The 139,496-nt window shown below is 36.3% G+C and overlaps 12 protein-coding genes across 19 annotated transcripts; 7 read left to right on the forward strand and 5 right to left on the reverse strand.

Moving 5' to 3' along the window:
• Positions 1-7,469: 7,469 nt before the first annotated feature.
• On the forward strand, positions 7,470-13,675 carry LOC118264068 (probable cytochrome P450 9f2). 3 transcript variants are annotated; one of them, XM_050704941.1, is made up of 11 exons: positions 7,470-7,638; positions 9,590-9,857; positions 9,976-10,136; positions 10,784-10,921; positions 11,118-11,320; positions 11,470-11,605; positions 11,698-11,793; positions 11,955-12,176; positions 12,523-12,623; positions 12,858-13,026; positions 13,468-13,675. In XM_050704941.1, exons 2-11 carry the CDS (start codon positions 9,658-9,660, stop codon positions 13,632-13,634), a joined length of 1,593 nt encoding a protein of 530 aa, XP_050560898.1. In that variant the 5' UTR covers positions 7,470-7,638; positions 9,590-9,657; the 3' UTR covers positions 13,635-13,675. The 3 variants fall into 3 exon arrangements, with proteins under 3 accessions (XP_050560898.1, XP_050560900.1, XP_050560899.1); XM_050704943.1 differs by having other exon boundaries at positions 7,472-7,638; positions 9,623-9,857; XM_050704942.1 differs by lacking the exon at positions 7,470-7,638 and adding an exon at positions 7,738-9,498.
• An 896-nt stretch (positions 13,676-14,571) lies between these two features.
• On the forward strand, positions 14,572-36,253 carry LOC118264846 (uncharacterized). Its single transcript, XM_050705127.1, has 44 exons — positions 14,572-15,602; positions 15,950-16,155; positions 16,358-16,518; positions 17,050-17,187; positions 17,382-17,584; positions 17,863-17,998; positions 18,087-18,182; positions 18,299-18,520; positions 18,696-18,796; positions 18,871-19,039; positions 19,391-19,555; positions 20,020-20,219; positions 21,713-21,918; positions 22,294-22,454; positions 22,603-22,740; positions 23,007-23,209; positions 23,459-23,594; positions 23,769-23,864; positions 23,983-24,204; positions 24,335-24,435; positions 24,575-24,743; positions 24,983-25,146; positions 25,921-25,926; positions 26,717-26,922; positions 27,244-27,404; positions 27,594-27,731; positions 27,982-28,184; positions 28,810-28,945; positions 29,028-29,123; positions 29,661-29,882; positions 30,050-30,150; positions 30,266-30,434; positions 30,531-30,695; positions 31,857-31,951; positions 32,826-33,028; positions 33,836-33,990; positions 34,069-34,206; positions 34,286-34,488; positions 34,579-34,714; positions 34,807-34,902; positions 34,994-35,215; positions 35,303-35,403; positions 35,482-35,650; positions 35,802-36,253. The coding sequence occupies exons 2-44, from the start codon at positions 15,953-15,955 to the stop codon at positions 35,966-35,968; spliced, it is 6,678 nt and encodes a 2,225-aa protein (XP_050561084.1). The 5' UTR covers positions 14,572-15,602; positions 15,950-15,952; the 3' UTR covers positions 35,969-36,253.
• A 1,758-nt stretch (positions 36,254-38,011) lies between these two features.
• LOC118264056 (cytochrome P450 9e2-like) lies at positions 38,012-40,746 on the forward strand. The gene is made up of 10 exons (XM_035576398.2): positions 38,012-38,088; positions 38,679-38,833; positions 38,938-39,075; positions 39,158-39,360; positions 39,436-39,571; positions 39,688-39,786; positions 39,860-40,081; positions 40,156-40,256; positions 40,333-40,501; positions 40,580-40,746. Exons 1-10 carry the CDS (start codon positions 38,012-38,014, stop codon positions 40,744-40,746), a joined length of 1,467 nt encoding a protein of 488 aa, XP_035432291.2.
• Positions 40,747-41,584: 838 nt separating this feature from the next.
• On the forward strand, positions 41,585-54,170 carry LOC118264849 (uncharacterized). Its single transcript, XM_050705128.1, has 22 exons — positions 41,585-41,751; positions 42,679-42,884; positions 43,531-43,685; positions 43,862-43,999; positions 44,216-44,418; positions 44,521-44,656; positions 44,744-44,839; positions 44,919-45,140; positions 45,219-45,319; positions 45,395-45,563; positions 45,635-45,798; positions 46,266-46,382; positions 47,130-47,335; positions 47,620-47,771; positions 47,873-48,010; positions 48,136-48,338; positions 48,503-48,638; positions 49,214-49,312; positions 49,404-49,625; positions 49,751-49,851; positions 50,109-50,277; positions 50,486-54,170. The coding sequence occupies exons 2-22, from the start codon at positions 42,682-42,684 to the stop codon at positions 50,650-50,652; spliced, it is 3,297 nt and encodes a 1,098-aa protein (XP_050561085.1). The 5' UTR covers positions 41,585-41,751; positions 42,679-42,681; the 3' UTR covers positions 50,653-54,170.
• Positions 54,171-54,503: 333 nt separating this feature from the next.
• Positions 54,504-58,472, forward strand: LOC126912503 (cytochrome P450 9e2-like). 3 transcript variants are annotated; one of them, XM_050704937.1, is made up of 11 exons: positions 54,505-54,655; positions 55,326-55,531; positions 56,059-56,213; positions 56,279-56,416; positions 56,661-56,863; positions 56,936-57,071; positions 57,154-57,252; positions 57,325-57,546; positions 57,622-57,722; positions 57,795-57,963; positions 58,045-58,472. In XM_050704937.1, exons 1-11 carry the CDS (start codon positions 54,527-54,529, stop codon positions 58,209-58,211), a joined length of 1,725 nt encoding a protein of 574 aa, XP_050560894.1. In that variant the 5' UTR covers positions 54,505-54,526; the 3' UTR covers positions 58,212-58,472. The 3 variants fall into 3 exon arrangements, with proteins under 3 accessions (XP_050560893.1, XP_050560894.1, XP_050560892.1); XM_050704936.1 differs by having other exon boundaries at positions 54,504-54,655; positions 57,622-57,963; XM_050704935.1 differs by having other exon boundaries at positions 57,325-57,722.
• Positions 58,473-58,756: 284 nt separating this feature from the next.
• LOC118264850 (probable cytochrome P450 9f2) lies at positions 58,757-70,823 on the forward strand. The gene is made up of 21 exons (XM_050705129.1): positions 58,757-58,906; positions 59,964-60,177; positions 60,528-60,685; positions 60,781-60,918; positions 61,109-61,311; positions 61,397-61,532; positions 61,613-61,711; positions 61,789-61,797; positions 62,295-62,340; positions 64,593-64,671; positions 65,970-66,182; positions 66,266-66,471; positions 66,697-66,851; positions 67,272-67,409; positions 67,813-68,015; positions 68,226-68,361; positions 68,441-68,536; positions 69,101-69,322; positions 69,797-69,897; positions 70,045-70,213; positions 70,557-70,823. The coding sequence occupies exons 2-21, from the start codon at positions 59,975-59,977 to the stop codon at positions 70,721-70,723; spliced, it is 2,877 nt and encodes a 958-aa protein (XP_050561086.1). The 5' UTR covers positions 58,757-58,906; positions 59,964-59,974; the 3' UTR covers positions 70,724-70,823.
• A 386-nt stretch (positions 70,824-71,209) lies between these two features.
• On the reverse strand, positions 71,210-75,533 carry LOC118264060 (alpha-(1,3)-fucosyltransferase C-like). Its single transcript, XM_035576402.2, has 2 exons — positions 73,029-75,533; positions 71,210-72,919 (listed from the first exon to the last, which is right to left on the reverse strand). The coding sequence occupies exons 1-2, from the start codon at positions 74,000-74,002 to the stop codon at positions 72,652-72,654; spliced, it is 1,242 nt and encodes a 413-aa protein (XP_035432295.2). The 5' UTR covers positions 74,003-75,533; the 3' UTR covers positions 71,210-72,651.
• A 4,034-nt stretch (positions 75,534-79,567) lies between these two features.
• On the reverse strand, positions 79,568-81,314 carry LOC118264533 (alcohol dehydrogenase 1-like). The gene has a single exon (XM_050704949.1). The coding sequence runs from the start codon at positions 80,413-80,415 to the stop codon at positions 79,666-79,668; it is 750 nt and encodes a 249-aa protein (XP_050560906.1). The 5' UTR covers positions 80,416-81,314; the 3' UTR covers positions 79,568-79,665.
• A 1,328-nt stretch (positions 81,315-82,642) lies between these two features.
• LOC118264063 (15-hydroxyprostaglandin dehydrogenase [NAD(+)]-like) lies at positions 82,643-83,490 on the reverse strand. The gene has a single exon (XM_035576406.2). The coding sequence runs from the start codon at positions 83,488-83,490 to the stop codon at positions 82,720-82,722; it is 771 nt and encodes a 256-aa protein (XP_035432299.2). The 3' UTR covers positions 82,643-82,719.
• On the reverse strand, positions 82,643-85,083 carry LOC118263961 (alcohol dehydrogenase 1-like). The gene is made up of 2 exons (XM_050704948.1): positions 84,284-85,083; positions 82,643-82,746 (listed from the first exon to the last, which is right to left on the reverse strand). The coding sequence occupies exons 1-2, from the start codon at positions 85,025-85,027 to the stop codon at positions 82,720-82,722; spliced, it is 771 nt and encodes a 256-aa protein (XP_050560905.1). The 5' UTR covers positions 85,028-85,083; the 3' UTR covers positions 82,643-82,719.
• A 1,251-nt stretch (positions 85,084-86,334) lies between these two features.
• On the reverse strand, positions 86,335-87,245 carry LOC118263962 (15-hydroxyprostaglandin dehydrogenase [NAD(+)]-like). Its single transcript, XM_035576244.2, has one exon. It carries the CDS (start codon positions 87,164-87,166, stop codon positions 86,408-86,410), a length of 759 nt encoding a protein of 252 aa, XP_035432137.1. The 5' UTR covers positions 87,167-87,245; the 3' UTR covers positions 86,335-86,407.
• A 250-nt stretch (positions 87,246-87,495) lies between these two features.
• On the forward strand, positions 87,496-109,561 carry LOC118264065 (15-hydroxyprostaglandin dehydrogenase [NAD(+)]-like). Of its 4 annotated transcripts, none has more exons than XR_007707237.1 (3): positions 87,496-87,817; positions 106,617-106,789; positions 109,193-109,561. XR_007707237.1 is itself a non-coding variant. In XM_035576408.2 (2 exons), the coding sequence occupies exon 1, from the start codon at positions 94,361-94,363 to the stop codon at positions 95,114-95,116; it is 756 nt and encodes a 251-aa protein (XP_035432301.1). In that variant the 5' UTR covers positions 90,810-94,360; the 3' UTR covers positions 95,117-95,127; positions 97,671-97,925. The 4 variants fall into 4 exon arrangements, 1 of the variants encoding a protein (XP_035432301.1); XR_004782643.2 differs by lacking the exon at positions 87,496-87,817 and adding an exon at positions 90,810-95,127; XR_004782644.2 differs by lacking the exon at positions 87,496-87,817 and adding an exon at positions 105,931-106,135.
• Positions 109,562-139,496: the final 29,935 nt, after the last annotated feature.

The raw sequence follows: 139,496 nt of genomic DNA on the forward strand, positions 1-139,496 counted from the left end.
AACGATACAATCCTCAAATAGGAGATCGAAAATCTAACAAAAATCTAGTGATAAAATAACAATCAGTGACGTCATAAACGTGATAATTGTATTATGTAGTAAATGGACATGCAATGTATTGGATAATGTAAGTTAAATCGTACGTCTTACCTTATAAAATCGGAGAGCAAAATGTTTAAGAACGGAACAACCGGCGTCTGTGGTAGTGTTCCGAGACTGACTAGTGTGTGGCGCATCTGTCGTAATTATACAATAAATACATTGTATACTTGTATATACTGATTACAGAAGTTATACATATATAGTGTTATTTCTATAAGTTGTACTAAAGCTTCATTACTTAATTATTCATTTATCTCTCATACTTATTGCCATTTTGACTTAGAAATTTTAGTTACTAGCCCTTTAATTAAACTCTAGCTTAAGTAGAAAGTAATATATTATTTATTGAAGGTATATGTTTCTTTGCTGCGTTGTCTCAAAGCAATTTAGGTACACGAAGACGGATGCACTTGTTAGTCTCCAATTTTATCTAGGACTCCCCTAGCCTTTGCGAGGAGTTTATTCTAGTAGTTGAGATGATTGAAAGATACAATAACAGGAAGTTTTGGCTGTAGTTGTACGCACTCGGGACTGTCGTAAAACTACAATAAATAGACAGACAGTATGATCCTTTCTTCTCCAACCGATAGAAGTCGTCAGATGATTTTCCCATCTCAAAAAACCCTTCCACAAGTTCCTACTATAAACTGCAACTTCACATCTAGATAACTGACAAAGTAGTCTTGGTCTTAAATTCTCCAAGGTTCAGCACTACAGGGTTTCAAGCTATGTCGACCTGGATCTTTATAGGAATTTTAGTTGTAGGAGATTTTACCATTTTCAACTTATTTAAGATAAAAAATTATTACAAAAACTTTACATCATTCGCCACATTACATCACCTCGTCCTAATCCGGAACAAGAATTATTGGATGCACAAAAAAGTCAGTGGGAAGTGAACCGCAATACATTACGCAGCAAACAGCCGCTTAGCAACTGTGCATTTCAGGTGGTTAGGTCAGTATAGTAGCTGATTATCCTGGTCACCGCTGGGGAGGTTGTGTTGTTTGTTTAGTGACGTAAATATCGTTCAGTCTGTAGTTTTCCACCCTAAAAGCTAAAGACCTTTTAAAGGCTTCCCTCCCATCACTAGCCTCTTTTTTTGAGTTTTGTTGCAACTGTTAGAACTACTTTTTTAAGGGGGAAGGGCGAGGCGCAAGGAGTGTCAGACAATCACTGACTAACCACTCCGTTCTTACTCCTAAGCCTTTCCGAGCCGGAGCCCCGGTTATCCCGCTAGGTATTCTGCAGCTCCGGATTAGGCATCAGCCCTACTGGGGCCCATACTATTAGTAGTACTAGATTTATTATCAATATAAAAATAATGTTGACACGTGTAAAATATCTAAATCAATCTCTATACATATTACCTGATAAAGCTATTAACACTACTATCGGACGTGTTAAGTGTACTCCACCAATGACTGAAGATTACACAAGAATTACAAAGACGGACCTTAATTTCTTCGTACGATGTTGAGGTATAGTGTAAGAATTGCAATAGTGATGCAAACTATGAAAGTGGTTTAAGACGACAACGACCGCGCCGCGGTGACCGATTCTTTACAGCTGATTTAATGGTAGATTCTAAATATTCTAAATATTATTCTGGAAAATATGCTTTATTTGGAGTATTATGTCAATAGTTTAAATAAAGAACTTGAAAGATTTGTTTATTATAGACTATATTAATGAATTTCTTTTACAATCACTTTACTACAGCTCTTCGCTCAGGAAGAAGTTTTTTTTATCAAATCAAGCTGTTTCCAAGTTTTGCACTTAGTTACAGATTTAGAGGTTATTTCTTTGCCTATCGTACAAATCTAACATTGTTTCAAGCAGTAGCATTGTAACTGTATTCTCTATTAATCGGCTAAATTCAATATTTAATACATATGTACTAATTGAAAAGTAAACAAAACGAAGTCCTATATACCGTATAGACTGACTCATTCCAAACTAAACTAGTTATTCGTAAACAATTCTTTTTTTAGCATTTCATCCGTGATGACAATGCAGAAATAAAATTAGGCATTGCCATATTATTGCCAAAATGATCGATAACAGGTGTAAATATAGAATCGATAACTGTTCAGTTTGTATTCACGCATGTCCCAGACGTTGTAAACATGATAATAAAATAATCTAGGGAGATAAAATGCTATTTTTACATTGTTTTGTTCTAAACTCATAGAAGGATTAGGTTGTTTATTAGTATGGAACCTTCTGAGACGTTGATATTCATAAAAGCAATAGTCTATCACATCACATCACATCACATCATCAGCCTATAAGTGGCCACTGTTAGCCAAAGGCCTCCTCTCACATGAAGAAGGTTTGGCTTTAATCACCACGCTTTCTCAATACGGGCTTACGATTTCAAACTTATAGCAAAAAAAAATTAAGGGCATGACTTTTGTAGCCTTTTGTGTAATGATGTGCACAATGGGGTATAAGCAAAGTATAAGTAAGTACTCAAAAAGCACAGCTCAGCATATCCCTTATAAGTAAGTAGTAGTACGATAAGTTGTGATGTCATATCAAATAACAATGAAAGAATATGTAACTGATAACAGCAATCACGCATTGTTGGTAGTGGCCAGTGTAGTGGATACATGTACCTAAGCATGATACGGTGTTATCAACATTCACATGACCGTATCATCACGGTCAGTGTCCTTAGTACAGTTTGGTTTACGTTTAGAGTAATCGAAACGAGAGCGCGTTCGGCGCTCTGATTGGCCGGCTTGAATATATCAACCAATCAGAACGTCGAGCGCACTTTCGTTTCGATTACTTTAAACGTAAAGCAAACTCATACTAAGGTTACTGATTATTTTGGTACTCGTATTAACCACTCGAAGTCTTTTGTACTGATTTTGTATGAAAATATTAATAAAATAATAGTTTGGTGCTGTTTGAGATTCTATACATATTTGTTATTCCAGAAAGTCGAAGGGTACACAACTTTTGCCAGTTAATTGCAAAATTTTTGACTAGTTTTATATTCCGTCTCGGCTGGTGAAGGATCCGGGCCTGCAGACAAATTTGCAGGTTACCGGCGGCTCCGGCATTGCATTGCATTCATGGCAACATCAGGTTGTATACTAAGTCCCTGATGCGAAAACTAGACAAAAATGGCAATACTATTAAAATTACTAGTGGTCGCCTTTTTTTTTTTTTTTTTTTTTTCAGGGGGAAAATCATCCAATGACTTCTCTCGCCAGGGCAAAGCGAGAGGGAGTGTCAGACTCTTACTGACTAAAAACCACCCCGTTCCTACTCCTGCTTGTCGAGCCGGAGCCCCGGTAAACCCGCTAGGTTGTCCGCAGCTCCGGATTAAGCATCAGCCCTACTGGGCCCCATCTGTGGTGGTCTGATGGCTCTTTGAGGCGCGCGCGGAACGCAACGCGCCGCACGCACGGGTCTGGTTCTGGTCGGGCGGCGAGCTACCCTTGCTCGCCGTCCGCAGACCCGCACTTACGGTGGCCGGAGATCGTCACGCGATCCCCGACGCCCGGAGTGTCTTTCGCGTCGGCTGGGGCGTGAGGAAGTTCGTTCCCTCACGCGTCCCGCCTCCTCCTTAACTAGCATAACTGCTTCGCAGAAGGAGGAGACGGCATCCCAGTCCCCCTCGCTCCGCACCATGGCCTGAACCAAAGCCGGACGCGAGAGGTCGCCGTCGCCGATCACTTCCCTGAGGGCACGGCGGTGTTCAGCCCACGCAGGGCAGACCGCAACCGTGTGTTCCACCGTGTCCTCCGGGCGGTCTTCGCAGTGATGACACCCGGGCGTTTCCTCCCGCCCAATCAAAAACAGGAACCTACCGAAACTCCCATGTCCGGTAAGCACCTGCGTCAGGCGGTAGGTGAGGACGCCATGGCGCCTCTCTAGCCACTCCTCAAAGAGGGGACTTACCGCTGCAATGACAGCGAGCCCAGCCCTCGGTTGCGACAGTCGTTGCTGCCAATCCGCCATGAGATCGCGCCGGAGCTCGTCCCGCCACGCACTAATCTGGCGCGGCAGCGGAGTTTCGCCCCACTAGTGGTCGCCTAGTGGTCGAAATTCGACCATATATGATTTAATTTACAATACCACTTAACATACGTTCAAGGATAATTTTTATTTAACTCAAACTCAAACAAACTCTTTTATAAAACTCTATTCACATGAGACGTCAGAATATCATCGCAATGTCTATTGATTTTGACGTTTTGTCAAATACGGTCAGATACTATGCATGTGTGTGTAATGTTTTATTTATTGATTTAATGTACTTTATAAGCATTATTTTTGAAAAATATTAGCGTTCTGTACTTCTCCTACACATAAACTATAAGTGTACCAAATTTGATGCTCCTACGTCCGCGCAATTTTCGTAAAAAGCGGTCCAAAGTTTTTGCATCACGTATTAATATATAGATACACCCCAACGCCAATTAGAAATTGTCAAACAACAAAAATAAATCAAAGATAACAGTGAATTACAATAAGGTGGCAAGAATGTTAGATAACTAACAATTTAATAACAATCATGTTCATGATGACTTGCAGCTCTTCAAGATATCAGGCTAATTGGTTTGTTGTCGCTCTGTGTTTGTAAATAACATTGTAACGTAACTTCGTGATAAAAAATGTTCTTCCCCCGAAGTTTAGTGTTCAGTACCTACTCTTCATGTTTGTTTTTTTTTTACAGCAGGTCTAACCTAGACAGGAGACGCGATGACTGTCGTGGATAGCCTCTAGCATAGCTTGAAAATAGTCGAGTTCCTCGTCAAACAGTTACGCGAATAAGGCGATAACATAATAATTAATTTAGAATGTCACATTTATTGATCATCATGCATCCTTCTTGTTCCTTTTATTTTAGTCATTCATGTTATTCAAGGACAACGTTGTTTCGTTCGCTATTGATGATTGGACAACCTATACTTAATATGTAATATATTCTACACCTTTAACCAAAAAATGTAGAACCTTACTTTTTCCGAAAGAACATTATTTTTTTGCTTATAGTTACAGTTAGTCAAACAATATCTCTAAATTGAAAGCCTAAAAAATGGTCAGTAGTTGTAGATATAGATTATTGTTAAGTGAAAAGCCAATAGATGGCGTTAGTGGTGCGATTATAGAGAAATTAAATATGTACCTATATGTGCATAAAGTTAAAATTGTTATTTACTACCGACTACGTAGACGACCAAAATCTCTACAGTAACATCTTTCTATCAAAAAAGTTTGTCTGAAACTGAGATAGCGGTAGCGGATATTTAGAAATATAGTAATGTCGAACCCGGGAATCGAACCCGAGACCCCTTGCGACTTGCACTTGCAAACACGTGATCAACGAGGCAGTTTTATTTTTTCTGTTATCTGTATTGGAGGTACAGAGTAAGGGTGCTTTTTACTCGCCTGTTTTAGTTTACAATTAGAGAAGATTGTCAAATAAGTTTTTATTAAATTCGTGTAGGTTGAAGCAACGACGCTGTCTTGTTTTGTTATGTTAATTTAATATTATATTTGAAACGTTGTAAACAGAATAAATTGCGTTCTAAATTATTGAAGTCCTTAACGACTAAAATGAATCATTATTCGGTATCAAACAACTTTAAGCTGTTAAAGGGTTTAGGGTAGATATACTTATGATAATATTGTGCCAGGTGTGCTAATCATTGAGTTTACGAATCATGATGACTGCTTAAATATGAAGAATTATCCCGTGATTAAGTAATCAGAAAAAAGACACTTAATTGTATACCTATGAAGCTCTAGGTAATACGTAAGTATGTAAAACCTGTGTAAAATTTCTGCATTTTTATAATAATTTTTAATAGGTTTTTTTTTTACAATTAGGTAAGATATACACTAACTTTACTAACACAATGTTTGGCCTCTAACTGGTCTGGTGGGAAGCGATGATGCAGCCTGCGATGGCGCACACCTGCCTGTAAGCAACTTATGCAGTCAGGCTTTGCAGGCACACAAGTCCCAAGATTTATCCTCGAAGAGGTAGGCAGAGTTGCATATTACGGCACGTAATGCCGCTATACAATGTAGGTACATCCACTTTTCACCATTTGTGTTATAGGTCGCAAATGCGAGCACTCGACCAATAAGGCAGGCTTCTGTAACATACTTTGGTTGAAATAATTGATTATTTGATGAAAGAAATAAAATTAAGATCCTCATTGCCCTCGTAGTATACATATAATATGCCTTTAGTTAAAGCTATTTACCAGATTTCAGCCATTAAATAAGTAACACAAACATCCATAGCCTTCCAACTATAATAAAGCCTACAAAAAAACAAAAACATCATGCAACACCTTATTATTTAACTGTACAGATAAAACTGCACAGGTAAATCGTAAGGTGTATAGGCTATAAGTCATGGGTATGTTAACAATTTTAGGAAATTGAAATCTTTATACTTATCTACACCCAACTAACGAGGTGTAGGTTTCATAACCCGAGTACTTTATCTTTATTATGCAGTATACAATAAAGAAAAACATGTTTTTGTTCAAAAGTATTGCGGTTATGTTTTGATAAATAACTAAATAATACAAAAATACTTTACTTCAAAATATTAAACTTTATTGATAACTGAGATAAAGATTAAAATCAAATACAATATTTACCAACATTTTTGTTATTTTGTATGAATAAGTTATGTGAGGTCGAGTAATTAGTAGCGGTTCAGTGAGCTATCATATCATATAATCACCTTACATTAAAATAGTAATATTGTTAACTAAAGGTAACACACATAACAAGGTAACAAGCCTGGGCAACTGGCTGCTGTGCAACATGTGGCAGGTTCTCTCACGGAGCAACTCTTTGCGTGATCCACAAATTGCTGTTTCTGGTCTAGGTGTCATCATCATCATCATCAGCCGAGAGACGTCCACTGCTGAACATAGGCCTCCCCTTTAGTCCTCCACGTAGAACGACAAGCCACCATGGGTGGGTGTCATGTCATCTCAAAATTTTATGTTGGTAAACGCACCTACGACACAGGAGAAAATTCTAGTTTGGGGCAACGTTTATTGAAAAAAAAAGAAGTACGGTGGATTTAATTAGCTAGTTTGAGTTCCTAGCTTCCACCACTTTTAATGTCATTTTAATTATTTGAAATCTGTTTGTGATAACATGTTCATAATTTTTATTATATTATATCATATTTATAATACAAGCTTAGTTAGTTTAAGACGCAATTCTGCACAAATATGGTGAAAAAAACAATAAATAATAATAAACAAAAATATTATAATTATATTAATCTTGTACATTTCTTGTCAAGTCATTGTCATAGATAAAACTAATTTTATTTTATAAGTACGTGTAATCTTTAAAAACAAATCGCACATGTTTGGCTGATAAGTACCTGGTGCTCGTATAATACTGGCGCGCCAGACATCGCACACGCAGACACAGTTGCAACGTCTCACAAGCTACACGTTTGTGACCTTGAGAATTATTATTTAAAACAAATTGTTTATTTACTTCGGAAATTGTAGCAGTATTGCTTAAAACGTAAGTTATTTTTTAAACTTATTTTTTTTATAAACATCATTTGCAGAGGAGCTCAGTCAATTGTTGTTTACTTATTTGATAACCGAATAATATTTAACAAATACTTATAAAGGTTTATTAATAAGTGCCAGTGTACGTGAAATATTGCAGAAAGTAAAAGTAATTTCGTTTTGTGTGCAACAGGTTTAACATAACCTTACATAACAAGTTATGCCAAGGAACCTGTTACACCAGGTCACACATTGTAGGAACTTGAAATGTGCACTCAGGTACTTTAAGTGCATCCGTCCTCGTAACTCATCTATCGGTCTATCTATCAGTCTATTAAACTTACTGCCACACTCAGAGTCAGAATGGTTACTTAACCCAGTCCTTAATAATTGTTTACAATACAAAATCGTTACTAAGGAATAGTTTAAGTCACAATGTCAGGATAACCGCTATGTATTCAGATAAATTTGAATTAAGATTGTAATTTGTATGATTTATCTAACACATAAGTTTATCGGGCACTTATATAAAGGTTGTGAAACAGGTGCTTTATTTTTCGGATTTTTTATCACTCTGAATAGTGGCATAGTTTAGAATTAGACCTGGAGTATGGTAATAGGCTCACCCATATAATAATGTGATGAGTCTCATATAGAGACTTATTACATTATTGGAAGAGAGTGTGCTTACCTCATCTAGTACGTTTTCTGTGACCGTTCTCTTTCTATCTGAATATATAAAAAAAAATGTCTTTTTCGTCCTAATTTTGGAAAATATAAAGTGCAAAATGCAATGAAGATCAAATAATTAATCTCATATATAAATAATCACGTTTCTTTCACGTGATCGGTAACCACTGGTCCCCTATGTTTACGAAGCACAAGTACTAGGCTAACATAAATTGCAAGGACCGTGACCCCTTCGCTAAATTGACATATGATTCAATGTCTATCAAAGAATTTAATACATGTGTCATCAGTAGTTCAAAAATGGAACCAATTAGGTCCTTTATTAATATCATTTTGTCTTGTTTGTAACATTTATTTTAATGATTTTGATTTGTATGTATTTTATATCCCAGCTAATGTTATAAATGTCAATGACCTCACCTATAATGAGTCATTTTGTGGTTGGTATATGACTAGCAATTAATAAGCACACGATATATATGTTTGTCTGAACGAGGTAAACTTTAGAATAACAAATACGGGTTAAAATATTTCTATAATACCTATTGTACATTAGTGTATGTGTTGAGCAGCATTGACTTAGGGAAAAAACTTTAGCAGATCTTAGATTTTATTTACATAAAAGCAAAAGTGGGTGGGAAACGTAGTTAATCCTGCTTAACTAGTTTTAATATTTACATATATACGTAATTTTTATTTGAGAACTTGTTGACACAACAAGCAGTGTCTGATACGCTGCGATTGTACGATTAAACATTGATACAATTCTTCACTTTTCTGTGGATACAATTATGTTATTTGTTTTAATTATTATGTTCTTGGCAAATATTTGTTTGTTTACGTTCAGAGAAAAAGTTTGATAGGGATAGCATGTAGGTGACAAGTGCATGCGATGTACTTTTTTTTAAGAGTGTAAATAACAACTTGGTAGTCAGAAAACAATATAAGGTGCCATTTTCTTCTTTCTCAGTTCAGTGACAAAGTTGGAAAAAGTTATAACCTAAAAAAAAAACAGTTCCTTATAAATGACTTTTCAAAAGTAGCGTCTGCTCCCATAGTATAATCTTCAACAAAAAGTGGTTCACGGTCAACCAATAAATACTCACAGACATAGCGCCGTGCAATCAGTATAATGTCAACTATACTTCCAGTTACATGTTTACGAATATAAACAGATCGTGTGTGTATAATTAAAGTTGCTTAATATAATATAATACTATTTTGAAAAAATTGTGTCATTGATTTAGTCATTAATTGTATTTTGTGCTCAGGTTCAAGAAATAGAGTTTCTTGCTTCTAATTAGGACAAAGAACGAGGAAGAAGAATCTACAGATCACGATGCTCGTCTTGGTCTGGTTGGCGATCCTGGTCGCAGTGACCACATTATACTTCCGCAAGCTGTACTCCTCCTTCAGTCGCCATGGCATCAAGTACATAAAGCCAGTCCCTATCTTCGGTAACATGGGCAGTGCCATTTTACGCAGAGAACATGTAAATGATCAGATTATAAAACTCTACAACAAATACCCCGAGGAAAGGTGAGATGTTTCATCACTATAATATCCATTGAACAAAATTATGAAGTGTTAACTTTTGTCCTACATCAGTGCTATGAAAATAATTAATATCAAAAGTTTCTTTTATTTTATTCATCAGGTTCGTTGGAAGATACGATTTTATGCAGGAAACAATTGTAATACGCGATATTGAGCTGATCAAGAAGATAACTGTGAAGGATTTCGAACATTTCATCGACCACCGCTTGGAGTTTGGCAACCCCGACTCCTATATTTCCAGGAACATTGTTTCTTTAAAAGGTATTTAAAAACAGTCATTGCCCGTTTCAGATCCCTGACCAAAGCCAGGTGGTACTGTTGTAAACATTGACTCCACCAGCCTAGTCACTCTTTCTTTATCACCATGTTTGGTAACCTTGGGATGAGCGAGCCAAATGTTTTAGTATCATTCTTCACCCACATCTTACTAACGCCAGCCTGGTCTTTGCGCAAGTCCCCGACAGTGCGATCCATAGGATGCAGATTGTCTAAAATCGCTTTCTTCGAACGGTCACGGACCCGCCGTGGTACCTAAGTAATGTTTGTCTACTACATATCGAAATACGGACCTCGAAGCAATTCAATAAGCGCTTGGCAAAACGCTTTTTTTTTAATCTGCCGAAAAGCACTGCCCTTTCTAAAATCTCCCTCGTTCGTCACCCTCGCCACATTCTCGTCGATTCTGAAAACCTCGTAAAAGTACTTCAAGAGATACCGCCGTAGGGAAACCAGCACTCTTAGTAAATACAAATACAACCGCGCTTCATCTTCCAGCCCCAAAACCGCGGTCCTTTGCGAGGTCCTAGTAAGGACTTCCCCGTCACTTGCGAATCCATGAGGAATACTCCCTTAAATATTCCGACCTGTCCCGACTTGCTGCTGAAATGGAAATAATTAAATAATTACAGGTCAGGAATGGAAGGACATGCGCTCCTCGTTGAGTCCAGCGTTCACAAGCTCCAAGATGCGGCTGATGGTGCCTTTCATGGTGGAAGTCGGAGAACAGATGATGCAGTCTCTTCATAGATATATAAAAGAATCTAAGAGTAAGTTTCAGATATTTTCTAGATCAGTTAACATGATGTCATAATTAAATGCTGTATCCAGGATCATAGTATCCTATTGAACCAATTTTATAATTCATTAAAACACGAAAGACTAAGAAAATGCCACTGCCACCGGAGTGTATATTATAATATATCAAATTCATATTTACAGTGCTATTCTAAATTTGTTTTATAGATGGATCCGTAGAATTGGATTGCAAAGACCTGACTTCACGCTACACTAACGATGTGATTGCCTCCTGTGCCTTTGGTCTGAAGGTGGACTCCCACAATGACAAAAACAACAGCTTCTACAAACTGGGAAAGGAGACCTCCACATTCAATTTCCGCCAAACAATCTCCATTTTCTTGCTTAGTAGCGCACCAATCTTGGGAAAGGTATAAAATATAATTTATTTTTATTTCTTAGATCAGATTTCAGCCATGATCGTCTCACTGCAGGGCAGAGGCCTCCCTACCATCCTTCTACTCCTCTCTGTTTAAAGCTTTAATTCTTGAGTCATATTAATCATTGTTGTATGTTATAGATCTTCAAGTTGGATGTCATTTCGGACTCGTCAAAGAACGCATTCAGATCTTTGGTCTTAGATACAATGCGAAACCGAGAGTTGAAAAACATTATCAGACCCGACATGATACACTTGTTGATGGAAGCCAAGAAAGGTACACACGTAATCATATTAAGTACCCAGGAAATGAATTATTAGACAAATTAGATAAGCAAAAGTACTTCGATAATTTTATTTTGATTTTAGGCAAACTAACGCATGACGATATTAAATCCAATGACGTAGCTACTGGGTTTGCTACTGTAACCGAATCGGCTGTGGGGAAGAAATCGGTCAAAAGAGGTATTGTGTGCTAATTTGTTTTAAGATGATTAACCCGTTGTCTGTCGGAACGCAGATCTACGCGAGACACAATGTGTTTTCTATTGTGTCTTATATACCAACAGACAAGTGGTTAATATTACTACTAAAATTACATGTTTTTAAATAACCTACAATTTCAGACTGGAGTGACAACGATCTCATTGCTCAAGCAGTGGTATTCTTCGTTGCTGGATTTGAGACTGTCTCAACAGCAATGTCGTTCCTACTCTACGAGCTTGCTTTGAACCCTGATGTTCAGGAGCGGCTGGCGCAGGAGATCAAGGAAAATGACGCCAAGAACGGCGGCAAGTTCGACTTCAACTCCATACAGAACATGGTCTACATGGATATGGTGGTGTCAGGTGAGGTTGATGTAGCAGAAGAATGAAATTCTTTAATTATTGACCACGAGATTAAAATTGTTGCATGTAAAATCATTACAATAATATTAACTTTGATTGCATCAAAGCCGAAATTGTCGTCTGGTAATTTTTAGTCATTAAGAGTCACCTCTTTTCACCTAAGGTCAGAAAGTCAGTTAGATGTCAAAAACACCTTCTCGAGTCTAATCTAAGGTTGGAAACCCGTCTGGCAAGACAAATGTTATGTATAGCAAAGTGACTACTATTAATTCTATTAAAGACAGTGCTACACTCATTTACATCTCCCATCCCTACAGCTAATGTATGTATTTATTATCTTTTGTAGAAATCCTTCGCCTTTGGCCACCTGGATTTGTTCTTGATAGAATTTGCCACAAAGATTACAACTTGGGTAAACCGAACCCAAAAGCGGACAAAGATTATATCGTGAGTGAAATTCTACACATATATGATTTTTTTTCTAAAGATTTTTTTTTTTTTATGGAATACGGTAAACAAGCCACCTTGTGGTAAGCCATTGCCGCCGCTAATGGACACTTGAAACACCAGAGACGCCTTTTGGAGGTTAAGAATTTAAGGGATATTGAGGAATCGGGATTGGGAAGATTGGGAAGTGGGGAATTGGGCCTCCATAATGTAAGGAATACTTTTGTTGTCCAGGTCCGCAAAGGTACTGGGGTCTGGATACCAGTCTATTGCATCCACCGTGATCCAAAGTACTTCCCCAATCCAGAGAAGTTCGACCCTGAGCGCTTCTCGGAAGCAAACAGACACACCATCGATCCAATGACGTATATGCCCTTCGGTATCGGTCCAAGGAATTGCATTGGTGAGTGGTTGATATTCATTCATAGATATTAGCATCAATTTTGGATGGTTGGTACAAAGTAATAAAAATATGGATACGTCAACATGCAATCCCGTTACGTTTGTGACGAGCGAATTAATTTTTTTTAAGTGACAGGTGGTTACGTAAATTAACTAAATATCACGTTTTACTCACGTATATTAATCGAGAAAAGGTCTACTAGTTTCGAATCACAGAAGGACTCTTCGTAAGGAGCAGCATGCGCAGACATGGTGACGTTGCGCTGCCTAGTTCTCTAAGACTTGAAACTAGTAGAGCTTTGCTCTATTAAATTACGGGAGTACACCGTGATATTTAGGTTATTTAGCATGTTTCACGATGGTTTTTTAATAATTTTGAATTTTCAACAATAATCCTAAAATATCGATCAAAATGTAAGACTACAAAATTTTACTTCCTCAGGATCAAGATTTGCGCTCTGTGAAATTAAGGTTATAGCATACCAGATCCTGCGAGAAATGGAAGTGTCCCCTTGTGAGAAGACCTGCATACCAGCGAAGTTGTCCAATGAAACTTTCTCCTTGACTATGCGAGGAGAACAGTGGCTCACGTTCACGCCGAGGAAATAGACGTGCAAAATATTAAATGACGAATTAAATGGCAAAATATATTTGGTTTACTATTTTCTATTAAATTGTAGTTTGGCAATACATTTGCTCCGTTTTATTGTTGATACCACAACTATTGAAATCTAAGAATATTACTCTGGTTGTGATAATATCAGGCAGACATAGCGTCTGTCATCTATATAATAAACTGTAGAACTGTTATTTGTGTACTTTAAAATATATATAAAAAAATAGTACATATATAGGGGTGTTACTATGTAGATAGACCATTAAAACCTAAAACTGTGATTAAAAAAAAATACTGTCTGTCTGCATGTTAAAGTATCATACAAACAGGGTTCAATATGATAAAACTTGGTATAATTAGGTATATTTTATCCTGGGGATCACACTGGTTACTTTTTATCCTCGATGTACTCGAAAAAGTATGTATATGTCACCAGAAAAAAACAAGAACCGTAAGTTCGCTAAGAATCACGATTCACTCATGTAAATATCTGGATAAAAAACTCAACTAGTCTGGTTTCGAGTCACAGAGGGACTCTTAATCTTCAGTCGTCGTGCAGCCTACTAGTTAGTCCCTGCGTCTGCTAGTTTACTGGCTTATACCATAAAAATAAGTAAAAAAGATACTCAATCAAAATAAACAACACCGCTATTAATCCAACAGATATGCAGTGCATATTTATAAACTTTAGGCTTTATTGCTACAGAGATACGAGTAATTTTAGTAAAAACATAATTTCGTTTTTATATCATTATCAACGAAAACTACAACTCATGCCGACTGGCAATATTGCCCAATGTTTTGTAATATTATCAAAAAAAATTATTTTGTTTACCACTATTATATCAATGCATAGTAACTGAAAAATTGTGCAGGAAAATATAAACCTAATTATTAGGAAATGATGTGTACAAAGTGTAGGTACATCTAATATTCAGACTACGATTGACAATTTCAAATACATCATTGTCTTCATTTTAGCAGTCGGTAAAGGTGGCACTGTCTTGTGATCATTTTTGTAGATATAAATACCAAAAGGATGTTTTCTTAAAAATCGTGTCTAACAAAGAGTGGGACATTGTTAACTCCTATTATAGAGTCAAGGACGTGATGGTATGACGGTACTATATGCTAGATCAGCTACTTCGAGCGTCCTTATTATGAATCACTATCAAGTGAAACACAGACTCCTGCGTTATCAGGAGTGAGCAACTTGTATTCATTACATAACACGAACATACATATGTACGAATTTTACGATAGGCTCGTATTCCATAGTCTTTGCTGTTTAAATCAAAGGGTAAATAATGATTTTGATAGACTTCACACACGAGCACACCCAGGGGCTGTCCCAGTACAAGCCGATATGGTCAACATGTTATTATTAAGCTTTATATCAAGACTTAAGATATTGTTATGTACACATGTAGATATTAAGACTGTCTGATTACATAAAACGGAAAAAAATAATTTTAGTATTTTAGGTTGGTGATAAACCGGGTTTCTATAAGCTCTGGTTTATATTTACACAAATTCATTTTTTATTATACAATACATAGCCTTAAGGCTTTAATAGCTCCGGAGCTGCGGACAGCAGGACTAGGAACGGGATAGTTTTTAGTCAGTAAGAGTCTGACACTCCCTCTATATATTTTAAAATTGCAGCGATCCTAAATGAACAATTAATAAATCATGAATCTAATTCATACTACTTATCGTTTATAATCCAGCTTTTGTTTATGATAACGTGTCATCGCCAAAGATAAAAGCATGTAGTGTTATTCTTTTAATCATCAGCAACAAACCGCTCAAGGTCAGCCAATAGATACACACAGACATGAGCGCCGCACACTCAGTAATGCTTCATTCGCCATTCCCATCACATGTGCGGGGACGAGAATAGTTCGCGCGTATATAGACAAACTGTAGTCTAATACACACTAGTGTTTTGATAAATTACAGTAAGTAAAAAATCGTACAGTGCGTCGATATATAGCGATGATGTTGCTCGCTTTATATCAATTACTTTAATAGTCTTAGTTATATTGACCGGGTCCTGTTGTTCCTTTTATACATCCCCGGTAGTATTTCTATTAGTTTTAAATCTCTCCATTGTTTTTGTATCACCTAAAGTTACATGGGCGTGGTTTTTTTATCAAGTATATGTTTTTATGAAGAGGAGCAAAGTGCTATAGTATGGCTACTCTTTCCCAAATCGCTTTATACAAAGCCAGCGTTTTAAGTATCACGTGAGAACTAGAGTAGGGTGTGACGAGACGTTTTATAGAAGAAGCAACCGTTGTTACAGATCATGATAATCCTATTAGTCTGGTTGGTGGTCCTGGTTGCTGTGGTATTGCTGTACTTTCGCAAGGTGTATTCCACTTTCGGTCGCCATGGCGTCAAGCACATAGAGCCAGTACCGATCTTCGGCAATATGCACACGATAATTTTTCGCACGGAACATATAAATGATGTTTTTACAAGCCTCTACGATAAATTTCCTGAGGAAAGGTGAGATACTTAAACCCTATAAATACTAGCTTATGTCCCCAGCTTCGCCCGCATTCCCGTGGGATATAAAGGAGCCAATGTGCTATTCAAGACTATAACCAACCCCGTTCCAAATTTCATCTAATGAGTTCTGACGTAATTAAGTAACAAGACTGATCTATGTTATGGGAAAATTATTGATTCATGTCATTTCATTCATCAGGTTCGTTGGCAGATATGAATTCAATAAGGAGGTGATATTTGTTCGTGACCTCGAGCTGATAAAGAAGATATCTGTGAAAGATTTCGAGCACTTCATTGACCACCGCTTTATTTTGGGCAACAGCGAGTCCTACTTCTCCAGGAACTTGTTATCTTTAAAAGGTATTTAGATAAAACAAATAAGTACACCGTCTCAGATCGAGCTCAATTTTTAATTCAATGTTATTACTGATTGTACTATACTTGCTTATATTCTATACTTGCTTCTGTCAGCAGCTTCAGCTGCGTTATCTATACTTCTATACTAATATACTATAATATTATAAAGCTGAAGAGTTTGTTTGTTTGTTTGTTTGTTTGAACGCGCTAATCTCCGAAACTACTGGTCAGATTTGAATATTAATATTATATTTCTTTTTGTGTGGAATAGTGCATTTATCGAGGAAGGCTATAGGCTATAAAACATCACGCCACGATCAATAGGAACCGAGCAGTGCGGGTGAAACCGCGCGGAAGTAGCTAGTGATGAGATAAAAAGAGGTTAAAGTGTTCCTGTATACGATGCCGGCCATCGTGTAGGCCCGCTTTGTTATTCTAAATCTGTATTCGGCGTCAATTGTGTACATATTTTTTACGTGGTAACATATATTATGAAGATATAAATAACTTATACAAAGATTGTGTGTTATACAGGTCAAGAATGGAAGGACATGCGCTCCACACTGAGTCCAGCGTTCACAAGCTCCAAGATACGCCTGATGATACCTTTCATGGTGGAGGTCGGAGACCAGATGATGCGATCGCTTCATAAAGCTATAAAGGAATCTAAGAGTAAGTTCGTGTTTAGGAATCTTAAAGTAATGGTTTAATTTACTATAAGTCCATGTCTAGTCCATATGAATATTTGTATACCCGGCAATGGACACAGGTCGATATTAAGGCATATTAAATATTAATATTTGCTCTGGATCGCGTTCTCATATTTCTACCATATTTCTAGCAATTCATCCAATAAATCTTTACAGCTGGTTCCATAGACTTGGATTGCAAAGACTTGACGACCCGCTACGCTAACGATGTGATCGCCTCCTGTGCCTTTGGTCTGAAGGTGGACTCCCACAATGATAAGAATAACAGTTTCTACGCACTGGGGAAAGATACCTCTGTATTGAATTTCCGGAAGGTGCTCAATTCTTTCATACTTTCTGCACTACCAGCCGTTGGTGAGGTAAATATCAATATTACTCTTACTATAGAAAGAAATTTTCGCAAAATCAGTTTTAGGACGTGAGACTGTCTCGAATATTTTTTTTAATATAACTATTTTAATTTTCATTATTTAATACCTTTTTTAATTGTAGTCATAATTACTATACTTTTCGTTATAAAAATGATAGAACTTCTTCTATAATTTTGCCGGACTGTATACTGTAATGTAATCGTAATGGCATGCAATGGCAGGCATGTTAAGTATTAATAAATATTTTTTTCTTCTTTACATTACAGTTCTTTAAGTTGGACATCATCTCGGAGTCATCAAAGAACGCATTCAAGAGTCTGGTACTAGAAACGATGGAAAACCGAGAGTTGAAGAATATTATCAGACCCGACATGATACACTTGTTAATGGAAGCCAAGAAAGGTACACACATGAACATATCAAATACCCAGGAAATTAAAACGATTGATAATATGAAATATAATAAATGTTTAACTAATTTTGATCTTAGGTAGGCTGACGCATGAAGACATTAAATCTAATGATGAGGCTGCTGGATTTGCTACTGTTACTGAATCAGCTGTAGGCAAGAAAACAGTTAACAGAGGTGAGTAATAATTATGTATATCTATTTAGCATGAAAAGATCGATATTGACTTTTACTTAAAAAAAATGTTTTTATTATTTAAATTATAAATGACACATTTCTTCGTAACATTTCAGAATGGAGTGATGGGGACCTTGTTGCTCAAGCAGTCCTGTTCTTTGTTGCTGGCTTTGAAACTGTATCATCAGGCATGTCGTTCCTACTCCACGAGCTTGCTTTGAACCCTGACGTCCAAGAGCGGCTGGCGCAGGAGATCAAGGAAAACGACGCCAAGAACGGCGGCAAGTTCGACTTCAACTCCATACAGAACATGGTCTACATGGATATGGTGGTGTCAGGTGAGATTTATTTAGGATTGAATTATTTTTATCACTGGCAACTTGCGTTGTAGAATGTGATATTATCATAGTGATATTTTTTACTATTTTTTTTTTTTTTCAAAAAACGTTTCCATACACTAGGATATTACAAATAGTATTTACATTTTGTGATAATTTGAATTTTCTTTTGTAGAACTCCTTCGATTTTGGCCACCTTCACTTGCTCTTGACAGAATTTGCACAAAAGACTACAATTTGGGTAAACCGAATGCGAAGGCCGACAACGATTATATTGTGAGTAAAGTTCTACACATTACATCTAAAATCAATTTAAAAGCATCATCTCAAATACCTATTATGTTTTTCAGGTCCACAAAGGCACTGGCCTCTGGATACCAGTTTACGCTATCCACCGTGATCCTAATTACTACCCCAATCCTAACAAGTTCGACCCTGAGCGGTTCTCAGAAGAGAACAGGCACACCATCAATCCACTCGCGTACATGCCCTTCGGTGTTGGACCTCGGAATTGCATTGGTGAGTGTTAATCGAATAATGTGTGTGAACAAGAATTTGAGACGTTAACTTGAATGAAGTTGGTTATATAAAAAATCCTGATCCTAAAGATACTAGCCTTATAACTCATTTAGTATTGTGAGTGTATATGGCAGCGCCGGTAACTTACCAGCAGATGATCCACCAGCAGTCATTTAAGCACACAACGCAAACAAAAAACCAGGTAGTTTCCAACTCAGGGGACTGTTTTTGATAACTGGTGCTACCAATTCATTCTCAACGTGCAATAAACAATTAATAGATTAATAATACCTAAACTAAATAGTCACAAAAAATCCCAAATGAAATTGTACCTCATTTCTTCTTCCTCAGGGTCAAGATTTGCACTTTGTGAGATAAAAGTAATGACATACCAGATTCTCCGAGAATTGGAAATCTCTCCTTGCGAGAAGACCTGTATTCCATCGAGGTTTTGCAAAAAGAGTTTCCAACCACGGCTGCATGGAGGACACTGGCTCAGGTTCAGAGCGAGGACTTAGGAGACGAGAATGATGACCATGACAAAACTGTGGAAATTGCTTTTACACCTAGGATTAGTTGGTGTGACTTTACATATAAGTGACATGTAATACTCGTACCAAATAGTTTATGTTATAAAATTATATAATGTCGATTTTATACTGAAGTGTGCTTATACTATTATTGTATTGATACCAAAGCTAAATAAATGTAGACCTTATAAGTGATTAATAGAAGTTTTATTAAAAGTTTATGTTAATTTTTCATACTAACTCTTTTAGATTAAGTTTTGTAATAAAGTAAAATAAATGAATACATTTTTAAATACTATGTTTTTTTTAAGCGTTGCCCTAGTCTGGGATCTTTTTGTGAGATGAATATCGTAGACCAATTGACATTATTAAAAAAATACAAACAATACTTATTCAAATAAAAATACTTATAAATTGGCATTACATTTTTGCTTCGTATCATTGTTTAAGATAAAACTTATGTTATTTGTTTAACCCGTGATATCGCAGAACTATGCGAGACACAATGTATTATATCTATTGTATCTCATATACCGGCAGACCAGAGGTTATTCTTTAAAATCCCTCCTCCCACTCTCAGACGTAGTTTCGTGGTCTTACAAGCAACACGTTTGGCATCAACTCGGTTCCAACAGTATTTTGACGATAGAGTAAGTTACATCACTCAACTTATTTTTAGGCATATCTCATTCAAAACATACTTAATTTTTATCTAAGTTAACATGGGTATACATTGTGCCAATAAGATAGGTTTTTTGCATGTATTTTATTTGTTATGTTGACAAAATAACCGTTAACATTTTGTTTTGCTACGAAGATGTAACATTACCGTTTCCAGTGTTACTAAGCTATGCACACCTTGAGTATGCAATGTATCTATAGTATAGTATAGGAAACATCCATAGCACGCAACCATAGCACGCGTCTTTCCATATAAAAAACATAGCTAAGTCCGTTTCTACCAGTGCTAAGCTATGTATACCAATGAATATGATCGGTGGAAGCCAAACGTATCCACAGCAACGTAGCATAACACATCTTTAGTGGAAAGGCACCCTCGAAGTTAACTAAAGTGTTGCACGAGTCGTAGAAGTTCCATATATTTATTTTATATTTAGTGGTACTAAATAAAATAAAAAACTTATTCATATGTGTAATACGTTTTTGTCAACAACCGGTTCATTAAGTAGCTAAGTAGCTTTACTGGTGTATGACCAATAACTGATTTGATATATTACTTTAAATTTTTCAAGGCTCATCATATTCATAAATTTCATTGTAATAAATTGTCAATTTATTTTTATGTCATTGTTATAAATTGGTAATTTATTTTTTACTAGCTTCTGCCCGCGACTCCGTCCGCGCGGATGTCGGTCTTCCAGTGTTACTAAGCTATGCAACCTTGAGTATGCAATATATCTATAGCAGGCGATGCCCATAATAATTAAGGAGATCCCTCTATTGAGCTACTGCTATTGAGCTTGCGTTCTGTGGAATAAAACTGAAAAATAAAGATTTTTTCTACGTATTTTTTCAGGATAAATAGTGTCCTATTTTATGCCCAGGATAATAAGGTATAAATTATACCAAGTTTCATCGAAATCGAACCGTTAGTTTTCACGTGAGGCCTGAACATACAGACAGACAGACGGACAAAAAAAAAATATCACATATTTGGGTTTGGTATCGATCCAGTAACACGCACCCTGCTAAACAGACAAATATTCTGCTAAGCTATCGGGATTTATTGTAGTCAACCATAAAAGATAGACATTTGCTGTCGTGGAATATTTTTTAAACAATTTTAAGGAGAACATTTCCGTCATACATGATTTCTGTGTAGCTTTAACCATTAAGGCTGCACACGCGACGTAAGCTTAAACATATAAACATATAACCTGCCCAGGAGTATGAAGAACAATTGTACCAATTTTCGTTGAAATCTGTCGAGTGGTTTTTGTTTCTATAAAGAACATACAGACAGACAGACAGACAGACAAAAAAATTTCTGATTGCATTTTTGGCGTCAGTATCGATCACCAATCACCCGCTGATAGTTATTTTGGAAATATATTTCATGTACAGAATTGACCTCTCTACAGATTTATTATAAGTATAGGTATAGATTTAAATATTTACTCAGATCATGATCATCCTCCTAATTTGGCTGGGGGTCCTCGTCGCCGTGATAACGCTGTACTTCCGAAGACTGTACTCCTCCTTCAGCCGCCATGGCATCAAGCACATCAGACCAGTCCCGCTCCTCGGCAACATGGCCAAGGTCGTCTTACGCGCAGAACACACCAGCGATGAACTCACAAAGGTCTACAACGAGTTCCCTGAGGAAAGGTAGGTATACTCCTTTATATCCTATTATTTTTGTTATAATTTCTTTGATGAGACAGTAAAAATCACGGTTTACTGACATACATTGATGGAGAAAAGCTTTACCAGTTTCGAGTCACAGCGGGACCCCTCATCATGAGCAGCGTGCGCAGACGCGGCAACATCGTGTAGACAGTAATTTTGTATTAAATTATTTTGTTGTGCGATTTACTCACGTACTGTTTGATATAGTAACTCGATTAGTTTCAAGCCACGCTAGGGGCTCATATCCGAGTAGTGAAGCCGTAAAAAGTAATGTTAATGTTACATGCATTGAATCTATAACATGATTAGTGTTAAATATACTGCTCTATACAAATAAAAATATTTTTCCATCAGGTTCGTCGGAAGGTATGAATTCACCAAGGAATTAATTGTAGTCCGTGACCTTGAACTGGTCAAGAAGATAACTGTGAAAGACTTCGAGCATTTCCTCGACCACCGGCCCTTGTTAGGCAACGGCAATTCGTACTTCTCCAGGAATCTATTTTCTTTAACAGGTAAGTCTGTAAAAGAGAAATTCTTCTCGAAGAACAGAAATTTTTAATTCCTCCTTAACGCATACGTTTCATTTCTAAATACCTTAGTGCACTTAAGGCTTAGTAAGAAGGAAACTATCGATTGTTGAAAAATATCAAACAATTACAGGTCAAGAATGGAAGGACATGCGCTCCACACTGAGTCCAGCGTTCACAAGCTCCAAGATGCGTCTGATGGTGCCTTTCATGGTGGAGGTCGGAGACCAGATGATGCGGTCGCTTCATAGAATTATAAAGGAATCTAAGAGTAAGTCAGATTTTCACATAGTTAATAGTAGAACATTTAATAAGATATGATTATGTGACTTTTGAGTTGCAATCTAACTTGAATGATTTGCCTTAGCAATATTTCTTTACGATTTGACTGGTATTGAATGTAACAGAGTAATTTATTTGAGACGTAACGTAAAAATGATCTGAAAAGAAGTATCAACTGAGATCTTCAAAAGTCTAATCTTGCAGTTTGAATGAGTGTGTAAAAATCTCATGTGATCATATTAAAAATCTTTATAGATGGCTCCGTGGATTTGGATTGCAAAGACCTGACTGCTCGCTACGCCAACGATGTGATAGCCTCCTGTGCCTTTGGTCTGAAGGTGGACTCCCACAATGACAAAAACAACAGCTTCTATAAACTGGGGAAGGAGACTTCTACTTTAAACTTTGCTAAGATAATAAAGTCTTTCCTGTTTGCTAACTTGCCAGAAGTAGCTAAGGTACACGTTCGTTTGAAATCATTAATCACAGTTTTTTATTCTCAAATCGTTGTCTGTAGTTTGTGAGGAATGTTTATGGTTGGGTTAGTTTGAGTTTAGTTTGAGACAGAAACTATGGAACGCCAATGCCACGAATCTTACATACCTTTTTCGCTTTATACATTTTCATAAGTCTTTTCATGCATGCTCGTACACCCTCTACTGACAATCCCATTTTTAGCCATATTTTATTTTTGCTTTATGTCACAGATATTAAAATTGGATTTCCTTACGGAGTCATCAAAGCACGCATTCAAGAGTCTGGTACTAGAAACGATGGAAAACCGAGAGTTGAAGAATATTATTAGACACGACATGATACACTTGTTAATACAAGCCAAGAAAGGTAAGCCATTAAAATAGTCGAATAAATAATTTAAACATATCTCTGTTAAGTCACTTGATCAGCTTGTGGCGCAACGCTGCCAGTTTTGTGAGTAAGCCATAAACAATTACTCAATTAATATGGCTTACAAGAGTTATAATATAAACAAGATGAATGATCAAATCTTGGTTTCAGGCAAATTGACGCATGAAGATATCAAACCCAACGATCGGGCTGTTGGTTTTGCTACTGTTACCGAATCAGCTGTGGGGACGAAAAAAGTTAATAGAGGTGTGTATGGAATTAAAACAATAGGTTAAATTATTGAAACAAAAATGAATATTTGATGCTCTCAATTCTATAAATCTACAAGGTTTACATAAGATGGCTTATAATGTTGCATTTTTAGTGTGGACTGATGAGGATCTCGTGGCTCAAGCAGTGGTGTTCTTCATTGCCGGATTCGAGGCTGTCTCATCAGGCATGTCGTTCCTACTCCACGAGCTTGCTATGAATCCTGACGTTCAGGAGCGGCTGGCGCAGGAGATCAAGGAAAATGACGCCAAGAACGGCGGCAAGTTCGACTTCAACTCCATACAGAACATGGTCTACATGGATATGGTGGTGTCAGGTGAGACTTGATAAAGCGTGAAAAGAGAATATTTTTTCTTATACTCAGTTATCTCGCATTATATCAAAGAGCATTCCGTCAAAATAGCATTTACATTCTGTTACACTAAAAAGTTTTTTTTATTTTTCAGAGGTCCTCCGACTTTGGCCAACAGCTGGAGCTCTAGACAGAATTTGCACCAAAGATTACAATATGGGCAAACCGAACCCAAAAGCGGAGAAAGATTACATTGTAAGTAAAGTTAATGTCCTTATACAATAATATATTGATTGTAAGTAGGCTTTGGCCTGGTTAGGTTTATATTTAGGCTTCCAGTCCTAAACTTTATTTCGTTTAATTATTCAAGTATTGTTTTATTATGTCACTACAGATCCGCAAAGGAACTGGCGTCTGGATACCAGTATTCACCATTCACCGCGATCCTCATTACTACCCCAATCCTAACAAGTTCGACCCTGAGCGGTTCTCAGAAGAGAACAGACACACCATCAATCCGCTCGCGTACATGCCCTTCGGTGCTGGACCTCGGAATTGCATTGGTGAGTGTTAATAAGCTAATATCAAGGGCGGCGCTGATCGCTTACCATCAGGTGACACGTATGTTCGTTTGCCACCTATTCCATAAAAAAATAAAGTAATTAGTTCAAAAAATTTGCCGTTGGTAAAGCAGATAGAATGACAAGCTTTATGAAAAAGTAACTATAATGTTCTAAAACCTAATGACATGTTTGGTTGTTAAGGAAAATAAAACCTAAACCACGAAAATATTTTTCCTCAGGATCAAGATTTGCGCTCTGTGAGATTAAGGTGATAACATACCAGATCCTCCGAGAAATGGAAGTGTCCCCTTGTGAGAAGACCTGCATACCAGCGAAGTTGTCAAGTGAAACCTTTAACTTAAGCCTACGTGGAGGACACTGGCTCAAGTTCAGAGCGAGGACTTAGAAGACCATGACAGAACTGTGAAATGTGTGACTTATTGTTTTGTACTGTAAATACCATTACCGAAGCTGTAAATAAAACATAGTTACATACTACTGTTTTCTTACAAACTGTGGTTTAAGAGAGGCTAAGGGCCCTCGCCCAAAAGAGTTGTGTACGATTCGAAGCAATTGGCCATAGCCTCTACATATCATAGACCCCCATGGGAGACAAGCGTGAGGTTATGTATGTATATAATAAGATTACAAACAGTTTCAATATTAACATATTTTTTACCAGTTTGTTGAGGTTGAGTGGTAAGATACTTGGTCTACAAAAAATATTATCATTTGTCTACAAAAAAAATAAAAAAATAGGTAAGTAAACAAATTATAGCCAAATAACAATACCACTACTCATTTATATCGTATCACTACCGAAGATAAAACTGATGTTAAGGTTTAATTAAAAAAAAAAAATAAACGGCACGTGGTCTGTTGATAAATATAATAGTATAATACTGGCGAACTTGATACCCCACTACTAGATATAGTTTTGTCGTGTAACAAGCAACACGTTTGTGATCAACTTGATTCCGTCAGAATTTTGACAAGTACGAAACGGTAAGTTTTGACACTGATTATATTATTTAGCATTGTCATTGAAAAATATCTGAATTAATATGCATGTCCACATTAATTGAGATGGTTTTACTGTGACAGTTTTTATTTCTATTGTTGACAAATAGTATCTAATTAACTTTTTTTTTGTTATAAACAATTTGTTTTCTAACAGACACAGGTTAGTATTAACAGAATTGTAACTAAGAATTTACAGCAATAAATGGTGTTATTTTATATTCTTTTTTCGGATAATTATTGTACATATGTTATTTAACTAAATGAAGTACGTACTGTACTTATAGCTCATTCATATTTGCGGAAGTTTGTGAACAAAAACCAGTTTATTTGAGTATCTAAGTGTACTGGTACCTACTATTAATATTCAGTAAAACATTTTTGTTGGTCATATAGATATAGTAACACGTGAATATTTTTATATCTGTCAGTATCTTGTATGTTTATGATAAATATCGATAAAATTATAATTAGATATATTTTATATCATGATCTTTATATTACTGTCGGCTGGCAGATTTAAATGTGATAGATAGAACTAAGTCATTGAGCACAAAATATATGTTTAATCTATTATATCGCAAAGTACAGATAATGTTGTTTATTTTACAAGCTTTTAATTAGTTACACCTGTCTTGAATTTTTTTTGTTTGCGTGTAGAGGAACCAAAAAGTCTCGTAAAAGGTCCGGAGGTGCAGACTATCTGGCGGGTTTACGGGGGCTCCGATTCAAATATCAGGAGAAGGAACGGGGTGGTTTTTAGTCAGTAAGAGTTTGACACTCCCTCTCGCCTCGCCCAACGCGGGAGAAGTTATTGGCTGATTTACACCTTAAAAAAGTCTCGTAAAGGGTAGGAACAAGATACACTATGACGATTCTCTTTCGGTTAACAGATTTTATGAAACTGGTGTACCTACTGCATACTAATAAGACATATATAAACGTTATTACAGATCATGATTATCCTGCTAGTCTGGCTGGCGGTCCTCGTCGCCGTGATAACGCTGTACTTCCGAAGACTGTACTCCTCCTTCAGCCGCCATGGCGTCAAGCACATCAAGCCAGTCCCGATCCTCGGCAACATGTCCAGGGTAGTCTTACGCGCTGAGCATGTCAGTGACGGACTCACAACGGTCTACAACAAGTTCCCTGAGGAAAGGTAAGATTGTTGAAACAAGATAAAGGTCCTTCTACATAAAAGAATTGGGGACCATAAATCAGAAGACTTGGCTTGGGCGGACGTCCCGCTTAGTAGATTGATGACATTGTCAGAGTCGCGAGGAATCAATGCTCAGCTGCAAGGAATTGACGAATGAAGGATTTTGCTCAGTAGTCCTCTTCAGGATATCTTCTAGCTGATGATGACGATGATGAGGAACTAATATCCTGGACACAGTTGCTTGGTCAATGAAAAGTAGTGGTGTTGTGAAATGCATTCATTCAGTAGCATATTATTATAAAAAAATATTCTATTCATCAGGTTCGTTGGCAGATATGAATTCATCAAGGAGTTGATTGTGGTTCGTGACCTGGAGCTGATTAAAAAGATGACTGTGAAAGACTTCGAGCACTTCCTCGACCACCGTCCCTTGTTAGGCAACAGCGAGTCCTACTTCTCCAGGAACCTCTTCTCTTTAAGAGGTATGTAAAACAATCATCTTTACAAACAGCTCTTGATTTTTTGCCAGTGTTATAAAGTAAATTAGACTTCTTATTGTCGATGCTTAGAAGAATACGTTTTGAGTGCTGATAAAAGTGTCTCGTCTTGAGGGCAAGCTTTAATAGGATGATAAATAATTTTAATTAACAATCCTTTTCAAACAATTACAGGTCAGGAATGGAAGGACATGCGCTCCACGCTGAGTCCAGCGTTCACAAGCTCCAAGATGCGGCTGATGGTACCTTTCATGGTGGAGGTCGGAGACCAGATGATGCAATCACTTCATAAAATTATAAAAGAATCAAAGAGTAAGTTCGTTTTTTTTGGTAATCATCATCATTCCGAGATGCGGTTTTGGTCGCCAATTAAATTAATTTTCTCGGCTTGAGCTGTGTTTTCTTATACATAATTTGACTGGTTTGAAATTGAACAGAGTAATTTATTTTTTCGTGAGACCTAACTAACGGTATTAACAAAAACCAGTGAAAAAATATCATAACAACATATATTGAAAAATTGTAACGGGCTTGTGTAAAAACCTCATGTGCTTCTTTACAGGTGGTTCCATAGATGTGGAATGTAAAGACCTGACAACCCGCTACGCCAACGATGTGATTGCCTCCTGTGCCTTTGGTCTGAAGGTGGACTCCCACAATGACAAAAACAACAGCTTCTATAAACTGGGAAAGGAGACTTCTACATTTAATTTTCCTCAGATTATCAAGTCCTTCATGCTCGCTAATGTACCAGAAATAGCTAAGGTACTAATATGTTAAATAATTAATCATAAGAAAAAATATTTGCGTAGTCACTGTTTGTGTTTTATGAGGAATTTAGTTTTTGTGCATGTTTTTATTCATATCAGTAAAGCTCGTGACTTTGCCGCATTATTAGCGTAATCTACGTTTTGGACTACAAATAATTACATATAATTTATTTACAGAAAGATAATAAAAACTAGTATTCTAAGTATTATGACGATAAATATAAAATCTGATAATGCTGTCTCGTGAAACACTTATCTTTTGATTCGTAATATCTCTGTTGGATAATCTGGCTGTTTGTTTCTATGCCAATAGGTGTGATACGGTGTCGGTGTAAAAAGAAAAAAGGTCTGAATATCCTTTTACTCAGAAATAAGTATAATTAAATTAGATTAGATTATAATAATGAACAACTAGTAATGTTTGATATTTCACACATAAAGATGACAGGTTTAAAAATCCTGTTTAACAAGTAATAGATACTTACCCAAATCCACATGTAAATATTTATTGTCTCAAGGCGCCAATATGTAGATTGTTACTTCCGTATATATTTTGCTCTTTTTAACGAACACACATATTTATATTATGTGCTTAAATCTATGTTTGATTTCTGTTACAGCTTTTAAAGTTGGATTTCCTCTCGGAGTCATCAAAGAAGGCATTCAAATCTCTGGTCTTGGACACAATGGAAAACCGAGAGTTGAAGAATATTATCAGACCCGACATGATACACTTGTTGATGGAAGCCAAGAAAGGTACAAACATGAAAATTTTAATTAACTAATAAATTTATTGATAAAAAGCAATATAATAATAAGAAATTGATTTGGATTTCAGGCAAACTGACTCACGAAGATATTAAATCCAATGATGTGGCTGCTGGATTCGCTACTGTAACGGAATCAGCTGTGGGGAAGAAAGAAATTAATAGAGGTGTGTATGTTGTTGCTTATATCATTATTATTGAATGAATAAAACGAGACCAAAATGGACACGCTTTTATCAAAATGAAAATGGGATCCATCAACGAAACCATGAGCTTTTGAATGAACTTTGAATGGTTAACAGAAAGGTGGTGGAAAGGGCACAGAAAATTAAATAGAACTGGGGCCCAATATAGGCACCTATATGTGTCAAGGGGTCCTAAAAGTATAAAATCGAATAACATAGACGTCAATCACATGTCAATGTATAAGTACCTACATTATATCTGTAGGTAGTTATAGTCTTTTAATATTGAGATAAACTACTTGACAGAAGTAAAAAAATATGAATTATGATAATTTCATGTTAATTTATATACATTCGTACGTTTTGGTACTCGTTATGTAAACAAACAATATCTTAATGGTTATAATGACGGAGGTGTTATGATTGTAAAAAACGTGTAGTAGATCACCACTGGTTTATCTTCAGTTATAATATACACCAACTTTGTAGTAATCATGTGACCTAATATTTCAATTTCAGTATGGACTGATGAGGACCTCGTGGCTCAAGCAGTGCTCTTCTTCATTGCTGGATTTGAAACTGTCTCATCAGGCATGTCGTTCCTACTCCACGAGCTTGCCATGAACCCTGACGTTCAGGAGCGGCTGGCGCAGGAGATCAAGGAAAATGACGCCAAGAACGGCGGCAAGTTCGACTTCAACTCCATACAGAACATGGTCTACATGGATATGGTGGTGTCAGGTAAAACAATAATTGTGATAAAATCAAAATTTATGAAATGTGCAAAGTAAATGACCAATTTTCTAAAGTAGGATGGTCATACAGACCAAAGTCATGATTATATATGGCAAAGGTCTGTAAGTCTTTAAGTTTGTATGGCAAAAACAAGAATGTGTTTCATATTTCAGAGGTCCTTCGACTTTGGCCACCTGCAGTTGCCCTAGACAGAATTTGCACTAAAGACTACAACATGGGCAAACCGAACCCAAAAGCGGAGAAAGATTACATTGTAAGTATGACAAAATGCATAAAACTTTTATCCAACAGCATATTTGAATCCCAAATACATCAGTAAGAAAAACAAAACTTAGAAACGATGAAAGAGACAATGTTTTATGTTACAGATCCGCAAAGGAACTGGAGTCTGGATACCAGTATTCACCATTCACCGTGATCCTGAGCACTTCCCCGATCCTATGAAGTTCGACCCTGAGCGGTTCTCAGAAGAAAACAGACACACCATCAATCCACTCGCGTACATGCCCTTCGGTGTTGGACCTCGGAATTGCATTGGTGAGGACAGATAACCAACTCCATTTAAAATAATTATTTATAGTCCAGAAATCCATAAGTAACTTTAAAACTCATGTCTTCCATCATGTTCCTCAGGATCAAGATTTGCGCTCTGTGAGATTAAAGTGATGACATACCAGATACTCAGAGAAATGGAAGTGTCCCCTTGTGAGAAGACCTGCATACCAGCGAAGTTGTCTAACGAAACTTTCAACCTGAGGCTGCAAGGAGGACACTGGCTCAAGTTCAGACCGAGGACTTAGAAGACCAGCTGTTGACCATGATGAAACTATACACATTCGGTGCTAACTCTTTAACTTAAGTAGTTATATTATACGGGTACAAGAACTATTATTTATATACCAAAGCTGTTGAAATACTCTTTCAAATAACTGGGACTATGAACTAAATGATATATAATAATTAAGCGTTAATCGACAGAGATGATAGAACAATCAATAAATAGGTATCTGATTAAAAGTAACACAAAATATTAATAATTATACCTATTTAGGAAAAACCGACTTTTCGAATCTCTCGGTCGATTAGGGCTATTCGATGATAGGAATGTAATTATATGTACCTGCAAAATACATAAATCTATTTCCATTTATAATTAAACAATATGATGAAATAGGTACCTGCTTTAGGATAAGATTAATATTTTTTATGAATGATAGCGTTCAATTTTAAATGTAAGGTTGTTTTGTTATTACAAATACTTTTTTAATTTTGTACATATTAAAATAAATGAATATAAAAATATTTGTCTCTTTTATAAACACCAATTACGAAATCGAAAAATTGAATATTTAATGCCTTACATTTTTTTATGGAATAAGCCGGGAAACGTGCAAACGGATCGATTGATGGTAAAGCAATCGCCGCCGCCCATGGATACCCGCAAATGGGGGTTAGGAATTTAAAGGTTGTTGGGGAATCGGGGATTGGGAAGATTGGGGGTAATTGGCGCTTCGGTAATCTCACCCACACAACGAAATACAACGCAAGCGTTGTTTTACGTCGATTTTCTGTGAGGCCGTAGTATCACTCTGTTCGAGCCGGCCCATTCGTGCCGAGCAGCTCTCCCACACTTTATGGAAAACAGTTACAGTAGCCTATCTGAAAAACCAAAGGAGTTTGTTAAGAATTAATAACTTATATTTATAAGTACCTTAAATTACCAGCATATAGATTTATACAAGCACAAAGAAGGCCTACAATCAGTGCAACGGAAATGTGACCTTGAAGCAAGCAATGGAGGGTCTATTATAAAATGAATTCGATATCAATATCATTATTTTGGATGATGAAATGATATAACAACTTAGCTAACGAAGCGAGGGTAGATTAGATTAGTCCTGAGACACATATATAATGCTACATCGTCTGTTATGTACATATAATTATATATGTACTGAGTTCAGTGTGAATACGGCATAGTATTGAGTGTGTTGTGTCTAAAGTTGGTTTGTTTACATACAACCGGTTTGCTGTTTTTGCTATATTTTTTATACGTAAGTTATTGTTTTTTTATTATCTGTTTTAAATATCGAATACTGGTTATCATAATGAATGCGGACTGTTTGTAAATAGAGGTTGTATGGCACGTGTAAAGTAGCTCCGTTATATTATTTTGGTTGTGTTTCTGTGGTTATAGGCAGACACAATTCAAACGTGACCAAACTTCGGTATGGAGCTGTGACATAATCAAATTGTGTTAATTTAAATTTATAATCTGTCAGTTACTTTGATAATTTGGCTTGAACAAAACAATAGGTATAAGTAGGTAGAGAGAAAACATGTTTGAAACAAAACAAACTGACTCTATTAGGTTCAGTGTATTGTTCTGTAGAATTTGGAAACTAAAATCAATTATTTTTATAACCCACATCACGCCATTCACCCCCGAAGGGGTAGGCAGAGGTGCACGTTTCACCATTTGTGTTATATGTCCCATGTAATCAGGGGTGACCTTGGCATTGTACTCTAAAACAGAGCACGGGTAACCATTATCTCATGAACGCCAATTGGTGAACGCGATATTAAATAATCGACAATCATGTGTGGTACAAATATTGAAGCTCTGACTAAGGAGATACTTTAATTTTGTATAGCACCATTGGTATTTTTGCTAAATGTTAGTCTTATTTTTTTTAATTCGTGCTTAATTTTTTCTACTATAGTTATTTAAAGATTAAAATCTTCAGTATCAATGCTAACAATTTTCTAAAAGAAAATATTTAGTCATACATACACACAGACAATAATATTTCATGGCTTACTCACGAAACTATTACACGGAGTAACTCGACTAGTTTCAAGCCACTGTGGGAGTTCATGAGCTGTACAAGAGTTAAAATACAAAAATATATATTTGTTGTATTTCAGAAAATGTTAATATCATTGCTGTGTGCGGGAGTGGTGGTGGCGCTGCTGGTGCTGTACCTCAGGCAGTTCTACTCATTCCACAAGGATGGCATCAAGTACCACACGCCGGTCCCACTGCTGGGCAACGTGGCCTCAGTAATGTTCCGTCGAGAACACTACGTGCATAATCTGCAGAATTACTACAACAGTTTTCCTGAAGAAAGGTGAGAAATAAGATTTTTGGTAATACAATTAAAATGGGAATATTAAGGGGCGGTAACGCACTAATCGCCGTACTCAGAGTCATTTAATAGCTAAGGAAGGACTGAGTACTTAAGCCAGTCCTTAGCTATTCTTTTCAATACAAAATAATTACTAAGGAATAGTTGAAGTAATCATTAAAAGTCTCGCCAGTAAATGACACTTTTAGAATATTTGCCACCTAACTGATATTTGTTTATAGGAGTGTAATGATTATGTACGTAGTTATGTACATCTATAATTGTACAGTGTTAAATAGTAATACGAATGATCAAATGTTATTGTTTTTGGTGCTGCTGTTCTATAAAAACATTTATTTTGACCTCCTACTTTAATCTTAAGTATTTATTGTATGACCTGTTGGCACGTGTCTGTATCATGTAATTTTTGTAAACAATGACTTCGGTTAATGTGTTTATCACTGCTACTGTATAATATACACGCTTGTATCAAACAAACACTACATAAAGCGGATGTAAATAAAGTGTTTTGGCGGGTTTGTGCCTGTAAAGCTAGACCAGAAAAAAAAAATTATGAAAAATAAGAATCAAGTCTAAGTTCAAGTTTTTCTCGAAATAATATGGCGCAGTAATATTAAACTAACTTTTGCCAGCGGCATCGCCTATATTCCCATGCGATACAAAGTATCCTATCATCCAATTCAGCTCATACTCTGTCTATATACATCTATATACGTTTAGTGGTTTCAGCGTGATTGACGGACAAACGTAGTGTGAAGTGTGCTACCGCCTTTCTTCTTTCTTTTTCAGGTTCGTCGGCAGATTTGAATTCATCACAAAGCTTATATTAGTTCGTGACATTGAGCTGATCAAAAAGATCACCATCAAAGACTTTGAGCATTTCACCGACCACCGTGGCTTCGATGGCGAATCTTTCTTCAAAAGAACTCTGTTCTTAATGAGAGGTAACTACCATACTCGTATACTTAGATAAAAATTACATAGAGAAACGTTCCATATTAAAAAGAAATAACATCTTACAGGTCAAGAATGGAAGGACATGCGCTCCACACTGAGTCCAGCGTTCACCAGCTCTAAAATCCGGTTGATGGTACCTTTCATGATGGAAGTCGGAGACCAGATGATACTTTCACTAAACAAAAAATTGGAGGATTCAAAAGGTAATATACATTCTACCATATCTTCCTAATAATGTACCTTGTGAATTTAATTTTAAATGTTAATTTCCTTTGCCACCAGATGATTACGTAGACGTTGATTTCAAGGACCTTACAACACGGTACGCTAATGATGTGATAGCATCTTGTGCCTATGGTCTAAAGGTGGACTCTCAGGCTGATCCGGACAACCAGTTTTATAACATGGGCAAGAATTTGTTTGATTTCAAAGTCATACGAATGATAATGTTCTTTGTTTTATTAAATGCACCTAAAGTAGCTAAAGTAAGTCCAATCAGAAATATTATTATAAAAAGGTATTAAATAAGCAATGTAAGACTGTAAAGCAATAAAAATATGTTTTTTATTTTACAGATACTTAATTGGGATATTGTACCAGCTTCAGTAAGGAAATTCTTCACGGAATTGGTGCTTGACACGATGAAAGACCGGCAACAACGCAATATTGTCAGACCCGATATGATACACTTGCTGATGGAAGCAAAAAAAGGTAGATACTTTTCCTTATAATCTGCGAAAATCTACCCGCTTAAAATTGCATTATTTGCTAGTATGTACTAAAATGTTAATGTTTTATTTTAGGAAAACTATCACATGATGAGAAACCTGATGATAGTTCTACTGGATTCGCCACTGTCGAAGAATCTTCAATTGGATTGAGAAAAGAGGTCAATCGAGGTAACGAAAACTATAGAACTGACCATGCAACACAAGATAAAAGTAACTTGAACAATTAGGATAATTCTAATGATGCTGATTTTGTTTTCAGAATGGACTGACAACGACTTAGTTTCTCAAGCATTTCTCTTCTTCATCGCTGGCTTCGAAACTGTTTCGACTGCTATGTCTTTCATGATGTACGAGCTGGCAGTAAACCCTGACGTGCAGGATCGTCTGGTGCAGGAGATTAGGGAACATGACGCTAAGAACGGTGGCAAGTTCGACTTCAACTCTATCCAGAGCATGAAGTATCTGGACATGGTGGTGTCTGGTAAGAATTTAATTTTGCCATAATAGGTGTCTAATGGGAAGCTGGTGTTGATGATGATGATAATTTCACAATATCATTTATTTGCAGAGGTCTTGCGAAGATGGCCACCGGCCTTAGTTGCTGATAGGGAGTGTATCAAGGATTACAATATGGGCAAACCAAACAAGAACTCCAAAGAAGATGTCATTGTCAGTATTAACTATGTGAATATACCAAAAAGATTCCGCCTTTTTACTGATTGACTAACTAATGCATTTGATTTCCAGATTCGTAAAGGTACTGGCCTCATGATCCCAATTCTAGCCATCCATCACGACCCTCGATACTTCCCACAGCCAGAAAAGTTCGACCCTGAGCGTTTCTCCGTAGAAAACCGACACAAGATTAATATGAATGCCTACATTCCCTTCGGAATTGGTCCTAGGAATTGTTTAGGTAAATGACAAATTTAATTGTGCTTAAATCCACTCATCTGTCGTATAAACATCAATCAATACAGTGTCTAACTACCATTACTGAACAACTATCATTTTCCCTGCATCAATGACGAGATCAATATCAGAGAATAAATTATTATTATTCACAGGATCGAGATTTGCTCTCTGTGAGATGAAAGTGATGACCTACCAGCTCCTACGTCACATGGAACTGTCTCCATGTGAGAAGACCTGCATCCCTGCCAAGCTGGCTGTTGACAACTTGAACATCAGACTACATGGAGGACACTGGCTTAGAATAAGACCTAGAAAATAAATGGATACACTTAGTATTATTGTGTACATAGATGTTTCTAGCTATGTTAGAAGATTATTATATTTGTCATTAGTTTATATTCTCAGCAGAGTCATAAGTGTATACATACTTAGTATTTAGCAGCATCTTAAACGTATAATAAGGCTACGACTGACTTTGTCACTGTTTAGTCAAAAATATCATACTTACCCAAATACCGTTCTTAAATAAACACATAAAAGGTATTTTTAAGTTAATTTAGTATTTTATTTTCTTACATTAAATAAAAACACGAGTAGATTTGTATTTGTTTTATTTGATTTGTGTAGACCAGATTCAAATAAGTGAATGTGAGTTAGATAATATTTTTTACGTATTAATACATAATAAATTCAAAATAGTCACATATTACACTCTAAATTTAAATACGTAAATCATCACCTCTTAAAGATTTTTTAGCAGTTCCGGGACCTAAAATAGTCCCTTGAGGCACTCCTATTATAAGAGTCAATATCATTGATAAATACTTAAAAATGCACCCCGAACAAGCGTCTAATCTAATCTATGAGTGCTATTATGTACCGATGCATATACCTATATACATGTTTACATACATGCAGCGTCTGATCCGCCTATTTACCATACGGCGTTAGTCAGAGCGTTGAGTAACACGTTCGTAGAGAACGTTTTGTTTACATCCAGTGTATGTTTGTGTACGAGCTGGCATCTATTATTTAACGTGAGTTCTATTTTTGTGTGTTTTTTTCATTATTTACCCATTTTCTCTGATATTACATTATATCTCATTTTACTTCACTTTAGTGTATTTGTTTGTGTGAACATTAGTATTTTTATTCTCATCTTGCAGAGATCCTCAAAGTCAAATACGAATAAATTAGTTGCGAATGCATGCATTAATGATATAGACAAGTTTTAGTGAATCTTTTTTATTCGGTAATTATTATATTGTTTATTTTAAATTCTTATGCATATAATAAACTATGTAGTACATGGTCAGCGTTGTTTCCTTCTAGTATTTACATCGTAATAATCACGTATAAGTTGCATGACAGAAAGGTAACTTTATATGTATTGTATGTTTCTTTAACGTCCTTGCCTTTGGTATTATATATCTAATCACAAATTTGACAAAAAAGTAGACATGCTCAGAACATACGTGGGAACACACATAATAATATGTATAGACGGACAATTCATATTAAAACACTAAATTAATATCACAAATGTACTGCATAAAAACAACAGATGTTTTGTTGTGATTACAAAATTAAAACCAAAACACAATGATAATATTATGTACTATGTACAAAATATTTTTGAATTAGGTATCTGATAACATGTTATTAGCCTTTAGTTAGCAGTGGCCACATATACGCTGTTGATGATGATGATAATGATGATGATGTTGGTAGCTTCACATTAGAGTACCTAATTGTATTACGTTCAATATTTATAAAGAGTATGGCGAATCTCTGGCTAAAGTAAAACAAACAAAGTAAAACATTTATGGTGACTCAACCATCATGGAGTTTGGTAGGATTAGCTAGTTAACTATTTAACCGAGTACAGTATCATAGCTTGTAGAAAGAATCAAAATAAATGAAGGAATGTTCTGTCTTCACCCTACACTCAACTACTCTATGTCCTCAGTAATGTGATATTTCGACACGCCAAGAAGAATATTTTAGTCCCAATACTTTTAGTTTATCAAAGTAAATTGACGATAGTCCACTTCGATTTTGTTGTTAATTGACTGAGTCGAGATATCCAAACGAATGCCAGAAGAACTGTCATCATCTTCCTATAAAGGAAGATGATAGGACTTTCTAAATACTTAATTATAATGGCTATCAAATTGTTTAGCTTGTAGTCATCGATAAGCATAAAAACTAATTTCCACTAATCTTGTTCCAGAAAATGATAATCTTTATAATTTGGTTGGTGGTGCTAATTGTGGCGTTGGTGTTGCACATTCGGCAAATGCAATCCGCATTGAATAAACATGGCATCAAGTACTTGAAGCCAGCACCGATATTGGGCAACATGGCCAACACCATATTTCAACGAGAACATTTCGCGTACGATGTCCTTAAATTGTACAGGACCTTTCCAAAAGACAGGTGAGGGTTTCATCGATTTGTCTAAGGCTTCAGATATATTACACGTTAATATGTGTTATATATGAATCATCTAGTTTAGACTGATATAAACAAATGTGACTGATATATCGTAGATGTGGTCTACCGCAGGATTGTTAATAATTCACACGTTACATGTATCAAAGAAACAGATCCTATAACAATTTCCTTGATTAAGTTATTAGCACTTAACTAAGTAGACGCCACTGTAATTAAAATTATTATAGCATTTTAAGGGTTCGTACTCGTAGGGGTCTTTAAACGAAAAGAACTCGCAATAATATTTATCATTACTTCACTTAAATTATCTCTTGAACTATAAATACACCAAAATACAATAATACCCTTTACGGATATTGATAATCTTAATGTGCAGTAGTGTTAAAATAGCATTGTTGTCACATATGAAGATAAGATATTTAAATTTATTTAATCGTAGTTTTTCACGATGTTCCGAGTGAATGTCAAAATCTGTTGCCATCTGTTGTAGAAGTATGGGTAGCTAAATCTATATCTTAAGTGGTTCGAAAGATAATAAGATTTCTATTTGACTCTATAATTTCCTTTAACAGGTTTGTTGGAAGATATGAATTCACAAATCCGAGGATAATGCTCCGTGATCTCGACTTGGTGAAAAGAATTACTGTCAAAGATTTTGAAGTATTCCTTGATCATCGTGAATTCGGTGGGGACACGTTTTTCGGCAGAACCCTAATATTATTGAAAGGTAACATCTGAAATTAATATTATTGAAAGATTGAAATTAATCAACGATTTAGTTATAAAATATAATATTATGATGTTAATTTAACTTGATTTGATATTCCTAAGGCCAAGAATGGAAGGACATGCGCTCCACGTTGAGTCCAGCGTTCACAAGCTCCAAGATACGGCTGATGGTGCCTTTCATGGTGGAGGTCGGAGACCAGATGATACGGTCACTTCGCAAGGAAATCGAGGCGTCAGATGGTAAGTAAAAACATATTTTTAAAAATAGTTATGACTAGTTAGCATTTATTTTATAGTTTTAATCAGCCTCTTTTTGTTTTAGACGGATATATAAATGTCGATTGCAAGGATCTCACAACTCGCTACGCGAATGACGTTATAGCTTCTTGTGCTTTTGGCCTGAAGGTTAATTCTCATGAAGAGAAAAATAACGAATTCTACATGATGGGTAGGGCAGCAGCAAACTTTGGTTTGCGTGAAATGTTTATGTTCATGTTATATTTCATTGCTCCAAAAATAATTGCGGTAAGCATACATATTTAAACAAGTCTTTTGTCTTTTAAAAACTCTATCAAAACGAATAATTTCATTATTTTACAGTTGCTAAAGTGGAACTTGGTACCAGATAAGATGAAGAACTTTTTCATAAACTTAGTCTTGGACACAATGAAGGACCGTGAAACGCGACACATTTTTAGACCAGACATGATTCATCTGCTTATGGAAGCTAAAAAAGGTAGCAATAGAAAATGTGTTTAGTTAACAAACAATACTAGAACAGCCAAACTTGATACTTAATTACTCACTTATTCTATCCTGTATACAATAGTATTTATTAGCATATTATTTTAGGCCAACTGACTCATGAAGATGCTAAATCTAACAATGAGACTACTGGGTTTGCGACTGTCGAAGAATCATCAGTTGGACTCAAAAAGACTGCGAATCGAGGTAAATTATAACCTCATACATTAATTGTAGAGAAACATAATCTGAAGTACAAAAAACAAATTCTAATTTACAGTTTGGAATGACAACGATCTAAGTGCTCAAGCATTTTTATTCTTCATCGCTGGTTTTGAGACTGTGTCTACAAGTATGTCGTTCTTACTGTACGAGCTGGCAGTAAACCCTGATGTGCAAGAACGATTGGCGCAGGAGATAAAGGAACATGATGCTAAGAACGGTGGCAAGTTCGACTTCAACTCTATTCAGAGCATGAAGTACATGGATATGGTTGTGTCAGGTATGAAATTCGATCTCATTCAGACTTTTGTTTTTTCAATGGAGCAGTGCAATAAAATTATATTTCATTTCCAGAACTTCTCAGGCTATGGCCACCACTCGCAGTTATGGATAGAGAAAGCAACAGGGATTACAATATGGGCAGACCAAGTGAAGATGTTGAAAAAGATTACATTGTAAGATATAAAATAAAATTTAGTTCTGTATTTACACCAGGTGACGTTAATTAACCATTGTTCTTTGTTGTTCTAGTTACCTAAGGGGTCTACAGTATTTATACCAGCCTTCGCCTTCCACCGCGACCCTCAGTACTTCCCAGATCCTGATAAGTTCGATCCAGAGCGTTTCTCTGAAGAAAACCGTTATAAGCTTAATTTGAACGCCTACATGCCTTTTGGCAATGGCCCAAGAAACTGCATAGGTAACATCCATACTTCTATTAAAATATTGAATGATTCATCTGTACATGTAAATATAATTCTTATTTCTTTATTGACAGGGTCGCGATTTGCTCTCTGCGAATTGAAGGTCTTGACTTACCAGATTCTGCTGCACATGGAACTGTCTCCTAGTGAGAAGACTCCGATTCCTGCCAAGTTGGCTGCTGACAGCATAAACATCAGGCTCCAAGGAGGACACTGGCTTAGATTTAGACAAAGAAAATAAATCCTTTGCTGTGACGAAGGAAAAAGTAATAAGTATCTTATGAAGAGTATTTAGGTTTTAATAAAATCTTTTGAATAATTGTGTACCTCTATTTATGTTTAAATGAAAACATAAAAGTAATATTGTATTTATGTTTTAATAAAGGATCAAGTTTTGATATCATTTGTCGTTTTATTATTAAAAAATAATGGTAAAATAATTTTCTCGTTTTTCTCTTAGTCTACTCTACGTTTTGTTAAGTCATTGTAACTGCCGCACTCAGAGAAAGACTATTTAAACGATTTTGTATTTTTAAGTAACCATTAAATGATTCTGAGTACGACGGTAAGTTAAGGAAACCTTTAGCAACGGACAATTATAATTTAATAGTCTATGAACTTGCTATTTTTAATTTTTATTACATTATTGGCAAACATCCATTGTTTAAGGCAGATTCAAAACAATAGTTTAGTGGAAGAGCATCCTCATCTCTCATGATCTTAATTACTGCATTTACTAAAAATAACGCCAGCAATAGTCAGCTGAATTGTGAGGTCAATTAAACCAATAAATTGTGACCTCCTATTGTTTGACAAGAGAGATAACGTCATTGACGGTCATAACAATGGACGCTACTAGGCGGATAAGTATTGTATAGACTTTATTGTCAAATAAATAACAATAGTTTTCACTTGCTAAAGGAGTATTTACAACTAGTTTTTAGTAATGACTTTTCTAAATTGAAAAGTAAGAAATATGAATATAGATTGGACCGAGCGTAACGCCTTGTGGAACGCCTTCGTAAAATATCCCAGCAATGGTTCTAAACACTACAAAACCATATCACAACACAATCACACGATCTCTTAGTTTTATACTATCAACGGAATATGTGTGTATACATTACTACGTATCACAGTTTCGTGTCATTCATAGCGAACCAGTCTGTGAACACAGTCACACGCTCATATCTAATATTTTTTTTGGTTGTGTTATTGTTTTGTTGAGGAACTCGCGTTTGTTTATGTAAGCATTTTTTTTAAATATCTCAGTTACAATATTATTTGGGCTTATGTTTCTGTACATTAATGAATTAATATTGATTATTTATACACCTTCAACTTACACATTAAAATTCACATTCTATACATAATCTCGATCAAAACCTGTAATTTTAAAAGAATATTTTTTTAATATTCCGAAGTTATATGCTAATAAAAGATTCCGTGCCAAAGCAAGCAGGATGCAACAGATTGTGCTACCATTTGTAGTTACATAAAATGCGTGGAGTGTTAGAATAAATGGAGATTTGTGACTAGTGCACAAAGGTTCAACAAAAACTGTGTGACTATAGGTCTTAAAGACTATTGAACAATTCCTTTGTTTCCTTCCAATTGTTTGATAGGTTATCGCACTTGTGTATTGTATATCATTGATATGTAATTTCTTATAAACAAACAATTAATGTGAGTGTTTTATAATCAAGCTTCTAGTTATCAGATAAAATGTAAGATAGTGACACAACACAGCGACGTAAACAGACTAACAGACATGTTGACCTTGACTGATCATTCATAATCAAGTTCATTCGTCGGACCTCCATATGATTCAATTAGATGATTGGCCTAATGACGCCGGCGCAGTTCTAACTCGATTAAAGACTGAACTGAATTCTGCTACTATTATTAGACTCTATTGGACTTAGAATTTTGAAGTTTAAAGTGATAACTTTAATTTTCTGGATCGAGCCTATGTGCCGCACTCAGAGACATTTAATGATTACTTAAACCTATTCCTTAGTAACGATTTTGTATCGAAAACAATTGCTAAGGACTGGGTTAAGTAATCATTAAATGACTCTGAGTATGGCGATAAGACTTTCATCCTCGCAATTATACCTGATTAAAGAAAGTTATTATACAACTAGTAATAAACAAAATCTTTAACTTCCAGACGATGATAATATTGCTGATATGGGTGGCAGTTCTGATCGGTGTGGTGGTGCTGTATCTCCGTCAGCTCTACTCCACATTCAGCAGACATGGCATCAAGCACTTCAAGCCTATCCCATTGCTGGGTAACATGGGCACTGTATTGCTTCGAAGACAACACTTAGCATATAGTCTTATTGATTTGTATAATGCCTTCCCTGAAGAAAAGTGAGTACTTAAATAACATTCTATACTAATTTAATAAGTGTCTTTAGCTTCACCCAAAAAATATACATCAGTGATAATGCTACGTGTAGCGGGTTCGATTTCCGCATAGAGCTACTCTTTATGTGATCCACAAATTGTTGCTTCGGGTCTGGGTGTCGTGTGGTTGTGAACTTGTGTGTATATTTGTAAACGCACCCACGACAATGGAGAAAACCCTAGTGTGGTCAGTTTTTTTAAGTAATAAAATTATTCCCACTTTTCATGCTATTTCTTAATCGTTAGTGCCTGTTATTAAACGTTGAGTAGAATTTCACAGTCTGTGGTATTATCGATCATGATTCTCACTTCTCACGATGACCCGCGTACAACAAGGCGGATTATTATTCTTATCAATATACATTTACAAATGTTAATGACATTGGAGGTCATTGCTCTCTCGTTACTTCCTTTGACTCAAAAGTGATAAGAGCTTTATCATTAAAAAAATAAGGTTCATATTTAAATTCTAACTAAATGTCAGTGTAGCTCTGAAGCATTCTTTGGAGAAATGCCATATCACCAAGTCTAAATTGCCTAATTAGGTACTTTTTTGTATTGTATAACATCTATTCTGTGTAGTTAAACAATTATTTTTCCATATTTCCAGATTTGTAGGAAGGTTTGAGTTCATGAACGAGGCAGTGCTGATCAGAGATCTGGAGCTGGTGAAGAAAGTTTGTGTCAAAGACTTTGAGCACTTTGTCGATCACCGCAGTTTTGGGATTGACTCGTTCTTCGCAAGAACTTTGTTTTTACTGAGAGGTTTATATTATTTTTTTATGTTTTTAGATTATTTTGGACTTTTATCATTATACATTTTCTGATATTTAAGAATAATCACTTGTCTTACTGTCTATCTGGTTAAATTTAATAATAAGCACGATTTAGCATATAAATAAGGAAAACCCTGTGTCTCTAAAAACATTTTGTTTTCATAGGCCAAGAATGGAAGGACATGCGCTCCACGCTGAGTCCAGCGTTCACAAGCTCCAAGATACGGCTGATGGTACCTTTCATGGTGGAGGTCGGAGACCAGATGATAGATTCCCTTAAAAAGAGGATTGAGGATTCAAAAGGTATGGAAATCAGTAAACAAATATTGATCAGAATACAAAAAGGTGTCTAGATAAAATAATATGTTCTCCAAATTATCAGACTTGCAGTAACTACAATACATTTTATCTGTTGATCCTTTATAAGTGTTCTGTGGAGAAGAATGAGTAAAAAACTTAATGTTAGTTGTGTGTTGATAAAAAACAAGACTTAATTACAACTTTCTTTCTTTCAACCAGGTGGCTACATAGATATTGACTGCAAGGACCTCACGACCCGCTACGCTAACGATGTAATAGCCTCGTGCGCTTTTGGCCTCAAAGTGGACTCGCAGACTGAAAAGGACAATCAATTCTACGTAATGGGCAAGACAGTGACAAACTTCAATTTCTTTCAAGTATTAAAATTCTTCTTGATTATGAATATTCCCAAAATTGCTAAGGTAAATATAAACAATTACTAATTATTTTTAAAAATTAACGAGTACAAATATGTGTGATGGAGAATTGAATAAATAAAATGTATGGAAACAAATCATTTGCAGATGCTCAAATGGGATATAGTCTCAGATACAGTGAAGAACTTCTTTAAAAACTTGGTACTGGACACTATGAAGGAGCGAGAAATGCACAACATTGTAAGGCCTGATATGATCCACTTGCTTATAGAAGCGAAAAAAGGTACCAATATCATTTCAGATGACGTATTTCAATTAGTTTATAAGAAGAGAGAAAACACTTAATCAAAATAAATAATGTTTTATTCAGGTAAATTGTCTCACGACGATGTCCAATCTAATGATGATGCAACTGGATTTGCGACTGTTGATGAATCTTCGGTTGGATTAAAGAAAGTCAATAGAGGTAACGATTAACTCGCTTATTGTTACAAATAATACAATTGAAGCATTAAACGATTTACAACCCATTTTAAACCTTGCAGAGTGGAGTGACAATGACCTCGTTGCTCAAGCATTCCTGTTCTTTGTGGCTGGTTTTGAATCAATTTCATCGAGTGTGTGCTTCTTATTGTACGAGTTGGCAATAAATCCTGATGTACAGGAGCGCTTGGCGCAGGAGATCAGGGAGTATGACGCGAAGAATGGCGGCAAGTTTGACTTCAACTCGATACAGAGTATGAAGTATATGGATAATGTTGTGTCAGGTAAGACAGCTAAAATCTTTGTCAGAAAAGATATAGGTATTATCAGTTTAGTTAAAAATATGGAAATGTTGTTTTCAGAATTATTACGACGATGGCCTGTAGCTGTAGCTACTGACAGAATTTGTGAAAAAGACTACAACATGGGTAAACCAAATGCAAAGGCTGAGAAGGATTTCATTGTAAATTGATCAGTTATTATTTTAATTTTTAGTTTATACGATTCAAATTCAAATAAACACAATTTAATTTTACAGGTGCGGAAAGGTGCTGGGATCATGATCTCGGCCTTTGCTTTCCATCACGACCCTCAGTACTTCCCGGAGCCGCAAAAGTTTGACCCTGATCGTTTTTCTGATGAAAATAAACACAAGATCAATCCGAATGCATACATGCCTTTTGGTGTTGGTCCTAGAAACTGCATAGGTATGACTATGGTTCCCTAGTAACATCTTGGTGCAGCTTGGCGAAAATTTAAATAACGTTGTAATTTACAGGGTCAAGATTTGCTCTCTGCGAGATGAAGGTGATCACCTACCAGATACTGAGGCACATGGTGCTCTCTCCCTGTGAGAAGACCTGCATCCCTGCTAAGCTCGCAACTGACAATATGAACTTGAGATTGCAAGGAGGACACTGGCTCAGATTTCGACTACGAAAATAAAATATGTCGACCAAGCACTTTAATTTTCTCCTACAACATAATATTATTTTAAAATGTGTATTATTCTGTCTTCTAGTTTAAGATAGAGTTAAATAAATCTGTTATGTGTACTGATTATAAAGAAATATTTTTAATTATACTTTTAATTTTTCATAGCTCTCTTTATTTAAAAATACAGTTGTTAAGCGCTCTAATACGACCCCACATATTTTTAACTTAGTCAACGCAACGTCACGCCTTTTATCCTCGAAGGGGTAGGCAGGAAGCAGGCTTTTAACTAAGTAATAGGTACTATTGTGAAACATTGATGATTGAAAAAAATGTCATAATATTGCATAATAATATTAATCAACGTAGACAAACAATTTTTATCATTCTTCGAATCTTATCTATGTACTTACTCGGTGCATAAATACACACATACACTCACACACACTGCATAGATCACACAAAATATTGTCTAGTACACATTCAGTTCGTGTCTGACAGGGAAAGTGGTCGCACGTGCGTACAGGAAGAGAAAGAGAGAGATAGCACAACATGTTGATTGTCTACTAAATTGTTTATCCATCCAATTACACGTAAGTTTAAAAACTTTGTAAACACTTAATATGCTTTGTTTCATTTCCTTAATTATTTGGTTTAATAAACAAGGAAAAACATACAGAAAATATATAAACAGTCATTTTTGTATCAAGGTCATTTCATAGTATAGTTACTGTCAATTGTGTGTCCTTGACCCTTATCATGTTATACCATATCCATAGATAGAGCAACATTATGTCGATAATCTTTAGTTTGTTAAAGGTCGATGACTTACCTATTGCCGACTTGTATTACGCAATAATTCGACCTACACCAACAAAAATCTATTGCTATAGTTATCTATTGGTATATTTGAATACGATAATATTTATCTTTTATCTAATACGACACTACCAATATTTACTATGATAGTAGCAGGATAAAAAAAAAACTACAAATAAACCAAAATTAGGTTGCCAACTGACCTTGTTGACGTCATATTTGAGTCTTAGGTTCAGGTTCATAGGTTAGGAAAATGTCGGAGCTGCGGACAACGTAAAAGGTTACTTGGGCTCCGGCTCAAAGCAGGAGAAGGACACTAGAGTCTGACACTCCCACTCGCCTCACCCAGAGCGGGAGAAGTCATTGGATGATTTCCCCCTCAAAAAATAAAAAAAGGTTAGGAAAATGTGTAAATACCTAATGCAGAATTCCAAAAATATTCATGAACAATTTCTATAACAGAATTTTATACCATTTAGTATAACTTCCTCTTGTCTAATTTAATTATTTTATCCTTTCAGAAAATGATGATCTTATTGATATGGTTGGCGGTCCTGATAGCGGTGCTTGCACAATACTTGCGGAAAGCACACTCAATGTTTGATGAAAATGAAATCAAATATTTGAAGAGCACGCCGCTTCTATCCGACCTGATGGTAATATTAAGACCAAAGGAACACATGGGTGAGGATGTCGCTAGAGTTTACAACAGTTTTCCTAATGAAAGGTAAGGAGAATGATAATTGTGGGCAAGTTATTTTCTAGCTCCGATTAAGGGTGCTTTTACACCAGATATTTGCTGTGCTACGTTGATGCATTTGGCTTACCTACTTAAAATGCTCTTTGAATGTTTATGAACTCAGTCCATTTATTTTTTTATACAACTAAGACATTAAAAATGAGCATATCTTTGAAATCGATATTTGAATCTGTAAGACAGATTTTACCACTTTAATACTTAAGTAAGTAAGTAAGTAAGTATCTATTTCATTAAATCTTTTTTGTTTCCAGGTTTGTGGGAAAACTGCAATTTATGAAGAAGTCTATAGTAATACGTGATCCAGAACTGATTAAAAAGATCACCGTCAAAGACTATGAAAGTTTCCTCAACCACCCGGACACACCAGAATCGTTCTTTAGCAAAGTTTTATTCTTTATGAAAGGTACAATAGTGTACACTTTGTTCAATCAATATTTTTTTTTTCTATTGAAGTAGTTCGTCCTTATTATTTGAGATATATAATTTATTTTCTTGATCTTGTAGATGAGCCGTGGAAGGACATGCGCACCACGCTAAGTCCAGCGTTCACCAGCTCAAAGATTCGCCAAATGGTGCCTTTCATGGCTGAGGTTGGAGATCAGATGATACTTTCATTGAAGAAGAAGATAGAACAATCCAAAGGTAAAAAAATTATCAGGCGAGATAGCGGCCTTCAATTATAACATAAAAAAAATATTGAGGCAATACTTTTGAGAGAACTGATATTAATTTAAGAGATAAATCTGAATAATTGTGTCTATATCCAGATGGCTACGTAGATATAGAATGCAAAGATCTCACAACACGTTACGCCAATGATGTGATAGCGACCTGCGCCTTTGGTCTGAAGGTGGACTCTCACAATGATGAGAACAATGAATTCTACAAAATGGGAGAAATACTCAGCGCCTTTAATATATCCAGAATGCTGTTGTTCATGTTGATGAGTACTGTGCCTTATTTGAATCAGGTAATTTATAGTTTGGAATAACTTTGTCCACCAATGATGATACTTTAGAGTACATGGTTATGTGAATGCTGATGATCATCGAAAATGCATTGACATTAGACGTCAATTATTGATGGACATAACGATGTATGCTTACAATTAATGTAATTTTGTAACTGTTACAGGTATTAGAATTTGAAATAATTCCAAAGTCAGCTCAGCGGTTTATCAAAAATCTGGTGCTTGACACTATGAAGGACCGAGAGTTGCGGAAAATTATCAGACCTGACATGATTCACTTGCTAATGGAGGCTAAAAAAGGTAAAACTAACAGAGAGTTTCCAATTAACTGTTTGCAAATTTGCACTTCTACTCCTAGATTCGATATTCGTATTGATAAATTATCATACATACATACATATCGTCACGCCTTTAATCCCCGAAGGGGTAGGCAGAGGTGCACCTTATGGCAAGTAATGCCACTGTGTACACCCACTTTTCACAATTTATATTGTGAGTCCCATGTAATAGGTGGTGAGCCTATTGCCATAATATACCGGACACATTTCCAGACTCCGTGCTACCACTGAGAAATTTTCGAAAAACCGAAAAAAGCCTAGTAATACTTCGCCCGACCCGGGAATCGAACCCGAGACCCCTTGCCCAGCAGTCGCAGTTGCAACCACTCGGCCAACGAGGCAGTGATAAATTTATCATTATTGATAAGCATTATTAAAACCTCAGTTTGAGTTATTAATTTATCATTCAGACATCTACGATCATCATAGTCTCGTTTCACCAAAAAATCGGACAATGGATTGTATTTAGCGTTTTAACATTCAGCCCAATTATAATCATACTAGAAGATAAAAGGACTCCATTTTTTATATTTTCAGGCCAACTAACTCACGATGATTCTAAGTCGAGTGATGAAGCGGCAGGGTTTGCAGCTGTTGAAGAATCTACAATTGGAAAAAAGGCACCAAATAACAGAGGTAACTTGACAACTTAATTAAAAATCAAAGAATGTTATGGAATTGCAACTCTATGTCATTGTATCTAATTGATCTATAATCACTATTGCAGTGTGGAGCGATGATGATTTGGTAGCTCAAGCATTCCTGTTCTTCATTGCTGGCTTCGAATCAGTTTCATCGAGTATGTCGTTCTTACTGCACGAGCTGGCACTGAACCCTGACGTACAGGAACGCCTGGTGCAGGAGATTAAAGAACATGATGAGAAGAATGGTGGAAAGGTGGACTTCACATCTATACAGAGCATGAAGTACTTAGATATGGTTGTGTCAGGTAAGATCTGACTGTCTGCTAAACTTGCTACAATAAATGTGGTAAATGAAGGCTTTACATTTTACCTGAAACTTATTATATGTTTTGTTGAAATTTATAATGGTCATATTTTTTATACTTTTCAGAGGTGTTAAGATTATGGCCACCGTTCCCAATCTTTACCAGAGCATGTACAAGAGATTACAATATGGGGAAACCAAACGACTCAGCCAAACGGGATTTTATTGTAAGTATGCTTTAAGTAACATGACGTATGAATAAGCTGTTAAGTAATTTAACTGTCCAAATTATTTGGATAGAATAACTGCTTTCAAGTTAAAGTTTTGTGATAAATTAAACTAAACACTATCGATAATAGTAATTACTGTAAATTTCGCTAATTGCTTAGACCATCAGGTGATCCGTCTGCTAGTTTGTCTTCTATTCCATAAAAAAGATAATTGATACGTTATGATGGTTATACGTCTTTGTCTTGCTTCGCAGGTACGAAAAGGTACAGAATTATGGATACCGACGTATGCCTTCCATCGAGACCCCCAGTACTACCCAAGTCCTGACAAGTTCGATCCGGAGCGTTTCTCCGATGAAAACAAACACAAAATCAAACCGTTTACATACATGCCATTTGGTGCTGGGCCAAGGAACTGTATTGGTTGGTATTCCTGGATTACTTTAATATCTTTAGTATTACCAAATGCTTTTCTTTCTCTCCCCCAATATGCTCAATCAAGGGTGCAGAAGAACAAAACTTGAGACAGAAGAATATTTGATCTGTTGAGAATCTAATACAATGTTTCGGAGGACACCCTGTTATAGTTTACAATACCAGTTTTTAAAACAAATCTTTTTTACTACCTCAGGATCCAGATTTGCTCTCTGCGAGATCAAGGTGATGGCTTACCAGCTCCTGCGGCAGGTGGAACTGTCTCCTTGTGAGAAGACCTGCATCCGTCCCAAGCTCGCAATCAACAGTTTAAACTTAAAGCTGGAAGGAGGACATTGGCTAAGGTTTAGGCTGAGAAAATAGAACCTTGGGTTAATGAACATAATATCTATATTTCTGTAAAGAGATAAAAAGTTCTTGTAAGCTGTGTTTGTGATAAAGGCTGTGCCTTATTCAAGACTTCCTATAGTATTACCTAGTATTTAAATAATTTGACTATAGTGTAGGTGGTGACTGGCAAATGCATTTCTGATCCAGAAACTATTGTTTATTTTTAAATAGTGAATTAGTACTTACCAGAGTAGTCTAGTATGATCAGCCCCGGATCTAGGGGGGGGCAAGCCGGGGCCCATGCCCCGGGCGGCAAATTCAGGGGGCGGCAAAATTCACACTTCACGGATCAGTGGACAGCTCATCATTTATTTAATTTTGACCACGGAATAAATATAGTACAAGTACAGAAATTTCATGGCCATATCAACTTGACCGATACCCTGAGCGCAGAATGGGACGTGCTTCACGAACATTTTATTATTCGCTTTTTTTTTAAGGGTGGAAAATCATCCAATGACTTCTCCCGCCTTGGGCAAAGCGAGAGGGAGTGTCAGACTCTTACTGACTAAAAACCACCCCGTTCCTACACCTGTCCGTCGAGCCGGAGCCCCGGTAAACCCGCTAGGTAGTCCGCAGCTCCGGATTAGGCATCAGCCCATCTGTGGTGGTCTGATGGCTCTTTGAGGCGCGCGCAGAAGGCGACGCGCCGCACGCACGGGTCTGATTCTGGCGGACGGCGAGCAAGGGTAGCTCGCCGTCCGCAGACCCGCACTTACGGTGGCCGGAGATCGTCCCGCGATCCCCGACGCCCGGAGTGTCTCTCGCGACGGTTTGGGCGTGAAGAGGTTCGTTCTCTCACGCGTCCCGTCTCCTCCTTAGCTAGCATGACTGCTTCGCAGAAGGAGGAGATGGCATCCCAGTCCCCCTCGCCCCGCACCATGGTCTAAACCAATGCCGGACGCGAGGGGTCGCCGTCGCCGACCACATCCCTGAGGACACGGCGGTGCTCAGCCCATGCAGGGCACACCGCCATCGTATGCTCCACCGTGTCCTCCCGGTGGTCCGCACAGTGATGACACCTGGGCGTTTCCTCCCGCCCAATAAGGAACAGGAACCTACCGAAACTCCCATGTCCGGTAAGCACCTGCGTCAGGCGGTAGGTGAGGACGCCGTGGCGCCTCTCAAGCCACTCCTCAAAGAGGGGATTTACCGCTGCAATGACAGCGAGCCCAGCCCTCGGTTGCGACAGTCGTTGCTGCCATTCCACCATGAGATCACGCCGGAGCTCGTCCCGCCACGCACTAATCTGTCGCGGCAGCGGAGTTTCGCCCCGGAGACGCGCGTCGGCGCGCAAACTAAAGACGCGCGCGAGCACCTTTGCCTCCAGATCCCATGGCGGCAATCCGGCAAGGAGGTTCGCAGCTTCCCCGGAGATCGTACGATTTTATTATTCGCTAGGCGCGTAGGCATAGTACAAAATACGCGCCTGGCTCTTGCTCGCCTACAGAAATCGCAGATCGGGGCAGCACTCGTTTGGTTACCGTGAGTGCCAAAGAGATGAAGCTATATTCGAAAACTTCCTCGTCGATCTCTCTCCATGACAGTGTTTTGTTTTAAAAAAGTGAGTTTTTTGTAAGTATCTTTACTATTTAGTACTTGTCAATTGTTACTTTTGCTCTTGTGATGTAAAGGATTTCAATTCGAAAAACAAACATACAATTCAGTATCCTAATTTACCGTCTGCTTAACAGCCTGTACCTCATGGACCAGGAATTCCGATTCCTCCACCTTTTCTTCCCACCATCCAACAGCAATCATCAGATGAAAGTTCAAACGGAAGAACCAATGAAGATGAATTCAATCCTGATATAGGTTAACCTCAACAGTTTATCCAGGCTGAATTAAATGACTTAGTGAGAGATTTGGGTATATCAAAGGATGCTGCACAAATCCTAGGATCACGACTGAAAGACAAAAATCCTTTGGCTACAGGAACAGGCAGGCATCATGAAAAAGAGTTCGCGGACTATTTCTCTCAAGAGGGTTCACTGGTGTTTTGTAATAATATTCCTGAATTAGTCATGAAACTGGGCTGATAATTATGATTCCACATCATGGAGGTCATTTATTGATTCTTCTAAGAGAAGTCTGAAGGGTGTTTTGTTGCACAACCTATGGCTCGGTGCCTGTTGCTCACTCCATGCATCTCAAAAAACGTACGAGAATCTTGAGCTGTTGCTAAATAAAATAAAGTATAGCGAATATTGTTGGCAACTCTGTGGAGACCTTAAAATACTGTCTATAGATGCTTTTGGGTCAGCAGTCTGTATTTACAAAGTATCCGTGTTTTTTGTGCGAGTGGGATAGTCGAGCACGAAATTTACATTACAATAAGAAAGAATGGCCACTCAGAGAAAGACTTGTACTGGGACAAAAAATGTGCAGCGTGATGCATTAGTTCAAATAAACAAGGTATGTAACTGCTTTAAATACCTATGCGACAAATTTCCTGCACGTTCTCAAGCTAAACTTAAAGAAGGAATTAATTTTTGTAGGCCCTCAAATTCGAAATTTAAAATCGGATAGATTGTTCCAGAATACAATGACCCAGGATGAATCTGAAGCATGGAGTTCATTCGTAGAAGTCATAGTAGATTTCCTTGGAAATAACAAGTCTTCAAATTACAAAGAAATTGTAGCTAAGATGGTCCAAAATTATAAAAAAAAACTGACAACAGTTTTTTCTTCTTCACTTCATTTTCTGTATTCCCATATTGTCTATTTTCCCGAAAATCTTGGAGTTGTCAGCAAGGAACAGGGAGAGAGGTTCCATCAAGACATAAAAGATATGAAGAGACGTTACCAAGGAAGTTGGGATATTAGAATGATGGCTGTTTACTGCTGGTCCTTGGGAGCAGGGACTCAGTCACAAAAAAATCACAAAAAGAAAACCACAAAACGCAGTTTTCAGGGAAAAAGAGAACGATTTCAATAAAAAAAAAAACTAACGTCTGTCTTACGTAGGTTATTTTTATTTTCACCAGCTCAATTTTGCAGAGTAATTTTCTTTTAAATATATCTTCAATAAATATTTTCTAAGTTTTTTTTGGCAGTTTCTATTAAAAATTTGAAACCCTTTTCCAAAAACTTGACGTGCTAGAAAAAAACTAAGCACAGATTCGTGATCAGCACACCCCATGCACTATAGGAGACCTATTAAACTTGAAACACTTTTTTTGAAAAAGAAAATGTAGGCCTGTGTAATGGATGCATTATTTCCGGAAGGTAGGTTAGTATGTAGGCTTTGTCCAAATTTCAAACAATTTGTGGACATCTGAATGCTGAAATTATATGGATGATAAAGGTGAAAATAAACATAAGTAGGCGGGGCGGCATTTTTCAATTTTTGCCCCGGCAAAAAAGAAATGTAGATCCGGGGCTGAGTATGATTGCATTTTATTTACAAACGGGACAAGAACATTTTGTAGGTGAAAATAAATATGGAATATTTTATTGAATATAATTGTATCTGTTAGACAGAAATGCAACCGTTGTTTTATTAAAAAAGCCTATTTATGTGTTACACATAAATACATAAATGAAAAAAACTCTATACAGGTAATGACAAAAACCAAAATATGAAATCTTAAATCAGAAAATCGAATTTCAGAATCCGAAATCCCATATCGTTTCGTTTAATATTCAGGCTTTAGGTTTTATTGATTTACTAATAGAATTATTTGAAATAACGTTATATTTTTAATTTCATATTATCCATCGTTGGTTGAATTAGAGTAGGCCCCCTGAAACCAGCAATAAATATAGCAATTAGACATTGAAAAAACAAGACACTTAAACACAATTCCTTGATACAATCTTGAGTACGTATGTATCTACATGCAATATGTATCGCGGTTCCTTGTCATTCATAGTGAATCATACTGTGGACAGAGTCAGACGCTCAAAACAGTCTATAAGTATACATTTCTTGGTGTTGTGTTATTGTTTTGTTACGCAGTCCGTGTCTGTTGGTGTAAGATTATTTGTTTAATAACACAATTACTATAAAGTATGTTCCTTATTGTATTATCATGAATTCGTACTTTGTGTTAGCTATTTATTATTTTTATTAATTAATAACAATTGAAAGTTGTTGACCAAAGTGTACATTGAAGTGATTAAAAAAAAATTGATAATTTTGCTGATATCAAGATATGTTGGTTACGCAAATAAAAGACGAGCTAAGGCTGACAGGATACCTCAGTTTAAAGCAGTATTTATTTATCGTACTAAATGGTGTGATGGGTTAACCCATCTACTAAAAAATATGTCCAGGTCATGTAATTTTTATTTTATCTAAGCAATATTTGACTTTAAAATTATTTTATATCGTTTAACAACTATCTCTGATAAACAAACAAATAATTACCGTGATGTTGATAATGAATTATAATATCATTATCATAAAACTTATCATAATAGGTAAGATTGCAACACTCAGCCATATTTAACCTTGACTGTGATCACAGATGACACCAAGCTCTATTAATAGACCTCCATGTGAATTTAATTAGATGATTGGATGGCTGACACTGGACGTGCTTAGTTTACCACTGCCAAATATCTCGCACACTTTAAAACATCATTGAGAATTTTGAAGCCCTGATACGGCTGATCAGTTCAATTCTTTTAAATCTTCGCAGACGATGATAATAATACTGATATGGGTGGCAGTACTGATTGCTGTGGTAGTGCTGTATCTCCGTCAGCTCTACTCCACATTCAGCAGACATGGCGTCAAGCACTTCAAGCCATTTCCACTGCTGGGCAATATGAACAAGATCATCTTTCGTATGAAACATATGGCATTTGATCTACAAGATTTATACAACGCTTATCCTGAGGAAAAGTAAGTGGTATAACATAAGGTTTATTTCTATACGAAACTGTACATTATAATAGGAGAAGTGTGGGAGAGCCATGCTTGACACGAATGGGCCGGCTCGACCGGAATGATACCACGGCCTCACAGAAAACCAATGTGAAACAACGCTTGCGTTGTGTGAGTGAGGTTACCGGAGGCCCAATCACTCCCCTTCCCAATCCCCGATTCCCTAACAACCCATAAATTTCTAACTCCCAAAAGGCTGGCAACGCACTTGTAACTCTGGTGTTTCGAGTGTACATGGGCGGCGGCGATTGCTTACCATCAGCTGATCAATCCAGCTTATTCCATAAAAAAGGAGGGTCCATTTCTAAACATCAAACACAGTTATATGTCAGTACCTGTGCTATTTATCTTTATCAACGAAGATACAATAATAGCAACAGTAATAAATGTAAACAACATTTGGGTCACTGCTCCCTCGCCGCTTCCTTTAACACGAGAGCGATTAGAGCTTTACTCTTAAACAAATAAAGTTACTTTATTTTTAGGTTTGTAGGAAGGTTTGAGTTCATGAACGAGGCAGTGCTGATCAGAGATCTGGAGCTGGTGAAGAAAGTTTGTGTCAAAGACTTTGAGTACTTCGTTGATCACCGCAGCTTTGGAGATGACTCGTTTTTCGGAAGAACTTTGTTTTTACTAAGAGGTGATTATCCTTCCATTATTCATATATGGCGGTTTATTGGAACTAATTAATTTTAATATCAAAAGGCCAAGAATGGAAGGACATGCGCTCCACGCTGAGTCCAGCGTTCACAAGCTCCAAGATACGTCTGATGGTACCTTTCATGGTGGAGGTCGGAGACCAGATGATTGTTTCACTTAAGAAGAAGATTGCGGAATCAAAAGGTAAAAAGAATGAAAGAATGAAAAATATCGGTAAGGATATTAAAAAAAGAACAGCTGATCCTGATGCTGTATTTGCATAGAATTTGGAAATTATACCTATGAATGCGCTCTTTCATGGATGTATGAGATAAAAGTACATATAACGGTAATGTTTACATTACAAAAGTGTTAAAAGGAGCTAATAAGGTTGATAAATAATTTTACTGTTGGTTATAAATAACTCATGACCCTTTTATGTTATCAGGCGGCTACATAGATATTGACTGCAAGGACCTCACGACCCGCTACGCTAACGATGTAATAGCCTCGTGCGCTTTTGGCCTGAAAGTGGACTCACAGACTGAACAGAATAATGAATTCTACGTAATGGGCAAGGCGGCAACTAACTTCAATTTTCTTCAAATATTAAAGTTCTTCCTCATCCTGAATATTCCCAGAGTCACGAAGGTTAATTTTACAAAATTAAATCAACTATCTCTAAATAAATAGGCATTATAATACTAATTGTTTTGTTTACAGATGTTTAAATTGGACTTAGTAACAAAGTCCGTGCAGAAGTTCTTTACGAATTTGGTTCTGGATACGATGAAGGAACGAGAAATGAGAAACATCGTCAGACCTGACATGATTCATTTACTTATCGAGGCTAAAAAAGGTATACAGTTTATATCAATAGACACTAATATATTGTTTTGTGAACACCAATATAGAACATTCTCATAATATTTTTTGTCTAGGTAAATTGTCTCACGACGATGTCAAATCTAATGATGATGCAACTGGATTTGCAACAGTTGAAGAATCTTCAGTTGGATTGAGGAATGTCATAAATCGAGGTAAGGTCTGACTTGTCAATATTTAAGCACTTTTAGTATGAAAAGATCTTCATTCAATTTCAAACTTTCCAGAATGGAGCGATAATGATTTGGTTGCTCAAGCATTCCTGTTCTTTGTGGCTGGTTTTGAATCAGTTTCATCAAGTGTGTGCTTCTTATTATACGAGTTGGCTATAAATCCTGATGTACAGGAGCGCTTGGCACAGGAGATCAGGGAGTATGATGCTAAGAATGGCGGCAAGTTTGACTTCAACTCTATACAGAGCATGAAGTATATGGACATGGTTGTGTCTGGTAAGACTAGAAGCATACGAGCAGAAGAAGTAATAATAATTAGCAATTATATTCAAATGGTCACATTATTTTTAGAATTATTGAGACGATGGCCAACGGCTGTAGCCACAGATAGAATTTGCCAGAAGGATTACAACATTGGTAAACCAAATGCGACGGCTGAGAAGGATTTCATTGTAAGAGACGTCAACAATTACATTTTTTTATATATAATTGTGCGATTCCACAGTTACCATTTAACTTTACAGGTACGTAAAGGAACTGCCATCATGATCGCAGCCTTTGCTTTCCATCACGACCCTCAGTACTTCCCGGAGCCGGAAAAGTTCGACCCAGAACGTTTTTCTGATGAAAATAAACACAAGATCAATCCGACTGCATACATGCCTTTTGGTGTTGGTCCTAGAAACTGCATAGGTATGATTATGGTTCCCTAGTAACATCTTGGAGCATTCATATGTTTGAGGAAAGTTAAATATGTAATTTTATAATTAACAGGGTCAAGGTTTGCTCTCTGCGAGATGAAGGTGATCACCTACCAGATTCTAAGACACTTCGAGCTCTCTCCCTGTGAGAAGACTTGCATCCCTCCCAGGCTTGCTACCGACAACATAAACTTAAGGTTACAGGGAGGACACTGGCTCAGGTTTAAACTTAGGAAATAGTTTTTTTTTTGCGGGGAAAATCATTCAATGACTTCTCCCGCCTTGGGTGACGCAAGAGGGAGTATCAGACTCTTACTGACTAAAACCACCTTACGGAAATATAATCTGTCGTAATAAAATCAATCTGCAAAAATGTTCTGCTTTTTTATTAGTTTCAAGAATAAAAGTAATCAAAGTAAGTAAGTCATCAATTAACGTGTGTGTATGTAAGCTAATATTATCACATATTTTGTACAATTATTAAAGTATTGTTTTTCTTAATTGTGTCTTATTTCTATGTATTAGTTGTTAGTTAGTACTAACATAAGCAAAACAGGTATTATAATAATCGCTGACTCACTCAATCACTGAAAAGGATTATAAATACTCGTAATATGAAAAACTTTTTAACAAACAAAAGATTGATTGGGAATTACGAAATACTCAAACGGAATTAACACATGTATTGTTTATCCGAAACAATGTCAATCAGATTTTAAAGATAAAGTTTTAGGGGATGATGTAATAATGGAGGCTTATGTTACTGTACCCTTATCTATATACCCTCTGTACATAAATACGTACTCTGTGGCAGCTTCACAAGTTATATTCAGAGAGTGTAGGGCTGTGGCCCGAGACACACGTGTGTGCGTAACTAACATAGCAGTGCTATTTTCTACTAAACTGTTTTTGTTACAACGTTGGATTTGATGTAAGTATGTATTCTTTTTTAATATTGTAGTGAATGAGTGATTTTATTTTGATTTAGTTGCAATAGGCAGCAAATTTCACTGTATTTGAGTTTCTAACATATTCTGTTAGTGAAATTGAATTGTTTATTTATGTCTACTGAGCTACAAGATTATGTCCTTGACCAATATTATTGTTGTCATTAGAATAACAACAACAGGGTGAAGGAACTTTAATGTGTAAACAAAAACAAGTTACTCGGCGACCGACAATACATTGCAAATACAATTATATTTAAAACTGATAACGTGATGATACTCTCTGTATATTATTAAGTATTCGTTTCTGTGTAGACACTGTCAGCGTACGAATTGTATCAAAGCCAGACATTTGGTAGCGCCAGTAGCCGGCCGGCTGGCCTTGAGTGACGTAAATATTGTTTACTAGCCACGAAAATTGCGCGCTATGTGGCGCTATGAAGCAAAACATTTGGATACGAATATTAGATCAATATACACAGTTATGACAATAGTTATTTACTCGCGATAGCTTAGCTACGTAGGCTTTACATAGGCTATGTATTGTAGGTACTCCTAACCATATGTATGCAAAGTAAGAAGATTGGTTGAGTAAATATAGCGTAAAGAGACATCGACAATTCAGATCTCTTTCACTGTCTGTAAACAAACTAACTAAATAAGTAGGCTATTAACATCATTCAGCAAATTACTTGATAACAGTGCATCTTTATTTGCAAACAAATGTAATGAAATCATCCGTCTAATTATATTTCACTGATTAAATGTAATATTATTTATTTACTCTTGAAGTGATTCAAATTGTAACTTTAAGTTTGATCCATATTCTTCAAAGCTTCCACATTTTTGACATCAAAATTTTCTGTATTAAATATACTAAAAAATCTTGTGCTTCATCTCTGAGTTGCACAAAGTTAGTCCTCCATTGAACTAGGACATGACGATAAATAAATAAATGTATTGAAAGTATATTTCAGTGGTGTTTTTTATTTGAGTGGTGTTGTCAAAAATGGTTAAACTAACAATTTAAATAACTATTTTTCAGAAATCATCAAGATGATTCTCACGCTAATATGGGTAGTGGTTCTGATAGCGGCAGCTGTACTGTTCCTTCGACAGGCGTATGCAACATTTGATAGATATGAAATCAAATATTTCAAGGCAGTACCCATTTTGTCTGACATGGTCACGATGATCAGACCCAAAGAACACATTGGTCTAGACCTCGCGAGAACTTACAACAGTTTTCCAAATGAAAGGTAAGTCAAAATCATTAATTTTAATTATGCTTAAGTGTGAGAGAGCCATGCTTCGGCACGTGTGTGGGTGACTGCTGACAGCTACTGGAGGCCCAATTACCCCCCTTCCCAATCTTCCATATCCCAGATTCCGCAACAACCTTTAAATTCCTAATGCCCAAAAGGCCAGCAATTCATTTGTAACGCCTCTGATGTTTCGGGTGTTCATGGGCAGCGGTGATGGCTTACTTAAATGCATATAAAGCACTCTTGAAAGTTAACAATTAACCTATTCTATAATAAATCAAGCAATTGTAACAACACTGAAGTTTTTTTGAGGCACATTCTTCTTAAAATCTGTACTTTTCCAGGTTCGTGGGGAAACTCCAATTTTTGAAAGAGACGATAATAGTACGTGACCCTGAACTGATTAAGAAGATGACGGTCAAAGACTACGAGTACTTCCTCAATCATCCCAACACTGGACCTCCAGAATCTATCTTTAGCAAATTTTTGTTATTTATGAAAGGTACCTAATTTTTGTTACATTTATGGCCCTTGCCAATTCTCATGCAATTAATCGTTAAATTCCTATTTATAACATTTTATTTGATATTATTACAGGTGAAGAGTGGAAGGAAATGCGCTCCACGCTGAGTCCAGCGTTCACAAGCTCCAAGATACGTCTGATGGTGCCTTTCATGGAGGAGGTCGGAGACCAGATGATTCTGTCACTCAAGAAGAAGATTGAAAATTCAAAAGGTTTGTACATAACATAGTCACACCACTTTGTATCGAGACATGCAAGGCTAGTTTCTTATTCTAAAAGTTATTTCACAATCAAAAACCCAGTTATACTTTCCAATTTATCCCAGCAATTGTCGACAATCTCTTGGTAGCCAGGTAGATACAAGATTTTGTATACTATTATCTTAATTTTTTCTATTTCCAGATGGCTACATAGATATAGAATGCAAAGATCTCACAACACGTTACGCCAATGATGTGATAGCGACCTGTGCCTTCGGTCTGAAGGTGGACTCTCACAATGATGAGAACAACCAGTTCTACTCAATGGGAAAGATACTCAGTGCATTCAGCTTGTCCAAAATACTCCTGTACATGATCCTCACCAATGTGCCTTATGTCATGGAGGTAATTATTTTACGTCATATTTTCAGTAGATCTAATTTTTCTTGTCATCTTTCTTCTTTGGATTAGGATTTTTTTATATTTTCAGATTTTAGACTGGGATTTCATTCCAAAGTCAGCTCAGAGGTATTTTAAAAATCTGGTACTGGACACGATGAAGAACCGCGAGTTACAGAACATTGTGAGACCTGATATGATCCATTTACTAATGGAAGCTAAGAAAGGTAAAATAGCTTTACAAATACCATGTAAATTGATTGATCACTGTATTTGTCGAAAAATCTGTTATTCATTTGTTTTTAAGGCAAATTAAAACACGAGGATGAGCAGACTAGTGATGAGGGAGCCGGGTTTGCGACTGTTGAAGAATCTTCCGTTGGAAAGAAGGCACTTACTAATAAAGGTATTGGATTATATGGAACCGACTTCTAAAAACATATATCCATTGTTCTATTACAACTATTATGGAAGCAATTACAGTGTGGACTGATGAGAAAGGTAGCTCAAGCATTCCTTTCTTATTGCTGGCTTCAAATCAGTTTCATCCATATGTCGTTCTTATTCGATACACGACGGTTGTCAAGGAAATGGTAGTAAAAAGGTATGAAAAAAAAAAGTCTAATCTGTCTCTGTTATATTTATCAGTCGTTTCGGTCATGTGTATCTCATAAATTATCTTTTATTCGTATTTTTTGATTAAGTTAGTATTCAGTCCGTTGTTAAACTTTTTTTTAAGTGAGTATACAAATTAAAGACATTAGGAAGACCTTCCACTAGTCATTTTTGAAGAGAGCCGGAGATTGCGACTGGTTGAAGAATCTTCCGTTGGAAAGAAGGCACTATTACTATTTGGTCTGATCAAAAGGTATTGGATTATATGGATTTACATCAGTAAAACTTCGAAAAACATATTTATCCATTGTTCTATTACAATATTAGACATTAATTTTTCTAATGTTTACAGTACCAAAGTGTTCAGAGGTATTATGATGATTTGGTAGCTCAAGCATTCCTGATTGTTCTTCATTGCTAGTTTACGAATACCACGTTTCATCCAAGCGACCCTATGTCGTTCTGTACTGCACAAGAGTTGTGCACATAAATCCCTTATTTTTTGATTATTACAGGAAGGCCTGGTAAAACCAGGAGACCATTCAAAAGAACATGATGAGAAGAATCTTCGGAGGAAAGGTGGATTATATTAAAAACATCTATACACATTACAATATTCATTAATTTTTCTGAAGTTATGGATATGGTGGCATTCCTGTTCTCCGATAAAACTATGAACGACGAATCATCGAGCATGTCGTTCTTACTACACGATTGGGAACCCTGACGAGGAATGAGATTTGATTGGAGGAAAGGTAACTTCACGTCCATTGAAGTATATGGATATGGTGGTTTAATCCCGTATATGAATTTTTTAATCCCTTAATTGTACCACAGTGTTCGTTCATAACAATATTTGTTTAATATTTCAGAGGTATTACGATTATGGCCACCATTCGTAATGTTTGACAGAGAATGTACCAGAGATTACAATTTGGGAAAACCAAACGACTCGGCGTCACGAGAATTTGTTGTAAGTTATCTGTATTATTCCACTATACAATCTAAGTAGTATAATGTTCTATCTATTTTTTTTATGTGAAATGGGCCGACGTTTGGCCACTATCTCGCCTGATGGTAAGTGATGATGCGGCCTACGATGGAGCACGTCTGCCCATAAGCAACCTATTCACTCGAACTTTGAAGACACCCAGGTTATACCCATCAGGAAACACAGACTCCGGCAAGGAGTTCCACTCCCTAGCAGTTCGCGCAAGGAAGCTTGAAGCGAAGCGCTTCGTGCGAGTGGGTGGGATATCCACCATGAAACGGTGACGCCTCGCCGATTGTCTATATCTGTAAGGGGTGGTTTTATAGGCCAGTAGACATAAAATAAGAAATATTTATTTTCTAATTTCTCAGGTACGAAAAGGAGTAGAGTTATGGATACCAACGTATGCCATCCACCGCGACCCTCAGTACTTCCCGGACCCTGACAAGTTCGATCCGGAGCGTTTCTCCGATGAAAACAAACACAAAATCAAACCGTTTACATACACGCCATTTGGTACTGGTCCTAGGAACTGTATTGGTAGGTATTTTGACCATTATAAATTATGTTTAATGTCATCCATATCCATTATAATATGTTCACCATTACGTTGCAATCCCTTTTTTTGAGGGGTGAAAATTATCCAATGAGTTCTCCCGCCTAGAATGAGGCGAGAAGGAGTGTCAGACTCTTACTGACTAAAAATCACCCCGTTCCTGCTCATGCTCTTTGAATTGGAGCCCGGGTAACTCACTAGGTACTCCGCAGCTCTAGATTTGCAATGCCCGGTTAGTTCTTAGTGGTACGACAGAAATGAAAAGTTAATAGTTTCCACGTGATAACTGCTAATTTAGTTTTACATTGTTCCTGTCACCAGGGTCAAGATTTGCTCTCTGCGAGTTGAAGGTGATGGCCTACCAGCTCCTACGTCATGTGGAGCTGTCTCCCTGTGAGAAGACCTGCATCCCTGCGAAGCTCTCGACTGACACTTTCAACTTAAAGCTGGAAGGTGGACATTGGTTAAGGTTTAGACTGAGAAAGTAGAATTGTTATTGTGTTAATCAGGTTTTTAATATTTTTTTCCATCAAAAAAACTGTGTTTGGCGTGTGGTAATGGCAAAGTAGAGATTTGTTATCGCTTCTACTTTTTCCACGAGTATATTGTCGCTAGCAGTGGACTGACCTGAGCTGCAGATGATGACGATGAAAGATTTTGTAGAGTATGACTCCTGAAAGGATAATCAGGTCTGCGAACTCTGCTCATGATAAAGAGTCTCTTTGTGACTTGCAACTAGTCGAGTTTTTGTCAATATATTTAAGTGAGTAAACCGTAATTTTTAGTTAATACAATATACTTTTAAGGCATTTACAATGTTAATTTCCACATACTCGTAAAAGTCGTAACTTCTTAGTATTTTATGTGCATTTAAATATTCGACTAGATTATTTTAGTTGTTAGGTACTGAAATATTTAACTTTAATAAATATTTTTAACAGAAATAAAATGGGTTTTAACTTATTCTTTCTTAGATGCTAGAGTTGAGATACATGAAAATAACGAGGTGTTAAAAGATAGTAGAGACCTTCTTTAAGTAAAAAGTTCTGCTGGGGTTTGCGTTACCTATATAGTGGGATATCTAGGAAAAAGAAGAAGGTTTGGGAGTGATTTTTATTAAAACAGCAACATCTGTATCGAAAATTTAAAGATCCTGGCCCAATCGGGGAGATACCCAGGTATAATGAATCCATCCCATCACCAGGTTGGAAACATTAAGCAATTAAAAGGCAACAATATTATCGAAAATTTGACTTGAGTGCACAACTTTTTTGCTACCCATACACAAATGTAAAAAATAGCAACCAAACAAAAATAGTAAGATAATTATGTAATTACAATATTTGTTTTGTCCAATCTACAAACTGTTTATACCTATACAGAACGTAGTGTAGATACACGATTAAGCAGTTTTTTATCTTTAAACAGGCTGATTGGTTGAGCGATGTACTACTACCAATAAGAGTGCAAAGTTTTATATTTTGATGAAGTTGTGCGTCCATTGTTACAACTGGGGTCACAGAGTAGTAATCAAGTAAATAGCGTATTGCCAGTACGAGTATATCACTAAGATGGCGATTGTCCATACCTGTGGATAAAATAATACTTTTTATAGGTAAGTCATTTTCTTTATGTTATGATACCCACCCATATTTTTTTTATAAATAAGCTACAAACTCGTTTATACTACGTTACGTGTAAAACACATAAACGTAGTGTGTAGATAAAGATTAATTCATAGTCAGTTTTTTTTATAATAATACTGTTAGTAGATACAAGATAAGTAGATGTTTCATTCTTTGTTGTGATTGGTTGAGCGATATACTAGCCACCAATAAGAGTGCAAAGTTTTATATTTTGATGAAGTTGTGCGTCCATTGTTACTCATTGGGGTCACAGAGTAGTAATCAAGTAATTAGTGCTGCCAGCGTATTGCCAGTACGAGTATATCACTAGTGTAGTGGCGATTGTCCGTGTTATTATTTATACCTGTGGATAAAATAATACTTTTTATAGGTAAGTTACTTTTTGTTATGAGTTGAGAAGGAAAAATAATTAAAGTTTTTTTGATATTTTTAAACAATCGCTTTATTTCTATTGTTTATGTGTAAAACAAGTTTATAAACAATGTTTATGTGTGTTTAGGATTTTCTTTATTTATGATCTAAAGGCATAATCAGTTTTATTTTTGGAATAAGGTACTATAAATACCATAAAAAAGTACATAAACAAATTGCTTTCACAGATCGCAATCAGTCTTTGTTTTGAATGAGTACAAAAGGTTGATGATAACATACAATAATACCTAAGTAACTAGATGATATAATAATATATATGTTACACGTGTTGTCCTTGACTAGAATAACAATGTTGTGGTCCCCCAAATTTAGTTAACGAACTTCAATTGGCAGAATTTTTATGATCCTCGTGGTGACGCCAAATGCCAACAAAACAAGGACTCGAAAACATATTATCTAATGACAGTATTAGGTAATCTACAAGTGGTGCATTGCAATTGGGATCAGGATAGCAGAGAAAGAAGGCGCTGGTAGGGATCTTCGGGTAGGAGACAGGGCGCGTGAGGGAACAAACCACCTCATGTTCCAGCCGTCACGAGAGACAATCCGGGCGTCGGGGATTACGATGATCTCTGGCCACCGTAATATGAGTTTGCGGATGGCAAGCAAAGGTCACTGCCCGACCAGAACCAGACCCGTGCGTACAGCTCATCACGTTCTCGTCGCGAGGGCTATCATAAGCAGTTTCAATAAAAATAACGTTTTGTACTTCATTTTCAGATAACAATGTTCTACTTAATACTGGTTGCAATATTTGTATGTGTGCTAGCACTATATTTGAACTATGTAAATTCCACATTCAATCAGTATGGCATCAAGCATGACGCCACTGTTCCATTCATTGGACCTACCATCAAACTGCTGAGGGCTAAGGAGCATATAGGCCAAGACCTCAAAAATTTATATGACAGATATCCTGAAGAAAGGTGAGATGTAATTAATTTTGTCTTTAATATACGGAGGCTTAATATAGACTAAATAAGACCATATACTAATATAAGACACTTCATTCAGTTATGATCCATATATTTTTTATTTTAATCTTCCAAACTATGAAGCCATATATTATTTGGTCCCAAGGTTTTATTACGAGGTCTAGAGTATTTATTACCTTTTTCAGTTTCCTAATAAATTGTTCGGTAATATTTCAGATTTTTGGGCCGATTCGAATTACTGAAAGACTCTATCGTCATCCGAGATATTGAATTGTTAAAGAAGATCACAATCAAAGACTCGGAACACTTCCTCGATCACACCTCCAATGGGTTCGAGTCCTTGTTCGAGAGGAGTCTGTTTTTCATGCAAGGTATGACTTGAAAACTAAACAAAACCAGTCATCATCATCAGTCGGAAGACATCTAGTGCTGAACAAAAGCCTCCCCCTTAGTCCTCCACGTAGAACAACAAGCCGCTACCTGCATCCATATTGGTCTGCCCACGATACGTCTTGTGTTCCGCGGTCGCCACTTGATCACATTCCTGGCCCAGCAAAAGAAAAACGACTAACGGTACCATCACTCCTTCCATTGCCACTTCAGTCCATATCAGCCTTAACGGGTTAGAAGTCCCACGCCTATCACATTGTATATGTATTTTGTGAGGCATGTCTGTTCAAGAGTTATCTTGTTCTTTAGCGAATTTCCATATTTCGGATCCAAGCCAGTCACTACTTACAATTTCTGATGTTCAATAATAAAATTTTCTTGATATACAAATTTGATTTAAGGTCAAGAATGGAAGGACATGCGCTCCACACTGAGTCCAGCGTTCACAAGCTCCAAGATACGTCAGATGGTACCATTCATGGTGGAAGTTGGAGACCAGATGATGACTTCTCTTAAGAATCAGATAGAGAATTCAAAAGGTTGGTTTGTACTTTAGAAGTACAGATTTTGATCGATTTTAGTAGAAATAGATTTTTAGAATAAAGCCAATTAATTAGACTGCCTCGTTGGTCGAGTGGCCGCAAATGCAACTGCTGGACAAGCGGTCTTGGGTTCGCTTCCCGGGTCGGGCAAAATATTACGGGTTTTTTTTCGGTCTATCGATTTTTTTTTCAGTAGTCTGGAATTATGCAAAGTATAAGGCAACAGGCTCATCCACTATTATACATGGGACTTATAATACCAATGGTGAAAAGCGGGCGTAGATTGTAAAGCGCCACTACGTGCTGTAATGTGCACCTCTGCCTACCCCTTCGGTGATAAAAGGCTTGTCGAATCCAATTAATTCGATTTTAAATACTAACATATGTGATAATATTTTAGATGGTTACGTCGATATTGACTGTAAGGATCTCACAACACGTTATGCCAATGATGTGATTGCCTCCTGTGCCTTTGGTCTGAAAGTGAACTCTCACACTGATAAGAACAATGATTTCTATGTGACTGGCAAGACCGCATTTGAATTTAAACTACATTTGCTGTTGGTGTTCTTTCTTATTTCTAAAGTTCCATATCTGAAAGAGGTAAGATTCATAATGTTTATAACTATACCTATAAAAGAATATCACCCATGTAAATTTTAAAAGTGCCCCTTGCCACTTAAACCAGTAATTAGATAGAAGGATTATTAAACTCTTTTTAATTTCAATAGTTACATTAAAATAGTAGTTAGAAAAACTCAAACACCATCTTCAGGACCAACGAATATAAATCAATATTTGGTTTAATTTCAGGCCTTAAATTGGAGTGTCTTACCTAAGAAAACCCAGGATTATTTTATTAATCTATTTATGAGCACCATGAGGGAGCGGGAATTGAAGAAAATCGTCAGACCTGATATGATCCACTTGCTCATGGAAGCTAATAAAGGTAAGGCTCGAGACAATTTGGTAATGATCACTTATAATATCTACCGCGATATTAAACTACAATTCACTTATAATTTTAGGCAAATTGTCTCATGAAGAAGTCAAGTCTACTGATACCGCAGCCGGATTTGCAACTGTCGAAGAATCATCGTTTGGCCAGAAAACTATGAACAGAGGTATAATCGATGTAAAAGTTGAATTTCTTTATTAGATTATCAATTTTATTGTTTTAATTTAAAGTCGAAAGTCCAATGAAAAAGGTAGACCCTCTGCTGCTTGTATATGGGTATACATATTTTTGTTTAGTATTCTAACTTTAGTATTCGCCTTTAATTTAAAGCCAATGAAAAAGGAGTCTGCTGCTTGTAGAGGTATAATATTATGGAACTCCTTGCCTGATGGTTGTATAGATGGGTTACCTTCAAAGCCCGAGTTAAATAGGATCTCGTTGCCCAAGTCCTGTTCTTCATGCTATCCAGTGGCTTCATAATGCAGACGTACACCCTGACTTGCCGGAGAACCGAAGGCCCACTGAACATCACTTCGATTTCCATTTTTCAGGCAAGAACGGGAGGTTCTAACTTTTCGGGCCCGTATTTATAAAGAAGTAATTACTTGTTGCTAAGTAATTTCCATTGAGCATATCGAATTCTTAATTCAAAAATCGGCCTATTGAGCCACAAAAAAAAAAACCGCTTGGCGGTTGTTCCTGTATGGTAAATATAAATTTTATATTTCAGTGTGGAAAGACGAGGATCTCGTTGCCCAAGCATTCCTATTCTTCGTCGCTGGCTTTGAAACCGTTTCATCCAGTATGTGCTTCATAATGCATGAGTTGGCTGTACACCCTGACGTGCAGGACCGCCTGGTGCAGGAGATCAGGGAGCATGATGCCAAGAACGGCGGTAAATTCACCTTCGATTCTATACTGAACATGAAGTACATGGATATGGTGGTGTCTGGTAAGATTTAATAATAAGTATCATGTCTTGATTCTAGAGTTTTAAAGAAAAAAACGGGAGTTCCTAGTTCTAACTTTTCTCCTTGAAGTAAGCTGCTTGCTTCATTATTTTATCACCACCAACAGCCTTTAAGTGGCCACTGCTGACCAAAGCCCTCTTCTCGCACATGGAGAAGGTTTGAACATTAATCACCACACTTGCTCAATGCGGGTTGGCGGTTTCAAACTTATAATTAGAAATTAAAAGCCCAGGTTTCGATGTTTTCATTCACAGTTTATCAGTGGTGTCTAAATTATCTAGAAAGAACATATAACTCGGAAGAAGTCATATTGGTACTTGCCGTTGAGAGGTTTCGAACCTATACTTTTATACGCATGAGGAGTTTTAAGCCTGCAGGCCACCACGACAATTTTTTGTTCATCAATCATTACATAATTTTCATTTATTTTAATATATATTTTTTGGGTTTTTCAGAGGTACTAAGGCTTTGGCCACCAAATGTGGTGTTAGATAGAGTTTGCACCAAAGATTATAACATGGGAAAACCGAATCCGGCTGCTGAGAAAGATTTTATAGTAAGTTACAGTTGATGTTGTATCCTGTACAGTATCTATAATAATCATTTTTGATTTTGATTTTTGTCTGAATATTACAAGGTCACTTATAACTTACATATTTTTATTACTCAAATATATTTCCAATATTTTTTTCATATATTTCAGATACGCAAAGGCTCCCCCATCATGATACCTTCGTATGCTTTCCACCATGACGCTGAATTCTTCCCAGAACCAGAAAAGTTCGACCCTGAACGTTTCTCTGAAGAAAATAAACACAAGATCAATCCGATGGCGTACATGCCTTTTGGTGTTGGTCCTAGGAACTGCATAGGTATAGACATGGGCGATGGAAACATTGAATTTATTGATACCACATCTAGCATGATTCAAATGGTTGCTGTCCGGCTACCGAATGCTCGACAATCAGGTCGAATTTTTTTGTCGGCTGAATCATAACATATTTTAAACAAAATTATATAGCGGCATAACGTGTCGTAATGAGCACCTCTGCCTACCCCGTCGGGGATAAAAGGTGTGACGTTGTAAAAAAAGTATTCAAAACATAGATTCTTTAAATAATGTCCTATGTGAGTCAAAGAGTGAGGACAAATACCAACAAAACCTACAAAGTTACAAACATTATAAATAAAAATCATTTTCCTTTCTGTATACAGGATCAAGGTTTGCGCTGTGTGAATTGAAGGTGATGCTGTACCAGCTCCTTCGGGAGATGGAGCTGTCTCCTTGTGAGAAGACCTGCATCCCAGCCAAGTTGGACACTAAGAGTTTCAACAACAGGCTGGTCGGAGGACATTGGCTAAGATTTAAACCTAGAAACTAAGAAGATGCAAGTCTAAATTAAGTCTAAGAAGATGCATTTTTTTACTTATTTTTTTTAAGTATTTATAAAATAAAGCATTTTTTTGTAAAACTTTGCCCCACACTAGAATTTTCTCCTGTGTCGTCGGTGTGTTTACAAACATTATGTTGAAAAACCCAAACACCCGCACCGCACTATAAAAAAACGATAACAAACAAACTTCTTATGAGCTTGAATTAAAAAAATCACCAATCGAAATAGATTTACATCTACTTACTAATTAGTTTAAAAAAATAAACCGGTAACCAAGAATATGTGTATGCTTGAATGATGAAATAGTAAATTAATTAAATATAAATGCGTTTTCAGATGATTATTAAAAATCCATGTTTGTGTACGCTAGATGAATATATCAACGTTCGTTACGGGTGACCGTGCCGTGTCGGACCGTATTCATTACCCGGGTTAATTACAACCGTGAATTATACCCGGCCAATTACGTCACCCAGCCTAAATATTGGATCTTTTTAAGTTTTTCCATAATGAACACTAAAGTTCTAGTTTGTACTTCTTAGGTCTTAGGTCTGGTTTGTATCTCTATATATAAAAATGAATTTCTGTTCGTTAGTCTCGCTAAAACTCGAAAACGGCTGGACGGATTAGGAAAATTTTGGTCTTGAATTATTATTTGTGGAAGTCCAGGAAGGTTCAAAAGTTGAGAACAACATGTTTGAGGCGGTACGAATTTTGCCGGGCCAGCTAGTTGTTTCATTATTACTTAGTGTTTCAATCGATCCCGATAAATCTCACAAATATATTACGGACGTTCAAATGATGCCATAATCGTTTGAGGTACCTGAAAATTTTCTTAATGCAATAATTTGTGTTTAATTTAAACATTTTTTGTGCTATGCTTTTGAAGTTAAATGTCTTCTGTGAATAGCTGATTACTATTTATAATACAATCATTATAAACAATACCTTTCTACATAAAATATTAAAACCATAACCAGTGTATGGACTGCACCAAAATGTTTTAGCAAATTCTCCTTTTTCGTTGGTTACCGATTCAGTTAAAACTTCCCTTGGCGGCTGGCTGTCTGCTATATTTTCGAATTTATTATGTAAATGAGCGGCGACTGTTGCAGCTAATCCTGTAGCTTCTTTGTTTTCGCTTACATTATTCATTTGTTTTCATTGCGCTAATGACCTCTTGATGACAGCCTTACAAATGGCTTGTTGGATATTAAGAAAATAAGTTTTGGCTTGTAATCATATTAATGTACCGACTCATCTCTTGAACTCGCATATATTTTAAGGCAACGTCTAATTGAATTTTGATTTGACTTTCAATTTAGATTCAATCTTTTCTTTAGGTCTTTGAACATGAATAATATTAAGTCGATAAGTAAATAAGACTATTGCAAGTAAGTATTCTGTTTGATTCTATCGTATAGTTATCTTATTTGAAACTTTCATTTTAGTGGGGCACAGTCTACACAGTTATTTTCTTTAATATTAGATTGCTACGATTATAATAATAACTACACCTAGCTTTAGTTAGAGTATGATTAAATATTTACAACAACTACTACTGGGTAGTACCGAGTAATATTATATAGAAAAGTCGTAGGAAAAAAAAAGTATATTTGAATATTTCAACATTTGCTACAAAATTATTGATTTCCTGTCCATTAGTTGAACTCTCAACTCGTAGGCTGAACGACTTCGAAGTCATCTTTATAATAAACTGATTTAAAAAGTATTGAAATTAATTAAAAACATGGTCATATTCTTTAACAAAATGTAAAAAAAATATGTATAAAATGTCTGAATGTTTTTTTTTTCTAGAAGTAGTGTTCCAATGAAGGAATTCTTTAGTTTTGTAATAATGATGTGTAGGGACGACATACGTGTAGATTAAACATTTGATTACGCCATGATCTTAGCTACCGACATACATGAGGACTCCACCATTTACCGATATCCTTATAAATACTAGTTTCTTTAAATTTTTCTTCATTACTAAGTGCTGTACAGAATCTGCAATAGTGGTCAGTTTCCACGGAATCCCATTCGCTGTGAAATGAATAGTGATTATGCCATTTGAAGAATTCGTAATATGCACTTTTGTCACGTATAATGTTCACCATTTTCTTCGCTAATTCTTCGACTGACACGTTCATCGCAGACAAATATATTCCATCTGGCATGAACCTGAAATTAGAAAAAGATATAGTTAAAATGCTGCATAGCTTATGTTTCTGTTTCGTGGTCATTTAGTCGGTTGCACCAATAAATAAATTAACTATGGAAAGCTAGGCACCTCGTGTAGTTTGCCCCGCCGTACACCACCGGTACTACGTAATTGTTGAGTGCCCACAATAACTTTTCCGACACATAGTCTACTGAGAACGAATTCTCAAACGCCAGGTAGAAATAGTAATCATTTCGTAGTTTGCGTAAGCATACATCCATATCGGATCTTGGACACTTCATCTTTCCACAAGCACCAAACACGTCCAAACGCATATCATACTTTTGCAGTTCAATTTGCAGTTTTCTGGCAATCTTAGATCTTCTGTTTGGAGCACGACAATTCGATACAAACCACGCAGCTGCTATTGTCTTCGTATTCAATATTTCCTTCAATGTATCATTTATCGGCAACATGTCCTCCGCCTTCATCCAATGCATTTCTTGCTTTGGTCCTATAACATTGCCATCCTTATCCCACACAAATATATAATTGAAGCTCAGATCAGAATTCAATTTGTATGTCCACGTCCAATTGAAAAAGTTGTGGAACTTCTTGTAACATAACGGATAGTACTTGTCGGACTCCTTGCTAGTGAATATGTATTTCTGGTGTGGCTTGCGGAGCCGCGGGAAGGGCCACTTCTTGAATGAATGGCGGACAAACGTCACTGGTCTCATATCTTTTAAATGAAATACTATCGCATGAAACTCTGTGATGTTTTGCAGCAACTTCCTGTTCTCCGTCACATAGCAGTTTGTATGAGGGCAACCTCTCTCAATGAACGCCTTTCTACCTTCACCCAAGTAACAAATTGGTTCTTCAGAAAGCGGCGTCCATACCAATATATATTTTATTGACGAATTAAACTGTTTTTCTAAATGGTATTTGTATAAATCCGTAAAAACTTTGACCACGTTGTTATAAATGATACCTAAAATCACAATACCGATAAAATATTTAAATGATCTCCGATTAATTATTTTATTACGATTTAAAATTTTTGTAAATAAAGTTTTGAAATTAAAGTACTTCACAATCATTTTTGGTACCAAAATATTAAATAAAGACAAGATTAAATAACCAAAGACGTTTATGTAAATAGTGATGTGATGACAGATGTTTGATGCAAAAGAGTATAAAACGAGTATAGGGGAATTCGATGAGTTTGTGATTACAATTCAATAGTTCTTGAGACAGTGTGACAGATATTCATTATCGATTTCTGTCTCGGTTCTGCACGTGTCATTACCTGATATTTACAGGGATTTTCTCAACTATACATCACTATCGAAGTTTTCCAGTCACGCGTGTTTGTATGTCAAACATGAATGAAAGCAGTAATAATGCACATAAGAAAGAAAGAGAGGTGAAGATGATGACAGTTTGTAAAAAAACAGCTATAAACCGTGGAAATACCAATTTTTCTTTTTAATAGAATGAACTTACGAAATGAAGTTTTTTATTATGAGTTTGTATACCTTATGTTTATTATTCCGTTTTTATTTATGGAACAGAAACTGTTTGGGTTTCTCTTCTGTTCTGTTACTCTGTTTATCAAATTAATATTTTTTTAATCACTAGTTGTCCCCCTTCTTGATTGGGTTGAATTTCTGGGTAGGGTAAGAACTATAATTGGTATTTGGTGTTTGCAAATACGTAATAGTATGGAGTCTGGACTATATCTAGTGAAAAGTCAGTGTTATAAATAAGGCACACGTATACAAGTGCTTTCCTCTGCTTACCTCTGCGGGGGCTGAAAGGCGTGATACTACGTTATTTGATGTCAAAACGTAACAGAACATTTAGGTCAGGTGATCATTCACCGCCTACAATCCTTACACCTTTATTTATTCACATGACAATGAAACCAAATGAAGCACTTTCGACCTTAAAGACATCGTCAATTGTTCTAACGTCCTTAATCGCGGCGTGCAGTGTAGCCAGCTCCAATGAGCATCCCTCAGCCGGCTCATTAAAGGCGAAGTTGGCGCGCAAACTGCCAAGATAAAGTTACTATATCGGTCCCTTGATTAAAGGCCACTTTATTTATTCCCCATTCTTTCTTTTACTGATTGCCTATTAGCAGAATAGTTTGGTGTCGAGTTGTAGACGAGTTTTGATTTCTTTGCTAGTGTTCGTATGTTTGAAATTAATTAACAAACAGGATACTCTCAGTTTGGTTTTCGATATCAGATTTTTTTTTATTCTGATATGTGGCTGTGAACTCTATCCTCAGAATCAAAAAGTCTTCTGTATATCCATGTTTGTCTTTATTTTGTTTAAGGTATTAAAACATTAACAGCATCCCTTAAAATATTTTCAAGGCATGTTCTTCAAAGGCATTACATAAATCTTAACAATTTTAGATTGTAACAAGCGTACTCGGGAAGATGTTAATGCCGCGCGTTGTTTTAAATTCGTGTAACTTGTGGTATTACGGTGGAAATCCCACGGCGGCTCACATACGCGGTATAATAAAAGTGTACGAACAACTTTGTGGAAACAGCCGCTTTACGATGCGCGGTCGGACACATACAGACTTGAGGGATGACCAGCTTAGTATCCGACCAGCCTGCAGCATTTCAAATCACATTATTATTTGTTGGTAATCAATAGTAATAACAGGCTGGAACTGATGTTTGTGAATAAATCTCGTCCATCTCATCTTCCAGGTCTGAATTGCGTCATTCCGAAAAAATAGTCATATATGAAAATTTGGATAATAAACAAGTTCATACTTATTATCTAAGTATTTGCTTATAGGTAGTTTAAAAAAATGTTGTCATGTCAAAAACAAAAGATAACAATTAAGATTATTTTCTATTGCCGTCAATAATAAAATCTTTAATTAACATAAGTTTTACAAAAATATTCACACAGTCATGAGCTAATATATTTGCTAGTGTAAAAAGTTATCCGTATTCTACAGGGTCCGCTAAGTCTGTATAGCGCAGTTGATGGGAACTAATGTTGCAAAGCTTTTAGCTAAACCCCCCTCCCACCACCTGTCGTCATACAATGCCCCTCATTACACGTCACATAAATAACAAAAGGCTGTTTCGAAACTTCTAGAAAAATGTCTTGGGGACGTGGTTAGTTGTGTGGCTAATGTTGCGAATTAGGTTAGGGTTTTCTGTTAAAGGGAGGATAATCGAGAACCAATCAAACGTAAGGTTCCAGGGAGGTTATGAATCGGGAGATATCTAATATGTAGGTGATTCCAGTGTTTTTTTTATGGGAAATGAGTTATCACCTGATGGTAAGCGATCAGACCATGGATACCCGTGACATAAGAGGAGTCATATTAATAATAAGGCATAACGATTACCCCTGGATGAACAGGGTTCCTATAAATACTTAGGTTATGTACAACAACTCAGATTCATCATAAACTCATTAAACAAAAATTAAAACAGCAATTCCAACACAGAGTAATGCAGTCCTTAAGACACAACTCCACGCTCGCAATACAATAAAAGCAATTAACACCTTCGCTATCCCTGTCCTCACCTACTCGTTCGGCATAATCAAACAAAAACAGCTTAAAAACCTACAACGGAAACTGAATACGACAAGACAAAGTTCCGTAAACATCATCCACGGTCTTGCCTGCAAAGGTTGCGAGAAAAGAGGGAGGTAGGGGTCTTATAGTTTTAAATCTCCACAACAAACAAATCACTGCTCTGTAACTTTTTGCAAAAGCTGAATCTTCTACACTCCACAAACAAATAGGACAAACATCCCTTAACGACAGCAGAAGAATGAAACCTAACTGACGATAGGACAAAATGCTTAGAATGGACCCAAAAGTCTCTACACGGAAGACACCGCCAAGATTTATGCCAACCAAACGTCGACAAAGAAGCGTCGAACGCATGGCTAAATCGAGGCGAACTTTCCCGGAGACCGAAGGGTTCATGCTAGCTATACAGGACCAAGTCATAGAAACAAGAAATTATAGGAAACATATTATTAAGAATTTACCAAACGACACTTGTAGGAAATGCAATAGTTCTCCCGAAACCACAACATATAACCGGAGCCTGTAAATCAATAGCCCAGACCGATTACAAACACAGACATCAGGTCGCCAATATAATTCACCAGAAACTAGCTCAACAATTCAAACTTTGATTCAGTTGTACCATATTATAAATCAATCCCAACAGTCTTAGAGAACAACACGACTAAACTGTACTATGACCGAGCAATCTTTACCGATCGCACCATTATAACAGACCAGATATTACACTAATTAACAAAATAAATAAAACTGGATTTCTAATAGATATAGCTGTACCAAACACCCATAACCTACAATCAACAATAGCCGAAAAACTATCCAAATACACCGAATTAAAAGACGAGATCACCCGACTCTGGCGTCTGCAAAAAAATTATTGTTCCGATTGTCATATCTTCTACAGGCGTTATTCCCAAACAGCTGCATCAGTCCCTTACCTCTCTAAACCTGCCCCCTAGCACCTACTGTCTGTTACAAAAGGCAGTTATTCTTAACACATGCAGAAGAAAATTTCTTCAGTGTGACTCCGACAACATAGTTCAAACCCTAACAACCCGCAACCACACTGATGAACACTTGGCTTAGGCCCGTGCCATCGGTTTTCCCGGCATGCCGGAGATAAAAAAATATATGTTAAAAAATAATAATAATAAACTTTATTGTACACCTTTTACAATTCAGACAAATAAATATAAGTAGCGCTAAGTGGATGGTAGGGTACAAAGGCGGCCTTATCGCTTACAGCGATCTCTTCCAGGCAACCTTTGGGTGGACGGAGATGGTGAATGTTAGTGGAGGTGGTTCTAAGTGTACTTACATATAAATGAATATACAATTACATACATACACAAATACACACATATACATACATACATACATACATACCTACCTACATACATACATACATGCATACATACATACATACATACATATATACACAAGAAATAATAGTTATGTTACAAATGACAAGAAAATGTGGTAGCAGAAAGAAAACGACTGCAAGGAAATAATGACGCTGTGTTACAGCTTGGAAAGATAGTGATCCTTCACGAGCACCTTAAAAGTAGCGAGCGACTGTGCCTGCCTTACTGAGAGTGGTAACGCATTCCACAGTCGCACGGCTCGAACCGTAAAAGATTGGTCAAAGGCTCTGCTTTCATGTTGAGGCATCTCAAGCTTGAGTCTCTCCGATGACCGTACTGGTCTAGAATGTGTGTCATGACAGAACCTGAAACGTTCCTTGAGGTAATGGGGGTAGCAGGATTAAACAGTATATTGTATAGAAGAGATAGGATATGAGTATTCCGGCGAAGGCGATCGGCAGCCACTTGAGTTTCGCACGATATTCGGAAATGTGGTCATATTTGCGTAATCCAAATATAAACCTTATACTAAAGTTTTGGAGTCGCTCAAGTTTATCTAACTGCGCTTCGGTAAGATCCGGATAGCTGACGTCGGCATAATCGAGAATGGGAAGGAGAAGTGATTGAGCTAGCGCAATTTTAGTAGCAGTTGGAAGAAAGTTCCGAAGTCTGCACAAAGACTTCGCAGATGCAAACATTTTGACTGACAGTGCCTAGTTGAGGTCCCCAGCCGTCTTGGTCCAAAACAATACCCAATCCTTTACAGTACCACTATATGGTATTGTAGCACCGTCGAAAACTATGGGTGGCATCTGTGTCCACGCAATCTTGCATCGTAAACGAGGGCCACCGACAACAATGACCTGGGTCTTCGTGGGATTCACCTTTAGGCCGTAAGCCGTACTCCATTCGGATATACGAGCCAAGTATAACCATCTTGACTGCTTCGGAAAATTCATCAGAGGTGCTTGTGAGTATTTGCAGGTCGTCGGCATACAGGTGGTAGGAAGAGAGAAGTTCGTTAGAGATAGAATTTATGAAAATTGCGAAGAGTAAAGGAGAAAGAACGCCCCCCTGTGGTACGCCAGCAGCCGTATCAGACCAGGAAGAGTATGAACCCTCGACGGCAACACGCTGCCGGCGGCCACACAGGTAAGTACGAAAGAAATCAATCACAGTTGGAGATATGTTGAGAGAGCTCAGTATTCCAAGCAGTATGTCGAAATCGACGGAATTGAAGGCGTTGCTAAAATCTAGCAAGGTGAGGAGAGTTAAATTACCGTTTTCAATACCGGATCGTATATCGTCGATGATGTGGACGAAACCCGGATTGGTGATTAAGGAGACGGTGTTTGGTGAGGAAACCACTAAGCTGGTTTAGATTAGACGTTGGGGACGAAGGACTTTGGAAAGGAAAGGTAAAATAGAAATTGGACGATAGTCGGAAAAGGATTCAGGATTTGCTTTTTGGGTAGTGGTGTGATTTGCGCCTCCTTTCATGCAGAAGGAAAAACGCAACTGGATAAGGAATAGTTAAGGATATGATCAAGTATGTTGGCGGCCTTTTTAAAAAGAATACGCTCTTTTCTTGAAGTGTTAAAGGTCCTGTCGGTTCAGAAATAGCACCGACGACAGCACATTCTGCAGTTTTGCTGTCGAGGCAGAAAGTTATGAGAGAAACGCACATCGATCAAGATATGCAATAAAAATGAGATTAATACTTATAAGTAGATAATGTTTTATTACTTGTTTATATATTATAATTTATGAAAAGCTTAAACTATCAAATTTACTTAATACATTTTCTTTCACTTATCTAACACATTGGAGCCAAATGTATAGGTTCATCATTAGCTGCGACCCACGCATCTCCTGTCTTTGCGACCTTGAAGATCTCCACAGCAGCCTTACCAACAGTCTCTGGTGTCTGCACCTTCATTTCTGATACGTTTTTATCAGATGCTTCTCTGTGTATGTCCCATATTTTAACACTAAGCATCACTGTGTCAGTAAAACCTGGACATATAGCAAATACTCTAACGCCAGTTTTTTCGTAGTTAAAGGGATGGCCAAGCGATCTCGTGAAGCCTAAAACTGCATGCTTCGCAGTTTTATAGAATACTGTAAATGGATCAAATTCGTATGAATATATTGAAGCTACATTGTATATTGTGCCTCCTCGACCGCCTCTGTCCGTTCTCCAGTGGTCCCAGAATTTCATACTCCATTCCACTAGTGCAATGCAGTCAATTTCAATTGTCTTCCTTATTGAAAACTCATCTATAATTCCAGCATTATTAATAAGTACATCTACGTCGTATTTTTGGAATATTTCACTGGAGACTTTGTCTAAATCTCTTGTGATGTCACATTTTATGAAGACAGCTTTGCCTTTACCGTGCTTAGCGTTAAGTGTGAAGGCTGCTTTAACGCCGACTGCATCAATTAGATCCAATATGATAACAGTCTTTGCGCCGTTTGTCAGAAACTGGTCCGCAATCTCGTATCCTATACCCCTTGCTCCTCCCGTAATCACGATCACTTTATCTTTAGGGTCGTTCGCCATGTCAACTGCTATAAGCACAGTCTTCTACAGAACTTCTTGTATACTTATGGCAACAAAATTACTAAGAATGCTTTATATATTACATTTTAGGATACGAACAGCTTTATCTAAAAATCTTAAGTAAATAATCAAAACAATAATTTAGATAAACATTTCATAATATTTCAAAATATTGTATAAATCTCTAGCTCGACTGATTTCGAACAAGAAGGAAGTTGCTATTCATGTGGTTATCACACCATGTGTTTTTTTATCTCATTGTGGTGCAGATTGTAGAAAATAAATAACAGTAGGCTTTGTTTATAACAAAACGTTTTTAATTTAAAATAGTATGCTAAAAACTTGAGATATTTGTGCAAGAAAATCAAACATTAGACAGAACAGATGGTATAAACTTAAATCTATTTGCTATCGTAGCGATTTGAACAAACTCAAGCCGTTTGTTTACATTGGAGCCAGTTTGACAGGTTCATTATTTTCCTAAACCCACACATCTCCTGTATTTGCAATCTTGAATACCTCCACTGTAGCCTTGCCAACTGTCTCAGTACCCTTAGTACGAGTTTGCTTTACGTATAAAGTAATCGAAACGAGAGCGCTTCAGCGCTCTGATTGGCCGGCTCAAATAAACCAACCAATTAGAGCGCCGAATGCGCTTTCGTTTCGTTTTCGTTCAACGTAAAGCAAACTTATACTAAGGGTACTGGTGTTTGCATGATAACTCCTGTTTCCATTACTTTCTGAAATTCCTCCTTTAGTCACTCCCACATATTAACAGAATGTATAACAGTGTCAGTGAAACCAGGACAGATTGCTATTACCGTCACTTGAAATATCAAAAAAAAAATAAAAATATTACGAAATATTAAAACGAAATTATGAAATAGTAATAATAAATAGTAATTAGTAAATATGTAAAGTAAGTAATTGTGTTACATAAGTGGCCAGCCAGTGCGAAGGAACTTTAAATATACGTATAACGTTTATCAATGATATAATCTGATTCCTATAGATAATAGTCGGTGTATTTATAATGGTACGCTACGGATTGTAGGCAGTTCATTCGGCGATAAAGACGTGAGCTATCAAGGTTTTTAGTAGGTCGGAAGGAATCAACTATAGTATCCACGCTTAGCAAGCGGAGACCGTAGTTCAAATCAGGTTTACACGAAAATGCCAGTCTATTAATCTGGTCCCTTAGTCGACTCGTAAACACCGACGTATTAGGATGAGTTGGAATGATGATAAATGAACCAACATGTGGCACAACCGTGCACTTTTTTGCTCGTCTTGATGTTCACATTCTGCTCCACCATCAAAAGGATCATACATTCAAGAAAAGACTCCTTTTTAGAAGGCTGGCAACGCACCTGTGACTCCTCTGGAGTTGCGGGTGTCCATGGGCGGCGCTGATCGCTTACCATCGGGTGACTCGTCTGCTCGTTTGCCACCTATTCCATAAAAAGAAAATGGTGCTATGAGATATAAAGATACATTGTGTCTCACGTGCATCTACGTTCCAAAACCAGAGGTTAAGTATTACTTAATATTATAGTTTATATTCTCTTATCGTTTTGGGTATGACGTCAATGACATAGCTATCATTTTCTTTATTTATACTCACTTTGTTCATGCTGTTCACGATTAATGAGTTACATGTTTCCATTACAACGTTTCACTTTATTTTTTATTGCATAGTGGTCACCGAGCAGACGGATAACCTGATGGTAAGCAGTCGGTGCAGCCCATGCCAATGAACACTACAAAGGTACAATATCATAGAAAAAAATATTTGAAATAGTGTCTCTTAAGTTCATCATTATTAAGCTCGTAAAAAAGCTGATTAAATAAATTACCATTGCATTTAGAGTTTCAATTTTTAGGTCATAAAGCGCATTATTATTTTCGGATTTCCAAAATTTTATAGAATTTACATGCGAATTGGAATGTTACCCGGTATATGGCAATTAATAAACTTGGGCCTCTTATGTAATGTAAGAATCTCATAACATAACTAGTGAAAATTAGGTAATACTTTTCATTATCAGCACCTCTGCCAACCGTTTGATAAATAATAAAGTAACGGGAAACAAAACAGTAATACATCGGGCAAGATATATACGAACAGCAAAAAATAAAACCAGTTTTGGAATCAACAACGACATATACCTAATTGTATTCACCTATCGTTCAATGATATTGGTTGCTAATAAAGATTAAAATACTGTTTTTCAAGATCTTCCTTTATTAATATTTGTCATATATGTACATCGTCGATTTTCCTACTTAAAATCAAATCATCACTTAAGGGGTCACTTCTTCATATGTAACCTGAACTAATTTAATTGGTTCATCGTTTTTAGCGACCCACACTTCTGATGTATTCGCAAGCTTGAAAATCTCCACAGCAGCTTCGCCAACTGTCTCAGGCTTCTGGAGCACAACTTCTTCCTTCATCACTCTTTGGAAACCTTCATTGTGCCAATCCCATACTTTACCAGTAAGTATAGTAGTGTCAGTAAAACCCGGACAGAGTGCAATCACTCTTACACCGCTTTTCTCGCAGTTAACAGGATGGCCCAACGACCTCGTGAAACTCAACACTGCAGCTTTCGATGTTTTATAGTATACGACATATGGATTGTATTCATATCCATAAATAGACGATATATTATAAATTGTACCTCCACGACCGCCTTTGTCAGTTCTCCAGTGCTCCCAAAACTTCATGCTCCAGTCCATCAGCGCCATAAGATTGGTTTCAAGTGTCCGTCTCATATTAGCCTCGTCTAGCACTCCTGCATTGTTTACTAGAACGTCGGTTTCATATTTCTGGAATATTTCGCTGGATACTTTGTCCAAATCTTTAGTGACGTCACATTTTATGAAGACTGCTTTACCTTCACCGTGCTTGGTGTTTAGTTTTTGTGCAGCTTCCGCGCCAAGAGTTTCATTATGGTCCAATATAATCACAGTTTTAGCTCCGTACATCAGAAACTTGTCAGCGATCTCGTGTCCTATACCTATCGCTCCACCCGTCACTACAACTACTTTGTTCTTTGGATCCCGCTTCATGTCGTGTCAGAGACTACTGTCCTCCTTTATTAACCATGTAAGAATGCCAGGCTATATAGATCAACATTCGGTTATAAACGTACCCCTTATCATACTTAATTTTCGTTGATAAAAGAATATTTAGAATATAGGTAATATTTCACAAAACAAATATTACATTATCTGAAGTTATAATATAATTATCAGCGACTGAATCGCCTCCTTGAGATGGGGCTAATTAGATAACTGGTGCAAAAAAAGCAACCTAGTGATATGTGTAATAGACAACAAATCTGTTTCGAAATCATTACCAAATCATGTCTATCAGCAGTGGATCGTTTAGTGATATAGATTGCCAATGAAAATTGATAGTTGGTTTATCCATATCATTGTTTGTAAATTTTATCATTAGCAAAAGCTAGAAACAATCAGACAAGAGTGGCATTGTGTATAAAGTCATTCGTTGATTGCTGCCTCAGTTCAAGGTAATGATAACTGACCGAAAATGAAACAAGAATCCAACAAAGATAATATTTTAACGCACATTCGCACTACATTGCGGTTTGTTCTAGATAACCAAAGTTTATAAAATATTTTTAAGTGCCGATATTCTACTTTTAGGCTAAATTCATAGATTCTAATATATTAAATTCTTTTACTAGCAATTTACTTTTAAACTATTTCAAAGCACGAATATGCAATATATGTATATATATACATAAAATATATTTAAATTATTCATCTACATTAAGAACAAAAATATTTTTATTTTAAAATCAAATCATCACTTAATGGCCACTTCTTCATATGTAACCTGAACTAATTTAATTGGTTCATCGTTTTTAGCGACCCACACTTCTGATGTATTTGCAAGCTTGAAAATCTCCACAGCAGCCTCGCCAACGGTCTCAGGCCTCTGGAGCACAACTTCTTCCTTCATCACTCTTTGGAAACCTTCATTGTGCCAATCCCATACTTTACCAGTAAGTATAGTAGTGTCAGTAAAACCCGGACAGAGTGCAATCACTCTTACACCGCTTTTCTCGCAATTAACAGGATGGCCCAACGACCTCGTGAAACTCAACACTGCAGCTTTCGATGTTTTGTAGTATACGGTATATGGATTGTAGTCGTACCCATAGAAAGACGATATGTTATAAATTGTACCTCCACGACCGCCTTTGTCAGTTCTCCAGTGCTCCCAAAACTTCATGCTCCAGTCCATCAGCGCCATAAGATTGGTTTCAAGTGTCCGTCTCATATTGGCCTCGTCTAGCACTCCTGCATTGTTTACTAGAACGTCGGTTTCATATTTCTGGAATATTTCGCTGGATACTTTGTCCAAATCTTTAGTGACGTCACATTTTATGAAGACTGCTTTACCTTCACCGTGCTTGGTGTTTAGTTTTTGTGCAGCTTCCGCGCCAAGAGTTTCATTACGGCCCAATATAATCACAGTTTTAGCTCCGTACTTTAGAAACTTGTCAGCGATCTCGTATCCTATACCTCCCGCTCCGCCTGTGACTACAACTACTTTGTTCTTAGGATCCCGCTCCATGTCGTGTGATAGACAACTGTCCAGCTTTATTAACAATATAAGAATGTTAGTGCTTGTTGACTACAATCCGTTTATAAACCAAATACAGCCACTCACAACTTATCGCAGTCAATATACAGGATGATTTGTTATTACAGCACAATCTTTATGGGTATGAGGTTGTAGAACAAATCATTTTCAACATTTCAACCAGTAAACAGACGAGCTCTACAGAACTGAGAGGATGGCGGAGCTCAGTTCCTTGCCTATATCCCTAGAAAATGTAAGCCGGAAAACATCCCTCTCTGATTTAGGATATACCAAAAATTTATTTAGAATAGGGTCGGCTAGAAACAGTCTCAATACTCAGTAGCAATATTACTTATTAGAACAATAAAATAATTTGCCAAGCAAAAGCCATGGTCTTTACATTAACACACCGATCTGCGATTTAATGAAATCGACTCAAATTGTTTGTTTAAAATTACCGAGACGTGTAAATTGGGGAAGTTAGGACAAACTATGGTTTACGATTGTGGTACGATGATGGTTTACGAAAAAATAAATCTTGTAAAATGAAGTATAACTCGTAATAACTCGGCTTGTTGTAGTTCTGTCTGTTGTTATTTTTAGCTTAACGATTGATTCAGTACTAAAAGTTCACTTGCTTTACGCAGTGTTGTGGGTTCGGTTCCCGCCTCATAAAAATATTTTTATGGTCAACAATAATTGTGGTAAAGCTAATAAGAAATGACTCTTGTAATAAAAAAATCTTCCAAATATAATTATACAGAAAAAGAAAATGATACCTAATGAACAAAAGTGGCTCACATAAGTGTATTACTAAAATAAAAATGTATCTTACTGTTATAAAATTATGATAAGCTATCTGCAAAAACTCCGATTAATTGCAAACATAACGTTGTATAGTAAAAAATTTAGTCTTAGTGTGTGTGGGCAAACATGGATGAGCAAAGTTTACTATGCAAAAAATTCTAACTTTTTCATAGACTAATTACATATGTATTCTTTAATTACGTTACACAATAAATAATCTAAGGTGTAGGCAGAGGTACAAAAGTATCCATGTAATATGTAAATCTATGTAATGTATAATTTTTAGTCGTTGATTTTTAACATTATTTTCAGATGTAAAAAACTAAATAAAAGCTTATAATAGATCGCAATTATTATTCGTGTCTAGTCAGAAATATTTTAAAACAACTGTAACATAGAATGTATGATGTAGGTTAACTCACAGTTTTAAATGCACATCATTTGGGAAAATGGAGGAAAAATTATAATATATGAAAGTTAAAATAAAACAATTTTTAACAAAATAACAACATTTAATTATAATTACCAGAATGTATTCGTGCGCAACAACCTCCCGATGTTGAATTACTTAGCATTAGCAACTTCAACAATAGGCTTTGCTCCCTCAATCAGCCAGGCAGTGCCACTGTCACCATTTTCGAAGATATCCACAGCGGCCTGGCCCACCGACTCCACCTTCTGCCAAGCCTGTGCTTTGACGAATTGTTCGAATTCTTTGTCTTGTCCCATGTCCCAGCCTTGTGGTGCCGCAGTCAGTTTAGTCTCAGTGAATCCAGGGCACATCGCCAGTACTCGCACACCGCTCCTGTCGTAGTTGGCCTTGTGTCCCAAAGACTTTGTGAATCCCATAACTGCGAACTTCGAAGCTTGATAAACAGGTAAGTATTGGTCAACTCTGTAGCCGTAGATAGAGGCAAGGTTAAGGATGGTACCTCCGTTTCCACCCTTGTCCTTCCTCATATGGTCCCAGAAGGTTAAGCCCCATTCACATACTGCAGTCACGTTGATGTCGATCGTCTTCTTCAGCAAGCGGTCATTGAGGATTCCAGCGTTGTTGAGAAGGACGTCGACCTTGTAGTTTTCGAAAATCTTTTTCGTTACAGGTACTAAGTCTGTGGTGACGTCGCATTTCATGAATGCAACCTTGTTGGCTCCATGTTTGGCGGTTAATTTTTTAGCGGCTTCGTTACCAAGTTTCTCGTTGATGTCGAGAAGGAAAACGAACTTGGCGCCTTTAGACAGGTACCTGTCGGCGACCTCGTAGCCGATACCTTCGGCTCCGCCGGTGATGACCACAACTTTGTTAGCTAAGCTCTTCTCCATAGTGTGAGGTTGTCGGGCGCACTTGCAAAACTAGTAGATTTCGGAACTGACCGTGTTTTATATCGGGCGGGCGGTGCAGCCGCTGTGTAAACAACGCGGTATATATGTATTTGAATCACGTAGTCATTGATAGACAGATATATTGTTATTGTTGAGTGGAACGGAGATTGTATGACATTTGATCTTATTATGTGGTCTGATCTGTTTTGTTACTTAAATATATAAACACACAATTAGATAGTAGTAATCTCTCTCTCGTCAATATTTACTGTTGATTGGTAATTCCCCTAAAATAGGTAAGTGCAATAATAGTTATTTGGATATTTTATATGCATTGGAGGTACTCTTACAGTAAAGGTGTTGTTAGTGCGTATGTTATATTAAAAATATTGTGTGCTTTAAAATTACTGTAGATTGCAGCTCGAAATATAATGTAAAAACGTGTGTGTTCGTGTTATTGTTAAAATTCTCGAAAAGTTTTGTATATAATAAATCACACCTAACAATGCACACGTTATACAAGTACATAACTTTAATGTGTGTGTATGATAACTGACGCTTATTGATTGATGTTATATATCCGCGTCTGACAGAGGTGTGCAAATTATACTAACAAGCAAATGCGATCCATTTGTCTAGGAAACTATGCAGGTAAGAACAATTAATACAGTAACCTGTTTTTCATGAAACGTTTAGAATAACGTCATTTGAATTTAGGTCCAAGGTATAGGATATTTTCCACCGGAGAAGTACTATGCTACATTGCTGTGGATGCCTTTGGCTAATTTACATATAATAGTAAGTTGTAACATACTTGCAGAGGATAAGTACTAACACAGTTCACTCACGTTTTATTATTTTTCGATAATATTATTAATAAAACTTTTTTTAAAAAGGAAACCGCCTTACATTTCCTTTTCCGCCTCCTTTATTATATCAGTCAATTCAGTCCTTAAAACCTTCTACTAAGTCTAAAAAATACTATGCTGAAAACAGCATCAAAATCGGTTCAGCCAAACGCGAGATAATCGCGCTCAAACATGTATACATACAAAAATACACTATCTCCTTCATTTTCAAATCTGTTAAAAGCAATTGTTGAACTTATTGTTTTGGTCGAAGATTAGCCAAGTTTGCCACTATTACAGATTTAACGACGATCACTCTGCCAACGGCGCCAATGGCGAAGAAAATAATATTGAATTATAATTAGAGCAAATTGTTGACGTTTAATACCGTGTGTAATCTGTAATGTAGGTGTATGACTGACCTAGTATAATTAGTATGTAATGTTTGAGTATATAATGACCATGTAGGTACCATAATAAACAACATATAACGTAAAACGTAATATGTATGTATTTATCACAGAACTGTTATGTTATAACATTAAATTAAATTTAAAAGTTTATCTCCCGTTATGGCGCTAAAAATATAATTATTTATAAATCATATGGGACAGTCTCATTAATAGTGTAGTTGGAAGCATGAGTAGCAAAGTAAAAGATCTCCAATACAAGTTTTGATTTGGGTAAAGTGTAATTAGACCGTGGGATGCAGTGGTATCCTTCTGCGAAGATGTCATGTCGCAGAAGGAGGCTGCAGAGAGGGATAGGGAAATAACAACGTTTGTATCTTCCCGCAGCAGACGCACCGGGCGTCAAGGAGAACAATTGCGTTCTCTTTCGACCCCCATAAATGGGTCCGGGTTCGGTGGAATTGGAAGTCCCCGTCACCCCGTCCTAAAGGACCCGAGGTGGTGGCGCGTGTTGTGTCCACCGTGCCTTCACGTAGCACGGAAAACACACCTCAAGTCTTCTTGCATTTGAGGTGGCTTTTGAGGGGCCTGGCAAGGCTGGCCGCCACGAGTTCGGGGGCATCCGGAAGAATTTCGTTTTGCTCCCTCGTACCCACGTTAGACGGGACAGGTTAGTTTAGTCAGTAAGAACAGTCCAATTTCCTCCCCAAACGGGGCTCCATGAGGATTGTGTTTGGGGTAAAAAAAGTGTAATTAGACAGATTAGTTTTCGAAATTGCGAAAAGGGACTCATATCGTATAGCAGTGGTTTTTACATGTAAAAGTAGCTCTGCCTACCTACATACATACATAACCTCAAGCCTGCCTCATATGAGGGTAGGTAGAGTCTCTACAATAGATCGCCAATTGCTCTTGCGCTTCATCAACAGTCGTCAGTCTTTTCATGCATGCTTGTCGGTTAAAGGTACTTTTAATTTGGCCTTCTTTAATATATCGCTAATCTGGTCGCTGTATGTCCGTCTAGGGCGCCCTCTACCGACGGCCCCATTCATATTCGCCTTGTATATTTCTCTGCCTACCTTTTTATTCATAATGATAAGTAATGGTAACCAGAATATCAGCGGAGAGCACGACTTACGTAATATGTGCAGTGGTTATTAAAATTATCTAAATGGTATGCAAACAGTGCTTGTTGTCATTTCACTTTAATCTCCTCTGTATGAATTTGCACTTTGGCCTTGTATTTTCAGGGTTCCATCCACGAAATGTATATTGGAAACTGGACCTTATTATCAAGACTTCGTTGTCCGCCTGTCTATTACCAAGATGTAACCTCTGCCTGTCAGTATGGTTATACATACCAACAGGCATGCTAGATAGTTATCGACTTATCACAAATGATATATTTATTAATCAAAAATCATGGCTTACAGACGTATTAGTAATGGGAAAAGCTCTACTATTTTCGAGTCACAGAGGGACTCTTCATCATGAGCAGCGAGCGACGCGCAGCCTACTCATGGATTTATGTTGCCGCTATAGGAACATAATAAAATAAATAAATATATAGGTACATGTTTAAGCAGGGCTTCCAAACTACATCAAGATTTTTTGCTAATTTCTATAGACAATGGTACAGAACGCATCGTGGGCGAGGAAAGCTCGCACTTAGTCAGTTTGTCTTATCGTTTAATTGCGTCCTTGACTTTCAAAGATGGCTTTGTTAGTCTTATCTATCTGTTCACATATTTTAACTGGCCAACATCGGTACATAGTGAATATAGTGAATAAATTTATCAAGGGAAAATTTTATGACGGCTGCACATGCCAAAAGTTTGTTCCTAATTTTAGTTCTATCTATTGGTACATTTGTAATCGTATCACGTCAAAACTAGTATCTTCATTAGCTTTTCAAGGTCGACTACTAGAGGTTTTTCTAATGCACATTATAGCACTCGAATCTGATTGCAACTTCACGCCTTTTAGCCAAGGAAGGGCAGAGGTGCACATTACGACACGTAATGCCGCTATACAATGTACACCCACTTTTTACCACTTGTGTTATAAGTCCCATATAATAGGATAGAAGAAGGTAAGCCTACAATAGGCTGACTATAAGCTCCCTGATACTACTGAGATTTTTTTCGAAAAACCGTAAAAGCCCAGTAATACTTTGCCCGATCCAGGAATCGAATCCGAAACCCCTTTTCTGGCAGTCGCACTTGCGACCACTCGATCAACGAGGCAGTCTCGTTGGTAGAGACACGAAACTGATTATTATTTATTAGTATTCATCTGATTATTATATTAAGGATTCATCATTGAATCCTCATCAGGAGTTCACCATCACAAGGAGTCACCATTAAGTGTAGGACTCCTGCTACATGAGCGTGAGCTATAGATACGTACTTCAGCATGAAGGTACCGACTCCACCGTGCACGGGAATGATACCACGGCCTGAAAGAAAATTGGCATTAAACAACGCTTGCGTTGGTCCAATCCCTTCCCCTTACAAAAAGACCGGCAAAGCACTTGTAAGTCCTCTGGTGTTGTCCATGGGCACCGCTGATAACTTACTGTCAAGTAATTAAATTACTCCTATACTGTATCACATCAAAATCTAGAAATTAACTTTCAATAACAAACAATGTCGTAGGTAATACGTAGTATCGAAATTGCCTTAACTGTGACCGATAACACGCAGTATGTAGAATCATTATTAGTCCGTTGTATGCGACACGTAGGTATTACAATTTATACACTATGTACTATGTAGGTATCTACTGCGAATATAGATAGCGAATGATTGTCCTTGTGTTCAACGCTGCATATTTCGCGCAATTTTAATCAAACTCATCTAGATATTTTGTAATCTCTGTAAATGTAAACATAGCATATTAATTAAAAATATTGATACTTCCCGCCGGTATCGTAAGTATACACGGTGTATCAAAAAGGGGGTATACATATCAAGTGTTCGGTTTCTAGATAACATAACAAACGATAAGGGAAGGGTTTTTTAAACTCATGTTTTCATGGAACGAAGTTATGAATTTTTCCAATATTAATTTTTTATTTATCATGCGAATTAAAATTAGGTAGATAGGTACTAGGTGATCAGATTTACAGAAGAAATGTTTCGAAATTAGCAAGCGACCCTTGTAGTGTTGTGACACGTTTGTATGATTTATAAGATCCATGTGACACCAAGTATTGGGTACCAATTTTTTTAAACGTATTTTAAGCTGAAACTTTGTTTAGAGATTCTATTTTTAACCTGTATTCTTCAGTGCTTCTTGATGTATATGGGTATTTTGTTACACGCTGTATAGCTGCATAGTGACGGTAGGGATTTGAGTTAGGGATAGGGCGCTTTTGTCACCACTCTTACTCTTCATGCGAGTATCGAGAGAGTCAAATAAGGGATCACGTATTGACCAGAGACCCGGAAGCAACGTTTTTTGATAAACCTGGTTGTTTTAAATGGCTATATACAACTCCCTTACCAAATGTGCAGATCGAAATTATGCCAGGATCGAAAAGCAGGAGTAGGAACGGAGTGATTTTTAGTCAGTAAGAGCCTGACACTTCCTCTTGCCTCGCCCAAGGCGGGAGAAGCCATTGGATTATTTTCCTCCCTCAAAAAAGCCCTCTTTTACAGAGTAGGTTTATAGTCTAGCACTGGACTCTCTCGGGCAAAACAATGAGGTATATCGAGTAAATTTTTCTCCTAATAATACCTTCATTATACCCTGAGAGTTATCGCAAAAATGCATGGATAATAAGTAATTGAGTAATTATATCACTAGGTAAACACTTCAATAATCCTGTCGTAAGCATCAATTACTCTTATTTCCATTTCGATTATATAATTGGGTGTATCAAAAGTCAAACTGACAAAAATAAAATAAACATAACATAACGTCTTAGCAACAATTTAATCAGTATTCCAAGACTTTACATGCAGCAAAACGCATGGATACGAACGGCATGATAATAGTCATAAGAAAAACACAGACACTTTTTTTAATACATAACAAGATAAACATGTGGTTATATGATACGAAACATTATTTTTTTTTTGTATGACCCATGCATTGTCGTTCCATGTCTGGTAGCGATAATAATATAATCTTTTATTTTCATATAATCACTCCATAAAAAAAATGTCTGTAAAATATGTTTTAGTAAACGCACTCATACAAGTCTAAATACTAACATATTCATACTTTGTAATCTTCATTTATACTTTAGTTCCAGCTTTTGTCTAACATGCTTGTAGCGTGTACCATCACTCGCTAAGTTGTCCACCTTCAATCAGCCACATGGTCCCATTGTCAGCTCCATCATACATTTCCACTTCAATTTTAGAAATTATTCCAGAAAATTATGGTTTGGCATTGTTTGCTTCGCGCTCGTCTTGGCGACCTTCAAATTAGCCTAATTACCCCTCTTCTCAATCCTAGATTGCCCAACAATCCTAAAATATATATAATACCTCTGGTGTTTCGGGTATCCATGTCCGGGCGACGGCGATTGCTTACCACCAGCGATCCGTATGCTGGTTTACCAGCAATTAAAAAAAAAATCTTTTTTAAAAATTCATACAATCACGTTCGTGACAACATTGACACAAGAAGTTTACAATGTGTATATACGAACAGACAAAATAACCGCCTTGTTATAGTTAACAAGCTCCCGGGGCATGAACTAATTTACATGTAAACCGCTTACAACGCGCGCGCCGTCAGATGTCAGGCTTAGTGGCACGGCCTTAGCAGTGTAAAAATTGTATCGATAGGCTTACATGAGGTGATACTTTTACACCTGACTGCCTGCTTGGTTATGTCGGTAGAGTAACAACATTGTTTTGGGAGCTATTCCCAGTTCCATTACAAGATATTACGCATTTTGCTAGCAGATTTCCTACTATTTTGGTACGGTTGTTGTAAGTGAAACATCAAACTTACTAATCAGGATTTTTCACTTCAATGTCTTTAATGTAAAATATATTATGGTGGCCCGTAGGTTTTAAGATTCTCTCCTCATGCACAAAGCGCGGGTTCGAAACCTACCAACGGTAAGTATCAATGTGACTTTTTCCGAGTTACTTTCTAAGTTTATTTAGACACCACTGACAAACCGTGAAGAATAACATCGTGAGGAATCTTGGGCATAAGTTTAAAGTCGCCAACCTATATTAACCAAACGTGGCGATTAATGTTCAAACCTTCTCCATGCGAGAAGACGCTTTGGTCAGCAGTGGTCACTAATAGGCTGTTGATGTGCGTGTAAAAGGTCTCAATATTTACTTTATTTCCTGAATACAAATGAAATATTTCCACATTTTATTTCATATGTCCAATGAATCAGAGATCATTATACCCCAAGCGATGCGCAGTAAAGTATAAAAAATAACAAGGTGCTCAGATAATGACAAGGATTCACTCGTTACTGTCGCTCTTAATTGCTACAGATAGATGTCACTACCTGGCTTACAGTTTACAAAATAATAACGCAAACTATGAATCTTGTATTCATATACGGAATTTGGATTTATGAAATCTGGGTCACATTGATACTTTGGATTTGTTTAATTCTAATGCTCTGCCTAAAAGAGCCTAGAAAAAATGGTTTCAACAAACAAACTTCTTTCTCAAATACATTGTAATATAGTGTCAAACAACTTGTTGTTTGGTTTTATCATGTATCATAAATTTTGATAATTTTTCCAAACAGTAACAAAATTCTATTGCAGGTCTTTGTTCGTATCTAATAGGATAGGCAATGACCGCTATTTATATAAAATTAATATAATCTTAATGATAACGAACACAGATATCAAGGTCCTTCACATTGATATTTTTTCTATAAGTACATTACTATAATAATATTCTACAACGAACGTTGGTTTAGTTTTATCGCATGTAGAACAATGGAAAGATCGATTCAGAATAAAATTGTAGCAGTCGTGGGAGGAGCTCAAGGCATAGGATGTGCAATAGCTGACTGCTTCCTACTCCATGGAGCAAAAACTGCCATCCTGCTGGACATAAACGATATACAAGGACCAAAAGCTGAAGATAGACTAACAGAGAAGCATGGGAAAGACAAAGCTGTGTACATAAAGTGTGATGTGACGACGGATCTTGAGACAGTTTCCAAAAGAATCATTGAAGCTTACAATACCATTGATGTGTTGGTTCTGAGTGCTGGCACATTAACTCCGGATCGCAGAAAAATGATGGACATATACGCGACATCTGTTATAGAATGGTCTATGAAATTCTATGAGCACATGAGGAAGGATAACGGAGGATGCGGTGGAACGATTATAACTATATCTTCTATATTTGGGTTTAGACCGGCGCCTCATGCTCCAGTGTACCAAGCAGCCAAATACGCAGTGTTCGGCTTCACGAAATCCTTAGGTCATCTTGATAATTTTCACAAAACTGGTGTACGTGTTATGGGACTGTGTCCAGGGTTCACTGAAACCATTCTTACCCGGAGGATAAGAGATCCGGAACGTCAAAAGGAGTTACCGATAGATTTAGTGAAATTCGCAACGTCACTTCCTTGGCAAACTGTTGAGGACGTGGGTGAAGCTGCAGTGGAAGTGTATGCTCGAGCTGACAGTGGAACCATGTGGCTGATTGAAGGTGGACAACCTATTGAAGAAATACAGTGAAAATTAACTTTGTAAGTGTCTTATGAATTGCATGATATGGGAATAATTATATAGCATAAAAATCGCATTGCCCAAAAAAATTGGTTCATAAAGTTTTATTGTATTAAAAATATGTTCGAGTTTCTCTGTATTTGTACTTAAATCTAGCGAGTATTTAAACTTATGCATATTTATATATATATATATTATGTAGTGAAAAGTTGATTGTTTCTAAAAAATGTTTACAAAACAACCACCCAACCATTTCTGCCCAACCTATTACCACGAGCGGCGCAATATTATAATAAATAATAAATGATCAGCTTGTTGATTAATGATCAACTAATGTTTGCGGAAACGATAAAACGAGCACAATTTAGTGCTAATAACGTTTCGTTCAGCCAACGCGACGCGGGCCATTTGTTATGGGGAGGCAATGCTTGATAAATATTGCTGGAAAATGTTCCCTATGCTATGTTTAGCTAATTCTAAACATTACATACTTTAGTGTTTTTGTACGTAAGAGTCTAGTCTGATAATATTTATATGTAGATTCCCGGAACTCGCCTCTAGAAAAAATAAATACATTTGAAATGTATCTATGTTAAGCCCGCTATTTTGATCTGCCAAATACTGGGCGCAATTCCAGATTTTTGTTATTGCTGTTACATAACTGAATCTAAAAATTCTAATGCATTTTCTGAAATACCGGTTTGAATTGGTTTAAAAAATACTTTTTTATGAGGTTGGAAGATCACCAAATGACTCTCGCCTCATGATTTACGTGAAAGAGTGTCGGACTCTTAGTGATTAAAAATTACTTACGCCTATCGCTGTATACAAGGCACGGTGTATGACCAGCCTCGCCCATGACCGTGACGCCATCGGACGAGAAAATCCTTGAGATGAAAATAACACAAACGATTAGAGAATCTAAATGCACTCTTTAGTATGTAAAGTAAGCATACAAAGACTATATAACCGGGATCTATTAATATTAAGTTGTTTATTTAATTGTAAGTTGGCACGTTTTTATTTAAATAGGTATTACCTATATAGTATGTTGGCTTAACGATTATTTTATAATTTAAAAAGGCAAAGGTTAAAGAATATCCTATGGTGGTTCACGAATCGAGATGTAAGTCATTATATTAAACATTAGAATATAAAATAAATTATAATATAAACTAATCTGTTTTACTGACGTTACAGGGGCGCTAGTAGAACAATTTGGCCAATGCGTGCTGTATCCCACAGCGTTAGGTTTCGTAGGTTGTATCATATTGACCAAAACATATTTTTATTTTTAGTTTCTTTTTACTTAAATCCTTCTTTATAAACCCAAGACAGGATTTTTCAATGTAGGTTTGAAAATTAATTTATAATGTTTAATTCTGCAGTTAATGTAAACAATGGATAAGGAAAGCCGAACCAAAGGCTTATTTTTTTAAGGGATGAAAATCATCCTATGCCTTCTCCCGCCTTGGGAGTGTCAGATTCTTACTGACTAAAAACCTCCTGACTGAGTCCCGGTAAACCCGCTAGGTAGTCCGCAGCTCCGGATCAGGTGTGATACCTGATACCTCTGATACCCTTAATGGACCCACCAAACAAAGGCTAGTTTTTGCATATCATTGTATAAATAGTATCTACTTAGATAATTTAGAATCCAATTCAGTCAATACCTAGCGATACAGTCTAAAACGAAATGAAAAAGCATTTCCAAAGAATACAAAGTTAAATTAATACCGTAACAAAGAAATGAAATAACTGGTATCGGTATAGGTAATACGACTGCAGAACTCTAAAATGTCACTAACGAACAGTTCGATAACAACACTTCATGCCAACAGAAGTCGCATCGAGATTTCAGTCGCGGCGAAATTAAAATCGAAAACATGAATAAATATTTTTGCAAAACATGACGTGACGTCACGCCCAACCCACTAGGTGTGGGTAGACAGTGTTCGTGTAGTCGTGTACAATGTCACACCCACTTTTCGAGTCACATTATGTGGAAGGGAGTCAGTCTATTGCCGTATACAGACATAATTTAAGATTACGGACTATTTTTTAACCGATTTCATAATAAAGGAGGTTCTCACTTTGACCTGTATGTATGTATGTGTGTATGCGGTTTTCAGGATAGTATTTTTCGGACTTGTAGAAAGTTTTAGGGATATCACTAGACTTAAAAAAATGGAGACGGTAAAGAAAATTTAAGGCGGTAAGTACCGTTTATAAAAAAAAAATGGTATTGGGAATATTCGAAAATAATACTCAGTCTGATTCGAGAAGCAAACCCGAAATCTTTTATGGCAACTCACCCATTTCGAACAACTACTTAACCATTACAAATAGTTGGTCTGGGTTTTTTGGGTAGACTCTTAATGTGACGTCTATGTGCAAGTAAATACACTTACATAAAAACGATAAAACTGTAGTAGAGAGGATCATTAAAAATTTGGATACTACCCTATAAGTGTCGGGTAAATTAGAAAAAGAAACATAATTTTATAAAAAAAAAAACAGATTTTTAATCAAACATAATTCAAATAACATATTTTCATTACAGCTTCGTGCCAGTTTAGCTGTAGTTCGTTACACGAGGGAATTGTAACTCACTAGGCGAGCAGAACTATTAGACAACTTTCGGCGTAAATACCAACTTGTGGCCAACGTACGATAACTAGAAATAATGTCCAGAGGTTTATAATGAAACTATACTGAGTTAGCTGTGTGGTGACAGCAGGGTAGTCCCATTTGTCACCCACCCTAGTCCTTCCGAGGGTTGTGATGGACTACACATTTGTTGGACGACAATGTTGTTCTTTTTGTGGTATTAACTGGTAAACGAACAGACGGATCACCTGATGGTAAGTAATCGCCACCGCCCATGGACACTCGAAACACCAGAGGCGTTACAAGTGGCAACGCACTTGTAGCCTTTTGGGGTTTAGGAATTTAAGGATTGTTGGGGATTCGGGGACGTCGGTTTTCTGTGCCAGTCCATTTGTGCCGAAGCATGGCTCTTCCACGCTTAAATTTTATGTTTTTAAGTAAACTGGTAGATTTCGTGATTAATCCTATGCCCATATTATAATCCTATGCAAAAGAGCACACAACAAACATAATCTACGTTGCACTAGCTATGTTATACCTAAGTTTTTTAAGCACATTCCCAATAAGGAATTCATATACAAAGCATTCTATGTATTATGTATGCATTATACACCAGATATAATGAAACGTAAAGTGCTCTCAGAATTTAGAAAATTGATATCCATAGTATTCTATCTCCAACCACACAGTTAATGAGGTAATCTGGCAACAAATATGATAATAATCGAACAACATTTAACGAAAAAAAAAAACACTCTAAAATAGCAATAAATAAGAAGACAATAGCTGCCTTATCAGTTTATCACTGAAAGTGGCGTCTATCTGACATTTGATGAATAGAGACAGGACAATACAAGGTCACTAAATGCAATATCTTTCATCCTATTAATCCTACTTCTCACAATATCAGTAATCCTAAATTCCTAATATCTATACTTAATATAAAATTGAAGAGCTTTTTGTTTGTCTGAGCGCGCTAATCTCCTAAACTGCTAGTTCGAATTTAATAATTCTTTATTGTGTTGAATTTATCGAAGATGGGTATTGGCTATAAAACATCATGCTAATAAATAAGAGGCTAGCAGCGAATGAAATAGCACGTGAGTATCTAGACTTACTAATAGTATGAATATGTAAAAGTATGTATGTATGTTTATATTCTTTGACGCAGAAGCTTACCGAATGTATCTCAATGAAGGCACAGAAATAGATTGTTATTGTCTGACATAACTCCAGGCTATTTTTTTCTGAATGGCTATCAAATATCTTTTTGTAAAAAATCGAACTTTGCAAGCTCATGACAGACAGACAGACAAACTGACAGCGGTACCTTAGTAATAGGATGTCCTTTGGGAACGAACCCGAAAAAGGACATTGGGGATTGTGAATAGTAAGCAGTAAGATATCTTCTAAGAAAATAATAGCTTTTTTTTGTTTTATTCATCCACTAACTTCCCGCCCACGACTTTGCCTGCGATGCTATTTCATTTTCGAGCTTCATGATTATCACCTGATACAAAAATCATACCATGATATAAGCCTTTCAAGAATGACAATTTAATTGTGGGAGAGCCATGCTTCGCCACTGCTTGGCCAGCTCGATCGGAATTATACCACGGCTTCACAGAAAAACAACGTGAAAGGCTTGCGTTGTGCGAGTGAGGTTACTGGAGGCCTAATTAGCGTCCTCCCCAATCTTCCCAATCCCGGATTCCCCAACAACCCTTAAATTTTTTACCACCAAAAGGCCGGCAACGCACTTGTAACGCCTCTAGCGTTTCGGGTGTCCATAGGCGGCGGTGATTGCTTACCATCAGGTGATCCGTCTGCTCGTTTACCGGCTTATACCATACAAGCGACAACGAACACACTTTCAAAACTTTATTCATAAAGATTTTCATACTTTCGATATGTCAAGGGTTATCATTAGCAAGTTGACTGCTGATACCAATATAATAAACATTGGTATTATATCATATCTTCACAGTATTCAAAATATTTACAAAAAAACAAGTTATATACGTATCTACAGCAGTTTTTACCAGATACTTTTAGTTATCCTGACTTTTGATCTATGTTTAAATTTTAATTAAAATAAAAATAAAGTTACAAATAGGTACTTGCTTGCTTATTTATCAGTCGTGTTTTTTAAACATTTGGCTAAGTTATCTTATTTTTTGTTGATAACAATAAAGTTAGGTACGAGTTAGTCTTTATGTTGCTAGCTAGTTTTTTGTTAGGTAGTAAAACTGTGACCGCATTGGTTTTTGTATAGACAAAACAGCAATTGGAAAATCTGAAAAAGTAATACATATGTGTACATTACCTATATCATGACGATTATAACATAGGATAACATCACGCTTTTTGTAGCCTTATGTCTCAAGTCAGTCAAGCTGAGTTCTTCAATATCTAAAGTGACGTCATACACCGCAGTGTTTGCCACATTACCCCACTTCCCAATCTTCCTAACAAGCTTTAAATTGTTAACCCCCAAAAGGCCGGCAACGCACTTGTAACGCCTCTGGTGTCCATCTGCTGCGAAATCTGAAACAATACCGTGCCGTTTCAAACTTATTACCGCGATTTCTTATAAACTACAATAACTTATGCATTCAGGTACAGCCTTAATAGCCTCGACCCTAATTATATTGTTTCATCAACTACAATTAGACACATTACAACTGGAAATAGAAAAAAAAAACATACCGGCCGAATTGAGAACCTCCTCCTTTTTGGGAAGTCGGTTAAAAATACTACCTACGATTTCTAAGAAAACATCTGGACTACGATTTCTAAGAAAATCCATTGGAAACAAAATCACAAAGAGCTATGTCGGTACATTATGTTTGCACAAACAATGTTTCTCCAATTATTCTTCGTACTGCTGTACAAATAAGTGCGAGGAAATATATGAAGAAAATAAGCGAAGGTGGAATAGAATTGGGATAGTTTCTCTTGGTGTCAAATATTCCAGGCAAAGTATTAGTTATCGGGATGTTAGCCCGCCCTACCGTCACTGTCACACGACGACCTTGTCGTGTGGTGCAAGTTACTAGCGGTTTCAGTAATAAGTTGGTAGCGAAATTAGTTTCTTTATGAGATTAGGCAACAAAGAGCAGACGAATTACTTGATGCCCGGATGCCCGCAACACCAAAAATACCCCCTGTAGAAAAACCAGTTGGAGGAGAAAATATATTCAGTACTTGAAATCTCATTATGATTTCTGTTAATGGTTCCCATATTTTTTCAATCCTTAAATTTCCAATGCTCAAACCCCCAAAAGGCAGGCAACACACTTGTAACTCCTCTAGAGTTACGGTTTTTTTTTTTTTTTAATGGGACAAGCCCGCCACAACCTCCCATACCGCTGCAACTCCTGTAAGCCAGGATCTACAGTAGATACAAACATAAAAACACCGGAACACTGAAGTCCGGCGCGTCCCAGGGAAATGAATGACTGTCTTGGATCCCGCAACGAAACAAATCAGAAGATGTTATTAGAGGAGAAGAAAAGAAAACGATAGTTTCCACTTCCCTCGGTGAATTTAATGCAGGAGACAGGATGACTTAAGCCTTAAGGCACAAAAGAGACTGCACAACTGGGAGAAGCCCAGTCGCCAAGCACCACGGAAATTTTACTTAAAACTAAAATATTAAATGCTAATACTAAATGGGTCCTATGCGTGAGCTGTTATACTTGCTTCCAATAATAGGTATGGCAAAAACGCCTAAACGCACGGAAATTTGCTCGAGACTCCACAAGGTCCGTGTAATAAACTACACCTGATGAAACAATTAAATTATCCAACATAGTGTTACGCTCAGATTGCCAGAGACCACACTCCCAGAGTATGTGATGGGCGGATTGCTCATGTTGCAACTCCGCTGTCGAACATTGGCACCATGGTGAATCAACGAGTTTAAATGAGAACAATTTGCTTTTAAAGTTGCCATGGCCAGTAAGAAATTGGGCAACACAGTGATCCACCTCCAACCATGTCCTCTCCAGTCGCTCATGCACGGATGGAAAGAATTGATAGAGGTGGCGGCCCTTGGTAGAAGATTCCCATCTACACTGCCACTCAGTCAGAAGTTCATCCCAGACGTCCGTTAATGGCTTGAGCAATCTATCAATTTTGCTTCGATCACGTTGTGCTAGAAAGTTTGCGGAAAAGTTAGGTCTCGCATTATAGTACATGGCAGCACGTCGCTGCACCTCAAGATCGACTGGAAGTAGTCCCGCGAGCACAGGTAGGGCCTCTGTGCTAACCGTCCTATAAGCCTTACACAGAAAGATCAAGGCTAGACGCTGACCTTGGAGAAGCTTTCGCCGTACCGCGCCTATTGTGGCCCTATCAGCCCATACTGGTGCCCCGTAGCACACGCATCCCAGGTAGGTTGCTCCGTAGATGGTCCTGAGCGTAAGAAAAGAGAGACCCCAGGTAGCCTTCGAAATTCGCGTGAGCGCATAGAAATTGTTTTTGGCTTTCTCACTAATAGTCTTAATATGTTCAATAAAAGAAAAGTTTTTTTCTAGGACTAGACCGAGATAGCAAACCGACTCCTTACGTTTGACGGGAACGTTATTGAATTTAATAGACGGCCATGATTTCAAATTTCCTTTAAGCAATAATTATAATTGATAGGTTTTATGGGGTGCAAAAGTTAATCGATTACGTTCGCCCCATCGCGAGATCCTACTGAGCCAGTCCTTAGCTAAATTCTCTAGTCCGGCGCGGGTATTTGATTGTATTAACAAAAGGCCATCATCCGCATATCCAGTCAAAATACAACCAGAAGGAAGGGGGTCGCGAGCAAATCATCAAACCCTAAATTCCACAGATACGGGTCAATAACCGAGCCCTGAGGACATCCCATTGACAACGACTTCGACCGAGAAAAATTACCAAGTTTCAGTTTTACAGAACCGTGAAGAAAATAAGTGTATAATAGTTTGTACACTACCGTCCAAAAGTTTGGAATCACTAGGGTAATTTTAATGAAAACGACTATAATATGTGCAAAGTGTACTTTATTACACTTAAATCTTAATCAAATCATAGATTAGTATTCAGTTAAATATACTTAGGACAATTAAGACCAAAAGTTAACACTCTTCGATAAATTTAAGCTTCGTCAAAATGACCACCCTTATTCTTTATTACTTGTTCAAAAATTTTACTCATTCTTTTGATTAATTTACTGAAGTATTCGGAGTCCAGTGACTTCCATTCGCTCTGTAAATATTCCCACAACTGTGCTGAGCTCGATGGACACCGGTTTTTCACTTTTCTATCAAGTTCATCCCATACTAATTCAATCAGAGACAAATCTGGCGATTGTGAGGGCCACTTCATAATTTTCAAAACTTTTTCACATCGTTTTTGCTTTGGTTCATTTGGATGAATGCTTTGGTTCATTATCTTGTTGAAAAACAAAATTACGACCGATCACATTAATTCCAGAGGGAATGGCATTGTCTTCAAGTATTTTCAGATAGCCTTCTTTATTCAGTTTCCCGGTGATTTTGATCAGATGGCCGGGTTTATTATTGCCAATGCATCCCCAAACCATCAAACTACCACCGCTGTGCTTAACAGACTGCACATTACACGTTTTTAAAGCCCGCTCCTCCTTTGATCGGTGTACAAAAACTCGTCTTTTAGATCCAAAAATGAGAAATTTACACTCATTCTTCCAAAGACCTTTTTACAGTCTTCTTCTGTCCAGTTTTTATGTGTTTTAGCCCATTCCAGTCTTCCCCTTTTATGAACACTAGTCAATCTGGGTTTTTCCGCTGGTACACATCCTCTTAGACCAGCAGATATCAAACGTCTTTTTACAGTTGTTATTGAAACAGACTTTTCTCTGGTTTATTTAAAGTAGCGGCAATTTGAGGTGCAGTTAAACGTCGATTTCTGTTTGATAATGTCACAACGAAGTTTTCTTCCTGCTTAGTTGCAGATTTGGGACGTCCAGATCTCTTCCAGTCTTGATTTCCTCCAGTAGCTCTTTTTCGTACAAGAGTATAATGTACGAAATAGCGATCTTTTCTGCGATTTGGCAGTTTGACAGTTAGCACTCCGCTGTTCAAGCGAAATTTGTTTCCTTTTTGCCATTTTATGAGCTTGCAAACGTTTGTAACTATCACATGAACGTCACACACTTTCACGTCTCACACTGAACTATAAACTGATAATTTTAGAAATAATACACCCATATTCCAAAGATTATACATTACTTATTACTACAACAATCCTTAAAACCGCCTATTCTAACAAAATTTCAAAAGGCGGTGCCGCAACTTGAGTGTTCATAAAATACGTGTGTTGGTCTTTTTTGAAAACAATGGATAGTTGATAAGAAATTAGTGTTTTTGTTAAATATTGTTGTTAGTACGGTCGTAAAAATACTAATCCCCAATAACAATATGCTTTTTGATGGATTTATTGCGGTATAGTTTTTCTGTCGACGAAAATTGGGGTGATTCCAAACTTTTGAACGGTAGTGTATATGTTACTAAAGCAACCACGACCCTTCAGTTTAAGGAGTAGCATTGGCCACCACGCGTTATCAAAGGCACCGGAAATGTCTAGAAAAATGCCTACTACATATTTGTGCTCAGACGAAGTCACTATGGTTCGGACAGAGAGAGCTGCGTCTACAGTAGATTTACCCACAGTAAAACCAAATTGATTATTGTGAAATTTCGGTCCACCGGGCAGCAAACGAGGAACGATAAGCCGCTCAAGAAGTTTTTAGAGTTTCGGTTGTCAATGGGCGAAACCGTTTGCTTAATATTATGTGACCCGTGTGCTCGTTACGTTCATTTGCATGAAAAGCCGGTCTTAAACCTCCGAACCACCACGACATCACTGCGTTTACCATTAAGTGCAAATATCAAAATACGTAATTGAAAAAATAATTAACTCGCTTGCTCCATTACTTTATACCACAACAAGCCCTAACTCCTACAGTTGCGAGATGAAGTTGATAAATGACACGGAGGTAATCCAGCTAGTAATCTCCGCCGGTGCGTCCCGTAATTTTTCACCTTTTTCTATCTTTTAATCCTAAACCGATCGCGCAATGGATGACGTGCCGCGCGTAATGAACGCGGCGTAGACTGTGTAATGAAGAGGGTTTGCATGATGCGTAGCGGCACGGTAAACCTGCTTGCTGAACCTCGTTTATTACAGGTTAAATTATTCATTTTGTAATGTATTTTTGGGTGTATTTATGTTAAATTGGTTGTAGTTTTAGGTAAAGTGAAAGTCAAATCATTTATTCCAATTAAACGACAAATAGGTACTTCTGAAATGGCAACAAATAAAGAAATAAATAATAGTCTGTCAGTCTGTCTGTCAGTGAATTACAAACTATGTAGCTACTACGTAGACGTGATGAAAAATGTGTTTCAAACGTCTTCTAGTCCTATTTCTGTTTGTTAATAGACATAGAAATAGATGTGTCTCTTTTATTAGTACCTACCTCTTACCTGGCAAGTCTCTAGTAGATTGAATAACATTGAAAATAGAAAATAAAATAAATAATCAGTAATTTACCAAACCCACCCATTTACCAAATTATAAACATTTTTGCTTACTTCATTGAGTTACAAAACACGTGATTCTAATATGTTTATAGTACAAACGAGTATCGACCTAAACTATAAGCTAGAACATAAATTACCATTCAACACCTTCTCACTATAGGTGCTAAAGCAGTGTTCCACAAATAAACATTACAACAATATCGGTGTTATATAGTTAATTTTAATGTAAACCTGTCTAGACGTGCTGCGAATGTAAACCAATGAATATTAATTAAAATTCATGACTACAATAATAAATGTTTCGATAGGTAACCTCGAAACGTCGGATTGAAAATAATTGCCTTTTGGAAAATATCAGGCGTTTGCACATTCCCTTGATATATTTATAGCAGTCCATAGATAATTACATTCATTATTATATTATACCTTTTTTATTCAAACACGTCATTCGGTTAAAAAAAGTAATAAACCTCTTTCGACGTCGTAACAAATGCTATTTACCTACCTAAAGAAAATATATTATACGATTAGTTCCACTTTTGTCCACTATCGATAAGACAGCGTTGTGATCGCGAATGAACGGTTACGTAATGTTTCGTTGTTCAATAACTTCAGTGTGACTTGTAACATAACCAAACATTTTTTTTATTTTAAATTTTATTTGTTGACGTGTCAAAATAACATTCACTCAAAAAGTGAATTATTGTCTTAGAGTTTTCTTAACAAATTCTATTATTTGTGCTGTGTTTTAAAGATCCTTAGTGGTTTACAAAAACAATGTTTTGAAGTTTGTTATTGTTTGTCAACATGTGTATTTTAGCTGCGATTCTCCGAAACTATTACAGAATGTATTTCCCAGGTAACATTGTCAATGATAGCAGGACAGGATATTGAATTTATTAAACTTTTCGATTCAATTTTAACTTTTCTCGATTTACAAATCAATTTGTTTGTTAAGTTATTCGGTACGGAAATCGAATTTGCTAGCGATGATTCGATATTTTTATTTATCATAATTACTGTGGTGTTTCAAATAAACTAATTAATTACCTACCATTTTCAAGTCTTTAACTACCCGAAAAGTAAAACAATAAGTTATGTAGTTATGTCAATTTAAGGAATAAAAGCCGGTACCTACTTTAATTACGAGTACCGCCTTCCATTAAATCAATAACATAATAATACGACATATTCTAGTAGAAATATCTTTAAGACAGATATTACTTTAAAATAACAAAATAAAAATATGAAGTTATTTCACCCAATAGTAGTATTAGTGAGCCTATTCACGGCATATTCGATAATGCAAGCGATGTGTATTCAACCTCCTTTGTTCGTAGGCATGGCGGGTGCGTACCAGGACGTCAGAACATACAAGGAGCCTCTACTGAGTTCTCTGGAAGAAGATGAATCAAGCGATGGAGTGGTGGAAGTCGAGCCCAGCTTTATACAGTTGGAGATCATGGATAATGATTTCAGAAGGAATCCGTGAGGGAGGAAATTAAAGGACAAGGTATGTATTATTTTTTTTCTCTTGATTATTATTTTAGGTGGATTTGTAAGTGCGTGTTACCAACATAACACTAGAATCTTCCAAACCTCAAAGGGACAGAGGTTCACGTAGACAATGTAAACTTCTTCGTTGGTCGAGGGGTCGAAAGTACGACTATCGAAGGAAGGTCTTGGGTTCGATTGCCAGCACGAAGTACAACCGGAATTTTGTCCGATTTCAGTAATGCCATGTTTTCTAGAATTACTCTTGGTACAAGTAACTAAAATCACAGAAAATAAACGTTACCCTTTAGCATTATTCTTCGTATCTGTTAACCCGTAAACCATAGTAACAATTAAAACTACACGTGTCTCATTTAATTTCGAAGGTTCATCATAAATATTCATATTAGTAAATTCAAGGGTTACCTTGAAAGAATCCGACCATTCGGAGCTGACATACAAAGTTGCTGACAGTTTTAAAATATGCACGTCTCGCGCCTCGAGGGATTTGACACAATATTTTTTGATTTTCTACCAACGAATTTTTATGTTAGAATAGGTAAACAGGTACTACTTAGAAGTAATTAGTTCAGTCTTTATATATTTTCGTCTAGTAAGTCTTTCTATTGAGTTAGTTAGACGTTAGTACTGTTAGTTAGTACTAACAGTACTAACGTCTAGTTCTGCCCGTGGTTTCACACGATTGTGGAAACTAGGTATGTCATGAAGAGTGGAGGACTAAAGGGGGAGGCTTTTGTTCAACGGTGGACGTTTTCCGGCTGATGATGATGATGCAAATAGTATTTCTGTTATACTCCCGTGTCACTCTTAAAAAAAGTATCGTCTCGCCTTTTATCTCCGAAGGGGTAGGCAGAGGTTTTCAAGTTTCTCTCCTAAAAAGTAGTAAAACTCCCCGTTTCTATTAAAATACAATATCAATGGTTACGTTGAAGTTTTCTACTGGATACATATTCACTTATAATAATATATTACCGATACAAGCCCTTGAATTATTAAACTTGACTCGTAGGCATTTCTAATAGCTCCTAATTCTAACCTTGTAACGTTCAAGTACCTATGAAATTGCTGCCGTACTGGCCAGTTCAAATTAAATAATTATTTCTCTTCAAATTCAATATTTCGATTTTGGCTTACATTCTAATTTCAAATGAATTTAAAAACATTTTTTTTTTATAGTCGTCATTTGTTTAATAGTTAGCGTTTTGTTTTAAATACATTTGATCACATTTCGTCATCATGGATAAAGTCGTGGCAGCAATGCTTCACAAGCGGCACGCAACTTCAATGACGATCACCCGAACGCACCAACTGATCTGAAAAATGAGCCACCATGATCTGTTCCTTGTACTGGTCAACATGCATACAAATAAACATAATCTGAACATTGAACATTATTACTTGTAACGAGATAGATCCTGTTCAATAATCATAAGCGCTCAGCAAGTTGGTTGTACCCAAGTTTAAAAACTACGCTTCATTTCAGTCACGAAAAACGGCAATTTCATAAGTAAAGGGACCTAATATAATCACGAGAAAAAATCCAGTACATGTATTGTAATTTATATGTAGGTACATCATAGTATATGTATTGTAATGTAGATGTACAATGTACATCATCGAAATAATTTTCATAATATGAATATTTCGTAGATTTGCAAATATGTTTCTTTGTGTGCCATGATATTAGAAATTTTGGAATCTAGACAGATGTTATTGGATATTAGCAATATTATAAGTTGAGTATCAATATATCAATATATCGGAATATTGAACGATGTGGAGGTGCCGAGCCGTGATGGGACATTATTGGTTTCTCGCAAAATGTGTCTCTGTTAACATTTCTTTGAATGCTAATATTATTGGGCCTCGCTTCCCTTGTACAAGTGTACATGCTTCAGTGAACGTGTTTATAACTCGATTCTTAATATTAAGTTTTTGACTGATTTCCATCATGGCTGAATTATTCTTTGGTATTTAAATGTTTTGTTATGCTATTAAAGAAGTCCTTGTAGCCCGGAGGCTTAAGTTATGACGGCCACTTCTCATACATGAGGGCGTGGGTTTGAAACCTACCAACGGCAAGTGCCATGTGACTTTTTCCGAGTCACATGTACTTTCTAAAAATTATTTAGACACCACTGAAAAACTGTGATGCTTATGATTTATAATTATGAAATCGGCAGCTCGCATTGAGTAAACGAGGGGATTAATGCTCAAACCTTCTCCGTGTGGGAAGAGGCCCTGTGGTTTTAGACAGCAGTGGCCATTTGTAGGCTGTTGATGTTGTTGATGATCTAATTATATGTAATGCCTAATAGAATATTAAGAAACTATAGAAAATTATTGTGTGATATGCTTATTCATAACATTATCTATTTTAATTATTAAATCGTTTTTTCAGGCTCATAATTTGCTAAAGCAATGGATGAGGTGCTGACTACTATTGAAGAAGATTTCCAAAACTGAAATGGAAAATGGATTGACAAACTAGTCTTCGACTAGGCCTGACCAAGTCAGTAAATTACGTGGAAGGGACGACCCAAGGAGACCCCTGGAGAAAATTAATTGATCTATGTATTTATTAATTAATTGGAAAGTTACTTATAACTAAGGTCAAGTGAGGGACAGTGTACCTATTAAAGGGTATATTTATTTGTAGTCGTTGAGTGTGTGTTATGTTCTTTAACGTACCGTAGTTCAGGCATTTCTCTCAAATCAGTTTTCCTTAAATAAAATTAACTTCCTTTTCAATCAACTCTTGCTTCTTTTATATAATTACCTACCTCAAACCAATTTAGGAAAAAAGAAAATCAAATCTAATATACGCCGTTACACTGTCTCCTACTTGACCCTAAGGTTTTATAAAATTAAATTGATGGCTGATACGAAATGTATAGTGAACAATAAATAGATGATATTTATCTTGATAAATAATAAATTAATTGGTAATTATTTGTTTTGCTTCCAACCGACATATCTCTAAATCGTTGGAGGTCTATGTTCAGCAGTGGACGTCTTATGGCTGATATGAATGAATGAATGATGTGAATTATTTCTTATTAGTTACCTATTTTCAGAAACAATAAAAGATATGTTACGTAATTCTAAACTCCGACCTGTAGATTGAATTCCAAAATCTAAATCTAAAAGAATAACGAATGACACTTGTATTGAACATAAAACACGGAATGAAAATATTTAACTGTTCTACGAATGTACGGTAGTGAGATATCATCTCATTTTGGTATGAAAGCAATTTCAAACGAACCACCTTTGGGCGAAAATGAATTGCACGAGAACAAGATAACTAGTAGTTGGTGTTGAGCTGTAAAACAAATGTGGCCTGATTAAATAAGTAAATGTTTCAATCTTGTATCAGAATATTTCATAGAATGGCGTGTTTTATTCCTGAATTGAAAAGTGAGCTGAGGTGCATATAACGATTGCAGGATTGGCGTAAAGGCTGGGCAACCGGTTGCCATGCAACATGCAGCGATTCCCGCACGGAGCAACTCTTTGTGTAATCCACAAATTGTTTCGAGGTTGGGTGTAATGTAATGTGTATGTTTGTAAACGCATCCACGACACAGGAGAATAGGAACACAGGGGGTGCTGTGTGGGGCAATATATAAAAAAAATAGAATGCTAATGTATCACGCAAAAAAGCTAGGTGGAAATTCACAAATCTTTGCTAAATGGACATTTTCTAAATTACCTGTAGGTCGTGTGATGGTTACTACTGCTACCGTAGAAAGCCTTGAAGATGAAAGATGTTTGTGCCAATTGTTGTGGACATGTACCTATGTTTGTGAATTCTGTGCAGCTTAACCTACCCCTTCATAGATTTAAAGGCTTAATGTTATATTGTACTTAATCTATCAACATCCACACGCAGAACACATCACCGTGAACTATCTAGAATCCTGTCTTTTCTCTTCTATTCAGATTTATACGAACAACGCGCATAATTTAAACTTCATAACTTTCAACTGCGGGAGTAATTCCAAACTAATTTGCATACAATTTTATAGACGTGTATAAATTTACTCAGAAACGTGTCTAATTGAATCTTGACGTTTTAGTATCCATTATTGGCCTTAAAACTGATTTGACTGTCATTAAGTTCATACATTTAAATATTTATACTTAAGCTACATTATCTTTGTTGTCTAAGCAATATTTTATTTATGGTATAATTCGGTGAATGTGCAGACGGATTGGTCAGCATTTGCTGCCGCCCAGGGACACTCACAACACCAGAGGCATTACAAGTGCGTTGCCAGCCTTCTAGGGGTTAGGAATTTAAGGGTTGTTGTGGAATCGGGAATCGGGAAGTTTCCTACAACGCAAGCGTTGTTTCACGTCGGTTTTCTGTGACGCCGTGGTGTCACTCCGGTCGAGCCGACCCATTTGTGCCGAAGCATGGTTCTCCCACACTTATATTTCTAAATTACTTCAGGTTTTTGGTACCTAGCTTGACCCATAATTTCCAACAGTGTCCAACCACAAAAAATTGACTAATTAGTTTTAGCCACAGCTTGTCATACACGACACAAACTTCGATCATTTTCGATGAAAACTGGAACATCTTCAACTTGTTTACCAAGTTTCACGTACCAAATATTAATATTGAATTGTATCACACAGAATGACCTCAAAATATTCCGCATCCCGACGATGGTACTTAATTAGAAACACAACACAATGAAAACCACTATTGTTGTTTAATTAACATAATTTTAAAATTCTAATAAGAAACGCAGATCCTTTGTGTACCAAAAACAGATAATTTAAAAGCACAACAAAGCGAATGAATGTATATTAGCGTTGTATTTTAGAAAGCACTCGTAAAATACACGTAATGCGAAGGTACATTGCATCAATAGATTATTGTACCTGGCGATAAATGTTGCACATCAAACATTGGTCATCGCATATCAAGTCATCGCGTATGCTATTTGTTACATAATATTTTATATTACCTGTAGCAAGCTTTTTTTTTTCATGTGGAAAATCATCCAATGACTTCTCTCACCAGGGCAAAGCGAGAGGGAGTGTCAGACTCTTACTGACTAAAAACCACCCCGTTCCTACTCCTGCTTGTCGAGCCGGAGCCCCGGTAAACCCACCTGTAGCAAGCTGGCCACTTATAAGAGTGGAAACTATTTTATGATCTTCTTTTGTTTATAAAATATGTATATTTATTCAGTGTGCTTCTGACTATTTGTTTGATTTACATGTTAAATTATTTCATCTATATAATATATTTAAAATATATAACACTCACGCTCTTCTCTAATCATAAAAGGCTCAACAAGAAAAAGTGTTATACAAATAAAATGAAATGATCATAATATTATTAGCTATCATACAAAGTCGGATGTGCACTATTTATCTCCGGGTATTGTACAAAAGCGGGTCGCGTTTCCAATCAAGCGCGTGTGGCTGCCCTTACACCGTCCTCAATAACTACGTTAGAAGTATTAGAACTAGTGGCAAGACTCGATAATCCAGCGAGTAGAGGAGCTACGGTGTAACATTCATTTGAGCGACTGTTGTGCAACTGTTGCTGGGAAGTTTCGGTGTTTAATTATTTGATCATGGTGACATTTTTTCATACTTTTAAATAGTGTTTGCCTAATGGGCAGTTTTTTGTGTTACTATTAATAATAACAGTAAGACCTATAGTATCACCAAAAAGAACATTAATAAATACTTTGACTTTGATGGATTGCTTTAATGTTCGCACTATTGCAAAATTAAGATACCCACTAAAGACTAGATATAGAAGTCACATTCATGAAAAAAACTTCGGAAAATTTATACACGGTTGGCGCGATGGCTGGGCAATTGGTTGCCGTGCAACGTGTAGCGGGTTCGATTCCCGCACGGAGCAACTTTTTGTGCGACTCTAGTGTGGAGCAACGTTAAAAAAAACAAAGAAAAAAACAAACAAACAGTAGGTACAACGACCCCATCAGCATCAATGCCAACGGGTATACAAAGGCCTCTTCTCACTCGAAGAAGGTTTGAGTACAAGTACAAATAACGTCAAGTAAACACTATCAAAAAAATCTTTATTCAAAACTTTGAAACAACAAAGAGTTGGCTTGCTTCTTATATTTTAATGCGCGCCATAAAGTGTAACGAAGTATAAAGGATGAAATAAGACATCGCACAGACAATGAACATGCGACCAGACGCAATCCAAACTAAATTGCTGTTTGTTGCAATATTCTTTGTATTGCTATTGGACTTTTGACCTTTGTGCAATAAACACTCAATAATAAAAGATCAAGAAAAAGATTGTTCTTTGAGAATACGAAATATAACTTGTGACATTTTCTTTGTTTAATTTATTAAAATTGCTGTTGCATTGTGACGACCACTTCATTTCTTTTTGTAACAAATGCATGTTTCAAGATTATCTTTGACAATCGCTTTTATTAAGGCTTTAGAATTTGCTTGTAGTGTTGTTTAATAACACTAAAGTCAGAGACCACTTTCGGAGTTTCTTGCTCGTTCTCTTCCATAGGAATCTACGCTTTGGAACGAGCAAATAGCTTCACTAGAGCACTGACTAACAGACTGATATTTTTATAATATATGTATGTGCTTTGACATCCTTCCTGGTCTATTTGAAATAAATAATTTTTCACTTTCGTGGCGTGTCGGCTGCACGCCTTTGGTCACCCACGCAACTTACCAGACGGACATTTTACTCATCTACCCTATTTCGGTTCTGTCACTTTTCAAAATTCAATTAATTTGACATTGAGAGTACCTATAGTCGACAACACCAATTGGAAACATGGTCGACATTCAAGAAAGAAAAAAAATATTCTTCCTTGCTTTTCTCCATAGGATTACGCTGGAGAACAGTCTCACGGACTATATTATGTCGAGTTAAAATAAGTGCATTGACTTTGATCACCAGATTATATGCCAAATATGTATTTTTCACAATAAAATTAGGATTATAATCGCATAGCAATCAATTGCTGTAACTAAATGCGCGAGGTGTCGTCAAAGGCCGTGCTCTAAATTATATTGACGTGGTCCCATTCAGCCGTCGCCGGTCTCCTGCCACTGCGGAACCTCACAAAAAGGCACCCGAGGGTCTCTGCACCACATAATGTATTCAGATGAAGGAGTAATCATCCAGATATAGAATTGAGTGTATTGCGGAGAATTGGAAGTAGAAATCATAACTTGCTTTTTGCTGTCGACGTGTGAGGCAATTATTGAATGGAGTCGGTTTTCTAGGTTGTGTTATTATTAGAGTACGAGTACCTTTAAAGTATTCTAACAGTCTTGAAGAATGGGATTTTTGTAGCTTGACTCCTGTAATCAATACTTTAAATTAGATCAGGGCGTTAACTCTTGAAACCAAACTCAATGCAAGTTCAATACAATAAAATATATACAATCCAATCGTAGCTGTTATAAATAGCTGTAACAAAAATTATAAACTAAAAAGCTAAAAAAAAAATACTATTAAAAGTACTGTATTACTGTACTTTATTGTACTATATGTTAGGTTATCCACCAAATGATAGGTTAGAAGCCTTTGCCATAAATTCTAAACAAAATTATTCATTACAATCTAATATATAAGGTGTTAACAATTTTGTGGCCATTAAGTTATATTATTTTGATATGAGCACAAGAGTACACACAATATCAATGTCGATCGATCGGAATTGGATTCAAAAGTAAGCCCCCTGGTATGAATATATTTTCAACAAATACACAAATGAATTAAAGTCTAGTTAAATAAGCAGTCACTTTTGAAACTATTGAACTAAAATAAGCGCCTTCATAAAGTTTAGTAGGTTACAAAACCAACTGAAAATAACTTAATTAGTATTCTAAACTAAGCATTAATATTGAACATCGTGAAACTGTAGGCAAGTCGTGAACTATCGATAACTTCAGAGCTCATCTGTTTCCCCGTATTTCAGTTACAATTTGTGAGAAAAATGAGTTCAATTTTTCACGGATTCTCAATACGGAAACAAGATATATATCGATATTGTTGGAAGTGCGCGCTGATGTGGAAGTAAAGGGGGAATTTATTAATGTTTTACGGCAGTCACTTACTTCAACAGGCAGGCTCGTGGCTTCCTGAGAAATTGGTTATATTTGTAAAGCATTTGGAGTCACTTTTTGGTGTGTAAACCTGACTTTTCTGGTATTTTCTGGGCGTCGTGTCGTACCTAAGCTCACGTTAAACAACAATAACATTTGCATCATCGTTTACCTACACATATTACGCTAAGATGCTATGTATCGACAATTTATTTTTTAATCTAATAATCTTAATCTAGAGATGATGACGGGGAATGAAAACTATTTAGTACGTCAGTTAGATAAATAAGCTTTAGGGGCAAATATATAATACTTAGAAGTAACGTCATGTAATAGTTCAAATCCATATATCTTGCCAAGTATTTGTTTTGTAAGGAAATAAAAATACATGCCTTATATTTTAAAACAATCTACAAGACGGACATTAAAATAAAAATTAGTCATCTACCCTATTCTTAATTAATAAAAAATAAGTTTATCAAATAACGCGGAACGCTCCCGAAGGCTCGATACCGGCTAACATTAATCACAATCATTCAATAGCCAGCCAGATTCGTCTCGTTCGACTGGATGCGCTCCCGCAGCTCATTAATCCACGTTTTTAACGTGTATTCCCTTTAGTGCGGACTGAGGTGGGGTTGTAGTGACAGCGATATTATACTTAAGACCTTTTAATAAATAAATGTTATTTTAGTTGAATCGCGGTGTTGTAATGAAGATGCTATGTGAAGCCAACAATTGCAAAGAAATGTCTTGACATTAATTTTGTTTATAACAAAAGAAATTTACAAATTTGGTAATTAGATCGCAGTCAAGAACAAAGCGAAAATTTGGAATTCTGTAAAAAGTTAAAGGCAAGTTGGCTTTACTTGTTTACCCTAAATGAATTCGTTATTTCAAATTAATTATTAAATGATAATTACAAATCTTTCAAAATATTGCTTAGCTAATTTTCACATAAAGTAAAGTAAATTAATTTCGTTGTCAATCGCTGACACTGTGACCCTACCCGGTTATATCGGAAGTTGGATGAGCCGCGAACAAAAACCGTCTGTTCGTAATACACGGACCGAAATTACGCTCGAAAAGGCACAGATTATACAATAAATATACTGCCTTAATGTACTGTGCATCTCTCGGTAATATTTTCCAATGGTTTGCTTTATAAGCACCATTTCTTTATATATGGTTTTAATATCGTGAAACATGTTTACTTCTGCTTATACAGGTTGCAAAAGGCCGTGTCTAATATTTTTTTATTACGTAACTGACGGACTAAACTGGACTGCACGGTTGGCGATGACTTGCTGGTTACCAACCACGGTGGCTTGGAGGTAGCTTCCCCGCAACAAGAGATGGGTTTGATACCGGTACGGAGCAACTCTTTGTGTGATCCACAGATAATTTGTGGTCGTTGCCATAGTTGTTTCAGGTCTGAGTGTCAAATTGTGTATGTGAAATTGTAAACTTACCCGACATAGGAGAAAATCCTAGTGCGGGGCAAGGTTTTTTTTAAGAAAGCATCCAAACGGCCTATCTGGATGTCATTGGCCTGTGCTTAGCAGTAGATGTTGATGACGATGCCTTTACTTGTATGACCAGGTGCCTGAATGTGATAAAAACTAAAAAGAATAATAAGGATCGTACTAGATTTCAGCCTATGGTTTCTGTCTACCCCCATAGAACTAAGCTGTGAGTATACGTAGGTATGTATGCGCATAATATGCCTCTGTAGGTTTTAAAATATGCCTTATATTTGTCTCGTTAAATATAGATTTTGCCAATTAAGTTAAAACCCTCCCACTATAAAGTTTATTTTTGGAAAAGCTTACAACTGTGTTCGGGTTTTAGAAATTAAATTGTTATAACCACTCAAACGCCAGGGCGACTATAGTCGCCCAAAAAATTTTGGCGTTAAACGCCCGGGCGACTATAGCAGCCCATTTGACTTGTTCACTTCCAACGAATTTTTATCTATGACAAGCTTCAAAGAGCTTTACGAATGTTATACTAGATGGATCTGTATTAAATAACGCATCTATTGGTCGGTAAAACAGTATGCCAGGTGACAGCAAGAATATAAAAAATAATTGTTTACAAACTGTGTGTCAAGTTTTGTGAAGTGTTTGCGTTTAAAATTGAAGTATTCATTTATTTACCATCCTACTGTATTAGTGTTGTATATTAAAATAATCCTTAAGATTCATTCTTTCAAAATAAAACAACGAAAATAAATAATTAAATAACGTTTAGTCAAAACTTGTTCAAAAAAACAAACAAATATTTAGCCCGTTCTGTTAAGTTCAACTTTTTTTATGCATTTGTGATTGATTTCTGTACTTTAATTAGTATATATTTTGATTCCTTAATAATTCAGCTTTATACTGATATTTTTTACTTTGCTATAGCTGCAATAGTTTGCTAGAAAATACACTTTGAATCGGTAACGGCATGGGGCGCTCGACGCGGTTCAACACAGATCGAGCGCGTGGGCGTACAAGGTGTTGACAGGTGTCGCACGTGAACGTTTGAGTGGATAACTAGGCTACTAGTACTGAAATAGACTTACGATAAATGTGTTCGTTGATTTATATAAATAAAAGGATTCGTTTTCAAATTGAATTCCATTAGTAAAATTTAATTCAGATGAGTAAATTGTTTCCTTGGTAATTCCTATGCAAAACATAAGATCTATCAAGTTTTTCAAGAAAATACACTTCTTACGTATTATTAAAATAAAATAAACTGACTTAACTGCCTTGTTGGTCGAATGGTCGCTTTATTTTATGACCCCTTAAAAAAAAGCCTTATAATAACGTCATTGACATGAAAATTTGCGTTAGTAACTTAAATACAATTTCTACTTCATCCATTAATTATTATTAAAGGTAAAAAGGTGTAAAGGTTCAATAATCTTACGGCTAATTTATAATGATAAAAATGATATTTATGATTAATGGTAAAATTTTATTTACTAAGTCATTTTAAAAGAAGCAAATGATTTACAAAGAAATAGCAATTCTTTTCACCAGGACAACAGCAACAAAAGAAATCTCATTAACGCACCCGCAACCTCACAACTTCATTACCCAGATCAAAACACTAGCGTAGATCTACGCATAAAAGTACCAGGGCAGCATAAGCGATATAGAGCTCTAGTAGTATAGGCTAGACGCTAGTATCATTTATGCAGAGCCCATTAGCAGTGGCGGTATGTAATTCCGTGCTGGCCTAAGTGCGTAATGACTTCCTCAGTGTAATTGTGTGTTTGCGAACGCGTTTGATTAGAATCTAGACCGTGATTGGATGAGCGATTGTATCTAAGATGGGGCTCTCTATTCAATAAGGGCTGAGTTCATATCAATCAGTGGGAGTTAGGAAGGTTAGAGGAAATCTATTTAGAAGTTTGGAAGAAGATATCGTCGGAGAGGGTTTTTCTTTACCCAAAAGCTAGATTTTGTGGCAAAATTCTAGCACACAGATCGAGTGCGTGATCTGTGAAATATGAATAATTTTGTAGGTATAATCTTAAAAGAAACAGACAATATAATTGTTTAGTATTATTTTTTTTCAACTAACAATAGCGTGCGTCATTACACAAGGCTTAACATTTCAATTAAACTCCTGTGGAAAATCTACCATAGTTTTCATATAAGTGCTAAAAAAGTTCGGAATAATGAAATTATTTTAAATTCTTTCTACAAAATATCTAAATGTAATACGAATATATTTATTATGTGAAAATGTAAAAAAAAAGGGAATAGGGAATCTAATTCATGTGGCGTTATCATACGCGGAACGAGGGAATAATGGTATCGGCGACGGGTGATCCGAAATTTCGGGCCGACCCACCGAGATACCTCCGGAGATTAGCTGGCTCCACGAGGAATACTAATTTTTGTCCTGAAAGTAACAGAAAAAAACTAAGTTTCTGAAAACTCATACATACAGTATAAGTTTTCAGAAACTTAGTTTTACTAAGAAAATGTTAAAAATAATATACAATTCTTTGTACGTCTAGACTGACAAATCAAGAATGAAACAAGTGAAAAATAAAAACTGCAAAACTAAGATATATCAGATTTTCATAATACAAACGGCCCAGTATACATTTCTCTATAGTAAATATATAGTAACCACTTATATTTACATACACAAGCAATTACCGATCGCTTGTGTCGAACTACCGGCAACCGGCTACATTGTTAATGTCGGAAAAAAGCAGGAATTCCGGGGATCTTGATTAAGCGCTTGTCAACCGCGCAGCGCCGCTCCGACACATAGTGACGTCACCGCTAGGGATGGTAACACGTGGCTTACATTACCGAAGATAGTGGAAAAAGGTCTAAAACATTAAGGAATTCTGCGAATTCTACGGCTGGTTATATTAACATTCTTCGCTTTGAAGCTACTTCTGTTTTGAAGTCCAATGTTTAAAGCTAAATAGGCCAATAAGAAGAAATGGTACTATTTAAAGAGTAATCTTATTATAAACAAATAATTGTGACGCGCCGTAACGTGCACTTCTGCCTACCCTTTCGGGGATAAAGGCGTGACGTTGCAATATAATTGTGTGGCTTTGAAGAAGTATCTACAACAAACCTGTGTGAATCTATTCAACGGCGGTCTCCTGTTCATCTGCTATGTCTGGAGATTATGGAAGACCAGGATCTCTAGCAGTAGGTTGTGTGTACCATGCTTTACAAATAGGCTTGAAACATAATTATGGTTGGTTGGTTATTCCATAACCAGGATCTAGAAATCCCTTGCCACATCACTACAACGTACATTTTACGATGAGAATATAAATTTCTGTGGCATATTTTTTCGTTGCCGTTGGAGGGTTGGAATCAAGAAATATTCACCGATAAGATTGATGGCCACCATGACAGGTTTGAGGGTACCAGTCGAAGGGAGACGTATGCTGATAAGGGGATAAAAACTGATGTATTTTGTTTATAAAGAGGAAACAATTTCGTGGATGGGAAGTGAAATGTGCCAGTTTCGGTTAGAAGTGGGGTATTTATGAAAGGAATGGCGTGGAGTGGGGTTGATTAGTCCAGGAGATAGCGGTGGGTGCCTTATCTTGACGAAGTTATCAAGTTCTCAGAACTACCTATAGACTGGATGAAGAAATCAAGGTTATTATGTTTTTGTAGGTAAATAAGTGTCTTTGCCAACTGTTTCTTTGATAATGTGGCGCACCTACCATGGTGTTATCTTATTTCTCTTCGTATGCGTCGTGCAATAGCTTAACTGCTTGAAAACGCCTACGGCATTTAATTCGGCAATGTTTAGTACAGTCGACTCTCGCTAATTCGAAACTTGACGGACTCTTTAAATTTTTCGAATTACTGGTTGTTCGCATAGTCCGAAATTTGAATTTACCTAAAAATGTCGGTACTAACCCACAGAAAACAGACTCCAAATACTGAGATCTTTCTGTCCCTTTCTTTCTGCAACTTCAAATTGTCGAGAGTTTAATGTCGGTAAGTTCGAATTAATGAGTCGTAGTCGAGTACGTAGAATTGATTTTTTCGTTCGTATTACCAAGTGTATAAAATGTATTGATCTTTGATTGGACCTCGTAATAACTTCGAATTATTGAAAGTTTGAATTAACTTAACTACGAGTCTATTATACCTATACTTACATTCACGTATGTAATCTTCAAGTAAATAACATCTAGCACAACGCAATATTTCCCATTACCTAGAGTCCCTACATGTAATAAATTACGTTTCAACTTTTCTATTGTAACAATTGTGTCGTTTCAAAATGAAAGTATTCACTAAAACGTGTTTCGTGAATGCATTCTTTTGTGCTGAAAAACAATCTATCTATTTTGTTGTACTCGTATTGTTTGCTCGCCATTGTGCGCGGCCGCTCACTAAGGAATATAAGAAGTAATAAAATAACCACTCTGGTACGCAGTTCCTATTTTCTACGGCAGCACATCAAGATACCCGTATCCAATTTATTCAGTTGAATTTCGACTTTGGTAACGTAATGATAGAGTTGGAAATCCTTTAGTGAAACTTATTAGATGGGTGTAGTTTCATATGTTTTTGAACGTATTACACTACAAAATATATTTCTTTAAATATTAAATGACGCAATCATGTTTTGAATTGAGGATTTAATAATTTTTTTATGGTAGATGTCGTTTTGTAACGCCCGTCAAATGGATTATAAGAAAGCGCATTAAAAAGTAAAAAAGTCAACAATAAAGTGACAAAAGTAAGAAATATACAATTAGTTATTCGTTTTTAAGCTGTTTGAGTGAAATTATCGGAGGAGCCACGCGGCCGAGCTTAAATATAAGCTTGCTACCAGACAGCGCTAAGCCTAGCAAATTTTTTAAATTTTCCGTTGAGTGTTCCAACCCTTTCATGTTCAACCTGGATTTCAGTCCATCTGGCTGACAGACTCAAGTCTGCTACATTTACTACTTGACAGCCATTTATTTTGTTTCTAGACTAAAAGGTTTTACGTTCTTAATACCTATTCTCTTTCTTTAGTGTTATTATTTGTTGGTTTTTTTTAGGTAATTTTATTATTTTGGAAATATTATCATTCGCTAGGAATATGAGTATGATCTAAACGAAGTGATCATAGATCATTATTTTAAGTTCTACTTTTTTAAGACTATCATTTATTTAATTTTATTTATTCACATGGAAAAACAACTGCTATTAAAATACAATTTGACTAAGAAGAAAGTGACATGTGACAAAAAGCCAATTACAGGTTTTAGCGATTAGGAACAGAGTACAGAAATGCATACTAACATACCTACACAACAACAATCATTTGCCCAATCTTAAACATCAAATTCGTCAAACTTATATCACAATGCACATTGATCTTAAGTGAATATTCTTGAAAGCGGCTTATAATTAAATTAGTTTACCATCTCCTTAACTGAGTTCGATGTTATTGATCGAATTAATTAATGAGTAAAGAGCTCAACTGTTCGCAGCGGAACACTGCACTGGAATCAATGCTTAATTAGAGAAGTGGGGGGAACTATGAACTATCTATTTATTGTGGGCTGATAATAATTATACATCAGTTTTATGAAGGGTTATAAAGAGCAATAGAGAGAGGTATGAAATTTAAAACAAATTATACGCGGAAATGTACTTTAAATAAATCGTGTTTGGTAATAAAATGGCCCATAAATTTCGGATTTATTCTTCCATCCACCATGAAATTCCTTATCAAAATAACGTAGGCTCATTTATCGCAATTAACAAAGAATTGAAACAATTTATTTGCTTCCATTGAATCTGTCAGAAGTTCGTAATTGCTTGCTGAACTTTCCATAACTTTGGAAAACGGTGTTTCGTTGGAAATCTGCGTTAGTCCGTAATAGAGAGGGTTAATCCTGCCATTCATTTTGTTTGTTACCACTTCTGTATACCTTCATAGAGGGTTGGATGTTCAACAGTTTCTAAATATGTATGAGAAACATTGAAATGATACTATACTCAAACGTGTATGTGTACGTATTTACACATATATTTCGCTCATATAATAATATTTTATTCAAATCAATCAGACGTTTCTAATAATGACCTAATAATACATTTTATAGCAGTATCCGTAACGCTGGCCACTAAGAATAGAGATATATATTTTTTAAAAGAGTGGTGTCCTTTATTCTAAATATTGCCATTAAGTGTGACGTGTCCAATTTTTACTTAATTTCAAATAATGCACGACTGCACAGTTGGCGCGGTGGCTAGGATTCCCGCACGAAACCACCTCTTTGATCCACAAATTATTGTTTCGGGTCTGTGAACTTGTATGTTTGTAAACACACCCACGACCAGGAGAAAATCCTAGAACGGAGTAATGTTTTAATTAAAAAATAATTAATACAAGCAAAAAATTTAATTACGTGAACATGAAGCCGACACATGTTATCTCTTACACATCCATTTAAGTTCAACCTGAAAGTATACACAGCTGTTCAGATTTCAGCTGAAATTCAGTAAACTGGCAAAAAGCTTACGAATGGAGCGAGTATATCCGTAAATAATGAACGGAGTCGAATATCGTTTGTCGAAAACGTTCATGTTTTCAACAATTTAAAGAATCATTTAACATCGCTTACTGCATACAACGACAGTTTCGGTGTACTGCTCATATTGTGTATACTCGTAGCTACGTTTATTTATACATATTTATGTTGTATGCAAAGTATTGGGGAAGTGTTATTGCTGTTATATGTAGGTATTTTTTAATTTATGCACTTTTCTGTTTGGTTTTGTATTACACCTATTTGTTCTCTTCGTTTTTTTTATTATGAAAACACACTTAAGGACTATCCACAGTTGTCTACTTGTTTGTATTGTAAGAAGTTTTTGTTTGTATTCTAACAGTGTAATACAACTTGTAAAGAAAACAAAGTACCCTCTAGCACAAAGTGTAAAGAAAACAAAGTACCCTCTACATATACAATTTTTGTACGTAATACCTAGGTCACATTTCCAACGCGAAAACAATCTTACATGAATAAACATTAACGTCCAACAAATCGCATTAAAAGCGAAACAAACCACAAAAATAACAATTCGGTAAAATATAATTCCCGAAAATGTCCCTGTAATCCGTCTGTTGACTGAAAACTTTTTCACAGAAAAAGAATAATTCTGAGCGTAAAATGTCGAGTAATAATAGCATTTAGAGAAGCCGCAGAAACGATAACTGGCCTAACTGGGGATGATTGCCCCTCAAGGGGCGAACTAAAGTTTCTGCCCTCCCAAGAACCGATTAAGGAATTTGGTAATAGAATAAAAAATTCGCCGCGTATAAGTTGAGCGTTGCGGACGACTGAGGGCAGCGAGGGCGCCACCTGTGAGTGTATGACTTGTTTTATTTCAGATTGCTTGATGACAAAGTGCTGGCAACTTTTTTCTCGGACTAAGGTACTTTGGTCTAGATGGGCGTTTGTTTATCTTTCATAAAGGTAAGTTATTGGAACGAGTTAGCGAAATGTTACAACCAATCAAAGTTAATTTATAAAATTATTCTGAATACATTATTCACTTTAGCTTTCAGAATTAGTACACGTTTGGACTTTCTACTACACGATACTAAAAACCAAATAAGCGAATTCAAATTACAAATTGAGACATACTACGCAAAACATCAACATTCCAAGACATAATATGTGTAACCCAACTAATACATTACATAACATTACAGACCAGCCAACAATATGTTCTGATTGGAAGGGATAGATCTCTCGACACAGTGGAGCTGTATTGAAGCCGAGAGCCTCTACTTGAGACATCTTATCGACACATTTCGCGTGATTACTACTTCACTGTCAGCTCTCGATGAATTTCGACCCCATTATGAAGAAGCAGTACATTACAGCAGTATTTATATGTCACCTGGCAGTTCTATGTCAGCTATATGTTCTATGTTCAGCTGATATGAATGGGAACTAGACGGACTTAATTATATCGCCAATCTGGTGTTGGTGGTATATTAAAGAAGGACTTTTCAAATAAATTACATAGACTGCACGGTTGGTGCGGTGGCTGTCGTGTAACGTGTAGTGGGTTTGAATCACGCACTGAGCAAGTCTTTGTGTGATCCACAAATTGTTGTTTCGGGTCTGGGTGTCATGTGTATGTGAACTTATATGTTTGTAAACGCATCCACGATACAGGTGATAATCCTAGTGTGGGGCAACGTTTTTTTTTTAAACAAAACAAACGAATGAAGCGTAGTGGTGGGCAGTTCAGGTGCCGGCGCAAGTAGCCGAACAATTGTTTTTGCTGGGTTCAAGTAATAAAATTTTAAAATGATCATGCGGATCTGTCCTCCACTGTAGATATGTGAGTTATAGATATAACCAGACCGTGTACAAATAAAAAACTGTTCTAGTTTAGTTATAACTTTTAATAATTCATTAGATTTCAGCTCATCAAATATTCATATATTTATTTTGAGCACTGATTTTCGTGTCATGGTTTTTGATAACTATGAATATAGGTCAAAATATTACGATAAGGTTTTGAAGATTATTTTCATACATCATTATATGTTTTCTTCTGATTCCAGGCCATGGCTTCAACGACTGTTTATATAGTTCAAGGTAAAGATAATTAGAAAATTGTTCTCATCTTCTATAGGAATGTATTGAATTCTATAGGTACCACATGCTGAGATTATTAGTTTCGTAGATAGTCACTGAAATTATCTTCCTATTTCTTATTTCCTATTTAGGTATTATTTATAATAAGAATAATATACATTTGAATACTATCACTAATGAACTCAATTTTTATACTTTTTATCTATAATTTTGGTTGATTGATTGAACCGGTCCCATTCCACCGCATTTTTTTACAAAATCTCTTCTTACAAATTGTCTACTTACAAACATTTGTGTAAACTATACATGTCACTTGTGGAATATATTTCTTTTATTTATTCTTTCTTGATTTTTACAAGGTCTTTGGGTTGAATCCCATGTCTCATACCTGTGCACTACAAGACGTATTTAAACGAAGTAATAACTTTTTATTGTTGTTTTCAGTAGTTGTAAGCGGTTGTTGGTCAGGGCCTTCTTTTAGTAACAAATCACGTTACAATTTTAACAAAAAAAAAAAACTTTAGACTGAAATATCTTTGTCATACTTATTGCAAAATAAATTGGGTCAGTCAAAGAACAGCAACCATTTATTTGGTACTTTTTTAAAAGCAAAAATGGAATGACAATTAAAGAAAACTGTAATCTCAGCGTGACTTGTGGAAAGTGATCAGGTAGTGCCCTACATCCTAGTGTAGGGCCATTCAGGGCACGAGCTGTGGCACGAGTGACGGCTCCGCCAATAAACGCGCTGCGTACCGGAGCAATATTTCTGGCCAAGGAAGTACGCCCTAAATATGTTTGCAGCACGCTGCGTGGTACAAGTCATTAGAGAAGTGGTTCCCAAAGTTGTATGGGCTATGACCTATCTAAATTAAGTTTCTAAACTCTGGACCCGCCTTAAGGGAATTAAACCGTTACCAATATGAAAAAAAAATACAGAACGGTTGGTTAGTGTCTTTCTACAGACCAGGCCCATTAAAAAGTTGTCTGGGCTATGACCTATCTATATTGTTTCTAACCTCAGGTTCGTGTTAAGGGAATTAAACCGTTACCAATATGAAAAAAAAGACAGAACGGTTGGTTAGTATGTCTTTCTCCAGACAAGGCCCAATGAAAATTCACTTGCGACCCACCTATGGGGTGCTTTCACTTGCGACCCAACAGAGTTTGAGAAGCCCTGCATTAGAGTTCTCTTTTTTTTCTCTGAGGACCCTATGTACTAATGTACTGTCTTACGTGAACGTGTGTGTGACTCTAGGCGAAAGAGTCTCTCCTTTGATACCATGGTCGGACAAAGTATTATAAAGTTTTCTTTTTCTGTAGTTGTCATTCATATGATACCCAGACCCGGAACAACAATTTATGGATTACACAAAAAGTTGTTCTGTGCGGGAACCGAACCCGCTACACGGTGCGCAGTCGGTTGCCCAGCCACCGTGCCAACCATCCAGTCTAACTGAACAAAAAAAAAAAACTAGTTAAAATATCTACTAATACCTTTTATCAAAACTTTCACTCTCTAATCATCACCTTACCACATAACGAACGATCCCTAAAACCGCTCCGCTCATACCTTGAGCCAGCACGTTGAACAACCACATCCGGCCGAGTGGCCTTCCGGCCCACTCATAGAATAAATAAGCAAGTATTGGAACAGCCTCAGATTGGATATAAATCAGCGCACAGTAAGACAATCACGTTTACGTTCAGCTTATTTGGCTTATAACCTTGTTACCGGGGACGCGGGCCAGAATCACCAGGGCGACGATCGATGTAGCCATGCTGGGTACAACGAATAATTCTGTCGATAAAAGTGTGAAGATTTTACTTCAAAATTTGTATTTTTTCTTAAAAACTATAACATATTATCTTTATAACTATAACTAATTATTATTTTTTGTTTTTGAGAAGAAAAATCCAAAATATAATGTAAAAAAAACTATTCAAAAAGTTAAGGGCATGGAGAATATTAAAACACTTTTTATTTATTAATCGACTTTAAAAAGAAGGAATTTCATATGTATGTTTGTGCGCGATTATTTCGCATTTGGTTGAACCGATTTTTATATAATAACTATTTAGTATTATAACTATTTTTTATATAATAACTATTTAGTATTATTTTATATAATAATTATTATTAGACGAACAATTATACCATAATCAAGTGTAAATAAAAATAAATATACTGATATTGATATTAGTGACTAATCAAATCACTTGTACCAATTCCAAATAATTACTAAGTCAACAATAATTATCACCCACTTCAATTTTAAACCACATAAAACATTCCACCACGCACCTCCTAAAAAGAAAGCCCTAAACAACTTCGACATAATAATAAAAAAATAAGTACTAAACATTCGACGCTTCTACTAGGACATCTAAATTCGCGAGAAAATTAACTACAGCGTGTAGCTATAAAGTGGTTTCTTTATACCTTAGGCCGTTAGTAAATTTTGTATGAGAAATGTACGTAGTTGTTAAACATCGTTTTTATAGGGTCCGACAGTTTTTTACCGCCGTCTGCGTACGATCCTTTGCGGGTTGTACTGTTTATGTTTGCTTGTCTTCGCATCCAGTAATGTTTTGGGTAACAAGGGTCACTCAGGCTAATGATACTGGAGCGACATGCTTCTAAAATGTTGTATATTGGATTGTGTGTAAAAGGAATCACGTTTGAGAGTTGTGGATGATAGAATAATTTACTGTTATATAATAGTTGGTACAAATTAATCATTAGTAGGTATTGTGTTCCTAATTAGAACGTCGATTTCAAAACATTTTGTTACTTGTAAGAGTTCGATACTTTAGTACGAACGAGTTGGCAAAACCAGAGTAGGCTTTAGTAGGCAGAGTAGGCCCTATACGTAACACGGTAACCTGTTCTCCTGCTTTGTACCGGGTTCCGGTACAAAGCAGGAGAAAGAACGGGGTGGTTTTTAGTTAGTAAGAGTCTGACACTCCCTCTCACCTCACCTCAAGACGGGAGAAAAGAATTTATGATTTTCTGATAGAGTAGTAGATGAATTTATGATAATGAAGTTTGTATTGAAATCCATACAATAGACGCGGTGGCTGGGCAACCGGCTGCTTTGCAACGTGTAGCGGGATAGACCAACTTTTTGTGCGATCCAAAATTTTTTATTTTGGGTCTATGTGTGCATGTAAAATTGTATGTTTTAAACGCACTCACGACTCAGGACAAAACCCTAGAACGGTAACGTATTTTTAAAATAAAAATATTTACAAAACCTAAACCTAGCCGTAACCCCAATACGCCTGTCACTTCACAGAAACAACAGGCACGTTCCATTTCTCCATTTTCAATTATTTTAACACAAACTCCTGAGCATTGCAAAAGGTCTTAAAAAACGTCGGTACAGGCATTAACATGTAGCGTTGTAGGAAAACATGAAAATATGAAGCACAGGCTCGGTACACTGAGGAACAAAAGTTAATTTAATACGAAAAGCGAGTCAAAACAGTGGATTGCCAGTCTTTGGCAAGTCAGTTGAAAGTACTGGTGCACACAAAACTTTTACAAACTATTTGGTTTTGATTGTAAATAAGAAATGTGAGAAGTTATGTAAATTGTTTTCGTTTCTATGCTTAATACATTTTTGTGTTTCTCTGTAAAAGTAAGCACGTTTTTCCTTATGACAGTCTAATTTTCAAGATGGAAATATGTGTTCTTGTGGCATGTTATTTTTTTTATTTGTCTGGAGTTTAAAAGATACTCGGAGTTTAAAGAGACCTCTGAGTTTATTTCGGCATTTCTTCTCAGAATAGTCCGATAAGAAATTCCGGCCTCATCTAGTTATTTTAGAGATTTATGTGTAAAAGGTTTTCCTTGTAACCAATTTGCGAAAATAAATAATGTTTTTAATTTATTTATCAGATAAAGAGTTAAACTAAAGTTATGTAAGTATCTATTTTTTCCTTTTCTGTTTTAACACCTATCTATTCAATTAGTATATGTATCGTGTCACAAATATTTAAAATGGACGAAATTCAATATCTGCCTTCTGCCTACATATACTTTCTGCTTTACGTTAAAAACAAACACAATACCCAAACTTCTAACAATTCTTTCTGTCTTCACGAAATCTTATTTGTCTGATAAACAGTAATAAAACTTATCTAGTGGCTCAAGTACCCATCAATACCTAACTCAATTAGGTAATCTATCTTTAAGCACTAAGAAGAAATAGTTTTATTACTCCTAAGATAGAACTAAGTCTACAAATAAAATATCATATTATTGGCTTTGCTATTGTTCATGAAAGGCAAACAAAGGTGACATAATATAATAATAATTATTTATTGTTTCTCGGAAATTAATAAGTGGTTTTTCTAGTTACTGTCGACAATGTATTGTTTATTTTTTGTGTTGTTAGATTATTTTGCTCGAGGCTATTTTGTTATTGATTAGGTATAATATCTATTGATATATTATGTAAGTATTTAAGGCAAAGATACACTACGGGACAAGTATCGCAAGTAGTGCTTCGCTTCAAGCTTCCTTGTGCCAACTGCTAGGGAGTGGAACTCCTTGCCGGAGTCTGTGTTTCCTGATGGGTATAACCTGGGTGTCTTCAAAGCCCGAGTGAATAGGTTGCTTATGGGCAGACGTGCTCCATCGCAGGCCGCATCATCACTTACCATCAGGCGAGATAGCGGCCAAACGTCGAACCATTTAACATAAAAAAAGTATCGGCTACATGTCAAGTGAATTTTCGCCTAACGTTGTATATGGCGACAACGCGCGACTCATGTCCGTAGCGAAGTTATGTCGCGCGATGTTGCCGACAACGCGCTACGTCACCCAACGTCCCTAGCGACACGTGTCGCACGACATTTGTCCCCTTGTATATCCTTGGCTTTAAGAATAATAAGGCACTAAAATGGTGACTTTACCAAGATATTTTGAAAATTGATACTAAACGCAATATAAATGATCTAAACAACTTATACACAAGATTAGATAGTTTTAGGTCACCTTTGGATAAAGTCAACTTTCGTGACAGAAGGGAAGCCTTATCATATACCAACTAGATTTTGACACCGGTGCCTAAGGCCGTGAGGTTAACCGTCGTGTTTGTACATTAATAGACCAACAACTAATTAGTTCCTGTATGTGAAATTCGAGTCTCCGTAGTACAAGGAGCGAAGTTTGTACAAGTGTCGCGACGGCAGCGCGGCAGGCTGACGGAACCGTTTAGCATTAACTCATAGGTACCTCTTCAATGAGTATATTTAAGCTATTATGTAAAAACGACTGGTTGTAATTAATTACTATGTTTTTCGGCTTGCTTACGTAAGTATTTGACGAGGAACACGACCAGTTTCAAGCTATGCTTGAGGCTTATGTTCATGAGCAGCATTCTGCGACAAACGACAGTTGCAATTTTTGCCAACGTTTTAGCAGGTTTCTTAGTAGTACATTGATGAGTCACACATTAATGAACCTGTTTAAGACCAGAGTCTTATACATATTTCTTAACTCCTTAACTTCCTCTACAACAGTTAGTGTATTTAGGTACAGTCATAACTTGAATCAACAACCAGCAACTACTGCACAACTATCTCACGACTATCGTTACCAAAACCTGTAGTATAGAGTCACGAAAGTAAAGCCACAGTACGAACATAGTTTGGAAGCCGGAGCGAAGCCGAGGCATCCGGCGCCGGGACAAACGATGCGACCCCTCGCTTTTAAAACTAGGACTTTACTTACACTCCAGGAATGCACTAACTTTCGGGATAGATCGCGGAAATTATCTGTCAAGATTCCCAGTTAAATATACTTAACTAGTTAGCTTGAGTTGATGGATACGATTAAGTTTTTCATTGATTTTTGGTAGTTTCATTGTACTTCTATATTATAGAATTTCTATAAATAGACTTGTAAAGCCTTAGACTGACCTCTATCTGGTTGTTAAGTAAGTCAGTTGTACCCTTGACTTACTTTACAGTTATACCCACTACGTAAAAATAATGTTCAACCGCCAGACATATAAATTTTACTAGGTACATTTAATAATAAAAAATCGCAATAAGGAACCTTTCACTTGGCACGACTTTGTCTAGATTTCACTACTTTTTTAGAGATAAACAAGCAGCTCCATCGAGACTAGTCTAGTTTTATACAGAATGTTTTAGGTAGGATGTTATTTCATAACGAAACCTTTTCAAATACCATACTTAAATAAAAATCTAAAAATGTAGCACCGGAACGAATTACATTCACAAAAAAAGACAAAATTTATGATTGCTACATTAGTTTTTGAAGTGTGGGCATTAAGCGTGATTATACAAATCGGCCATTGTGACGTCATTTTATTTCATCAACACGGTGCTATCTAAAACGTGGAATGGACCATTAAACCGGTGTCAGAGCCGGCTAATGTGTCCACTGAGCCATTAGTGAACATTTAAAGTTCGGCTGTGATAAAGTAATTATTTTTATTATTTTATGGCGTTTGGTGCCGGTAGAGTCGGATGTAATTTTGTCACCATCCCGGTTATAACTACACATTTGACATAGACCACATAGAAATGCTCTCTGATAAACGGGAACCATTTAAAGACATACACACACTTAAATAACACCGCTCCAACCCAGCAATTAACTTGTCATTTAAATTTGAACTTTAAATTGTATGTATCGCGGGCTTCCAGCGAGCTTAACGCTCGCCGACAACCAGGCGCAAGTAAAAAATCGTTTCATTGTGCGCTTTCAGCTCGTTGTCAGCGCGCTGGCAGCTAGTGGCAACCAAAATTCGAATCCACGCCGTACCGAGCCATGCTCAATGTTTTGATACCTTTAAACTGCAATCTCCAATCTACAGACCTGCTAAGCGTAAAGATTGTGACATATATTTTACTTAGTCCAGCGCTAGACCGTCACCATATTGATGTTGATAGTAATTATTTTAATATCAATCTGTGATTACTATCCGACGTCCATGTTACCATTAAATGATAATGGTAATGATAAGTTCGATGTACTAGCTGGTGTGTGTTGATAGTGCGTTTATTGGTTCATATCGACAAATCTGATCATTACTGTAATTGCTTTATTTCCCTAAAAGGGTCAATAAAGTTTTTTTTATGTTCGATAAACAATTATACATTTTTAGTACTTAAAATAAACCAAAGTCAAAATCAAAATTATTTATACACTAAGTAGACACTTTTAAACGGCAAAGCAAATATTAAAATATGAAAATCTTTTATTTTCCCATTAATAATTGTCGATGTTAATATAGATTTATTAACATTAAGTATAAATAGAATTGCATTAAAAAAAAAGGAATCAAGCTAAAATTAAGAACCAGTAGATTTAGGTACCACGATAGCAACGAGATTTAGGTAATCGTATTTTTCATTGAATTTACTGTTTTTATACATCGTTAACTCGATAATTACCAAGCCACTGTTTCAGGACTAAAACAAGGAGCAATAACACACCTTTAATTAAAATACTAATAATTCCACAAAGATCTATTAATTAGAATTAACTAGGTATTTCATAGACTTGGTTCAACCAGAAAAATTAATTGAAAAAAATTTAACTGACACCTTCTATTTAATAAGCTTTTGTTTCCCGTTTTTCTTTTTAAATGAAATACAGCCAGTGGGAGCCTACATTTTGGGCCCTTAATTAAAATCTCCCTGACAGTAAATGTATATTAAAATCCGTCAGAATCTGTTAGTAGAAGAAAAAATAGAAAAAACAAAATGTTATAAACGTAAACGCGCTGAAGGATTACTGGATGAAATATTAATATTAAATTTCTAGAATATTTTTAGTAACACTACTTTCTAGATTTATTTATTTTTTGCGTGGGTTATTCATAATCTTTGTTAATAATACAAGCACTAAGAATATACAGTAAAACATTATATTTTAAATGTCATCACTTCACATCAACAGCCTATAAGTGGTCACTGCTGGTCAAAGGCCTTTTCATACACAGAGAAAGAGTTTGAGCATTAATCACCACGCTTGCTCAATGTGGGTTAACATTTTCAAACTTATAATTAGGAAATATAAGCCCATGTTTCCTCTTGATGTTTTCCTTCACCGTTTGTCATCTTGTATCTAAATAATCTTAGAAAATACATATATGTAACTCGGAAAAAATCACATTGGTAGTTTGTTTCAAAAGCTCTCACTCTCACGCTCTCATTCAAGAGAAGCGGATGTCTTAAATCTAATAGTCACCGTGACATCGTTATCATTTAAAATGTAAAAACATTATAATTATTTAGGTTTTGTATGTAAAATTTAAAGGCATACTGTTAACAAACCACTTCTTAAACAAAATTAAACGTTCTATATTCATAGTCTAACCACAAAAGCTTTAAGCGATCGTAAAAAAGTGCAACAACAATTTTGGCACATAAAACCGGTGCAAAAAACCGGTCGTTTATTAAAAAAGAAAGGCCATAACTTGCAAGACATGCATTAAAACAATGTACCGGAAACAGTGGCTCGTCCATAAATATTGTACACTCAGCAACGTTATTTGGTATGCAGGTAACAGAATATTGTCAAGTGACGACAGAATAGATTAAAATTGATACATCATCATATCAACAGCCTATTAAAATCCCACTTCTCGCATGGTTGGAGCATTAATCACCAAGCTTATTCAATGTGGGTTGGCGAATTCAAAGGAATAATTAAAAATTATAGGCCTAGGCTTCGCCGGTAGTCAGTGGTGTCTAAATAATAAAATAATCTTAGAAAGTACGTATAACTCAGGAAAAGTTCCATTGGTGCTTGCTGTTGGTAAGTTCATAATTCATAATTCTTTATTGCAAATCCACAATGTATAGATAAGATGGTAATATAAATAACATGGTAGCAATCGTGGACCCTGATGGGCACAGCAAATAGTAAATTAGAAAATTAAAAGAGAGGAAGGCGTTGTATATAAGTATAGAATTATTTGTTTATGCTCAAGTATTCATATTCCTTTTCAATGTATGTATAGGTACTATTGTTATTATGTTTGTATTTTTAGTAGGTGTTTACATATAAGTATATTTTTGTACATTATTTTGTTAGTTTATCCGTTCTAAATTTATTATATTTATTTTATTGTATTATTTATATTTGTGATTGTATTGAATATTTTATAATTTTTTGTTACAATTGAATATTTTGTTGTTAATTTTTTATATATTTAAGCGACTTTTATATGTATTACGTATTTATATATTATTCATTATATTTGTATTATATGTTATATGTATTATATGTATGGGTTTTAGCAGGAAAAGGTGTTTGTTAATATGATTATTAACAAACACCTGATATTTCTTTATAATCAATATTTTCATGTTATTTGTTTATCCGCAAGATATTCACTGATCGTGTAGTAGGCTTTATTAATTAATATTTGCTTTAGGGTGTTTAGGAACTTCGTGTAGTTAGGCTCATCTTTTATTTTGTTGGGTAATTTATTATATATTTTGATGCACATTACATATGGGCTATTTGAGTGTAGTGTCATGTTGGATGTAGGTAGCATAAGCATGTTTTTGTGTCTTAGTGATCTATTTGTGTGTCTGTCTCCGCGCTTTGTAAAGAAGGTAGAGTATCTCCTAACGAATTTACATATTTCTAGAATATAAATGCATGGTAACGTAAGTATTTTATGTTTTTGGAAATATGGTTTACAACTGTCTGTTTGTTCAATGTTTGTAAGTATTCGGATTAGTTTTTTTTGTTGTATGAAGAGTGATGGTGCGTCAGTGCTGTTACCCCACATGATGATGCCGTAGCTAAGTCGGGAGTGGGCGTAAGCATAATAAGCACTCAATGCAGTTGGTAGGTCTGTGGTTATTTTTAATTCTCGAAAAGCGTAAGTGAATTAAAGTTTCGAACCTCATGCATGAGAAACAGGCGTCTTAAACCTCCAGGCTACCATGACATTGATACACTTCTCACTTTCCCTACCCTTCACAAGGGTGTCGTAAGGTTTGCGAAAGGAACTGTATATTTAACAGGGACCAGATAGCATCCTCTGATAAACCTGATCCTACTATAGTGTGATACCTAATCTACCTGCCAAGCAAAGTGATTAAGGCAAACCCTTTTTTCCTTGAAGACGCTCACAGCTCAGCGATGTACCCACCTGGACAGATGCTGAAGTTGGAGTAAGCAAGTAAAGATTTAATCAGTATAGATATAGTAGCTGCTATTGTACTAATATTGTATGCTTTAAACAAATTCAAATATTTTTAATTGACTCCAATAAAAGGTATTTTCTGAGTTTATCTGTATGTATGTATGTTTGTGGGACGATACCGGACTTTCAGACATAGGTAAAATTTCTAGAGATATTACCTGACTGACAAAAAATAGGGGCGGTAAAGAAAATAAGAGGCTGTCTACTTGTTTAAAAAAGTTATTGTCATTATTAGTCGACTCAGTAACCAAACAAAAGAAAATAAAAATTAATATTTGTTTTTCTTACCTGTATACCAAATAACTTGCCTGACTGTACATCGCGTGTTATCCCCGCATAGCATAGCTTTGTCTACTACCAGCCTTTAAACACGTGCTGAATTAAAGAGAGCTGTAAATTGTCTTTAAAAATACTGTAATTTTTACTTTAAACGTGTGTTTTAGGTAAAAACTTGGCACGTTTTGTGTTTGGAGAAAGTAATACACGTAAGTTGGGCTAGATAAGGTACGTTTATAACTTATAGTGTCTGCTACCTAAAAAAATCTTGTATTATAGATGGGTGATATATACCAATGAGTTATATGCACTTTCTAGGATCATCTAGATACCACTGACAAACGGTGAAGGAAAACATCGTGAATCTGGGCTTATAATTTCTAACAATAAGTTTGAAATCACCAACCCACATTGAGCAAGCGTGATAATCAATGCTCAAACCTTCTCCGTTCGAAAAGAGGTTTTTGGTCAGCAGTGGCAACTTATAGGCTGTTGATATGATGTGATATAGGGTCGGAATAAATGGTACATACAGAATTACAATCAGCTATTTATACATAAATTGTAACCAATCATACACATACACGAAACACTAATTTTCTTTTTGTACTACATACTTTGAAAGCATCAACTGACACAATTTTATTTATAAAACATTTATTTTACCTAAAATATGTGTTCTATTCATGAAAAAAAGCAACACATAAATAATAGATACAACCTGTAATCTCACCATCTTGTCAGCTAAAAATGTTCACAAAAATCTACATCTACAGGGAATACTCAGACTAAAATATCGTACAAATAAAATTGAGAGAGAGAACCATACAATATAATTCTAAGAACATCTTAATGTCTGTACAAAGAAACTGTAATGTATTTAGTATTTACTCACGTTAAATAATAAGAGAAATTCTTTTGAAATTATTGTGTAAACAAGATGTACCGCTGAATACCGGGTGTGAGCAAACTTGGTTACTTTCACCCTTTGTTTTACTTACTAAGTGCTTTGAAAGTAAGTTCTATATATTTTAAAATGTTAAGTCAATACCTTTTATACGCCTGCGTCTGTTAAATGGGGCTAAGTTTGTGACTAATTGGACTATTATACCTGCTTGCAGTCTGTGTTGGTGCGATAGAGAAAGTTGGTATTCTTTGGGGATAATACATGCTTGTGGGGCATATCACACTATACCAGACCATAGTATGGTATGATATATTATGGTGTGCAATAATACACTGATTGCTCGCTTATTGTTAACAGCAACATGTCTTATCAAAATATCGTCAGAATCTAGTATGAATGTAAAAAATTAAAGACAAAAGCTAATATTCAGGCAATATCAATATGATTCGAATGTGAGAATTGTATTAAACACATCAGAAATTAAAATTGACAAAAAAAAAACAGATGATTATTAAATAAATTTTACTTTCCTGATAAAAGACAAGACAAAATTGAAAAATACACCAGAAACCGCAACACATCATCTTCGTTCCCACATAATAATAAAATTCAATTACCTATTTACTCCACAGCAGAAAAAAATGAGATTTCTTTAAACGGATCCCCTGCATCTTTGCCGCGACGTAAATCCAATTCTTGTAGCCCAGCACTCCCAGCAGTGGGAATTATCGTCCGCTGCATAATTGGTTCAGAGCATCTGCATATAAATGACACGCTAGTGTATGCAAATTATATTTTTTGTCCCTTTCTACGTTTATAAGGTGAGTTGGAATTATGATTTTTTGTCTCATTCTTACCTTATTATGTTAGGTAACAGTATTGTATGCTTGTGTGTGTGTGTGTTATTCCACATGTGCTGCGTAAAAAGTGGAAGAATTTAATAGGGACCGGGGAGACTTAAAATAGGATAAAGGTGTATGCACTGTGCGATCAACACGCCCCTTCCTATAAAATCAGATCAGTAAGTAACATTGGATTCACTGTCTAGTGATTAGGCTCTTTGTCAATATCATCTATATCAATAAAGCAACAGTTTGTGATAGTATTCTAACTTGACTAGTAGCGTGAAATTCACAAAATACATCGATAGAAACTTAATAGACTTAATAAACCTAAGTCAAAGTCAAAATCAAAGCATTTATTTCAATTAATCCTTTATCCCCATTAAAATTACTGCAAACACATTAACTTAGTAGTAACTTTAAGATACTTAATAAAAATATACAAATAAAACATAAATAAACATTACTTATTTACCTACATTATGTTTCCTGATAAAAAAGCAAGGCTTTAATACAACGAGCAGGAAGTACGTGAAGTATTGTTATGTACATAATTCATAAACAGTTTACATTTACATAACTTAAAGCATTGTTGAATACTCTTCATATTTATTCGTATTTACTTTGTTTAGAGTAACTGGTAGAGTGACTACCGAGCAATGGACGTCGGCTTTAGTTCACAAGTCGGTGAAAGTATTATTGAATTACTAGCTTGTGCCAGCGACTATGCCCGCATCCCCGTGAGATATAAATTATACTATGTGTTATTCCAGAACATAACCTACCCTTTTTCCAAATTTCATCTCGATCACTGCAGCCGTTTTGACGTGATTGAGAAACAAAACATACACACAAACACAAAATTGTGCATTTGTAATATTAATAAGATAAGATTTGATTGTATTGACAAGGAACTCGACTAGTTTCAGCTAGTGTAAGCCCCGGGCGCTGGTAATAATAAGACAAACTCATTTTTTTTTAAGTTCTGGCATATTTTTTTATACCCTGCTATCTTTCTTAATGGAAAGTTTGGAATTAGCTTACACTCAATCACTTTTGATTTATAATATAACCGATAAAGTGTACCTACATGTTCGAGGTTTAAAAGTAAAAATGTCCCATTCATTCACACAGAGGTAACTTTACTACATTAACTTTCAGTTACATAAAATTTAAAATTAGCTAATACATTTTTGATACGTACAAACTGAAACTAGGTTAAAAACTAACCGGAGAGGCTCTTGTTAAGTTCTGAAAGAAACAGGTGGTTTTACTTATTAAAATTTCAGCCTGAAAACTAACTTTATAACTTCCGTGTATAATTTTAGTAAAATATGGTCGATTCATTATAAATTTCAGCTAAGAATTGAAAGGTTAGACTGATTAAAATAGATTGGTTCATTGTGTAGGCATTTCCTTGATTAAGAATAGCTCATTATAATACTGAGTTTATTTATTTTCTTTATAGAATGATGTTTAATTTAAGCTAAAGCAACACGAAAATAAACGAGATACTCTGTAAATAATAATTATTATGTTTGACTGCACGGTTAGCGCGGTAGTTGGGCAACTGGCTGCCGTGCAGCGTGTAGCGGGTTCGGTTCCCGCACGGAGCCACATATGTGGTCCACAAAGTGTCATAATATGTATGTGAAATTGTATGTTTGTAAATGCTCCCAGAATACAGGAGAAAGTCCTAGTGTGGAGAAACGTTTAGAATAATACATTAAAATACTTTTTTTTTCAAATATGTATTAAGTACCTCTTGCATATTTTGTAGGCAACACGAAAATATTTGTTATTCAACATAATAAACAACAGACGAAAGGTGATCTATTAATAGTCAAGACACTCTGTCCAATTTCCTTATTCCGTCACCAAAGCGTTCATAAAAGCAACATAACCCTAATATCCACTTGACCGACTTTAAGCTTTCCATTCACCGTCGCTAAGTATGATTTTTTGTTCAAATTGCTCAAAGTTAAGTGGAAAGTCGAATAACGGAAGAATCCGCCGAGTTTTCTTCTTGAGGGGACCAAAATATATTATTACTGTTTAATTCTCAGCCAAAATACGTAGTCTCTAATCTCGACGTACGAGGCTTATGAGATACTCGATTTTATTACGGATTTCTTGTGACGAAAATTGGAGTTGGTTTTTTTGAATTATAATCTTTTTTTGGCCTTAAGGGAGTCGAGGTTATACAAGAATTTTATTTTCATATTTATTATAATTATGTCACGAGGAACTTGAATACGTTT

The sequence above is a fragment of the Spodoptera frugiperda genome, chromosome 26 (genome assembly GCF_023101765.2).
Source record: "Spodoptera frugiperda isolate SF20-4 chromosome 26, AGI-APGP_CSIRO_Sfru_2.0, whole genome shotgun sequence".
NCBI lineage: Eukaryota > Metazoa > Arthropoda > Insecta > Lepidoptera > Noctuidae > Spodoptera > Spodoptera frugiperda.

Excerpts from the sequence above, each read along its gene's own strand:
- LOC118264063 (XM_035576406.2), bottom strand. The coding sequence starts at position 83,490 with ATGAAGCGGGATCCAAAGAACAAAGTAGTTGTAGTGACGGGTGGAGCG.
- LOC118264850 (XM_050705129.1), top strand. The coding sequence starts at position 59,975 with ATGATTCTCACGCTAATATGGGTAGTGGTTCTGATAGCGGCAGCTGTA. Across the intron at positions 66,852-67,271 it reads GAGTCTGTTTTTCATGCAAG|GTCAAGAATGGAAGGACATG; the intron begins GTATGACTTGAA and ends ATTTGATTTAAG. Across the intron at positions 70,214-70,556 it reads TGGTCCTAGGAACTGCATAG|GATCAAGGTTTGCGCTGTGT; the intron begins GTATAGACATGG and ends TTCTGTATACAG.
- LOC118263961 (XM_050704948.1), bottom strand. The coding sequence starts at position 85,027 with ATGGAGCGGGATCCTAAGAACAAAGTAGTTGTAGTCACAGGCGGAGCG. Across the intron at positions 82,747-84,283 it reads AACCAATTAAATTAGTTCAG|GTTACATATGAAGAAGTGAC; the intron begins GTTACATATGAA and ends AAATTAGTTCAG.
- LOC118264065 (XM_035576408.2), top strand. The coding sequence starts at position 94,361 with ATGGAAAGATCGATTCAGAATAAAATTGTAGCAGTCGTGGGAGGAGCT.
- LOC118264849 (XM_050705128.1), top strand. The coding sequence starts at position 42,682 with ATGATAATATTGCTGATATGGGTGGCAGTTCTGATCGGTGTGGTGGTG. Across the intron at positions 44,419-44,520 it reads ATATTCCCAAAATTGCTAAG|ATGCTCAAATGGGATATAGT; the intron begins GTAAATATAAAC and ends AATCATTTGCAG. Across the intron at positions 47,336-47,619 it reads AACAGTTTTCCTAATGAAAG|GTTTGTGGGAAAACTGCAAT; the intron begins GTAAGGAGAATG and ends TTTTGTTTCCAG.
- LOC118264533 (XM_050704949.1), bottom strand. The coding sequence starts at position 80,415 with ATGGCGAACGACCCTAAAGATAAAGTGATCGTGATTACGGGAGGAGCA.
- LOC118264068 (XM_050704941.1), top strand. The coding sequence starts at position 9,658 with ATGCTCGTCTTGGTCTGGTTGGCGATCCTGGTCGCAGTGACCACATTA. Across the intron at positions 11,606-11,697 it reads GTTGATGGAAGCCAAGAAAG|GCAAACTAACGCATGACGAT; the intron begins GTACACACGTAA and ends TTTTGATTTTAG. Across the intron at positions 13,027-13,467 it reads CGGTCCAAGGAATTGCATTG|GATCAAGATTTGCGCTCTGT; the intron begins GTGAGTGGTTGA and ends TTACTTCCTCAG.
- LOC118264060 (XM_035576402.2), bottom strand. The coding sequence starts at position 74,002 with ATGATTGTGAAGTACTTTAATTTCAAAACTTTATTTACAAAAATTTTA. Across the intron at positions 72,920-73,028 it reads GGCGGGGCAAACTACACGAG|GTTCATGCCAGATGGAATAT; the intron begins GTGCCTAGCTTT and ends TTCTAATTTCAG.
- LOC118264846 (XM_050705127.1), top strand. The coding sequence starts at position 15,953 with ATGATAATCCTATTAGTCTGGTTGGTGGTCCTGGTTGCTGTGGTATTG. Across the intron at positions 17,585-17,862 it reads CACTACCAGCCGTTGGTGAG|TTCTTTAAGTTGGACATCAT; the intron begins GTAAATATCAAT and ends TTTACATTACAG. Across the intron at positions 18,797-18,870 it reads AGGCCGACAACGATTATATT|GTCCACAAAGGCACTGGCCT; the intron begins GTGAGTAAAGTT and ends TATGTTTTTCAG.
- LOC118264056 (XM_035576398.2), top strand. The coding sequence starts at position 38,012 with ATGGCCAACACCATATTTCAACGAGAACATTTCGCGTACGATGTCCTT. Across the intron at positions 39,787-39,859 it reads CAAAAAGACTGCGAATCGAG|TTTGGAATGACAACGATCTA; the intron begins GTAAATTATAAC and ends TCTAATTTACAG. Across the intron at positions 40,082-40,155 it reads CATGGATATGGTTGTGTCAG|AACTTCTCAGGCTATGGCCA; the intron begins GTATGAAATTCG and ends TTTCATTTCCAG.
- LOC126912503 (XM_050704935.1), top strand. The coding sequence starts at position 54,527 with ATGTATCGCGGTTCCTTGTCATTCATAGTGAATCATACTGTGGACAGA. Across the intron at positions 56,214-56,278 it reads AACTTTGTTTTTACTAAGAG|GCCAAGAATGGAAGGACATG; the intron begins GTGATTATCCTT and ends TAATATCAAAAG. Across the intron at positions 56,864-56,935 it reads ATATTCCCAGAGTCACGAAG|ATGTTTAAATTGGACTTAGT; the intron begins GTTAATTTTACA and ends TTTTGTTTACAG.
- LOC118263962 (XM_035576244.2), bottom strand. The coding sequence starts at position 87,166 with ATGGAGAAGAGCTTAGCTAACAAAGTTGTGGTCATCACCGGCGGAGCC.